Raw genomic sequence first — 140,750 nt, forward strand, 5'->3', positions numbered from 1 at the left:
TCTGTTCCTGGGATTTTCCAGGCAAGAATACTGGTGTGTTGCCATTTCCTCCTCCAGGGGAATCATCCCAAACCAGGGACTGAACCCACATCATCTGTGTGTCCTGCACTGGCAGGCAGATTCTTTACCACTGAGCCACCTGGGAAACCCCCTAAGGTCTGTGATAGATCCCAGTTCTATTTCTAATTGAGGGGCCTCCCCTCCCCTGTTCATGGGGCTGGGGGACTTCAGGCCAGTCTAGTATTCTCAGCCTTCAGATCATACCCTTGTCTGGAGGCTTCTGTCTGGGATTGTGGAGCCTGACCTGAAAAATATTCCTGTTTGATCCTCTTGGCTCCTTCCTGCCAGGCCCAGGCAGTGAAGATGGCCCCAGGGGATGGTGTAATACTGCAGAGTTTGGGGTCAGAGGCATCAGATGAGGAAACTTCAGCTCAGAGAGGTTGAGAAACTTGCCCAAGGCCACACAACTCCCACTGCACTGGAGTGGCAGCCGGTTCAGTCTGATTGTGTTGGAACTCTTAACCAGTGTCCTCCTGTCTTCAAAGAGATAAAGTTAAGGGCTTAGCAAAATGCCAGCCGTGTGGGAGGTGCTCTCAAATGGAAGCAGCTACAAATTTTACTACATTGTGGAACACTCTGTAATCCTGAAGTGAATAGCTCCAGTCCAAGGTGATTCTTGGTAAATTCTTGGTAAAAAAAAAAATTCAGCTGCAATGCAGGAGACCCTGGTTCAATCCCTGGGTGGGGAACACCCCCTGGAGGAGGAAATGGCAACCTACTCCAGTATTCTTGCCTGGGAAATCCCATGGACAGAGGAGCCTGGCGGGCTACAGTCCATGGTGTCACCAAGAGTCAGAGATGACTTAGCCACTAAACCACATAAACCAAGGTGGTTCTTGGGAGTTCCTCTCTCCCCCCTTGCCTCATCTTTGTCCTCCACTGGCCTCCCTAGGATGACAACTCCTCTTGGGACCAAGGGGTTGCCTGGACCCCAAGTCTTTAAGGCAGGTGGGTGTGAGAAGCCTGTCTCCCATCTCCCCCAATGAGGGAGATATGATTGTTGCCTTCCACGGAGCTCAGTTTACCTATTTCTCCCTGGTTGAACCTCCATCCCTGCCCCCTCAAAGAGAAAGGAGCTTGTGGATCCAGGGGAGGGAGAGGACTGCACAGGCCTGGCCTGGCAGGGGCCAGACTGAGCAGCTGGTTCTCCAGTTGGCCTCTGTGTCCCAGCTGCCTGCGGGCCTGGACATTCCACAGACCACCTGCCAGAGAGATTCCCCCCGCCCCACCCCCAGCTCCGGAACCCTTCCAAGATGGAAACGCCCAGAGCAGCCCTCTGGATGCCTGCTGTCTCCTTCCTCAGGACGGCCAGGCAGGGCTCCCTCCCCTGCTCCGTCCCTACCCCAGTCCAGTGGCTCTGAGAGGAAGTTCCCAAGGAGACTAAGCTGTGAGGAGACATTGGGAAGGGGTCCAGGGCCGGACTCTGCCACAGCCCGTCTTTTGGGACCTTTTATCTGTTCTGTCTGTCCCTGTCTCTCTCTCTCTTTTTTTTAATATTTGGCTGCCCTGGGGCTCAGTGGCAGCCTGTGGGATCCTTAGTTTTGGCACAGAGGATCTAGTTCGTTGACCAGGGACTGAACCCTGGGCCCCCTGCATTGAGAGCCTGGAGTCTTAACCACTGGATCACAAGGGAAGTCCCTGTCCGGGCTCTTGATCCTTCTAGCGCCCTCTGTGGGGTGCTCCTTAGGCCCACACAGGCCCAGTCAGCCATCAGGCTCCTTTATGCCTGAGTGAGGACGCGGGGAAGTTGCAAGCTCCTCTCACACCCATGCCCAGAACCAAACCCCGTGGCTGCTCGGCTGGCTGCCTTCTTTTCTTACTGTTGGCCCCTCCGTCCTCCCCAGCTAGACCTCCCTTCCTCAGCTTCTCTGTCCCGGCCTCAACCATTTCCCTCTTGGGGCCTTTGATAAACAGGATCTTTTCCTCTGGGCCCCTGGTCCAACTGTCCTCACTTGTAACCCACATCAGCTGTGTTTGTGGACTCACCCCATTCCCAGGGTCCCCTTCAGCTTCCCCTCCTCAGTTGTCTCTCCCAACTCCTACCCCAGGCTTCAGATGCTAGAGGCCTTATTTTTAACTCCCTCCTCTCCCACCAGATGACTTCCCCACATCTTCATGTGATGAAATTCTTTTCATCACAATTTGAAATTCTGTCTTTGTCATAAAATACCTTCACAAATGCATGTGTGAATTTTCTCTTCCACTAATTCATTTGTTGATAAACCAGTCACATTAAAAAAATCTGATTGCTACTTAATATGCTTTAATATCTGATAGCTCTATTCTCTCTCCTTACCCTTCATTCAATAAAGATTCCTGGATATTCTTGTTGTTCAGTTACTCAGTCATGTCTGACTCTGTGACTTATGGACTGCAGCTCGCCACACTTCCCTCTACTTCACCATCTCCTGGAGCTTGCTCAAACTCATGTCCATTGAGTCAGTGATGCCATCCAACCGTCTCATCCTCTGTCATCCCCATCTCCTCCTGGCTTTGGTCTTTCCCAGCATCAGGGTCTTTTCTAATGAGTCAGCTCTTCGCATCAGGTGGCCAAAGTATTAGAAATTCTTAGATTTAAATTTTTTTCTAGAGTATATTCAAAAGCAGCATGTCTTCCCCGGTGGTTCAGTGATTAAGAATCCACCTTCCAAGGCAGGGAACGTGGGTTCAACTTCTGGTCAGGGAGTTAAGATACCATATGCCACACTTGGTTATCCTGCCTGTAGGCTGAAACTACTGATCCCTCCTGCTCTAGAGTCCGTGGGTGAGTGAGCCACAAGGAAGATCCCACGTGCCACAACTAAGACCTGATGCAGCCAAATAAATTAATGATATAGTTTTTAAAAGAGCAGCATGTTCGGCTCCTCTCCCCAAAGCATATCTTTATGTATTGAATATCTGTATATAAAGATATAGATAGATACGGAAATATAGGCACAGATACAGGTATTGTGGAAGGAAGCAAGCATGTGAGAGTGTTCTAGACATTACCTAATTTAATATCCTATCTTCAGGCTGAATTACATATCTTTCTAAACCTGTGACCCTCTCTTATATTCTTTAACCATTTTTAAATGTACTGTTCAGTGGCATTAAGTACATTCGAATTGTTGTGCAGCCACCCCCACCATTCATATCCAGAACATTTTCCTTTTCAACTTCCCAAGCTGAGACTCTACCCATTAAACAATAATCCCTTCTCCCCCTGCCCCTGGCAACTACCATTCTTCTTTTCTAGAAGCCTTTTGATAAGATTGCTCCCCTGCTGGTTTCCATCCAGCTGGACCCCAGGTTTCCTCTCCTTACAGAACTCCTTTGTCCAATAAATTATTGCTTCTCAACTGATGGCCCATCGGAATCACCTGGGAAAAATATTTCGAGTTCCGACGACTGGGTGCCACCAGAATTTCTGATTTAGTTCTTCTGGGGTGCAACCCAGGCATTTGTTATTATTTAGTTCCTAAGTCATGTCCGACTCTTTGCAACCCCATGGACTGTAGCCCACCAGTCTCCTCTGTCCATGGGATTTCCCAAGCAAGAATACTGGAATGGGTTGCCATTTCCTTTTCCAGGGGCGCTTCCTGACCCAGGAATTGAATCTGAGTCTCCTGCATTGGCAGGCAGATTCTTTACCACTGAGCCACAGGCATTGGAAAGTTTTTAAAAATTAATTAACTTATTTATTTTGGCCATGATGTGTGGCATGCGGGATCTTGGTTTCCCAATCAGCGATGGAACCTGTGCCCCTTGCAGTGGAAGTGCAACCACTGGACCACCAGGGAACTCCTAGGCATTGGAGATTATAAGGCTTTCAAGGGGGATGCATAGGTTCTGCAAGAGAGCTGAGAACCAGAGTTCTAAGAACTCTGAATATCCTCTCTGCCCAGCTCATCTTGGTTAGGCATGTGGGTGCTTGTCACCTGCCCACATCCCTAGGAGGACTCCGAGATAGCGTGACTTCCAATATGCAGATGCCAAACAGTGAATCAGGGTGTTCAGGGGAGCCTTGAGGGGCAGACCTGGGGATGGGCAGAGCAAGAAGGAATTTCCACTGATCAGTGGGGGTGGGTGGCGTCAAACTGTCCCAAAGACTTGCAGCCTCCATCATGGGATGTGCCAGGGCTTATGAGGAAAGGCAGGAAGTGAGACGAGAAATTACGCTGAGGGGCCCTCCAGCCATCAGATTCTGAAAATTCTACCTGGCAAAGAACCATTGCCTCACATTCACAGCAGCACAACCACCTATGGTTTGTGTGTGATGATGCTTCTGCCCCATCTGGGCCGGGGTGGGGTGGGAGCTCCGTACTGGAGGTTACATAGGCCTCCTGCTATTGATTTCTGTCTGTGAGCAGGTGTTGTATATGAGTCTGCAGGGAGTTTCAGGATCAAATGCTCTCCTTGCTTCCTTTTTTAGTGCCTTATTGATTATCTCCTGCCCCCTTTTTTCTGGCTTACCTGAAGCAGAGGGAGGGAGGGAGGAGGCCACTTGGAGGCTGGGTAGGGAGGTTCATTTGGGCTTCTCTGGCGCAGAGATGAAGAGTTTGTGCTTCTTGGACTATCCACTGCTGCTCCCCACCCACGGCAGAAGAGGAGGGGCACCGTCCCCATCACCTGTCTGCACACATGCCTCCTCCTCTGTTGATGAAGGGATGTCCTGTCTCACTAGAAGCACCATTTGTTGACCCAACAGACATTTGCTGGGTACATTTGTCTTCTAGGGCCACCATAACAAAGTACCATGAACTGGGTGGCTAGAGACTGTAATGTCTTACAGCTCTGGAGGCTAGTGGTGGTCTGCAATCAAGGTGTGGGCAGGCCAGACTCCCTCTGAAACCTGTAAGGGAAGAAGCCTTTCTTAACTCTTCTTAACTTCTGGGGGTCCATAGAGTCGCAAAGAGTTGGACACTTAGCTCGCACGGCTTATAGGTACCTCTGTCCAGTTCTCCATCTTCCCTCTGTGTGCCTGTCTCAGTGTCCAAATGTCCCCCTTTGATAAGGACACGAGTCTTGTTGGATGAGAGCCCACCCCGATAACCTCATTTTAGCTTGATTACCTTTGTAAGGACCCTTTTTCCGGACTTCCCTCGTGGCTCAGTGGTAAAGAATCTGCCTGCCAATGCAGGAGACACGGATTTGAGCCCTGATCTGGAAAGATCCCACATGCCACTGAGCAACTAAGCCCACGCACCACAACTACTGACCCTGTGCTCTAGAGCCCGGGAGACGCAACCACTGAAGCTTGCGCACCTAGAGCCCATGCTCCCCAACAGGAGAAGCCACTGCAGTGAGAAGCCCATGCAGCGCAACTAGAGTGGTGCCTGCTCACTGCAACTAGAGAAAAGCCCGTGCGGCAGTGAAGACCTACCGCAGCCAAAAAAAAAAAAAAAAGCCCTATTTCCAAACAAGATTACATTTTGAGATATTGGGGGTTAGGACTTCAGCATATCTCTCTCTCTTTTTTTAAAGATTTACTTCCTTTTACTTTATTTTTTAATATTTACTTATTTTGGCTATTATGGTACATGCGATCTTCATTGTGTCATGCAAAATCTTCTTCGGTCTCCAGCAGGGCCTTCGTTGCTCCTCAGCATATGGGATCTTAGTTCCCGACCAGGGATTGAACCCGTGTCCCCTTGCATTGCAAGGCAGATTCTTAACCACTGGACCACAAGGAAGTCCCTCAGCATGTCTTTTTTGTAGGAGGGACTCAAGTTAGTCTGTAACGGTGGGTTTCTGTGCTGTGGTGGGCACCGTGCCAGGCGCTGGGCATAGCACAGTGAGCTGGATGGACACAGCCCCTGCCCTCATGGCACTTACCTTCTCTTGTGCTCTTTATTTTGACCTATAGCTTTTTTCCCCTTTAAATATTCATTTCATTTTTGGCTACATCAAGTCCTAGTTGCAGCACGTGGAATCTCCATCATGGCGCGTGGGCTTCTCTCTAGTTGCAGTGTATGGGTTTCACAGCTCTTGGGCCCTGTGGTTTGTGGCACACAGGGTTAGCTGCCCTGCAGCATGTGAGATCTTAGTTCCCCAACCAGAGATTGAACCTGCATCCCCTGCCCTGGAAGATGGACTGTCAACCACTGGACCACCAGGGAAGCCCCAACCTGTAGCTTCTTATCTACTACTACCTCTTGTTGATGAACCACAGTGGTGTGTTCAAAGCACTCTCATTTACATGAATTTATTTGGGTGATATGATGAGGTTCCCATTTCACAGATGGGGAGACTGAGTTTTGGAGTGACTTGCTCAGGGTCCTGTGAGTAAGCAGTGGTAACCCAAGTAATAACAATATCCAGCATGAGTTAGATTCCAACCAGTTTGAGCATCACATGCTACACCATACAGCACTTGCTAGATTCCAAATAGTGCGTGCATCACATGCTACATCACACACTTGATCCCCTAGGGCATTTCTCAGGATGAGAACACTGAAGTAAGTTACCCAATGTCATGGGCTGATAAGAGGTTGCACTGGGACTTGAACCCAGATGATCCAGTTCCAGCACCCACGCCCTTAGCCACCACCACGTGGCTTACTACAGGAAGACACAGCCTTGTGCCTTTGTCTCTACCCTCTGCCATCAGGTCAAACCTGATAACTCAGTATGCCCTCCACACCTAGCAGAGGGCAAGTCACCTCTTTGCTCTTCTTTTTATTTTAATTAATTTATTTTTTTTTTTGGCTGTGCTGAGTCTTCCTTGCTGCATGGGCTTTTCTCCAGTTGCAGAGAATGGGGACTGCTCTCTAGCTGTGTGCGGGCTTCTCATTGCGGCGGCTTCTCTTGCTGCAGAGCCCCGGTTGCAGGGCAGAAGGGCTTCAGTAGTTGTGGCTCCCAGGTTCTGGAGCACAGACTAATTATGGTGCATGGGCTTAGTTGCTTCAAGGCATGTGGGATCTTCCTGGACCAGGAATCTAACCCGTCTGTCCTGCATTGGCTGTCTGACTCTTCACCACTAAACCACCAGGGAAGCCCTACTCTTTTTTTTTTTTGCCAGGCCCACAGCATGTGGGATCTAGTTCCCAACTCTGCATTGGGAAGGCAGAGTCTTAGCCACTGGACCATCAGGGAAGTCCCTCTTTGTTCTTCTTTATTGAATGCCTCTAAATCTCCTTCTCCCTTTCTCCTTCCTTTCTGTTCCTCTCACTCTGGACACAGTTGCTTTTTCAAATGTTCAATTTATTATATCATATTTTAGACATAAGACAAACACCTCACCACCCAGTTAAAGAAATAGCTGTATTGCTGTTATTGTTGAAGCCCCAGCAGCAATCGTTCCCCAATTGCATTCCACACCCTAAAGGGAACCAGGGTCCTAGATTGATGACAGTCATTTCCACACATCTTTAGAAACATGACTTTGCCTTTGACTGACAGTAAGGGATTTTTGAGCTTGATTCTTGACAAGGAAACATAACAGGGGGTGGGGATCAAGGTGGCGGTGTAGCTTGAACTGACTTTCTTTTGAAAATACATTCCCATGAAATATTTCAGACACAGAAAGGCATATAGGATGATAGAATGAACCTCCTCCTTAGGAAATAAAACATTGCAAAGAATCCCCAGGGTTTTCCTCCCTGATGGCATCCTCCAAGATGAACCACCCACCTGCTTTTAGGGCTTATCATCTGGAGCTGAATCTTGCAGGGGATTGGAGGTTTGCAGTCAGGTGGGGGTAGGAAAGGGCATCACTGTCAGAGAGAACAGCAGGGCAAAGGCTTAGAGGGAGGAACCTGGGGAGGTGGATGAGCAGCCAGCCCCGCCCTCCTGGAGACCTCACTTCCATATTTCCCTGAGTGTGTGTATGTATGTGTGTTTGTTGCTCAGTCGTGTCCAATTCTTTGTGACCCTATGAACTGAAGCCTGCCTCTGTCTATGGAATTCTCCAGGCAAGAATACTGGAGTGATATTTCCCTGTAGTACTGCCCTAATTACATGAACTCACAAAGAGATGTTGGGCTTCCCTGGTGGCTTAATGGTAAAGAATCCACCAACCAATGCAAGGAGATACAGGAGACTTGAGTTCAATCCCTGGGTCAGGAAGATCCCCCGGAACCGAGGAGCCTGGCAGACTACATTCCACGGGCCTGGCCGCAGAGTTGAACATGATGAAGTATGCATGCATAATGAGCTGTTGGCTTCGTTCTGAGACCCTAAGGGTAGCAACCCACTTAGTCACCTTTGTCACCCCAGCATCTAACACAGTGGCTGGCGCAAATGGGGATTTTATTAAATTTATTTATCTAGGCCGTGCTACAGGTCTTTGTGATCTCAATTCCCTGACCAGGGATGGAACCCCGGGCTGTAGCAGTTAAAGCCCGGAATCATAACGCTATGAACTTCCTATTGAGTTTAAATTGGTAAATGGGGGACTTTCCCAGTGGTCCAGTGGCTTAGACTTTATGGTCTTAGTGCAGGGGGCTTGAATCTGATCACAGGTCAGGGACCTAGATTCCATATGCCGCAACTAAAGATCCTTCACAGCCATATAAATAAACAGTATTAAATATATATATAAAATTTTTTTTTAAATTCTTAGAAACAAAGTAAAAAAATTGACAAATGAGTGAATTAGGAACGGTTGATGGATCGCAGCCTGCCTTGGTGAAGGATGCTGGTGGCAAGAGGAAAAGTCTGAATGAGAGTCCTCGAGAATGGTCATTTTTTTCCCCCATCAAGTATGGCATGGCACCATCTTCATCCATGCCGCCAAGCAGACACCTTGCTAGCAGGCATGTCAGTGGGGGTGGGGCGGGGTGCACCTCCGATGCGCAGACAGTTGTGCGATAATGTGATGGATGCCCAGACAGGCATCTCCCAGCTCCAGCCACCGCCACTGTCACTCATAACCCTTCAAAAACGGTTCACTCTGGAGGTGAGTGAATAATCAGCCTTCCACCAGAGTAGGTAGGACATATTTCTCTTCCTTAAAAACCACCCTGATGAAATTCTGTGAAACCACCTGATGAAACTCTGCTGATGGTGGCAGAGGCAGCTCCTTGTTTGCACTCCTAGAAGCCCCTCTCAGGGGTGGGCACGCTTCGGTGGGTTTGGAGTGGTGAGAAGTGCTGTTCTCAGAGGCTGCACCACACACGGAGCCTCACAAACAGATAAAACGCATCTGCAATTAGTGGCGTCTCTTCACAGACAAAGAATTCATGTGCTGAAGGCTGTTTGTTTATTCTCTTGCACTCGTCAGCTATATCCCACAATCCTGTTATCAAACCTTGTCTTAGAAAGCCCCCTTTTTTCTGTTCCATGGAGAGAACACATGGTCTAATACCAAAAAAAAAAAAAAAAAAGAATCAAGCAATCATACAGATACAACTTAAAAGGTTTTGGATAAACAGCAAGCTATTAAACGATGTTGGCAGTATGACTTGTAGAAATTTAGGCCACCAGATTCTGAATTTGCAGAGTTCTAATTGATGAAGTCGTTTTGTTCCTTCTCTGTACCCGGTAATTCAGTAATTCTGTAATTCAACTCAGATCAGAGAGTGCTGAGTGAGGTTGGGGCCTCTATTATTTCTGTTCCTTCCCAGCCTCCCCCGACTGGCAGGGGGTGGGATGGGGTAGGGAGGTCGGGGGTGGGAAGCAGTGTGTCTGGTGTGCCCTGGTCTTGGAATTTGGTGTGGGGAAACCTGACATTCAACTCTGGCTCTAGTGCTTTTCCTGGTCAAGAGATCTTTCATTCACTAAACATTTGCTGAGTGCCAGGCACTAGATTGGCACCGGAAAGACAAAGATAAATAAGACACAGTTTCTCCCCCTTTCATTTTTCTTTTTGTGTTTTAATGCTGAGGAGTACTTTTAGATATGCCAGGCAATCAGAAAAGTATAAAGTTACAGAATAATAAAATGAAAACCCCTGATAGGAATCATGTAGCTTCAGAGACTTCCTTGGTGGTCCAATGGCTAAGACTCCATGCTCCCAATGCAGGGGGCCCAGGTTCAATCCTTGGTTAGGGAACCAGATCCCACATGCCACGACTGAGAAGTTCAAACACACACACACACACACACACAAAAGAAGTTCAAATACCTCAACTAAAGATCTTGCACGCACATTGCAAAGAAGATGGAACATCCTGTATGCTGCAACTAAGACCCAGCACAGTCAGATAAATAAATAAATATTAAAAAAAAAAAAATCACCTAGCTTCAGAGACAAAGCTATAAAAACATTTGAAGTCCCTTATGCATACCCGAGACCCCTCTCTCCCCCTACAGTGGAACTTCTATTCGATATTTTGGGTTTATCACCCCTTGCACGTCTGTTATTTGTGTGACCTGGGTGCATATGTGTGTGTGTGCTAAGTTGCTTCAGTCATGTCCAACTCTTTACAACCCTATGGACTGTAGCCCACCAGGTTCCTCTGTCCCTGCGATTCTCCAGGCAAGAATACTGGAGTGGGTTGCCATTCGCTCCTCCAGGGAATCCTCCCAACCCAGGGATCCAACCCGAATCTTTTATGTCTCCTGCATTGGCAGGTGGGTTCTTTACCACCAGCGCCACCTGAGGAGCCCCATGTGACCTGGGTACGTATGCTTGAACAAACTGCAGTCTTAGGTACTTTTAAAATTTCTATGAATCATACGACCCAGATCTTTTCATAACATGGTCTTCGTGCAAAAAATGTATTCAGTTTTATTGATGTGATACAAGTAGCTCAATTCATTTGTCTTTTTTATCTTTGTGTATACTTTTTATTGGGGCTTCCCTGGTGGCTCAGTGGAAAGAATCTGCCTGCCAGTGCAGGAGACATGGGTTTGATCCCTGAGTCAGGAAGATCCCCTGGAGAAGGAAATGGCAACCCACTCCAGTATTCCTGCCTGGGAAATCCAATGGACAGGGGAGCCTGGTGGGCTACAGTTGATGGGGTCACAAAAGAGTCAGACGCGACTTATCGACTAAAACAACAACAATACTTTCTATTGAAGTATAACATTTATACAAACAGGTGCATAAATCATAAGTGTACAGCTTAATGAATTCTCGCAAGGTCAACACACCTGTGTGACTACACCCAATAAAGACACAGAACACCATCAGCACCCTAGAACTCCTCGAGCGAGCCTCGCTTCTAATCACCAAGGGCACATCTCTGACCTCTACCATAGATGAGTCAGCTGTTTTAGGATGTTCTGTGAAAATAAACATGCTGTGTGTACCTCTTTTGTGCTCAGTTTCTTTCCATCAACATTATGTCTGTGAGATTTGTCTATGTTGCTATGAGGAGCAGGTGTTAATTCTTTTTCACTCCTGTATAGTATTCCATCGCACAAATATCCTAAAACGCATGAATTCAGGAATTCATTCTGATGCTGCTGGACATTTGGGTTGTTTCCTGTTTTGGGTGGACTATGATGAGAGCTTCTCTGGAGATTATTTTACAAATCTTTTAGTGCCCAAGCACACATAGTCCTCTGTATGTATCTCGGATCGGATGTGCTGAGTCTTGTTGCCTGCATATAATTAGCATAATTGCTAAATGGTTTTCCACCCCTAGCAATTGAGTATTAGTCCCTTTGCTCCACATCCTTGGCCAGCGCTTGGTGTCTGCTCTTTTAATTTTAGCCCTTTTGGTGGGGCTGGGCTTCCTTTTTTTAAGCTAAATTTACTGTGCTAAGCATTTTCTATGCATCTTATTTTATCATCATGTCAATCTTATAAGGAGTATGCTGCCATTAACTCTGTTTTACAGATGAGAAAACTAAACTAGAAGAAATTAAGGAGGGACTTCCCTTGTGGCTCTGCTGGTAAAGAATCCATCTGCAATGTGGGAGACCTGGGTTCGATTCCTGGGTTGGGAAGATCCCCTGGAGAAGGGAAAGGCTACCCACTCCAGTATCCTGGCCTGGAGAATTCCACAGACTGTATAGTCAGTCCATGAGGTGGAAAAGAGTCAGACACAACTGAGGGACTTTCACTCTTTCACTTTCACTTTCTTTGGTGGTCCAGTGGCTAAGGCTCTGTACTCTTAATGCTGGGGTGCTAGGTTCGATCCCTGGTCAGGGAACTAAATCCTACATACTGCAGCTAAGAGTTTACACACCTCAACTAAAGTTCCTGCATACCATGACTAAGGCCCGGCTCAGTCAAATAAACAAACAGGTAAATAAGTAAACGAAGGAACTTCCTCAAGGCCACACAGTGAGGACTAGAGCACTGCCCGCCCTCAGGTTTCACTGTCGTCAGTCAAGTGGTGTGGAGCCCAGTCTCGTGGGGGAGGGGGCCCATGAAGACAACTATAGTAAATGAGACATCTTGTGAGGTGCAAGGGTGACCCCAAAGCTGAAGAGATCACTGGGAGTGTCAGGAAGAATAAGAGGACCACTGGATTGAGGTGGATCCCTGGACAGGCCAACTTACAGTAAAAGTGCTGGTCTCTAGTAGTCCTAGTTAGGACGTTTCTTTTCCTCGTGAGGATTTAAAGTGCTGGCATTAGATAAGTCTCCTTGTACCTCGCACAGAGCTGGTGCTCAGTGAAGGGCTGTTGAAGGCCTTAGTGAACACCTAGGATTCAGAGAACTTTTTTTTTTTAAGAGTGCAGATTTATTTATTTTAAATTTTATTTATTATGTTTAATTAGAGGATAATTGCTTTACAATGTGGTGTTAATTTCTGCTGTAAAACAACCTGAATCAGCTGTAAGTATATGTATATTCCCCTCCCTCCCTCCCATCCCCCCCAGGAGACAGAGAACTTCACGCAATTAAATGGTCCTTCCTGCAGCCAGAGGGATGGACCAAACGGCCTCGCTAAACCCCTTTCACCCCCAGTCTGGGAGGGCCAGGGAAGAGCTGGAGTAAAGGGCCAGCTTCACCTCCCAGGCAGGGAAAGACGCCCCCACCTTCACCCCAACCCCCTCCACGCAGAGGGGCTGTGACAGCAACTCCTTTCCACAAAGGAAAAAATGAACTCTTTGGCATCTCCCCACCGCCTCAGCACCCGGTCACCCCTTCTCCATCCCCACCCTGATCCCTGGACCCAGCGGACGGAGCTGGAGTCTAGGAAAAACAACTGCTGGAGAAAGGCCCAGGGCAGCTGGGGGTGGGCTGAGGGGTGCGCGCGCCAGTGTTGAAAGCCCTGGGGCCGCTCTAAGAGGAAGAGGGGGAGGGGAGTGAAAGGGGGAGGGAGGAGGAACGGGAGATGGGGCAGAGAAAAGGGGAGGATTAATTCGCTACTCGGACACCGGGGCCAAGGACTGAAGCCTCTTCCTGCTTATCCCCTCCCCTCCTCCACCAGGCGTCATCCAAGGGAGTTGCCTTGGGACATCCAACGTGGGGGAGGGGGTGCGGGGAAGCTGAGGGCCCGGGAGTGGGATGTGCAAGGGTGTTTGAGGAGCAAGGATGTGCGAGGCTGCTTACAGACCCCAGTGGGCTGCATTCTGGAAGACACCCCATGGCTGACCCTCTCCAGGTCCCGCCTGAGCCCCTGCAAGGGTTTTGCCAGCGCCGGCTCAACAGCGGCACCTGCTGTCCGGGGCTCTCCCTGCGGGGCGGAGCTCCCCCTCCGCCCTGGGAGCCCAGCGGGTGAGTCACTCCTGGCTGGATTGGCGACCGAGCGCCCCAGCTGTCGGGTCAGAAAATGTCGGGGGCCGAGGCGTGTCCCCCAGCGGCGGGCCTCGTCTCTTCGGGTCGCCGTCCCCGCCCCTAATGCTGCCCTCCACACACAGGACGCCGGCCGAGGGTCCTCTGTGGACCAGCCCTGGACCAGCCCAAGTCCAGCGCAGGGGGGAAAAGAAAGATCATAACTTCAAGGCTCCTGGTTTGGGTAGAGTTCTTTTGTTTTCTAAAACTTTTTATTTGGAAAAAGTTATAAGCTTACAGAAGAGTTCCAATAAGATGCAGAGATCCTCCATATACCCCTTATACAGTTCACCAGATGTTAAAAGTTTGTCCCATTTGCTCTTATTCTCTGTCAAATATATGTTTAATGTTTATTTACTTATTTATTCCTTGAAATGAGAGTAGCAACCCTCTTACCCCATACATATTTTAGTAGGTATTTCCTAAGAACAAGGACATTCTCTTGCATAAACACTCTTTTCAACTTTGGGAAATTTCAAATTGATAGCAATACTTTCGTCTAATTTACTGTCCATATTTCAGTTTTGCCAGTTGATTCCATAAGGTCTTTTAGAGCATTTTTCCCCCCTCTAGTGTACAATCCAAACCAAGATCACAGATTGCATTTAATTGTCATTTTTCTTAGGCTTCTTTAATTGGGAACAATTCCTTATCTTTTTTTTTTTTTTAATCTTTCATGACATTTTTTCAGAGTAGACGCCACTGCCTTTTCTTCTTTTAATTGAATGTCCTCATTTGGGGTTTGTCTAGTGTTTTCTTATGAATAGAATCAGGCTACACAACTTGGGAGGGAATACCGCATAAGCAATATTTTATGTTTTTGAGGTGGGACTCCCCACTTTAAGTTCATGGACCGCCTGAACCTCTAAGGATTAACTCATGGATTATCTGTAAAAGGGCTTCCTTGGTGGCTCAGTGGTAAAAGAATCCGCCTACCAATGCAGGCGACACAGGAGATGTGGGTTCGATCCCTGGGTTGGGAAGATCCCCTGGAAAAGGAAATGGCAACTCACTCCAGTATTCTTGCCTAGGAAATCCCTTGGACAGAGAAGCCTGGTGGGCTACAGTCCATGGGGTCACAAACAGTCGGATACAACTTAAGGACAACAGCATATCTGTAAAAAGTTGAACCAGATTTTCAACACAAGTTAAGAATGGGACCAGTAGGTTTCCCTGGTGGCTCAGTGGTAAAGAATCTGCCTAATGCAGAAGGCACGGATTCAATCCTTGGTCCAGGAGGATCCCACGCGTGGAGGAGCAACTAAGCCCATTCACCACAACTACTGAGCCTGTGCTCCAGAGGCCACGAACTGCAAGAGAAGCCACCGCAGTGAGGATCCTGAGCCCTACAACAAAGAGTAGCCCTTCCTTTCCACGACTAACACAGCCAAAAATAAAGAAATAAAATTATTTTTTAGACAAGAATGGCATCACTAACTTTGTGTCTGTTTTCTGTCTGCTGATGGCTGGCTTAGATTTTGACTCTCTGCTCTCCCCTTCTGTCCCTCCTGCTGCCAAACTTGCCCTTGAAGTTCAGTGATCTGTTGAAAGCATTATTCTATTTGAAGGTCACCAGGGACACCCCGATTGCCCAACTCAGTCGTCTTCATAGTCCTTACCCTTTTGACCTCCTCCCAGGCCCTCCTTCCTGAAAACTCCCAGGCTCTGCTTTCCCAGTCTCCGCCCATCCTCCCTCACCCACAAATAATGAAGTGCTGGTTGGCCCTGCTGGCTGCTCTGGGAGTCAGCCTTGCACGTGTGGTTTATCCAGGGAAATTCATAGGTCTTGGTCTTTGTTGTAACCTCACCACACCCCAGTGGAGACAGCCTCCCAGTTCTCACCCTGAGATGAGTCTCCCCTGAGGGAAGCCACGCCTTCTTGCGTGTGGCTTCTACATCCCCTTTCTTCTTCAGCAACTAGCAAGGCAGGAATGGCCCTGGGTTCACACCCTTGTATGGACCAGCCTAGTGGATGCCCCTGGGATTCCAGGAATCCCAAATGGAACTCTTCTCTCCCAATCTGTAACTCCTCCCTCATCTTTGTCTTTGTGATTCACTATCTCCCCATCACCTGCTCCCCAAATGTGAACTTTTGTTCACCCCTACATCAAAGCCACGACTTCTCTCTCTCCTTCTCTCTCCGGGTCTGTTCTGCTTTGTTAGTTTATTTATTTATGTAATTTTGGTTGTGCTGGGTCTTTGTTGCTTCAAGTGGGCATTCTCTAGTTGCAGCAAGTAGGAGATGCTCTCTGTTGCCCCGTGCAGGCTTTTCCTGGCGGTGGCTTCTCTTGTTTGGGAGCACAGGCTCTAGGTGAACAGGCTTCAGTAGTTGGGGCGGACAGGCTGAGATGCCTCATGGCATGTGGAATCTTCCCAGACCAGGGATTAAACCCGTGTTCCCTGCATTGTGAGGTGAATTCTTATCCACAGTACCACAAGGGAAGTCCTGTTTGTCTTTTCTTAATATTTATTTGGCTGCGTTGGGTCTCAGTTGCCGCATGTGAGATCTTTGCTGTGGTTTCTGTTGTTTTTTGAAATCCCTAACCGGTCTTCCTTTTCTTTCTGTTGTGTCCATCTGACCATGTTCCTCCTGCCTCTCCTGCCCCCAGCTCAAGTGTCATATCCTAGTATATCTGAAACAGTGAGGTGTCGTTTTGGGGCTCTGAAGAGCTCCAGTACCACAGTTCTTTAAGTCTCAGTGCAGAAAAGAATTCAGTGAGAGGCAAAGTGATAGATAAGAAGTGATTCATTAGAATAGGATGCTTGTGAGGTTTACAAGCAGGTGGGTGAGGGGGTGCCGAGCCCCGAGAACTTATTGGGCTACAGTTTAATAACCAAAGGAAAGGTGGGGGCGGGGGGAGAAGACATTCTTTGTCTTTCTTGGGTAGACGTCATGCTTCCATCATCAGCTTCTCCTCCAGGTTGAACAGTGGAGTTTCCTTGTCCCTACTTGGTCAAGTTAAGTCCACAAATTATTGTTTTTTATGTGTGTGGAGAGTATGTCCTAGAGATCATTAACTCTCTGAGCTCACTGGGCAGGATGTGGGTCTCATGCTCCCATTGTTTTATTGTTTTGGGGCATGTCTTGTGCGTCTGTTGCATGTTTTTGTTGCTAAGCGAGCTGGCTTGGTTTTGTGGTTAAGCAAACCTGCTTTCTTGAGTAATCATTAACTTACAGGGGTCTCCTATACTTTTTCTACTTCTAATCCCCTAATGTGATTAACTGTTTAATTGCCTACTTTGTCCCTTTACTCTGTCGCTATCGTGTCCTCTAGTACTTCGAGGGTTGGGCCCGTGGATCCTTCCAGACTCCTACCCTTCCCCCTCTAGTCCCATGACCCCTCATTCCAGTGGCCACTGGACCTTTGCATATGCACATGAATGGCCACTCACATTCCTTTCTCCACCTTTTCCCACTAATTTGGTCTGGTGTTCAAATGACACCCTTTTTGTGAGGGCTTCCTGACATCCTTAGGCTGTTCTACCTTTACATCTGGGAAGAGGGGTGCATCTCTGGTGCCTCCAGCTCTATGACTCCCCCCAAGGTAAGGAGCCCCCTGGGAGACCTGCCTCACCATCTAGACCAGAGCTGTCCAGTAGAACTTTCTGTGGTAATAGAAGTATCCTCTATCTGTGCTGTCGAGTGTGGTGGCCACCAGCCACATGTGGTTACTGAGCACTTGATTTGTGGCTCAGTGGGACTGAGGTATTTTATTTACTTTGAAATAATTTGAATCAAAACGTATATAGCTATGTGTGGCTAGTGGCTACTATGTTGGATAGCCTAGGGCTAGACCATGTCTTAGGGACCTGGTATTGCTGTTTTCCTGCTCACAGGGTCCCAAAGCTGCCTCCAGGGCCTACACAGGCCACCCTCAGGCTTATTCTCCTAAGGTTTTATTCTCCTACATAGCCCTAGGTGCAGAGGTGGGTAAGGGTGCTAGGAAGGGTGTCAGTGTGTGGAAGGGGCTCGGCTATGCAGCCTGGGGTGAGTGTTTGTGTATATAAGATTGTGACTCCTTTTAGTGCAGGAAAGAGCCAGGGGCATTCTGCTGCAGAGCTGTAGTCTGAGAATTTTAGGATTTTTTTTTTTGGCCATGCTGTGTGGCATGTAGGATCTTAGTTCCCTGACCAGGGATCAAACCCACGCCCCCTGCATTGGCAGTGCAGAGTCTTAACCACCGGACCACCAGGGAAGTTCCCTGAGGATTTATTTTTATACCTCGCTTTCCTGGTTCTCTTTAAGGTATAGTTACAAGAGTAAGAAGATAGAATGTATTTAGCTGGGTTGGCTTGCCTTGTAACAGTTGAACATTTTGTTGTTGTTCAGTCGCTCAGTTGTGTCTGACTCGTTGTGACCCCATGGACTGCAGCACGCCAGGCTTCCCTGTCCTTCACTATCTCCCAGAGTTTGCTCAGACTCATGTCCATTGAGTCAGTGATGCCATCCAACCATCTCATCCTCTGTCGCCCCCTTCTGCTTGTCCTGAACCCACAAGTGTCAGGAGTGGGGCCGGGGTTAGTTTCTTCTTCCGTGGCCCCGGAGGCACACAGAACCTCCTCCCATGCCCCCAGCACCCAGCTGTGAGCTCTTCTGGGTCAGGCTGGGTCTAATTCTTCTCTCTTGCCCGGTTCCTGGCAGGCTATTGACTCACCAGAGATTGTTATCAAGTAAAGCGGATTCAGCTGCTTGCCCAAGGCCTTGCCCCGATCTTGACTTTCATCACAGTGGTTGGCTGGCTGGCTAAGAGGAAGACCTCTTTGAAAACCAGCTGTCCCTGAATTGGGGGACATGGTAGGGAGAGCTGGGCTCCCAGACCTGGATCTCTGCTCTACCACTTTTTTTTTTTTAAAACAACTTTGAACAAGTCACATAATCTTCTGAGCCCCAGTCCCTTCATCTGTAAAAAAGGGGATAATAACACCAACCTTAGTGTGTTACAATGAGGATCAAACTAAACTAAATGAAACCCTTTCACAGACACAGTGCCTGTGTTCAACAGGTCTTCCATACATGTCCCTTAAATCAGCGTTCGTTAAATGCTTACTGTGTGCCAGGCACAAGGCTTTGTTCCCCATCATAGGTGACCTCTAGCCTGGAGGGAGGGTTTGTGTGCTCCTGGTTGCTCCACCAGCCTGCCTTCTCCTCTCTGGGCACCTGTATGCTTGTGTTCGCAGTCATATCTGACTCTTTGCGACCCCATGGACTGTAGCCCACCAGGCTCCTGTGTCCATGGGATTTCCCAGGCAAGAATACTGGATCGGGTTGTCATTTCCTACTCTAGAATGTCTTCCTGACCCAGGGATTGAAACTGTGTCTCTTGTGTCTCCCGCTTTGGCAGGCAGATTCTTTCCCACTGAGCCGCCTGGGAAGCCACTGGGCCCCTGTGTCCCCCACTTCATTTGGCCGCTGGTTGGATGGGGGCTCACCCTTCCTAGTTTGTGTGGACTGCAGCGCCCTGCATGAAAGACCACGTTTTTCACTCCTGGATGGGCTAGCAGAACTGGTTGAGACATACTAATCGACAGACAGACAGATCTATGATGGTGACGGTTGTGGTTTGTGGCCTCTCAGCTCAGCCAGACACACCGGAGCTTGAGAGGTGAGCAAATGCCTCCTTGGCAGACTGTTTCTGAGATTAAGACACTTGATCTGAGATTAAGACTTGTTGTTAACCAAAAAGCTCATCCCTGCCTGGCTCAGCTGTCCCTTCAGGGGCACCATGGAAATGAAAGGGCCAACTTGGGTCTGTATCCTGGCGGCGCCATTTTCTGACTGGATGACTTGGGCCCCCTTCCGGATAGCAGACTTGGGGGTCTCATTAGGAAAATGGCACCAGAGTAATCCCCAACTCACAGGGTCGTTGTCTGTAACTCATCCTTTGGGTCCTTCCTTCCCAGACTCAGCGGTTACCTTCAAACTCAGCCCTTCACCGTTTGCCCCTCCGCCTTTGACCTCATGACTGACGATGGCCAAGTCTGTGTTGCAGACACCATCCCGCGGCCCCACAAGCTACTTCTGCCTCTTCATCCTCCTCCTCCTCACGTCCAATTTTAGGGCATTATGTGCTAAGAACTTTATACCTAATATTTTTGATATTCTATTCTAGATGTTTTCTAACTTCCTTTGAAAGTTTTTTATTTATTTATTTTTGGCTGCACTGAATCTTTGTTGCAGTCTGAGGGCTTTCTCTGTGGCGTGTGGAGTCTACTCTTTGTCGTGACGTGCAGGCTTCCCACGGTGGTGAGAAACCACCACAACACCACTTGTAGTTGTGGCGCATGGGCTTAGCTGCCCTCCAGGCACACGGAATCTTCCCTGACCAGGGACTGAACCCACACAATGCTGTGTGTCCCCTGCCTTGACAGGTGACTTCTTAACCACTGGACTACCGAGGAAATCCTAGATATTTTCTAATTTCTCTTATGAGTTCTTCCACCCATGAATTATTTAGAAGTGCATTTTGACATTTTCAATTGCATGGGGTGGTCTTTCTATTTATGTTGTCTTTTGATTATTGATTTCCTTTTTTTTTTTTTTAAAGGTTGCTGTGGTTTGTGGGATCTTAGTTCCCCAACTAGGAATTGGGCCCCCTGCAATAGAAGTGGGGAATCCTAACCAGTGGATGGTTAGGGAATTCCCAATTGATTTCTAACTGAATTATATTGTTGTCAGATAATGAAGTCTGAATGGCTTTTTTGAACTGGAGATTTGCCTTATGGTCCGATATGTGGTCACTTTTGTAAATGTGTGACTGAAAGCAATACTGTGTTCTCCAATAGTCAACTGGAGTATTCAAAATATTCAATTAGATTAAACCTGTCAGTTGTATTATTCAAACCTTCTACATCTTTACTGAATTTTTTATCTGCTTAAACTACCAACGCTGTATGTGCTGTGCTTACCAGGCTCCTGTGTCCATGGGATTTCCCAGGCAAGAATACTGGAGTGGGTTGCCATTGCCTACTCCAAAACTACCAATACTAGAGAGAAGTAATTTGAATCTCCCTTTACACTGATGGACTTGTCTATTTATCCCTCTGTTTTCTGCTTTACGCTTTTCAGTTCAGTTCAGTTCAGTCGCCCAGTCATGTCTGACTCTTTGCGACCCCACGGACTGCAGCATGCCAGGCTTCCCTGTCCATCATCAACTCCCAGAGTCTTTTCAAGCTCATGTCCATCATGTTGGTGATGCCATCCAACCATCTCATCCTCTGTCGTCCCCTTCTCCTCCCACCTTCAATCTTTCCCAGCATCAGGGTCTTTTCCAATGAGTTAGCTCTTTGCATCAGGTGGCCAAAAAATTGGAGTTTCAGCTTCAGCATTTTGAAGCTATATTATTATGTGCATGCAACTGTAGAATGGTTATATTGTCTTGATAAATTGAGGCAGGCACGTGTCCATCTCTCTCGGCAGGGTGGATTTGTTAAAACCAAGTTTATCCAAGGATGTCACCTTTGCAGCACCCTTGACTTCTTGCAAGGGGCAGATGATCTTCTCTGATCCAGCCTCCTACCTTATGAGACCCTAGGTTTTGTCTTGTTCATTTTTCAATTTGTGTCTTTTGGGGATTTTTCTTTCCTTGCCAACTCAGGCTTGCACTGAAAATAACTTACACACACACACAGAGTTATCTTTTATCTAGCATTTCTAGTTGTTTTATATGAGGAGGGTTTCTCTGGATATATAATCCACCCTATTGCTGGAAATAAAAGTCTGTGTTGGACTTCCCTGGTGGTCCAATGATTAAGAATCCATCTGCCAATGCAGGGGACATGGGTTTGATCCCTGGTCCAGGAATATTCCACATGCCATGGTGCAACTGAGCCTGGGCACCACAACTCCTGAGCCCTCACACCCTGAAGCCAGTGCTCTGCAACAAGAGAAGCCACTGTACTGAGACGCCCACACACCAAGAGTAGCCCCCGATCGCTGCAACTCGAGAAGATCCACATGCAGCCACGAAGAGCCAGCACAGACAAAAATTAAAAATAAATAAATAAATAAAAAATTTAAAAGGTCTATGTTATCCCTTTACTTGAGATTTTCTTTAATATTTGAAGTAGTTCTATGAAATCCTATCACTGATTTTCAAGACCAGAAAACAGGCTCAGGGATTTCTGACAGTTTCAGATCTTAGCTCTGACATTACCAGTTCTGTGACCTTGGGTAAATCAGTCACTCAAGAGAATACTGAGCTCGGAGAGCAGAGCAAAGAGGTCTGCCTTGCAGGGCTGCTGCTCAGTTTTGAATGGCACACGGAAAGCGCCTGCCCCTGCATCTGCGATCGTGCTGGTGCTTGGAAGACATCGTGACCGCTGCAGTCTAAAGGGAAGGGACATGTGCCTGGCGCTTGTCCTCCCCTCCTCACTGCAGGCACTGACAAAGATAGTTCAGTGTCTGCCTGACAGCTGCCTTTGTTGCTGTTTAGTTGCTCAGTCGTGTCTGACTCTTCGCAACCCCATGGACTGTAGCCCGCCAGGCTCCTCCATCCATTGGATTTCCCGGGCAAGAATATTAGAGTGGGTTGTCACTTCCTCCTCCAGGGGATCTTCCTGACCCAGGGATTGAACCCGAGTCTTCCGCATTGGCAGGCAGATTCTCTACCACTGAGCCACAGTTGTTGCCTGGTGGATCCTAAAAGACACAGATCTCTGATCCCACCTGCCCCCAAGATTCTGAATCTGAGTGACAGCCAGTTTTGAACACAACAAGAGGGATAGAGCAGCCCATCCTTAGTTAGACAATGAGCAACTTGCTTTTATTTACTTGAACTTTTTGAAGATGTAATAAATGCATAGGGTTTAAAAAATCAAAATAGTATAGGAAGAAATTCATTGAGGGCTTCCCTGGTGGCTCAGTGGTAAAGAATCTGCCTGCTAATGCAGGAGACACGGGTTAAATTCCCCAGTCTGGGAAGATCCTACATACTGCGGAGCAACTAAGCCCATGAGCCACAATGACTGAACCTGTGTTCTGGAGCCGGTGTTCTCCAACAAGAGAAGCCACCACAATGGGAAGACCGCACACCCCAAGGAAGAATAGGCCCCACTCGCCAGAACTAGAGAAAAGCCGACACAGCAGCGAAGACCCAGTACAGTCAAAAATAAATAAAATTAAAATTAAAAATTAAGAAAAAGAAATGGATTGAAAAGTCCTGCTCCCACCTCTGCCTTATCCACTCTGTTTCCCCAGAACCTTACAGGTCACCACTTTTATTATGTTCCCTATGTAAATTCAAGCAAATGTAAACGTTTATTCTTCTTCCCACCTCCCTTTCTTATACAAAAGTTAGCATACTATATATACTGTTCTGCACCATATTTTTGCTTCAAAATATATCCTGGAGATCCTTCCATATCAGTACCTGGCACTCTCTCTCTTTTTTTTTTTTTTTTTTATAGTGGCATAGTTTCCTGTCATGGGGATGTACCTTTATACATTTATTTAACCCTTCATCGTTCAGTATAGTAGCTATATGTGGCTATTTACACTGAACTTAATTGCAATGAAGTGAAATTTGATATTCATTTCTGGGAATTCCCTGGTGGTCCAGTAGTTAGGACTCCAAACTTTCACAGTGGAGGGTACAAGTTCAATCCCCAGTCCCTGGTTTTTGAACCAAGATCCTACAAGCTGTTGGTGTTGTGGGAGGGAGGGGGGAAGAGAGAACAGCGAAATTTCTATTCTTTTTTTTAAATTCAATTTACTTGTTTTCGCAATTTATTTTCTCAGTTGCACATTTCAAATACTTAGTGGCGACATGTAGTTAGTAGCTACTGTATTGGACAGCACAGAGCCATTTCCACCATCACAGAAGGTTCTACTGGATTGCTGGTTTAACTGATCCTCAGTTGCTGAATATCTGGCTTATTTCCTTTAGGCAGCTCAGGGATGATGAGGCCCATCCCTGGGATACAAGAGAGCTGAGTGAGAGCTGCCTAGGAAATGTTTTAATATCAGATCTTAAAATCTGGGAGGTGCTTGCAAGAGGAAAGCTTTTGCTTTTTGGCCAAGTTGCCTGGCTTTTGGGATCTTAGTTCCCCAACCAGGGATCGAACCCATGCCCCCTGCAATAGAAGTACAGACTCTTAACCACTGGACTGCCAGGGAATTCCCAAGAGGACGGCTTTTGGGTTTGAGGCAGAGGCTTGACCAGGGCCTAGAAACAAGAGTGACCCTTAAGGACAGGGTTCATGCTTAACCCTAACCCTCTACTCCCCTCTCCAGGTCTACCAAAACGCAGTCCTATTTTCTTTCATTTAATATTTAAGTCCTGTGCTGAGGAGACAGGGCCAGAAAAGACAGTCTCTGCCTTGAAGGAAGAGAAAGATCATCCATCACCTGCCTTGTCACAAAGACTTTCAAAGAGGCTTCATCAAAAACCAAAAGGCTGGGACTTCCCTGGTGGTCCAGTGGCTAAGAGTCCATGGTCCAAGTGTCTGGGGCCCAGGTTTGATCCCTGGTCAGGGAACATGCTGCAGCTAAGGGTTCTCATGCCACAACCAAAGTTCCCATGTGCTGCAACTAAGACCTGCTGCAGTCAAATAAACAAATATTTAAAAAAAAAAAACCCACAAAACTAACCCAAAAGGCCTGAAAATATCCTGTTAGTTAGGATGGTTGAAACAGGTGATCTTATTCATTGTTGGAGGTTGCAAATTGGTGCAGACTTTTTGAAAGGCAATTTCAAATCTATCCAAATTTCAGTGAAAATCTATCTGACATTTAAAAGTATATAACCTTTGACCCTGCAATGTCATATTTATAAATGTGTCTTACAGATACACCCATAAGTGCAAATAAATATATGTACCAAAGATATTTGCCTATAGGCACCAATGTTTATAGTAACAGAAGGCTGACACAATCTAAATACCCACTAGGAAGAGAATAGTGAAATAAATTGTGACATATTCAATGTGCTGAAAGCCTATGTAGCTTTTGTAGAGGCAGAAATAAATAATAATTAAATAGTTTTAATATTAATAATTAAAATTATTATTATTTAAAAATAATTTTATTTTTTCATTTTTGGCTGTGGTAGGTCTTTGTTGCTGCAGGCACTTTTTCTCTAGTTGCTATGAGTGGGGGCTACTATCTTATTGCAGAGCATGGGCGGGATCTAGGGTATGCGGGAGTCAGTAGTTGCTGCACATGGATTCAGTAGCTGGGGTTCCCAGGCTCTAGAGGGCAGGCTCTGCAGTTGTGGTGCGCTTGGACTTAGTTGCATGTGGGATCCTCCTGGACCAGGGATGGAACCCGTGTCTCCTGCATTGGCAGGCGCATTCTTTACCACTGAATCACCAGGGAAGCCCCAGAAGCAGAAAATAACAAGGTTTCAAACAGTGTGGAATGTGTGCTATCACACACACACACACACACACACACACATGCATTGCTTGTAAATATCCAAAGTATCTCTGGAAAGATACATTAAAATTGCTTTTCTTTTAAACTGCACATGTATTACCTTAGACAAAATGAGGCACCGACTGAGTAATGGTGAGCAGGGATGGGGAGGGAGGAGATTCCTGGGGAAACCTGCTCAGTCACCTGAGCTCCAAGTGTGCCCAGTGACTGCACAATCATTCCATCGGAGGTGACAAGGCGACAACAATTTAGAAATGTCATCCACGCTGTGACTCCATCTCCATCACCGCTGGAGGCCTCACCCTGTCTTGGCTGTCATACCTCCTGTGCCCAGCAGGGGGAAGCACAGACCCACCAAAGCCTTGGTCCTAAACTTCAAGCATCCTTTCTAGGATTTCCTCCTCTGTGGACCACATAAGAAAGATACTTCCTGCCAAGCAAACCAAACCTATTAGGTAACAATTGATTAAAATTCCATTCGCTTTTTTTTTTTTTTTGGCACCTTACAGTTCTGATCAGCATGAGAGAGAGATAACATCGGTTTGTTGGGCTGATCATTTTTCATACCAGAGGTTCTGCTTAGCCCAGGCTTATTTCCATTAGGCCTTGGATGGGCAGTGGTTGGCAAGGACCTGACCACTCCTAGGGATTGAGAGTGCAGGCTGGCAACTATTGCATTAGAGGCTCCCCACCCTGATGGGATTTCCAGCTATGGGAAACAGCTCCCACAAGCCACTCTCCCAGATGTGGTGAGAGTGTGCCCCTTTCTTGCTAGGCTGTGAGCAGCCTGAGGACAGAGACTCTTCTTATCAGCCTCAGAACTTTCAGGAGTGAGCACGGTCCCGGGCACAGAGCTAGTGCTAAGTAAAGGCTTGTTAAATGGAAAGAGAGCCATTGAAGAGATCGGGGACTATAATCTTTAAATAGAAAGAGACAGAGTGAAAGAAAGAGAGGAAGGAAGGAAGAAGAAAAGAAAAAGAGAGGTCCTAGGTAATCTCAAGGGCAAGGACCCAAGGGCAAGCCTGCGGTTTGCTCTGGGCTGGAGCGGAGGGCAGTGGGCACACAGCGTCACCTTCTCGACACGCTCAAGGAGTATCTTGCTTTGTCTGACCTAATGGGTCCCTGATTGGGACATGAAATAAGTGATCACATCTCTCACCCACCAGAGGTGCTTGTGACCTTGGCAGAAGAAAGGTTCAAATCAAGTCAGCCTGGGGGAAGGGGCTGGCTCACTCCACGGCCTTCCTTAAGATTAGATAAAATTTCCCAGCTCCTGCTTGAACTTCAGTGGTTCTGAATCTGAGGAGGAGGGCAGAAGGAAGAGGAAGCTATAGGGGAGGGGACATATATGGCTCCTGCCTGGCCTAGAGAAAAGCCAGGGTTCATTAATGGGTCCTCGGTCCTCAATGCCTTGACAGAGCAAGGAAGGACCAACTGAGAATCCCCACAAATTAGGTAGGGAGCAGGAGGGACCCCTGAAAGAGAAAAGCCTCACATTCAGGCTGGAGATTGTGCCCAGACCTAGGATTCTACCCTCCACCTCCGAACACTCTCTGATCCTCTGGTCCATCCTGAATGAGAGGGCAAGTAGAAGGCCAGGCCAAGGCACTGGAGATTTTTCAGGTGGACAGAAAGGAGGCCTGTTTCTGCTCTTTATTAACTGTAGGTCTTTGGGCAAGTCACACTGAGCCTCAATCTCCCCCTCTAAAATGAGGATATCAATACCTACCTTCCCTGGTCATTGTTAGGATGACGGAAAGAAGACCTCTGGAAGTACTGCTGTAATTGCCAGACTTCAGAGACTCTCATTCGCCAAGGTGAGTGAGAGGCCACTTTAGTTAGATCCCTGGAGGTGACAGCGTCAAGATTTTCCCCCCCTCTCTTCAGTGCCTGCTTCTTTCCCAGCGTGGATGCTGGCCTTAATCCTCTTGTTCCCCAACCCTGCGCTTCTCCTTGAGACCGCCTTGATGGTCTCCAGACTCTGTCAGTCTGCCTTTTTCCATGGGCACCTCCATTCTAAAGGCCCTGAGGATGCTGGCACGGGCGCAGAGTCGGTTCAGAGTGGAACAGGTCGCAGGGGTCTCCACTGGCCTGGATCTGCACCCCCCACCCCTGCTTTGGTGTTCTTATTTGTCCATGGTTCCCTCTGGTCTTCAGCTCGGTCCTGGGCTAAACAGAGGAGAGAAACAAGGGGTGGGGGGCCTGGAAGGGGGTTCCCACCTTCTTCGGCGGGAACCAGAGAGAAGGACGCAGCCCTTGCGCACCAGCTCCGCCGCGTCATGGGTTTCCAAGCCGCCCTCGTAGGTGCTGGCGGTCCTCAACTCCGAGGATTGCCCCCCTCGTCCCCCGGTCTGTGACCCCCTTCACCCAGACCCCGCAGGTACCCCCGGTTCCGAGCTAGCAGGAGCCTGCGGTTCTAGGACCCGGAGGCGCCGCCGAGCGCGCCGCCGCCTCTGCCTCGCTTCTGTCGCTCCCGCTCCGGCAGGTGAAGAGGCGCCCGCCGCCCCCTCTGCGGCAGGTGAAGCGGGTCGGTAGCCCCCTCTCTGCAGCGCGATGGCTGCGGTGGACCCCCGGCCGGCGCCCGGCGCCCGCCCCCTCCCTCCAGCCCGCCCCCCTGGGGCTGGGTGCGTAGCGGCGGCGCCGAAATGCGGTTTGCGCGCACGGGGAGAGACAGCAGAAGTTAGAAGATCGCCGAGGGGGGAGCCCGCGCCGCAGCTTCCTGCCCCCGGCCCAGCCCTCTGGCCCCGGCGGCCTGCAGCCTGACTTCCTCCCCCCACCCGCAGCTCGCCGCCCGGCTCCTCGGACGGGGCCGCCCCGATGGGACGCCGCGCCCCGGTCCCTGCGCGCCGCTGATCCGAGCGCCCGCGTCGCCGAACCCCTGCCACCGCCGAGAGCCGCAGCCCTCCTCGCCCCCCCCCCCCCCCCAGGCCAGGAGCCTTGTCCGCCCTCCCCGGGAAAGCTGGATTTCCGAGGCTGGAGGCGCCTGGCCGACTGGGTGGGGACCACCATGGGCAACGCGGCCGGCAGCGCGGAGCAGCCCGCGAGCCCCGCCGCGCTGGCCCCCAAGCAGCCCGCGGCGCCCAAGCAGCCCATGCCCGCGGCCGGAGAGCTGGAGGAGAGGTTTAACCGGGTCCTGGTGAGTATGACCCGCGGTGCGCGCGGCTCGGGCGTAGGGTAACAGGGGCTCGCCAGGCGTCCCCGCCCCCGGGGGCTCAGGTACCGCTTGGAGATCCCCGGCGGCCCCTCCGGGGGGGTGGGAGTGACCGTGGTTTCTTTCAGAGTGACTTAGCACTCTCCCCCCAAAACTTTCTTCTGCGATCGCCCAGCCTCCCTCCCCAAGACACCCCCTCCCCCAGAGCTTCTGGGTCTAAAGGTCTAAACAAAAATGTCCTGTGAGGAAGTTGTGAGCTCGACGGTGCTGTGGGGTCCCGGGGGCACCCCCTTTCCCTCTGCACGCAGGCCAGGCTGCCGGGTGCAAGTCTGGAGCATCTGCTTGTGTTTGGGGTCCTGATCTGCTGGTGTCTGAGCTGCTGGGAGCTGGGTTGTCAGGTCAGGCGGAGGTGCTGGCTGTGTTTCTCCCTCCCTCTGTCAGGGAGTGCTTGTCTGTGGGTCCTTCTCTTGGGCCTCCCCTGCACCCACTGGAGGGATTCAGGTTAGGAAGGGCGGGGTCAGGATGGGTTGGTAGCTCTGGCTTGGGGTGGAGCAAAAGTCCGAAAGCCCCCCTCCCACACTGTCACCTGCTCCACGAAATTGGGGGCGCTTGGGGACTAGGCCACCGGGGAGGAAACCACCAGCTCAGACGGAACCTGGAGGCAGTTGGTGGGTGGGGGCTCCAGAGCTAAGTCAGGGTGCCCTAAGACCCGGTGGAAGAAGGAGGGCGATAGGCCCCTCATTCTCACTTCCTTCTGCCTACCCCAGCCCTGTCCCAGGCTCCCTTCTCTAACTAATTGCCTGGTGGCCTGTCTGCTGTCAGCTCCCTCTCCAGACCGTGGGTGACAGGCAAATAAGGCCGTGCATTTCCCCAGAGGCACTTCCAAGTCTGAGCAGGCTGGCACTGCAGGTCTGAGGGTGGGGGCCCAAGGGAGCTGCAGGCAGCAGAGCCATGCAGGCCGGTGGCCGTCCCTTCCACTGCCTTGACATCACTTCCCCTCCCCTGGCCTGCCGTGAGGCCCTACTTGCCAGATCCTCTGCATGGCCCCTCCTAACAGTTCCTGGAAATCTTGGCTGCTGCCCCCTCCCAGGAGAAAGCCTAGGAGGGATTGGAGGAGCTGTGGGGTGGGGGTGGGCTCTGATCTATCCACTTTGCTTGATTTGGAGAGAGGGAGGCGGGGAGAGGGAGGATACCTCACAAGGCTAGGCCCCTAGTACCCTACCTCTCCACCTGCTTCCCTTTCCCCAAACCCATGGCTGCACAAAGCTGAGTGGAGCGGAGCAGAGTTGGAAGGGGGAGAAGGGGCCATCGGGGGAGTCTGAGTTAGTGATGGATCCCTGGACCCCAGCCAGCCTGAATGGGGGGACACCATTCTGTCTTTGCCCTTAAGTGTCTATGGATGGGGGTTTGGGCTTTCGGGGTGAGGCCCAGGCCCCAGTCCGCGCGTTCTCTGTTACCAAGAAGAGATGGGGAGGAGCTGTGTGAATAATTCAGACCCCTGGAAAATCCAAAAGTCAAGGGTAATGCCTGTGTAGGACTTGATTGCCCTGCTTGCATTTTTTTTTTTTTGCCTTTGCTCTGATTGGCTGAGTCTGACACTGAATGCCACTGGGGTGCCTGAGAACCAGGGCGTGGAGAGTGGAGGCCCAGAGAGGGGTCTGAGGGTGTCTTGGTGGAGACAGAGGTGGTGGCTGGGTGGAAATCTAGGGCAGCAGCACCCACTGGGTCTCACCCCTCCCAACCCCCAGGAACCTTAGTGTGTTTACACTTCCCCCTTCTTCCTGGGAGGGATCAGCCTGTCCCATGTCTTGCATGAGCAGAACACACCCAACCCCAGGTCTCTTGGCTAAGAACCTGGCTTCTCTAACTCCTCACCGTGTCCTGGGGTGACAGTCCTTGGCTCCTGCCTGAGGCTGGCTGGGGCTGTGGATTTGGCTAAACCTAGTGTGGCCCAAGGGTAAAGAATCTGCCTGCAATGGGAGAAACTTAGGTTTGATCCCTGGGTTGGGAAGATCCCTGGAGATCTTGGAGAAGGGAATGGCTACCCACTTCAGTATTCTTGCCTGGAGAATCCCTTGGACAGAGGAGCCTGGCAGGGTACAGTCCATGGGGTCGCAAAGAGTCAGACACGACTGAGCCACTAACACACACACACACACACACACACACACACAGGGCTAGTAACAAGGATTACAGGAGGTGCCTCCATGGCGCCGTAGTAAAAAATCCGCCTGCCAATGCAGGAGACATGGGTTTGACCCCTTGGTCTGGAAGGTGTCCACTGGAGTAGGAAATGGCAACCCAGTCCAGTATTCTTGCCTGGAAGATTCTATGGAACAAGGAGCCTGGTGGGCTACAGTCTATGGGGTTGCAAAGAGTCAGACATGACTGAGCGACTGAGCCCTGCACATCCTCCATCTGAACGCTGCCTCCTTGGCCAGAGCTGAGTCCTGTCCTCAGTGAATATCTAAGAGGAGAACCTCAGACTGCTGAGGGGGTGGGCCTCACACATCCAGGGATCCTCCAGTCTGGATGGGGGAAGCACAGACAGCCTTCTCCTTGGGATCTAGTCACATGTCCCCAGGGAACCTCTTCCTATCACTGAAGCTCAGCCCTTTCCTCCTGGGTGGGGAGTAGGATCCCATACAAAACTACTGCTTGGCTTTTGGCAGTGGGAGCCCTCTTGTGGGTTAGGGGTGCTCCGACCAGACCCACTGCTAGACAGGAGTTGAGGGTGCTTGTTTTCCCTTTCCCCAGGGGCAGCCTCTTTCCCAGGCAAGAATGGGTGGCGGGGGTTCTTTTTCCAGGGAGGCTGTGAGAGAGAGGGGTGCCCCGGCTTAAAATGGGAGTGGGGAGAAAGAGCAGGTTGTGCCAGGGTTTCCGCCTGCTGCCTTAGCAACAGCGGAGGAGCGATGGCTGCCCAGAGACACGGGCCTGCTGCGATAGTGGGAAACCAGCCCGCCAAGCTCTGCGCTCTTGCCTCTCCTACGCCCTGCTGAGCGCTGGGTGTCTTCCAGACCCTTCAGGCCTTCCCCTGCAGGGGTCAGGGTTTGGGACGGCAGGGCACTCTTTCCAAGGCCTGCCGGAAGTGCCAGGTTTGCAGTCTGGCCTAAGGTATCCCTGAATCTTTCTGGGCAGGGAGGAGACTGTAGCCCTGGGGCAAAGGGATCAAGGGAAGGCGCTGTGATGTGCTGGAGGCCAAGTGATGCTGGCATCTGAGAGGAGAGGAATTCACCAGATGGGCCTGGCGCCCTGGGATGCCCTTAGCATGTGCCCAAGGTGGTGTGCACCTGGCCAGGCTGTGTGGGGAGGTCAGGACAGTCTGAAGCAGGGTGTGGCTGCTGGGAGTCCTGCTTTTAGCTGGACCCTTCCCTGTGGGGACTAGGACTGGAGGTGAAGGGCAAACGTGGGTATGTTATTCTGTCGACTGCAACCAAGGCACTGCCTTTTCGATTGGTCCCTCCTCTGGGGTGGGCCAGATGAAGTTTGGTGCATGGAGCTGTGAGGTCACTCCGACCCTGTGTCTCCTGTCTCTGGGGTCTCACATGGAGGATCCCGGTGGGGCTGTGGCTCTGTGGTCAGAGGCTGGGCTGGGCTGGGCAGAGGCCGTGGGATGCCATTCCCAGCAAGCAGGCCTGGCACATGCTGCCCCTGGAGACCCGGGGATGTGGTCGGCGTGATTCACAGTGACATCTGGGACCAGTTGGCCAAGAGCTGGAAGGGGGAAATGGGCAGGAACAGGTGGGGCTGCTCTCGGGCCACCTCTGCATTTTTCCTGGGAACACGGAGCCCTGGGAGGTGGCTTAGGCTTCCCAGCCTCTAAGAAGGGCAGGGGTTACTCATGGGAAAGGCGGAGGAGCTTCCTTGGGCTTTGGGGTCATGAAGCTGAGGATTTGAGCTTCGTCCTGGCCACTTACTACCTCTGTGACCTTGAGCAGGTTACCCACACGCTCTGAGCTTCAGTTTTCCTCATGTGTAAAAAAGATAAGAAAAATGGTTATATGTCAAGGACTCCCCTGGTGGTTCTGTGGTTAAGACTCTGCGCTTCCACTGCAGTGGGCGCGGGGTCAGTCCCTGGCTGGAGAACTAAGATCCCGCATTCCACGCAGTGCGACCAAAAAATCAAAAGCGTGTGTGTACTTGCTAGGATCCTCGAAGGGATTAAATAGAATCGAGGGGATTAAATAGATGCTTAGCACGATGCCTGACACAGAGCAAGTACTCGGTAAACACTGTCCGCCGTGAGGACGGAAGGATGTTGGAACCCATTTGCTCCTCTTCATCTCGGGGGCCCCTCGAGGAGGAAGGAGCCCAGACCCTGCTCCTCCCTCCCCCACCTCCAGCTTCAAGACCAACCACAGGTGCCATCTTTAGTCTTTGACCGCCGCAGGCCAGGCTGCCCTGCCTGCCATCGCAGGCTGCCAGGTCAGCCACAGTGGGGCCTTGACGAAAGCTGCTGGTGGCCGGAAACCACGAGAGGGAGGGCCCACCTCTCCTGGAGGGTGGGGCAGCGGCTGAGCTAACGGTAGTGTGCATATGGATTGGGGGTGGGGAGGCCTGCACTTCCCTCTGAGAGAGGGTGTGCTGGGGGGGGTTCCCCAGTGAGTAAGAGCTCTGTGTGGGCAACAACAGGAAATGTAGGGTGCTGGGTGGCAGGAAACGGGGCTGGCTGTTCTTGGTTCCTCAGACAGGCCCCTGGGGTCAGGCTGTCTGAGGAAGACCCTTGGGGGCCCGGGACCCACGTTTCTCATTGCTCTGAGGGCTCCTTCTTCGAGGAAACTGAGGCTTCTTAACCAGCTGGCTTCGAGGTCACCTTGGGCAAGCGGCCTAATGGCTCCAGGCCTCAGTTTCCCATTTGTGAAATGGGGATTAGGATAGTATCTATTGGGTTGGCCAAAAAGTTTGTTTGAAGCTTTCCTGTAAGTTGTTATGGAAAACCTGGATGAACTTTTTGTCCAACCCGATACTTTGTAAGCTTGTTGTTGAGATGTAAGTCACATGGCATAGGGTGAATGTTTGGAAGGAATATTCATTATTATCATTTTTTAATCAGAGTATGATTACTTTAGGGAATATTAGTTATTGTTGTCATCACCGTTGTTAGTCTCCTACCAGCCTGAATGGTAAGAGCGGTACCCTGCTTGCCCTTGGTCCTGCCATGGGGACCCTTCAACCCCGATGGGAGAAGCTGTTAGCTTTGTGGGGTTCTCAGCACCTGATCCTAGGGCCAGGTTACCCCACATCCTCCTCTACGCCTTGGATTGCTTATAAGAGCCCTAGAAAATCTATGTACCAGAATTTTGAAAAGTGGATAAAATCGATTGTTTCTGGAGCTGCACTGACAGCCCTGAGACCAAGGTTGAGGCTACATAGAGGTGGGCGGGGGAGATGGATGGGGAAGTGGGGGCTTGCTTCTGGATCCATCAGGCTGTGGAATCCCTGTGGGGCTGGTCTGAGAATTTGGGCTGGTGCCCAAGCTCAAGGGCATCCTGGGGCTTGAAGGGCTAGGCGTCCTAGGGAAAGGGTGGGCAGGTGTGTCGGGATGGAGTCTCAGCTCAAACTGAAAGTGAAACCGGAGGGTGTGGCTGTGTCCAGATGTAGCTGGAGCCCCTTCAGTTTCCAGGGACACCTGCCAAGATGTCAGGGAGGCGGAGTTGGGGATGGCGTCCAAGAGGCTGGTCTTGAGTGTGCAGGGCTGGAGGCCCCCTGACACCCAGAGAGGGGGGCAGGAAGGAGGCCGAGTGATCCCCCACACATTCTAATAGAAGCTTCTCTCAGTCAGGGTCACGGTCACGCCTGGAGAGATGAGTCGCCCTCACAGCAGCGGGGGAGGGGGCTGAAGGCTCAGTTTGGTTTTTTGGCAGAGCTTTGGAGATAGGTCCGCTTTATCCGGCTCTTTTCACAAACTTCTGTCCTCCACACATCCCTCGCCTTGGGGGCTTCAGTGGACTCCCACGACCCCTCAACCTGCGACATGTCTTTTCATCGTGGTTTGCCCCTGTAGAGTATTGTTACATCAAAACACGGCACCTCACCGGGTGGTCCTGGGAGCCCTGAGTCTGAGGCAGGAGGGAAATGTGCCCATTTTATGGAAAAGGAAAGTGAGGCTGAAGGAGGCAGAGAAGTAGTCAGGCTAGGTGGGTCCCCTGAGTCCAGCTCAGGTCCTCCACGACACAGCCGCCTCCCTCCCCTCCCCTCACAGGAGGTGGGTGTCTCCCCCCACATAGAGACACCTGGACTTCACGATCCTTTCCTACCTCATATGAGCACCATCAGCCAACCTCCTGCTTGTCTCTCAGCTCCCAGCCCTGGGGTGCTGCCTGCTGCCTCCTCACTAAGGACCCCAAGTCTGGTGGTCTGTCGATGTTTCTAGGGTGGCCTCACCCCACTCAGAGCAAGTGGCATCACCTGTTCCCCTCTCCTGCTCCCCAGGGGACCTGTCTCTTTTGGTGGGCACCTCCAAGGAACAGCTGCTAATTAGCGCTCAGCGCTGTCAGAGCTATTTCTGATTTCCGAGCCTAAATTTAGCCCGTCTGGCAGGCTGGAATGCAGGCCTGGGGGCCTGAGGAGGCCCAGGTGGGGAAGGGGCAAAGGGGTACCTTCCCCTCCACCACCACTGGACGGGTGTGCTGGCCCAGCAGAGGCCTCCCCCTCCCCAGTAATAGCCATGGGGTGGAAGTGGGGGAGTGGACCTGGGCGCTGGTTCCCAGTCAGCTTGGGGCTCAAAGGCAGCCTGGCTCCCCTCGTCCTGGCTTCCTAACCTTGGGCAGGTCATCAACCTGTGCTTGAACCTGTAGTGGACAGGTGACAGTGAGGCCAGTAATGGTAGGGATGGGGGGAGGCGGCCCTCTGTGAGCAGGGCTGGTCAGCCCTCAGGCAAAGCTGGCATCACAATTGTTGGAGTCATTATGAGGATTAGTTGCTGCCTCTAGAAGTGCTGCTGGGGCCACTCTAGGAGCCAACAAGTCCCCAGGGTGGGTGAGGAACCCCAAGACCCCTATCAGAAAGCAGCGATCCCCTCTAAGGCTAAGCTGCTAAGCCCTCCCCCACTCCTCTGCACCCTTCCCCTCCCCCCTCCCCAACTCCTTCCTCTGTGCTGGCCACTAGTCCAGGTTCCCTGACGTTGCCTGCCTTCTCTCTGCTTCCTCCTCCCTGTCCAGTCTTGGCTCCCCCACCCCCTCCACCTCAGCTCTGCCCCACCCTGGGTCTCTGTAGGGTGGAACGATGGATCAGGAGAGCCCAGGGAGAGAGACAGAGACAGACACAGAGGATGGGCCCAGGGAGGACTTCCGGCCAGTAGGACCCTGGTCTGGGCTCCAGGGCCCCTTTCCTGGGCGGGCAGTCCCTTCCAGAGGGCAGGAGCGGTCCAGGCCCTTGGCGCCAGGTTGGGGGAGGGTGGCAGATGAGACCGGGGGCGGTTTCCTCAATCCAGGCTCACTTTCGCAACGGGGAGAGGGATGACGTAGCCCCATCCCCAGACTCCCGCTCGGGGAGGGGGCCGGGTGGACAGGCTGTTTCGCCTCTCAAGTGGGGCCCTGGCCGGAAAGCTTGGGCAACCAGGGGCCAAGGGCACCCAGCTTCCTGTTGTCTGGGGCTGACCGAAAGCTGTGATTTTGGGGGTGCGATCTGGCCAGAGCCCCAGAATTAGACGCAGCACCCCAGAGAGGAAGCTGGCTGAGAAGCCTCGGGTGTGGGTGTGGCCCCGTCTCTGCTCCAGCTGTGGCATTTGCTCAGGGCCACGTGACCGAGGATGTGTAGTCTGAGCCATCAGCGTGGATGGTGGGGTGGTGGGGGTGGGCTCCTCCATCCTGGGCTGGGTCTCCCCAAGGTTCCCACATCACCACTCAAGACTCTGAGCTCCTTGAGGGCCAGAACTGTTTTTGGGACCTGACACCTATTAGACCCTCAATAAACCTGGGTTTTACTGAAATGAGGTGAACTGGCATTATCTCCTGGTTCTATTAGGGAGACACTCACAGTCCGGGGGGTGGGCTTCCCAGGAAGACCCTGGTGCTGGTGGTTCCTGGTGATTCCATAGCCCTAGGTGGGACCCTAAGCTTGTCCTGTGGGGAGAGGCTTGGCAGCCGCCTTGCAGCCTTGTCATCTGTGGCTGGGGGAGGAGGGCCCGGGCAGAGCAGCTGACCTTTCTTAGTTCTGGAGGGGAGTCCCAGCCTGGGCCACCAGAGCCACAGACCCAGCGCGCTGCCTGCTCTCCCCGGTTCCTGTGATGGAGTGGCCTTCCCCTGGAATCTCCCTGGGCCCTGCAGCGGTGATCACCTGCTGGGAACTCCCTGCCTGTCTGACTTCATCCCCCTCGGCCTGTCCCCAACTCCTTCTGTCCCGAAGTGATGAGGCGGGAGGGTGCTGGGAAGGGCTGGGGGCTGTTGGGGGCTGTCCTTGCAAGCGGCTTTGTGGTGCTCATGAGACACAGGCGCCCTGAGCTGGGACTAAACACATGTGGTGTCTGTTGGCACATGGGAACAGAGCATGGCGCACGCCTGGCCACACTTGGGCTTGAATGAAGATGGGTCCCTGTTAGCTTTCCACCCAAATGGGAGAAGAGATGATACGTGCTTATCACACATGGGGAAACGAGCCCAGAGGGGCCTGAGATCCCCGGAAGTCAGGCTGAGAACCCACGCTCTTGCCTCCATTGCAGGAGTGACAGACAGAACTCAGGCCTCGGAGTCAGGCAGGCTCAGGTTCAAATCCCAGTGTCACTTTCCAGTTGTTGGGCCTTCGGAGAGGTGTTCCACGTCTGGGCCTTGGTGTTCTCCTTGGCTAATTCTGCTTATCTCCAGGGGTGAGATGGGGATAGGGAGTGGTCTCTAGGGGGTCCCCTGAAGACACCCAGGCTCCCCTCCCCTGAATGTTGGATCTCCAGACTCAGCCTCTTCACCTGGTTGTCTTCCTCCCCAGAACTGCATGAACTTGCCCCCGGACAAGGTCCAGCTGCTGAGCCAGTATGACAACGAGAAGAAGTGGGAGCTCATATGTGACCAGGTGGGCACAGGCCCTGCCTGTCATCCGGTGCCCTGCCCTCCAGGCTGGGACGGGTAGGGGAGGGGACACTGCCACGCTGCTGCGGGGTCACGACCCTGCCCAGGGGCCAGCATGGTGTCTGGGAGGGTGCTGAGGGCGTGGAATCCCGTTCTCTTGGGCATGGGCCTGATGAGACATGGGCCTGATGAGCTGGACCTGATGAGACATGGGCCTGATGAGCTGGACCTGATGAGACATGAACCAGGCTGGATCTGCCCTCTGAAGAGCTGGGGCAGGGGCTGGCCCAGGGCAGAGGCCAGTGCGGCTGGGCCCACATCCCCATCCTTCCTGCTGAGCTTCCTGGAGCAGCCTCTGGGCTGGGGAAGAGCAGGTGCAGTCCCGGAGTTGGACATCTTTGTTCCACCCCTTGGGGGGTGGGGAGGAGCGTCAGGAATCCCTGTCCTCCTTTGACCTTGGGTCCAGAGGACCTGCAGTCAATCAAGCCGCTTCCCAAGTCAGCCAGCTCCCAGACGGCAGAGCTGGGACCAGAGCCGCTGGCTCCCCGGGGCTCAGTCAGGTGTCTGGGTTTGCTGCCTTCTTGGCTCAAGCTGGCTGCCCGGGCCCTCTGGCTGTGGGGCCGCTGTCCATGGTAGCAGCTAGGACCCCTCTTGTACAGCCGGGGTGGGGTGGGGCCTGGCTGCTGCAGTGATTCAGCAAGGGAGGGAGGCTGGGGGGTGGGGATTTGGGGAGCAGGGAGCCTCCCCTGGGAGCCAGGGCTGGGCCTTCGGCTCCAGCTAATGGACTGGGATGGGAGGAGCTGGCAGGGCAGGAGTCTGGGAGGTGAGGGCGGGGAGCTGCCTCTGGAGGTTTCGGGGCTGGGGTAGGGGTCTTTGTTTCTCGGCATCTCAGGTTGGGCACATAGAGGCCTGGGAGAAGTGAGGGGTTGAGGGTGGTGGCAGGCATATCTGAGGGGTCTGGTTTGGGAAGGGAGGGAGCTCCTTTGGGCAGGGGACTCTGGTGTGGCCTCCACCTCTTGTCTGAGTGGCTCCTAGAGCCCTGGGTGGGGCCGCTGTGTTGAGCACTGGATACTCACACACACAGGTCCCTATAGGATAGCTGGGACAGAGCCCTAGGGGAGGGAACCCCAGCCTGCCAGGTGCTGGCCCCTCCTCAGGCCCCTCCAGATTGTTCTTCTGCCTTGTATTCCCAGCTCTGGGCCGGGGTGAGGCCCAGGGAGGGCAGCAGGCTGCGAGGGTGCCACCTACTGGCCTACCCGGGTCTCCCCCGCCAGGGTAGGGTGTAAGGTAGCACTGACCCCTCCACACTGCACCCAGGCTGTGACCATGAAGGAAAGGGATGGCCTGGCCCAGGACCGGGGATCTCTTAAAGTGGCCCGGTGGATTCTTTGGGTTTGTGCCTTTGATATTCTAGGTGGGGGGTTTTAAGACAGCCTGGGACCTCAGATCAGAGCTGAGAAAGAGGCTTTGGGACAAGGGCTGGCCATTTGCCCTGGGGTGGCCCTGGCTGGTACCCAGTACACCCCACTCCATCTCTGCAGGAGCGGTTTCAAGTCAAGAACCCCCCAGCAGCCTATATCCAGAAGCTGAAGAGCTACCTGGAAACCGGTGGGGCCAGCCGAAAAGTAGCAGCAGACTGGATGCCCAACCTTGGGGTATTTGTTCCCCTCTTCCGCTCTGTCCCTTCCCCTGCACTTTGCAAGCACTGGGGCAGCTGGAGGAACTGTGCATGTGAACTCTTCTGCAGACCTGTGTGGGCACACAGATGAGGGTGTATATACACGGGACTGCAAGTGCCCTGGGTGTGCACTTTTATGGGTTCCTCTGCAGCTCCTGTTTGTGCTCTGATGTGTACACTTGTATGTATTTGTGTAGTGTATACGTACACGTGGGCACACTGTGTGCCCAGGCATGGATGTGTGTGTGTATTATGTGTGCCCTTCTGTGTCCACATATGGATGTATGTGTATCGAGTCCTTAAACAGGGGTGTGTGTGTGTGTGTGTGTGTGTACCCCGTGTGTCTGTATGTGGATTTGTATCTTATGTCTGTGTACCCCCTATACTTGTTAATGGATGTGCACATGTGTGTGGGTACCCAGGGTGTTCATGTTTGAATGTGTGAGTATCCTTTGTTTACGTGTATGTGTGTGTGTGCATGTAAGGAGGCATTGGTGTGCCTCTTTTGTGTCTGCACATGGCCCTGTGGCGTACACCCTGTGTGTTTGTGTAGGTGGAGTACGTATGGCCTGAGAATGCTTATTCTGCCAGGCAGTTGTGTGGAGGTGGTGGGGGCGGCTGAGCGTGAAAGGCCAGTTGTGGGGGGCGGCCGGGCCCTGTTGTCTGAGGCCCGGGGCCCCACCCATCAGACTCCCCCTGTTTTTGGCTCCTAGTTTAAGAGGCGAGTTCAGGAGTCCACGCAGGTGCTCCGGGAACTGGAGATCTCTCTGAGGACCAACCACATTGGGTGAGTGAGGGCTTGGATTTCCGTGGGGAGGATGGGGGAGGGAGAGAGCTCTGCCAGCGGGGGGCCCCTGGGGGCCCCTTACTATCCTCCCCATGCCCGCTCCAGGCTGTGCCTGTGGGCCACCCCTCCAGGATGGGGGTCCAGAACAGCTCCCCTGCCTCCTTTCCTGCCCAACTTTGACTGGTCCCTTGAGCCGTGGTTGGGCCGTGGGTCCTGCCCGAGTCCTAGCATCCTCCCGTGGCATCACCGGGTCTTCTGAGGCGGGGGCTGGTTGCTGTCTTCTGGGGGGAGGGCCCTGGGGCCCCTTGCTGTGCCCACTCGGGTCGGCACCCCCTCCTGGCCGATGCTCAGGGAGCCCTGTGTCCTGCAGATGGGTGCAGGAATTCCTGAACGAGGAGAACCGCGGCCTGGACGTGCTGCTCGAGTACCTGGCATTCGCACAGTGCTCCGTGGCGTAAGCTGGCCCTGCCCTCAGGCCACCCCTGAGTCCACACCTTCCTGCCGCTCGCCCACTCCTTGGCCACTTCCAGACAGCGCACCCTGGGCCCAGTCTGCAGCCCTGCAGTGGACCCCGAGCGAGGCCCCTTCCTGAAGGCCCGCTGTGGACGGGGAGGGACGGGGCCTGTGCCGGCCAGCTGGGACCTACTAGGGCCAGTCCTGCGTCAAGAACACACGCTGTTGCTCCTCCGGCCCCTAGCCTCTCCTGCAGTCTCCCCCGGTGCCCCGCGCCCCTCTAAGGGCCCTGCTGGGCTGGCCTCCATCCACAGTCTAACCCCCGCAGGTACAATATGGAGGCCACAGACAATGGGGCCCCGGGCTCTGAGAAGAGCAAGCCGCTGGAGCAGTCAGTGGAAGATCTGAGCAAGGGCCCGCCCTCATCCTTGCCGCCCCCAACCAAGAGTCGCCACCTGACCATCAAGTATGTGGGGCCCCCTCGGTTGGGGTGGCAGGGGCGGGGTGAATGGAGATTTCACCCCTGACCGCTGTACTCAGCCTGCTCCACCTGGGCCCTGGAGGTGGTGGGAGGGCTGCCTGGCATCGGGGATCAGAGTAAGGGCCTCACACAGGGCTCAGGAGATGGGTGTGTTAAGAAGCCTTTGGGGTGAGCACTTAGAGGCTGGAATTTAAGGGGGGGTGTGGGATAAGGAGGGGGTTTGTGGGTCAGGGGGACCCCTCTTGTACTCGTCTAACCCCCTGTTTTCTCCCACGCGGCCTCCAGGTGCCCCCCTTCTCCCCGGTACGTAGCTGCCTAGGGGCTGGTGCATGCCTGGTCAGCTCCCAGGGTGGTGGTGGGATTGGGTGAGGTGTTCAACTCAGGTGACACCCCTGGATTCAGCTGCTTTGGATATGTCAGCCTACCCTAACTTAAGACATCCAGCTGGGAAGGCAGGAGAGGGGAGATGGCCCTGAACCCTCGTGTGGACCCCGGGTGCCTCCCTTCCGTCTCTGGGACAGGAAACCAACTTCATCTTAAGACCCAAACTCTCACAATATATTTCTTTCTTTCTTCTTCTTTTTAAAATTTTTATTTATTTGGCTGTGGCAGGTCTTCGTTATAGCATGTGGGATCTAGTTCCCTGACCAGGAGTTGAACCCGGGTCCCTTGCATTAGGAACACAGAGTCTCAACCCCTGGACCAGCAAGGAAGTCCACCCCTGCTCCCCATTTTTAAATTTTTTAATAGTTTTTATTTATTTATTTTTGGCTGTGCTGGGTCTTTGTCGCTGCATGGGCTTTTCTCTAGTTGATGAGAGTAGGGGCTATTCTTCATTGCAGTGTGGGCTTCTCACTGCAGGGGCGTCTCTTGTTGCAGAGCACGGACTCTGGGGTGCTTGGGCTCAGTAGTTGTGACTCGTGGGCTCTAGGGCACAGGTTCAGTAGTTGTGGCTTAGTTGCTCCACAGCATGTGGGATCTTCCCAGATCAGAGATCGAACTCGAGTCTCCTTTGTCTCTTGCATTGGCAGGCAGATTCTTTACCACTGAGCCACTGGGGAAGCCCTCCCCAATTTCTTTGTTCATCCATTCAACAAACATTTTTTAGCATTTACTATGTACCAGGCATTTACTATGTACCAGGCATGCTGGTAGGTGCTCAGGTGACAGATGACACTGCCCTTGGGAGTCTTCCATCTAGGAGGGGACAGTGTGTGACAGGCTGTCATGGAGGTATGACTGTGAGCTCTAAGTAGGGAAGTGGCCACTGCCTGGGCCATGAGGAAGGCATCCCAGAAGAGATGACACTGGAACTGTGTCTTGCAGGCTTTACAGGCAGTGGTGGGCATGCGGAAGGGCATTCCAGGCAGAAGGAATAGCATGAGCAAAGACTCAGAGGCATTTGAGCAATGATGGGAATGCGGCAGGCAGAGGGAGGAGTGGTGTCTCCCACTGATGTTGGAGATGGGATAGAATTGTCTTGAGGACCTGATGTGGAAGTTTGGTGGTTGTGACAAGGGGGAAAAATCACCTATCTTTTATCAAAGAATCAGTGAGCACACTCATATAGCACTTACTTTGTGCCAGGCACTGTTCTAAACTCATTTCATAGTCCCAACAACCTTATCAGGAAGGTGCTGTTATTAGCATTATTATTTTACAAAAGAGGAAACAGGCCCAAGGAGATTAAGTAATTTACCTTGCAAACCCTGAGCTGCAATTTGACCCAAGGCAGTCTGAATTCGCAAGATGGAAGATAAACCCATGTGGCCATGAGCGCCACCTTGTGGAGATCATCTTCATTGCAGTTTACAAGCTTTGGAGGTCTTTGCCTTCTATAGGCTCTCCATATATTAAGTCCCCATGATACAGCAACTCTTTTTAATGCCACCAGGTCACTGTTAGGGGTCTACTTCCCTGACACCCCCCTTAAAATCCCCCCAAAATGCCAAGCGCCAGGCCTAAGGACTGAGGAGGACTTCCTGCCTTCAGCCGGGCTCTTTGGTTGGGTGGGCAGGAAACCATCTGAGTGGTGGGGGGAACAGGAAGGGTTTGGGATTCTGATCCTTGCTGCCTCCTCCCCACCCACCCAGGTTGACCCCGGCCCACAGCAAGAAGGCCCTGAGGAATTCCCGCATCGTCAGCCAGAAGGATGACGTCCACGTCTGCATCATGTGTCTGCGTGCCATCATGAACTACCAGGTTGGCCAGCGGGCCTGGGGCCTGGGCACTGACTATCCTCCCTGGGGACTGCCTAAACTGCTGGGGTTCTGGGACCAACTGTCCCCCACCCTGTCCCCAGTGGAATCCTGGGGACGGGCTGTTAGCTTGAGTCTTAAGAGGAGAAGCACAGATTTCTGTCCCCTCCTAGCCAGGTCACCTAGAATACCCTGGACATGGCTAGGGGTGTGGACATACCTTACATGGGGGCATAGGCACCCCCATCAAGAAAGGCCAGACATCCACAGGAGAGCAGCCTCTGGGTTATTTTGTTTGGAGGGGTGATTGGTGAACCCAGTCCTTCCTCAGTCAGCGGGCCTCTCAGGACTCACTGTGTCCAAGATGGTTTTTGAACAGACAAAGGTATTTTAAAAAAGGGGCCAGGCTTTGGCTGCCACTGAAGAGGCTATGGTTGGATATAAAGAACTTCCTGGGAATTCCCTGATGGTCCAGTGGTTAGGAATCCGTGCTCTTAGTTCTGGGGCCCCAGGTTCCATCCCTGGTCAGGAAACCAAGATCCTACAAACCACCTGGCCAAAAAAAACACAACTTCCTAAGGCACTTAGATACCTGAATGACATGGTGCTCACCATGCTGGAGGTACGGGACGGGAGGGTGCTGGCAGTCCTGGGGTCTGCCCAGAGGAGCTGACCTCTCCTTTCTTCCTAGTCCGGCTTCAGCCTCGTCATGAACCACCCAGCCTGTGTCAATGAGATTGCTCTGAGTCTCAACAACAAGAACCCCAGGTGAGGTCCGGCCCCTAATCTTTCTCCGTGTCTAGATTCTCCTCCTACTTAACCCCTCACCTACTCAGTCCCCCAGTTCTCAGGACCACTGCCCATCAGCTTCCCTGTCCTCCTCCCTAGCCAGGCCCACGTCCACCTTTGCCATGGGGCCTGCCTGTTCTCCAGGGACCACCTGCCTCTTCTCTCCCCAGAACCAAGGCCCTGGTGTTGGAGCTGCTGGCGGCTGTTTGTCTGGTGCGGGGAGGACATGATATCATCCTTTCTGCCTTTGACAACTTCAAGGAGGTAATGGAGCCCCCACCTTGCTTAGAGCCCTGTTGCTGGTAGGTGTGGCCTCTGCTGGGGGCAGCTAGAGATGCTGGGTAGGTATTTGGGGGGGGTGGTTTCCTCATCTAAAGGGAAGGTACAGGGTCACACAGGGGCACTGTCTGGGGTGACAGGGACAACTACGGGGACTTGCTGAACCTCTGACCTTCAGTTGCCAGATCCAAACTGGCCTTGATCCATACATCTCAGAGTCACTGACTCTGGTTAACAGGCTAGTTAACCAGAAGTAACTGCATGAGAGTATGATGCATAAGGCAGCATACGGTCATGCATTCCTTGAATGGATATTTATCGAGGGCCTGCTATGTGTCAGGCACAGAGTGGGCAGTTGAGTGGGCAGTTGGGATACATTAGTGAACAAAAGGAACAAAGGAGGCAGGGGAAGACAGATCATCAGTGATACAATAAATAAGCAGATTACATGGTGTCAGAGAATGATAAATATTCTGGGGGAAAAAAGCCAGGGAGGCTGTAGAGGGAGGGGGAACTGGGAGGTTGCTGGGTAGTCAGGGAAGACTCATGGAGAAGGTGAGATGTGAGCAAAGCTGGGAGGGGAGTGAGGGATTGGTGTGGTGGCTGTCTTCAGTAAGAGCTCATCAGGCAAATGGAATAGCAAGTGCAAAGGCCCTGAGGTAGGAATGTACTAGGATGCCAGAGTGGCCAGAATGGAGTCAGTGTTGGGGAGGGCCGTGAGAGATCAAGAGGGACGAGAGGTTTTGAGCAGGAGAATGATGTGGCCTGATTTAGATTTAATCTGAGAGGAGCCCATAGAGGCCTAAGGGGGTGGGCAGCTGGAAGACGGCTTAGGTGGTACGTCACTGGGACCTCAGTGACAGCATTCCTCCCACCCAGGTATGTGGAGAGCAGCACCGCTTTGAAAAGCTAATGGAATATTTCCGGAACGAGGACAGCAACATCGACTTCATGGTGAGCTCAGGCCTGGGCTGGGCTACCCTCGGGTGCCAGGAGCAGCTAGGAGCCTGATATCTGGGATCTGGGCTAAGCACCTGCCAAGTATGAGGACGGAGTGGTTGTGGAGGAGGGGTGGATGTCAGCAGGAGGGAGGCTGGGAGAAAGGGATGTGGGGGAAAATATGTATGGGACACAGCCTGATTAGTGGGGTGAGAAACAGAGCAAGGGTGGGGGACTTGGGGATAAACTCGGGGGTGGAAGTCACTGAGAACCCCCCACCAAGAGGATCATAGACCTGCTCACTGCCCCCCCACCCCCGCAGGTGGCCTGCATGCAATTCATCAACATTGTGGTACATTCAGTGGAGAACATGAACTTCCGTGTCTTCCTGCAATATGAGTTCACTCACCTGGGCCTGGACCTGTACTTGGAGGTTAGCCCTGCACCCCCCCACCCCAACCCCAGCCCCAACCCTGGGGACTTAACCACTTGCCTGCTGCAGATTATGCCTCAGTGGTTAGCATCTATAAAATAGGAGAACCACAGAAATAATAAAGACTATAAATGTGTAGAGAGATACTTGCTGCAAAATAGGCACCCAGACCACAGAGCCGTTGTAAGCTCTAGAACAGGCTCTGGGAGGCCCTGACACAATGGGGAGCACAGAGATTCTGAGCCAAAGCAGGAACTGGCTCTTGCTGTATGCGTCTGGGTCATGGGAGAGTTCTTTGCTCTGGGGAGGGTGGGCAGAGGGGCTTGGTACTTCCTGGTTCGGCCTGAGCAGACAAGCTGTAGCTTTCCTCTGATTTCTTTGTGAGGCTTCCCAAGATGAGCAGGGCCTTTGGAACTGGATTTTTGAAACCCAGAATCAACAAAAAGTGAAAAGCAGGCTAGGGTGATATGTCCATCCCATGGAATATTATTCAGCCACAAAAAAGAACAAAGTACTGATACATGGTACAATAGGGATGGGCCTTGAAAACTTTATGCTATTATGCTCAGTGAAAGAAGCCAGACACAAAAGCCATATATTGTATGATTCCCTAAAATGAAATGTCTGTCATAGGTAAGTCCAGTAGAGATAGAAAGATTGGTGGTTGCCAGGGGCTAGAAGAGGAGAGGATGGGGGAGTGGTTGCTATTGGGGACAGGGTTTCTTTTGGGGGTGATGTTCTGGAATTAGGTAGCGGTGAACGTTTGCACAACCTTGTGAATATACTAAAAATTACTGAATTGTACACTTTAAAAGAGTGAATTTTATGGTATATAAATTATATCTCAAAAAAAAAAAACCAAAAAAAAAAAAAAACCACCCCAACCCAAAAGTGGGCTATATCTCAGGCCCCTTTGTCTTGGCTCTGGTGGTGATGGGGGTGGTATTGGAAAGACCCCTCATACCAGGCCTTACCCTGCACCTTCCGTCCGGGGGACAGAGGCTTCGGCTCACGGAGAGCGACAAGCTGCAGGTGCAGATTCAGGCCTACCTGGACAACATCTTTGACGTGGGCGCACTGCTGGAGGACACTGAGACCAAGAATGCTGTGCTGGAGCACATGGAGGAGCTGCAGGAGCAGGTGGCCCTGGTGAGAGCTGCCCCTGAGCTGGCAGAGAGCAGGCCCGCAGAGCCCCCGGCACTGATATCAGGCACCGGTTCTAGGTGTGCGTGGGGGGGCCCGCTGAGTTTGACCTGAATCCTTTGGGTGTCTCTCTCAATGAATGTTCATTGAGATCCTCCCCTGGGCTGGACCTCTGAGGAAGGCAGGTCCCCTCTCCTCCAGGGGCTCAGACACCAGGCCTGATTTGGGTGGAGCTGGGTGCCCGGGGCCCCCTGCCAGATCAGTCTCCTCTCCATCTACCTCCTTCATCAGTGGTGTTGTGGTTCCCCCTCCTGAGAAAACTTTAGTGCTCTCAGGACTGCCCCTACTTGGGTTCAAGTGCCAGGCTCCCCCAGGGCTAAGCACATCCGGAAGCCTCCCCCAGCCCTCCAGGCAAGCACGCCTGGTGCCACCCCCTCCGTGACCGTGCCAATGCCCGGCTGCGGGTGGGAGCTCACCATTTGCTGGTGCCACAGCTCACAGAGCGGCTTCGGGACGCGGAGAACGAGTCCATGGCCAAGATCGCGGAGCTGGAGAAGCAGCTAAGCCAGGCCCGAAAGGAGTCGGAGACCCTGCGGGTGAGGTTGCGGGGAAGTGGGTTGGGCGGGAACAAGGGGTGGCCCGGGCTCCCAAGAACAGACCATCTGGGGGCTTCTAGGCTTGACACGTCCTCCCACCCCGGCAAGAGAATGGGGGCTCCGTGCCAGGCTTGCCCGTGGTTCTTAACCCCTCCCCCGGGGCTCGCAGGAGCGCTTCAGCGAGTCGACCCCTATGGGCACCTCCAGACGTTCCTCTGAGCCCGAGAAAGTGCCTGCCCCTGCCCCGGCGCGGCCGTCGGCCCTAGAGCTGAAGGTGGAAGAGCTGGAGGAGAAGGGGTTAATCCGTATCCTGAGGGGGCCCGGGGATGCGGTCTCCATCGAGATTCTCCCGGTCGCTGTGGCAACTCCGAGCGGCAGTGATGCCCCGACTCCGGGGGCGCCCACCGGCTCCCCCAGCTCAGGTGTGCAAGAGCTTCAAGCTGGCGGGGGAGGCGGGTAGGAATGGGGGCGGGGTACAGGGGGAGCCTGGGGACGACTCAGGCCGGGAGAGGTGGAAGAGGTAGGTTTTGGTTGCGGGCGTGGCTCAGGTGCAGATGGACCGCGAAGGGCCCAGTGCGCCTGCGCAGGGCGGGGAGGCGAAATTGATGCCACCTTCTTCCCGCCCCTTCCCCGGTTCTAGCCTCGGAACTCCCATCTGTAGCAGAGCCGGCTCCTGGAGCGGCACCGCCACCGCCACCTCCACCCCCACCTCCACCCCCACCGCCGCTGCCCCCACAGCTTGGTCTCCCCTCCCAGCAGGAAGCCCCACTCCTGGCGCCCCCTCTGGCCCCGCCCCTCCCAGGCAGCCCCGAGCCCCCGCCCCCGCCGCCGCTGCCAGGCGACCAGCCGCCCCCGCCCCCCGCCGCCCCCGCCGCCTCCCGGCGAGGACGGGCAGGTTCCTCCGCCGCCCCCGCCGCCTCCGGGAGGTCCCTCTGATGCTCAAGCAGGGCCTGGCTCAGAGATGGGCCCAGGTGAGTGGATTGCCCAGGGCAGAGGGTCAAGGGAAGGGAGGTTGGTCGGGGGGAGGGGGCGCCTCTGGCTTCATTGCCCTCCAGAACCTTCTGTCGGTGGGCCTCCTGCGGCCTCCAGCTTGCCTTGTCTGCCCTCGTTGGGCCCGGGTGGGGCTCCTTCCAGCCATCCCACCACCTACTGCCCCAGTGCCCACTCCCTCTTGTCTCAGGAGTGAAGGCCAAGAAACCCATCCAGACCAAGTTCAGAATGCCACTCTTAAACTGGGTAGCCCTGAAACCCAACCAGATCACAGGCACTGTCTTCACTGAACTCAATGATGAGAAGGTGCTACAGGTGAGTATGGCTCTGCCTTGCTGCCGGTGTGGGCACTGAAGGAGGAGAGGGCTGCCTGGGTCATGCTGGGCATGGGGGGTGGTCACTTCCTCTACCCATTTTACAGAGGAGGGCATGGAGGCCCAGGAATGGGGGTTAAACCAAACTGGTTTAGTGCTTCTAGTAGAAAGTGTATCCTGATTCCCCTGGAGGCTTTCCCTCCATCCCTGTAGAGGGGCTCAACCTCCCCTAAGCCTGGCCCCTCTCTCCTCCTCTCAGGCCCCTCGCTCACCACCTTTCCACAGACACCCAGGGCCTCACTTTCAGTTTTCTAAAAGGGATGTGTACTGTTGCATCCCAGCCGTTGCTCATGCTGTCCCCCTGTCTGAATGTCCTTTTTCTATGTTCAACTCTGGCGAGTTGAGCTCTTCCTTCAGCTGAAATGGCTTGGAGTCTAGGTCCCCTGGGTGGGGTGCTGCTCTTGCTTCATCTGCTTCCCTCATTTCCCCCATCAAGGCCTGTGATCAGGTGGAGTACTGACTGGTTTGTTTCTCTGCTGATGGTTTGGTCAGGGCTGGGTAGATGGCTCTGGCACAGAGCGCAATGTTCAGCCAGGATCGCACCAGACCCCGGCCCCACCCAGTGCCACCTCCTCTCCCTGCATCCCCAGGAGCTGGACATGAGTGACTTCGAGGAGCAGTTCAAGACTAAGTCCCAAGGTCCCAGCGTAGACCTTAGTGCTCTCAAGAGTAAAGCAGCCCAGAAGGCCCCCAGCAAAGCCACACTCATCGAGGCCAACCGGGCCAAGAACCTGGCCATCACCCTGCGCAAGGGCAACCTGGGGGCAGATCGCATCTGCCAGGCAATCGAGACGTGAGTACCTCTGCCCTGGGCTTGTGGGAAGCCCAGCCCTTCTGCTAGGACGAGGTTGTTGGGCAGATCCTAGTAAAAGAGTCCCAGCTATGGGACAGAATCCATCAAGTTCATACCAACGCTGGTCAGAGGGTAGAGGAGGAAACTGTTCCCATTTTCAGGTTAAGAAAACTCAGGTCATACTGTGATTCCATGCCCAGGTGGAGATGTTTCTTTTGTCTTCTTGCTTTCTTGCACTCAGCTCAGGCATTTACAGCTTGGGTATCTGCCACTGATATATGTCTGGGTTTCCGGGCTTCCTAGCTTCCATCTTCCTCTGACTCTTATCTTTTATTCTCTTAAGCTGTTGGTAACAGCAAATATTTGAGTTCATTTATTCAATCAAGTGATGGGGTAGGGGTAGTCCTGCTCTCAAGTACTGGTGGGTGTGGAGTGATGCTGACCCCTCCCCTCACAGGTATGACCTGCAGACCCTTGGCCTGGACTTCCTGGAGCTGCTGACCCGCTTCCTGCCCACAGAGTATGAGCGCAGCCTCATCACCCGTTTCGAGCGGGAGCAGCGACCGATAGAGGAGCTGTCAGAGGAGGACCGCTTCATGCTGCGCTTCAGCCGCATCCCCCGCCTGCCCGAACGCATGAACACGCTCACCTTCCTGGGCAACTTCCCAGATACTGCCCAGATGCTCATGCCGGTGTGCGCGGGCTGGCAGGGTGGTGCGGCCTGGGCTGGGATGGGGGAGGAGGCAGCTGGCAGCCTGGTCTCCAAGAGGGCATCTGAGAGTTCTGGAGCCTCCTACCAGCTTCCCCCTCGCTCCTGCCCCAACTTACCATGCCTTCCCCATCCCGCCCCCAGCAACTGAATGCCATCATTGCAGCCTCAATGTCCATCAAGTCCTCGGACAAACTCCGCCAGATCCTGGAGGTGAGACCCTAGGGCAAGGGTCTAGGAGGCAGAGACCACCCGTGATGGCTTGTGTGTTCTGAGTTGTGTGAGAGGAAGACCCAGGCCCTGCCCTGTGACCCTGGGCTGCACCCACTGTAAGGTTCTCACTTCTCACTTTTGGTGGTGGTGGCGGTCACAGTAGCTTTGTTTGTTGTTTTGTTGTTGGTGGTGTTTACAGTTTTTGGTGGTGCTGTGTCCAGGCTTAGGATGACAATGCTAAGGTGGGGTTGGGGCCACATTCCAACAGCCCATCTCACACCCTGCCTGAGGGTTCATTAGCAGAGCCTTCTATTGTCTGAGAACCAATAGAAATGACTGAGAGGGGCATTGACCCCACAGCCTCAGATGAGGTGTGGGCAGCACAGATTTGAGTAGGAATAGGTGGCTAGGTGGTAAAGAATCTGCCTGCCAATGCAGGAAATGCAAGAGACGTGGGTTTGATTCCAGAGTCAGGAAGATCCCCTGGAGTAGGAAATGGCAACCTGCTCCAATGTTCTTGCCTGGGAAAATTCCAGGGGCAGAGAAGCCTGGGGGGCTATAGTCCATGGGGTTGAAAAGAGTCGGACATGACTGAGTGACCAAGCATAGCACAGCAGATGACCAAACTGCGTGTGCTATGGTGCTAGTTGTGCACATGTGTTAAACACGTGTCTACGTGCGTCACGGACCTGAGGCATCCATGCAGGAGTGTGGTGGCTGCTGAGTGTAGGGCTTGTTCCTGTCCACCTTGTCTTCTTGTGTCATTTATACTTTAGGGGGTTTCCTCAGCCCCGGCACCCAACTGAGCTCCCCACCACCCACCTGTCCCACCTCTTGCAGATCGTCCTGGCTTTTGGCAACTACATGAACAGCAGCAAGCGTGGAGCAGCCTATGGCTTCCGACTCCAGAGTCTGGATGCGGTAAGGAGCGGGGGAAGGAGGGGGCCCCCTGACCTTCGGGATGGGGGATGGCTGGGGGCGTGTGGCTTACAGCAGGTCCTCATTGCAGCTGTTGGAGATGAAGTCGACGGACCGCAAGCAGACACTGCTGCATTACCTGGTGAAGGTCATTGCTGAAAAGTACCCACAGCTCACAGGTTTCCACAGTGACCTCCACTTTCTGGACAAGGCCGGCTCAGGTATGGGGTGGGGGGCGGATACAGGTTGGGAGAGAGCCAGGGGAGCTCAGAATGTCATGGGACAGGAATGCTGCCTCTCTGATTCTTTGCTTCTCTACTGTCCCACTCAGTGTCCCTGGACAGCGTGCTGGGGGATGTCCGCTCCCTGCAGCGAGGCCTGGAGTTGACCCAGCGGGAGTTTGTGAGGCAGGATGACTGTGTGGTGCTCAAGGAGTTCCTGAGGGTCAACTCACCAGTCATGGATAAGCTGCTGGCAGACAGCAAGACAGCTCAGGTGGACTGGGGCTGGCCCCAGCCAGGGAGGCGGGGAGGCTGGGGTGGGGGCAAAGGACCACCTAGGTAGGGTTGTGTAGCCAAGGCCTGGAGCCCTGTGACCCAGCAAGACTGCCTTAGGGGATGGGGCAGGAGGGAGCAGCCACCTGCCTAGAGGAGAAGAGATGAAGTGGCCAGTGTCTTAGCGGGTACAGAGCAGTAGTCAGGACCCGAGGGGTCTGGGCTGGTGGGGTTGACAGCCTGTGCCCACAGGAAGCCTACGAGTCTGTGGTGGAATACTTCGGAGAGAACCCCAAGACCACATCCCCCTCCATGTTCTTCTCCCTCTTTAGTCGCTTCATCAAAGCCTATAAGGTATGTTTGTTTGATGGGCAGGCTGGGACCCATGCGGGGCATTGCAGCCTCTCCACACGGACAGTGGGAGGGGTGGGAGCTATTTCTGCTGGAAGTGGACTAGGGAAGGGATGACTCCCCTCATGCACACCCACCTTGGCTCCTCAGAAAGCCGAGCAGGAGGTGGAACAGTGGAAGAAAGAAGCAGCTGCCCAGGAGGCAGGCACCGACATCGCGGGGAAAGGGGAGCCCCAAGCACCCAAGGTAGGCAACTATTGCTGAACTTGGTACTGGGATCTAGCAAAGCTGATGCTCGTTATCTTCATCCCAGAAGATGAAGATCTTCATCTGGTTCTCCTCCATACCTTCGTTTTTATGGACCGACCCTGCCCAAGGCCAGGATGCCTCTGTAGCCTGTGGTGGGGAATGTTTTCTTTTTCCTCATGCCAGCTGTTCTTATTGTGGGGGACCAGGCAGGTGGTCTAGGGTTTAGTGGCACAGGAGGGCAGGGGATCCTGGAGCTGGAGTTATATACCCTCGCCCTCCCCCCCAGTCCCCTCCCAAGGTCCGGCGGCAACAGATGGACCTCATCTCTGAGCTGAAGCGGAAGCAGCAGAAAGAGCCACTCATCTATGAGAGTGATCGTGATGGGGCCATTGAAGATATCATCACAGGTGGGGGCTTGGCAGGGGCTGTCCTGTCCTCGATCTGTCCTACGCTGTCTTCCATCCACCCCCCAACCCTGGGGGGGGTCGGGATCTGTCTGCCTCACTGCCTCTTTGCTACTTTTTCTGTCTTTTCCCCTTTTTCCTTTCTCTCCTGGCTCCTTCCTTCCAATCCTCAGTGCTCAAGATGGTGCCCTTCACTGCTCGCACTGGCAAGAGGACGTCCAGGCTCCTCTATGAGGCCAGCCTGGGAGAGGAGATCCCCCTCTAGCCCCCAGGTACCCACCAGCCCGGCCTCGGATCCCAGTGGCTGACTCACAGCCCTGCGGGCTCCTGGGGGGTCTGAGTCGTGCTGCCCTCCCCTGGGCCAGGCACGGGGCTGGGGTGTGTTGGACAGAGGTCTGATAAACAAACAGGCTCCCTCCCACTTGCGCACAACCTGGAGGGGTGAGGTCTGTGCCCTGGTGTGGTGTCCCAACTCTGGGCAGACCCCTGGAAAAGTAAATGTCTCTCTTCTCCTCCGCCAGATCTACGGAACCAGCCCTACATCCGCGCGGACACAGGCCGGCGTAGCGCTCGTCGGCGCCCGCCTGGACCCCCGCTGCAGGTCACCTCCGACCTCTCGCTGTAGTCATTATTTCTGCAGATGGACTGCGAGGCCTGGGAGCGGGGAGGGGGGGGCGGGGAGGGGCAATCTGGGACTCAAGGAAGGTGGGACTCAGCTCGGCTGGGCCGGGCAGCCTCCTCCACCAAGGTCCCCACCCCTGGGCGCCCCTCGAATGGGCAGGGGCGCCCCTCATCTTGCCACAGGGGGAGGCATCTCTGGCGCCTCCCCCCAAATGCTGCTTGCAGCATCCCTCTTCCCTCAACAGCCATACTTAGCCTCAGCGGGAGCCCGGCCTGTAACTTATGTAAAGGGTAACCTCGCGCCCCTTCCACTCCCCCCACCCCGACCCAGCTCCGAGGACTCCCCATGGACCTTATTTTTATACAAGATTAATAAAGACGTTTGCAAAAGATCCGCGTCCGCTCCGTGCCCGCCCCCACTACGAGCAGCCTGTTTCGCTCAGCAAACACTTTACTTGTACAATTTCTTCGTAGCAGGTCTCTGCAAATAGGCCGGAGAGGGGGAGAAGGGCTGCTTCTGCATCAGAGTTTGGGGGCACGGAGCCAGTTTCGAAGGGCACATACACCCTAGTAACTGGTCCGCGAACCCTGCGGAAGCGCGGAGGGGGAGTACGGAGGGTCAAGCTTGCGGCTCGGATTAGAGACGCAGGGTTAGCTCCACCTGAGTCCCTGTTTCTGCCGGCTCCGCCCCATTTCCACCAGTCCTGCCTCCTACCTGGGTCCCCCGCCTCTTTTTCTTATGCCCCGCCCTATCCTTAGTCGATCCTTAGTCGTGCTGTAAAGAACAATATTGCATAGGAACCTGCAATGTTAGGTTCGTGAATCAAGGTAAATTGGAAGTGGTCAAACAGGAGATGGCAATCAGAGTGATCTCTTATTGCATCTCCCCGGATCAGGTCCCAATTTCTTGTAGTTCTGCTTCCATTCTGCCCGTCCCTCCTTTCCCCGCCGGTCCCATTTATCTGTCGGGTCCCGGCTCCGTCTGCCCCGCCCCTATCCTCTCGGTCCCGCCCCACCCTCACATGTCCCGCCCCTTATCTACATAACCCGGCTCCGCCCTCTGGCTCTGCCTTTGTCGACTTTCACCTTGGCTGAGCCGCCCGCTCTTGGGGCGACTGGGCTGGGACGACTTGGGACGTCGGACGTCGGGGCGCGGAGTTCGCCTCTGCGTGAGGGATTCCGGCTGCGACCGCCCGTTCAGGCTAGGTATCTGGGAGTAGGGGCTGCACGCTCCTGGGGCGAGGAAGCGAGGAGGAGGAAGAGAAGGGGGTCCTTCCCGAAAGCCGGTTGTGAGAGAGAGTCCCCAGTCCCGCGGGTCCCCGCCCAGCCCCGGGCGCACCCGCTTTGTGAAGTCCGTGCAGCGAACGCGCCAGCTCGGCATTGGAGAGGCCGATGAGGCGCGCGGCCTGGCAGAAGAACGCGAGGCCCGCGTGAGAGCGCCCGCTGCGGCCGTGGCTGCGGGACCGACCTTTCCGGCTTGCGTTCAGCCGCAGAGACCGCTGCTTCTTGGAGTAGTAGCTTAAAGGAGAAAAGTGGGTAGCCGTCTCGGACAGCGTCTCCCCAGTCCTCTCCATCTCACCCGTGGGGAAACCAAAGTGGGACAGGAATCTGATCGGGGGCAACTTGTCTGATTGGGGGCAACTTGGCACCTGGGAAACGGACCCAGAATTCAGGCTCTCCTCTCGGGGGCAGGGACATCTGGGGACTCCTGAACGGGGCAGTCTGCTCCCCCTATCTTGGGCCTTGAAGCTGGGTCCACTTGTGCCCACCTCATCACCTCCCGTACCGACTTGAAGGGCACATAGCCCAGACTCATCAGCTTGAACAGCATCTCCAAGAAGAGGGTTTGCAAGCCCTGGGGGTCACAGGCCCAGCTGTTCCTCACCTTGCCTAGGGGCAGAGAACATGGGGGAAGGTAAGGAGGAGCCTTCCCCAGGCCAGGCCCTCCCACTCCTGCCCCACCAGCCTTGCCCCTCACCCAAGCACTGAGCCAGGCGGTGGCTGTCAGTGAGGACACCCAGGAAGTCTTTGAAGCTTACGGTTCCATCACCTGGGAAGAGAGAGAGAGAGAGGAGGGGGTGCTGTAGGTGCCTGCCCCCCTGTAGAAGGCTTGCCAGCAGTTCTAGGCATCAGAATGTCTAGTCCTGCCTCTGGCCAAGCATTTTCTGAGGTCGAGTCAGGGAGAAATAGCCCTTGCTGTGTGAGAGCCCCAAGTCAGGATGAGGATTATCACGACAGTAATGTTTAGGGGTGAGGGGCTAGGTGTGGTGATCAGGGCAGGCTTCTGGGAAGAAGGAACTTAAGAAAAGGATCAGACCGGGGATTTTGTGGGCAGTGGAGGCATTCTTCAAGGCTAGAGGTGGGAGAGGTCATGATGGTAGGGACAGGGTCACCCACCATCCAAGTCCGCCTGCCGCAGAGCCTCACACATCTCCTGAGGGCTCAGCTGGACACCCACATTGCACAGGGCAGTTTTCATACTGCGCATGTCCACGGAGCCTGTTGGGCTGGAGCTGAACAGTTTGAAGACATCCTGGAATGCTGGGGGTGGGAGGGGGCAGGCGGGCAAGGTGAACCCATGCACAGGAACCCTGAGATTCACCCACTCTAGCTCAGATGAGACTGAAGACCTGGGTTCACCTATCCCCCGGGCATTAAAACTTAAGGTAAAGAACAGTGGTTGCTGTGTGTTGGCTGTGTGGTTAAGTGTCTGTTCAGTTCTCATGTCCAAAACTCATATTTGGACATGCTCATATGAAAAAACGTTAAAAACTCTACATCCAAGGCCACACCACCCATAGGGGCCATGCTGGGCTTTTGATTTGGGTGGTCTGGCTCTATAGCTCCAATGTCTGGAGGCTTCAGGAACCCTGCTGGCAACCTGGCCTGCAGTAGGCACTGACAACTATTGATGAATAGAATGATTCTGCTTTGAGGGACCCCTGGCAATATCAGAGCATGATCTTTGCAGGGACACTGGGGCCCCCAAATGTAGAAGTGGTTCCTTCCACCTCTACTCCCACAGCCCTGAACCCCAGCGGGGCAGGGACTTCAGATTCTTTTTTCCCATTGTTTCTTCCAGTTTCCCTTCTTCCTTTCATCCTGTTCATCCATCTACCATCTATCCATCCACCATCCACATACCTTGCTATTCAACAACCCCTCCCTCCCTTCTTCACTTACATACACACACATGCACACACATGCACAGAGCCATGATCCCTGGGATTGCAAAAATAAGCAAATTAGACTGGCATGCAGAGGTTACAATACAGTCACTGGCTTCTGCTGTGTCCCCAACCTCTTCTACTCTGAACATCCCCTAGTTTTCCTCCCTTCTCCCAGTCCTGAGGCCCTCACCTGCCAGCTGCCGTGCTGTCAGGGGAAGCAGGTTCTTGTCTGCAAAGCTGCCTCTGGCAGGGGGAAGAGAGTGGAAAGGTCTTTGTACCTACTGCTGAGTGATGCCAGAGTCAGGCAGGCTTTTTCCCAGACCCAGCACCCCAGCCCTGGCCCTGGTCCCTGCCCTCACCTCTGAGACCTGGTCTGAGGGCCTGACTGTACTGTGTGGGTGGCCTCAAGGCCCTTGAGCTGTCTGGTCCTCTGGGAAGCCTGCTCAGCCCCTGTGGCCAAGGCAGCAGCTGGTTCCTTCTGGGTCAGGAGGGTGGCACGTTGCGGCAACCTTTCCTTCTGGGTTCTGCCAGTCTGCTCCTCTCCTGGGTCTTGTGTGAGCAGTCTTTGAGGCTTCTGTGCAGGCCTTGGAGGTGAGGAGAAGACAGGGCTGAGGGGTCCAGCCCATTTGAGTGTTTGGACTCCAAGGCACCTGGGACCAGACCTGTGGATGCATAGCTTCACCTCCCAGGATTGGCCCCCTGCCAGCCTGCTCCCACAGCCCTCTCTCTGGGGGATTCTGGAAGCACTAGCTTGGAGGAGTGACCTCTGCCATGGTCACCTGGATGTTCTCTTTGCCGATGGTGATCGCTTGGTCTTCCGTCCTCTGCTGCCTGAAAGGCAGAGTTGCACGCTTGGAGGCTGGGCCTGTCCCCCAGGCCTGCAGTCCCCCAGGCTGCGTTTGGTGTAGATCTGAACAACTGTTAGCAGGGGTGTGCTCCACCCTTACCACAGGCCCGCTCCTCTCTGCTGGGGAACCTGCACTTTTAGTCTTTTGAGTTTCTGCTCCCTTAAGGCATCTAAATTTTGTGACTCCATGCCAGAAGCTAACAGGAAGGCTGTGGCGCAGGGGAGAAGCAGGCCCCAGAGGCCCCAGGTCAAGGCATGGGAAGGTGGGGTCCAGCCAAGATGGGGCTGTGGCTCACCTTACCCGAGGTCCCCTGGGGGGGAAGGAGCCCTTCTTCTGGGAAGATGTGTCCCAGTAGCCAGATGCCAGTGCTGGCCTAGCCCCTCCCCAGACACTCACCTCTGCGTCTCTTCTTCATCCCTCCTTCCAGCCACCTGCCCCCTTCTCTGGCCCTGGCCCATTCCTGAGTGCTCTTGTGTGTTTCCTTAGTCGCTTCAGTCATGTCTGACTCTTTGCGACCCCATGGACTGTAGCCTGCCAGGCTCCTCTATCCACGGAGATTCTCCAGGCAAGAATACTGGAGTGGGTTGCCATGCCCTCCTCCAGGGGATTTTCCTGACCCAGAGATTGAACCCATGTCTCTGGCACTGGGAGGCGGGTTCTTTACCACCAGTGCCACCTGGGAAACCCACCCCTTCCTAATCCCATTCTCCCTGACCCTGGGCGTCTCCCTCCTCAGCCCCTTCTCAAGGCAGGGCAGGGTTCTAAGGATCTGCAAGGTAGAGCTTTCACTTGAAGGGGAGCCTTGGTCCAGAGGAGGTCTCGCGTCTCATTAGGCCCCAAGTCTCGGTGCTGTCTCCCCTTCTCTTTCTCCCTGACTTCCCTCTTCCTACCCACGTCCATCCCCACACTCCAAGTTCTCTTCCCTCTTGTTGCCATCTCCTCTTCCAGAAGCTTCCCCACATTGTCCCTCCTCCCCCACCATGGAGAGGCTCATGCATCCGGGTGCATGCATCTGGGTCATGGGCACTGTGTATGTGTGTGCCTCTGTGCCTGGCACATGTGGAACATGCTTCTTCGGCCTGCGTGTGGCTGTGTCACATGCATGTCTGTGTCACGTGCTGGTCAGCAGCTGGGGTGTGTGTGTGTGTGTGTGTGTGTGTGTGTGTGAACTGCCTGCAGAAGTGCATCGTGACCCATGGACTCTCCCCTACACTGGAGGTACCTCTGAATAGAGGCAGTGGCCCCTGGAGGACCAGTCCCTCGGCTTCATTCTTCCCTTCCTTCAAGCCCTGAACACCATCCCTTCCCCATGTCAGGTCTTCACCATGAGAGAAGTGGGAAGAACTCCTTCCAGAAGCTTTCTTGCCTGCCCAGTCCCACCTCCAGGAGGCTCTCACCTCAGATGATCCCCAAATGTCCCTTTTTACATCTAAGAAGCCTCCAACAGGGCACAAGTGGGGCCTCCCCAAGGCAAGTCACTACTCTCTGATGCTGGCCTAGAGGTCTGGCGCAGTGCAGGGGGCAGTAAGCAGGGACCACACAGGGCTGATGGAGCCCGCGGGGGGCTGGGGATGCTGGGGTGGCTAAAAGTGTGGGTGGCTTCTCTAAGCATTGGAGACCAGGATGCTGAAGTCAGAGGAGCTCACTGGTCCAGGAGCGTTTGCAAAAAAAGTCTGAGCCGGGGAGCCAGCACTGGAAGCTTTACTGGTTTTGTCTAGTCATTTCTCTGGGGAGGAGGGGGACGACAGCTTAAAATGGATTTTCAGGAATAATGGATTCCCTTTCATGGTTCCCGGCACCGAGCTGCAACGCAAAAGAGAGAGTGTCACTTGGGCCCTGGTGGGAAGGACAAAGGAGGGGTGAGCCCAGAGGCCTTTTTGAGGAGGGTGCAGGGGCTCAGACGGCCTCTTCCTGCTGTGTGATGTGGATGGGCAGCGGCCCTTCTGTCACGTTCATTCATCACCAGGAAGCGTGGGGTGCTGGTGAACCCAGAATCCTCAGTCCTGCCTTGTTGGTCCTATCCAGGGCCCAGGGCTGAGACCTAGGGGTTCTCAGTAGGAAAGACACTAGCCTGAGTGCTTCCAGTGAGGGTAAGGCCATCTCCACTCGTGGCGAGAAACCTCCTCATGCTAGAATGGCATTCTAGTTCCGGCTTCAAACCCAAGTCCCTGCCCCCACCCTGGAGCACTTACCCTCCATGGTGCCCAGGCCTCTGTCAGCCCCGGCTTTGGCACTGCGCCTCAGCCCACCGGAACTTTGTCTCCAGCAGCCTTTATGAGGTCACTGAGCTGGAGACATCACTCAGCCAGCCCCTCATTCCATTGTCCCCCGCCCCCACTTGGCTGTGTGGAGTGGGCCCACCTGCACATCCCGGGGGGAGCCATGGGGCAGCCTCACTTACTCTTTTGCAGCTCCTTTTGGCTGAGGGGACATGGGCGGGGACTGGAGAAACTTCAGCTCCCCTTCAATGGTGGCCCTCTTGAACCCTGGCTTGCCGAGGTCAAGGTAAGGGTGAGGGACGTCCTTATCGCCTTGCTTTGGGGCATCCTGAGGTTCCCTGACTTCTCTTGGTTCCTCTGGTGGCTTCTCGTCCTTTGTGAGATTCTCCTGCTCTGGCTTGTCCGTGCTGGGCTGGGCAGCGTGATCCATGGCGGGCTCTGTGGGAGGTGGCATGGTCTTCTGGGGTGTGGTCTTGATCATGTGCTGCAAGCTGGGCAAGTCCATCCTGCTGGAGGAGGCCATGGCCAGGGTTGATGCAAAATTGATCAGCTCTTCCAGGCCCATGGAGGGCACGCAGAAGGACGGCTCGGGGCTTGGAGTCTTCTGGGAGGCTTTGTCTCGAGGGCCTTGCTGGGCGCTGGGGTCCTGGCTCTGCTTCTTGGAGCTCTCAGGGTCCTTGGGGACCGTCTGTTGGGCTGGGCCTCTGGTGGTCTCTTTTGTGCTCTTCTGGACGGGCTGCGTGCTGATCACTGGTTGCAGGCTGTGTTCTGACACCTGGATGAGCCTGTCTACCCAGAAGAGGTGCCTGGAGGTCTGCACGTGGATGGAGCGGTAGTCCTCGTCCACGGAACTCACGTAGCTGGAGTTGGACCTCATGCTCAGCTGTCTGATGCCTGGCTTTGTTAGCCCGTCTCCGTAGGGTTGGGGGGACTCTTCCCTGTACTCCTGGGGCTTGGGGTCTTCCTGTTTGGCCTTGGGCTCTGCCTGTGGGAAGGGCTTGGGCTTCTGTTCTGGCTCCACTTGAGGGACCTCTTCTTCGGGAACCTCTGGCCCTAGCAATTCGTCCTCCAGCTGAAAGGTTTCAACAGGAAGCTGAGGCTGCGCCAGGCTCCCCCACCCCACAACCGCCGCGGTTCTCCCCATCCCCCATTCTCTGCCCGGCCCCACCCCCGCACTGTCCTGCTCACTTCCTGCCTGACACTTGCCTCCTCCAAGTGACCTGCTTGGGGCAGGGAGGCAGTGGGGGCAGCTGGTGAGGGTGGGTGTGCATTTGTGTGCCAACCCTGGCCTGGTGCTAGGGTCGGTCCCATAATTGTCCAGAGTGGGGGCTTATCAGGCTTTAGACAAGATGGGCCTCAAGGACCCCTGCCCCTGGCCTCCCACCTCCCCCTACGAGATGATACAGTCCGCTGTTACCTCCATGTCTTCTTCCTCTTGTATTGGCTGGAACTGGTTTTGGTTTATGGCACCCCTAAGACAGAAGGAGACACAGAGTGGGAGACAGGGCTCCATGTGGTGGGTGGGGTAGCTTCAGGGGAGGTCTCTGGTGCCCTTAAAGCCTTCTGCCTTGTGCAAGGATGGGCAAGATGCCCCCAGCTCACTCCCCTGGTGGTGCCCACTCCCGCCGAGAATCCCATGGCAGACTCATATTCTCAAACTTCAGTGAGCTCAGAAAGTGCCTAGAGAGCTTTCCGAGTTGCCCCGCTCCCCCTACAGTCTCTGCAGAGGAGACTGTCTCCTTGGGGGAGGTCCCCCTCTCCAACAGTCCCCTTCCTAGAAGCTTGTATCTTTTATTTCAGTTGGAAGTGAGGCCCAGGAATCTGCATCTTAATCTAGCATTCCAGTGGGCCAGTGTCTTGCAAGCGGCTCCTCACAGAGGGAGAAGCCCAGAGGTACACCCTCTCCAGAACATGCCTGCTCTCAGCTCAGCAAATCTGAAATGCAAGGGTCTGTGTGGAGGGTACCCTTGGTTCTTATTGCTAGTTGGCTGCCATCTCGACCGCTGCCCTCAGTCATTGTAACCTTTCTCCTACTTTAGGCACCTGCCCACCCTCCCCTTGGGTAGTTCTGATCTCAGAGAAAGGCAATGCTAAGGGGTCAGGCTCCATCCATCCACCCTTCAGTCCTCCTCCAACGTGAGGGATTGGGGGCGGAAGCAGAGTGGGGGATGGCCTCCATCCTCACCCCTGCTGCCTTTTGGCCTGGATACTGGCCTTGGGGAGATTTTGGAAGATAGAGGGAGATCCTGGGTGAGGGTGGGTGATCTCGGGAGTTGGGGAGAAGTCCTACGGTGATGGGGGACTGGTTCTCACTGTGAATCCACAATGTCCACCGAATCTTTGCCACAGCAGGGAAATCCATTGGCACCTGGCAGGGAGAAGGACGTGAGGGCAGGGGACCTGCAAGTGCGGACAGTCCCTGAGCGAGTCTGGAGCTCGGGCTGGTGGCACTGTTGCAGCCGCCCCCCCTCCTTCCCTGTCCCTTACCTAAGCCCGTGTGCCATCCCCTTACCCATCCTGCCCCTTGCCAGCATCACCAGCACCCCATCCTCCATGTCTGCTCCCTTCCGCCTTTCGTGATCCATCACTGTCCTCCATTAGGGCAAATACGAATAGTGGTCACTTCCATTCGTTGAGTGCTAGAAACTAGCCCAGGGATTGTGTTGAGTACTTTATAGCCTTTAGTTCTTTGACTGAACACAAAACATTAGAAGAGGTTCATTTGCCCAAGGTCCCTCAGCTGATCACTCACGAAGTCAGGACTTAGATGCAGGCTTCACTTAAGGAGCTCTTCACTGCCATGCCCTGAATGTCATCCTACCCCAGAGCCGGTAACTGTGCGGGGTTCTCCGTCGCACCCCAGGTGAACTTTCTTCATCTTTTCCATTCCCACCCCTGCTCCCCTTCCTCCACTCTGTCTGGTGAGGCTTCAGATCTGCCACTCACTCGCATCCTAGCCACTCCTATCCTGTTCTCTCTTCCCCCGGCTTCTCATGCCATTTCACATCCTGGGATCATCTATTTCCAGCGCCGGGCCAGAATTCTCACCCCAGGTGCTTGATTGGAGGTGACGCGTGGCTTGCTAAGTTGCTTCAGTTGTGTCTGGCTCTGTGACCCATGGACTGTAGCCTACCAGGCTCCTCTATCCATGGGATTCTCCAGGCAAGAATACTGGAGTGGGTTGCCATGCCCTCCTCCAGGGGATCTTACCAACTAAAAGATCGAACCTGTATCCCTTAGACCTCCTGCAGTGGCAGGCGTATTCTTTACCACTAGTGCCACGTGGGAAGCCCAGCTGGTTATTTTGGAACATGAAACATCATTTGCAGAGGAGATTGGCTCCTTGGGGTACGTACCCCCTCCCAGTCCCCTTTCCTAGAAGCTTGTATCTTTTATTGCAGAAGCTTCTTTTTTATCCTTTGGTGATAGGGGCCACCAGGCTGTCCCATTCTCTGAGCCCCAGGGTGGTGGATAGGGGTTGATGGTGGGGCCATTATGGCAATGAGCAAGCCGGGATCCCTATGAGCCTGCAGTGTGACAGGAAGTGACAGCCTTGGCTCTGGCTGAGAAGAATTGCTCCCAGGATTAGATTAGAAGGATTAAAATGTGCTGTGGCCTCTTCCTAGAGGTGGAGAGGCTGGGGAGGATCCTTGCATGGCTGATGTTGGGTCCTGGGCTTTGGGTTGCTCCATGCACTTTGCAGCTGATGCTGGTGGTAAAGAGCCCACCTGCCAATGTAGGAGATGTGAGAGACATGGGTTCAATCCCTGGATCAGGAAGTTCCCTTGGAGGAGGAAATGGCAACCCACTCCAGTATTCTTGCCTGGAGAATCCCATGGATGGAGGAGCCTGGTAGGCTACTGTCCATAAGGTCGGACAGGATTGAAGTGACTTAGCAAGCCTGTAATCACAGGTTCAGCCTGGGCCTGGGATCCTGGATCAGCTGGGTGACTGGGCTAAGAGTGCACCAGGGACAGATTCCCTGTGGCCGGCTCAGTGGTCTCTTCAGAACTATCACTTCTTTGACCACCATGCTTTCTTTGACCATCCCTCAACTTCCTCCCCATCTCTCTTCTGCTCCATTTCTACCTGCCCAAACTGCTGCTATGCCCCAGGCTTCTGACCCCACAGCCTTCTTTTTCTTTGTTGTTGTTGTTCAGTTGCTCAGTTGTGTCCAACTCTTTGTGACCCCGTGGACTACAGCACACCAGGCTTTCCTGTCCTTCACCATCTCCCAGGGCTTGCTCAAACTCATGTCCATTGAGTAGGTGATGCCATCCAACCATCCTGTCCTCTGTCATCCCCTTCTCCTGCTGCCTTCAATCTTTCCCAGCATCAGTGTCTTTTCCCATGAGTCTCCTCTTCGCGTTAGGTGGCCAAAATTTTGGAGCTTCAGCTTCAGCTTCAGTCCTTCCAATGAATGTTCAGGATTGATTTCTTTTAGGATTGACTGGTTTGATCTCCTTGCTGCCCAAGGGACTCTCAAGAGCCTTCTCCAACACCACAGTTCAAAAGCATCAATTCTTTGGCACTCAGCCTTCTTTATGGTCCAACTCTTACATCCATACATGACTACTGGAAAAATGAACCTTTGTTGGCAAAGTAATATCTCTGCTTTTTAATATTCTGTCTAGCTTTCTCATAGCTTTTCTTCCAAGCAACAAGCGTCTTAATTTCATGGCTGAAATCACCATCTGCAGTGATTTGAGCCCAAGAAGATAAAATCTATCACTGTTTCCATTGTTTCCCCATCTATTTGCCATAAAGTGATGGGACTGGATGTCATGATCTTAGTTTCTTTTGCTTGTTTTACAAAATTTCTCTGGGAAGTTTAATCAACACCTAAAGCCTTAACTCTTCCATAAGAAGCAACTGGATATGGATAGAAGGAAAAAATATTATGGTATGAACTTCACTGCAGTACTGGGGTTTAGAAGCACAAATCTGAGGTTGACTCAACTTGGGGCCTCTATATTCAACCTGGGAATGTTCTATTAGAGATTCAAGTGACATTTGGTAGTGTATGAAATAATTTCAACTTCCAACTGTGGATTGCTTTACATAGAAAGGCGTTGACTTTGTATACTGCAACCATCCTAAAATCTTATTGGTTCTAGTAGCTTTTTTAAGATTCCATAGGGTTTTCTACATAAACAATAATATTTGTGACTCAACATAGTCTTACTTCTTCCTTTTCAACCTGGATGTCTCCAAGTTCCTTTTCTTGCCTTATTGCACTGAGAATAATCTCTGGAACAATGTGGAACAGAATCGAGAGTAGATATTCCTGCCCCCAATCCCTCCCAGCATCAGGGTCTTTTCCAAAGAGTTAACTCATTGGAAGAGACCCTGATGCTGGGGGGCATTGGGGGCAGGAGGAGAAGGGGACGACAGAGGATGAGATGGCTGGATGGCATCACCGACTTGATGGGCATGAGTTTGAGTAAACTCCGAGAGTTGGTGATGGACAGGGAGGCCTGGCGTGCTGCGATTTCATGGGGTCGCAAAAAGTCAGACACGACTGAGCGACTGAACTGAACTGAGCTGATTATTGCTTTGCTACTGAGCTTAGGGGAAAAGTATCCAGTATTTCATTATGAAATATAATGTTATAGTTTTTCTCATAGATGCTATTTATCAGGTTGAAGAAGTTTGCTTCTATTCCTACTTCATTTTTAAATAGGAAGGGATATTGAGTTTTATCTGATGCTTTTTCTGAATTTATTATCATATGTTTTACTTTTATATTCTGTTAATATATAAGTTACGTATGTATGGCTGTATGTGCTTAGTTGCTCAGTCATGTCTGACTCTTTGTGATCCCATGGACTGAAGTCCACTGGGCTCCTCTGTCCATGAGATTCTCTGGGCAAGAATACTGGAGTGGGTTGCCATGCCTGCCTTCAGGGGATCTTCCCAACCCAGGGACGAACCCAGGTCTCCTGCATTGTAGGCGGATTATTTACTGCCTGAGCCACCAGGGAAGCCAAGGAAGTTATATATAGCATGTGCTACATATATTACATATTATTCTGCTAATAATTCTATTATAATTTGTTTATGGTGAAATCTTGTATTCCTGGGATAAATCTCACTTGATCACAATGTACTACCTTTTTATACATTGTCAACTTTTATTTTCTAACTTTTAAGGTGAATTTTCATATAGATGTTCATGAATTGTATTGGTATGCAATTTTCTTTTCTTATAATGTCTTTCTTTTTATAATGTCTATGATGTAAGGTTTTGACATTAGAGTAATGCTGGTCCCATAGAATGAGTTGAGACATGTCCCCTCTTCAATTTTGTGAGTTAATATAAAATTTTTATTATTTCTTCATTACATTTGGTAGAATTCACAAATGAAGCCTGTGGACCTGGACCTGGAGTTTCCTTGTGAGAAGATTTTTAATTACAAATTCAACTTAAAAAATAGATACAGGGTCATTTAGCCTACCTATTTCTTTCTTTTTTATTGTGATAAAACACACATATCATATATTGCCCTTTTAAAATCATTTTTAAGTATGCAGTTCAGTGGCATCAAGTATATTGTCATGCAGCCATCACCACTATCCATTCCCAGAATATCTATTTCTTCTTGAGTGATGTTTTGGAGTTTGTATTTTTTTAAAGGAATTTATCCATTTCATCTAAGTGGTCAAATTTATTGGCATAAATTGTTCCTAATATTCCCTAATTATTCTTTTCATTTCTGCAGAGTCTGTAGTGGTATTACCTCTTTCATTCCTCATGCTGGTAATTTTTGTCTGTTTTTTTTTTTTTTTTTCCCTTGTCCAGTTTGGCTGTAGATGTATCAGTTGTGTGGGTCTTCTCAAACCTGCCAGAGATATGTCTGATTCCTGAGTGGTCACATTAAAGTAATATCTGTAAAGTAACAGGCTCCTGTAGTCACAGGCTCCCAATCAGCTTTTTATGATTTCACTCTTATACATGGACAACCAAGCATCACTAGGCATTTGAGAAAACTGCTAACATAGGAGAGCTAGATCAAGAGAAAAGACTACTCCAGAACACCAGAAGAAAAGCAAGGAAACTGAAAAATTCTAATCATCTTCAGAGATTCAGAGTTTAAGATATTCAGCAACATATATATTGCGTCCAAAGAACAAGAATAGGATACTATTTTAAAAAGAACCATGAAAAGAAAGAGCTTTTTAGCAAACAGAATTAAAAAATAAAATACAGAGAATATTCCTAGAAGGTAGAACTAAAATATCAAGACAATGTGAGAGAAAAGGATCAAAAGGAGATCCAATTCTGGGTTATAAAAGGAGATTCAGAAAGAATGGAGACCATGGAGAAGAAAAGCAAAATCAGTATTTCCCTGAGCTGAAGGATGTCATTAGCTTAAAAATGTTTGCTGAATACCCAGCACTATAGATGCCAAAAGATCTTTGTTCTAAAAGTTCATTGCATCAGGAACAAAGGATTCCTAAATGCTTCTAAGTGAAAAAGAAGTCAACAACAAGGGACGGAGAATCATACTGTTGGTGGAGTTAGCAATACGGTTGTCTTTAACATTCTGAGGGAAATGGTTTTTAACCTAGAACTTTATATCCCACAAAACTATCATTTCAGACATGGAAAAGTAAGAAAGTTTATTCCTTTTTTTTTTTTTTTGGAAGTTATTTGAGGATGTGCTAACGCAAAATAAAGGTATAAAACAAGAGTCAGGGATGAAAGAGCATATCCAACCCAGCAGAGCAGCTGAATGAGGCTGGGGATGTGGTACTGGGGATTCTTACTTTTCAGTCACTGAATAAGCTCTTCAGTACTATTTAACCATATGCATGTATTTCTTGGATAAAGTTAAAAAAAAATGTTGAGCCCCAGGGGTACTTCCCTGGAGGTCCAGTGGCTAAGACCCTGCCATCCCAATGCTGGGGGCCGAGGGTTTGATCCCTGGTCAGGGAACTAGATCCCACATTGCCACAACTCAGAGTTGGCATCCTGCAACTTAAGATTCCACATGCCACGACGAAGACTGAAGGTCTTGTGTGCCGCAACTAAGACCTGGTGAAGCCAAATAAATATATTTTAAAAAAGTTGAGGCCAGCTATTGTCCAGGGACTGGGCTAAGGGCAGAGGACACAGTGATGAACATACACAATCTCTGCCCCTTGGAGCTTTCAAGCCTGTGGCTGTAACCACAGGAGACCCTCCAATCTCTATTTCATACTCCCACTTGACCCTCCAATTTCTATTTCTTACTCCCACCTCTCCTGAGTTCTAGACTTAAACTGCAGTCACTGATTACACATTTTTCCCTCAGGGGGCCTCAACTTCACTGTTTAAAACCCTATGGATTCCTTGTCAAAGCCTGAGATGAGTAGTTTGAATGGAATTCCCGTTTCCTATTGTCATGACTAGGTGAGCTAGGGGCTCACCTCTTCCTTAAGACCTCCCAGACTCTACCTCAAGGTGCTAAGCTGAGGGGTCTTCCTTCAGTTGCTCCCTTCCCCTCTACCCCCAGGCTCCCCGACAGCAGACCTCTATCTAAGTGCACAGCTTCTTGCTGACCCTCAGTTAGAGGTGGGTCGGGTGTGTGGTTTACTTACTTTGAATCTCTGATCCTCTACACAGAGTCAGGCACAAGGTGGATTCTCAGCAAAAGTCTGTGCAAAGAATGGTTTCCTGGGACTTCGCTGGTGGTCCAGTGGTTAAGAATCCACCTGTCAGTGCAGGGGATACAAGTTCGATCCCTGGTCTGGGAAGATCCCATCTGCCATGGAGCAACTAAGCCCATGCGCCACAATGACGCCCATGCTCTAGAGACCATGCTCTGCAACAAGAGAAGCCACTGCAATGGGAAGCCTGTGCACCACAGCTAGAGAGTAGCCCTTGCTTGCCACAACTAGAGAAAGTCTCTGCATAGCAATGAAGACTCAGTGCAGCCAAAAATAAATAAATAAATAAAATTATTTTAAAAAAGAATTGTTTCCTTATTCTTCTCACCCCGCTAAACCCTTCAGATTATCTCCCATTTTTGGCCTCAAGTTCATACCTTGGTGTCCAGACTCTAGGATGGCCAACACAGTTCTGCATGTTTGACCCACCTTCCTTTCCAATCTCTCATCTTTTGATAAACTCCTCTCCCTGGTTCATCGTTTATCCTATCACCCCAGTTAGAGACCTGGGTCACTTGCAACCTCCTCACTTCCCCAGCTCCTGACATTCCCACCACTATTAATGACCTGTGCACATCCTTTCTCCATCCCCACTGCTTCTCTCCTCTTCTGACACCAAAGTCAACACAAACCCAGGACTCATGACCCCCTCAACACTTGGTGCTGAGTGCTTTGCATGCATTCAACCCTCAGGGCCACACTCTGCACAGGTGGCCACGACTCTCCTCTCATAGATGAGGAAGTTTGTGCAAGTCACACAGCTCTTGTGAATAGCACCACGACCTGAACACAAGTCAGATCAGCTCCAAACCCCATGGTGCTACCCACTGTGCTGGCTGAAATTTCTCTAGGCCTCTAGCTGATATAATTCAATATGGCCTACTGATCCACATTCCCCCCGACCCCGGCCCCAACCTGGGCATCTCAATGACTGCAGAACAAGCCTGCTGCATCACACCTGCTCACATCCAGACTCTAGGGTGGCCTCAAAGATCCTGCATAGTCTGACCTCTGCCTTCTTTTCCATCTCCTGGTATCCAGTTCCCTGCCTTGCCCCAAGCTCAAGAGGCCCTGGAGCACGGTGGGAACTTTTGTGCATCAATGCCTTTGCACATGCTGTTTCTGATACTCAAAAAGTCTCTCTCCTGACAAAAACCCTACTCATGCCTGACAGCTCAACTCAAATCTCCACTGTCATTATCTCTGTGACATACCTGGTTGTCTAACCCACATTTTAATTTTTAGTTAACTCATTAAACTCAGGGCCTAGCACAGAGTAAGAGTAAGTGCTGACAAATAATAAATGCTAGTGAGAGTGTGAAGGAAAAAAACCCCTCCTACGCTGTTTGTGGGAATGTAAATTGGTGCAGTCACCATTGAGAACAGTATGGAGATTCCTTAAAAAACTAAACATAGAGTTACCACAAGATCTTACAATTCCACTGGAGAACATCTGGAGAAAACTCTATTTTGAAATGATACCTGCACCCCAATGTTCATTACAGCATTCACAATAGTCAAGACATGGATGCAACCTAAATGTTTATCAACAGATGAATGGGTAAAGATGATGTGGTATACACACACACACACATACACACACTGGAATATTATTTAGTCACAAAAAAGAATGAAATAATACCATTCACAGTAACATGGATGAAGTGAGTGAGTGAAAGTCTCTCAGTCGTGTCCGACTCTTCACGACCCCATGGACTATACAGTCCACGGAATTCTCCAGGCCAGAATACTGGAGTGGGTAGCCGTTCCCTTCTCCAGGGAACATGGATGGACCTAGAGATTATTATACTACTGAAGAAGTCAGACAGAGAAAGACAAAGATGATATGACTTATATGTGGAAACTAAAAAACAAACAAATGAACTTATTTACAAAACAGAGACTCACACAGAAAACAAACTTGTGGTTACTTCCCTGATGGCTCAGGTGGTAAAAAAACCTGCCTGCAATGCAAGAAACCTGAGTTTGATTCCTGGGTTGGGAAGATGCCCTGGAGAAGGAAATGGCAGCCCATTCCAGTATTCTGGCTTGGAGAATCCCATGGACAGAGAAACATGGTAGGCTACAGTCCACGGGGTTGCAAAGAACTGGAAAGGACTGAGCAACTAAGACTTTCACTTTCAAGAGGAAAGCAGTGGGGGTGGGTGGGTAGGAATCACATGCACACTACTATATATTAAAATAGATGACCCACCAGCTGTAGAGCACAGGGAACTATATTCAATATATTGTAATAACCTATAAGAGAAAAGGATTCTGAAAAAAAAAATATATATATATACATTGTAAATCAACAATACTTCAATTAAAAATACAATAAAATACAGTTGTCTAAGATTAAAAAAAAGAAAAAAGAGAACGGGATGCAATAAACATTGCAGGAGTGATTTAAGCTGTCTGCATCAATGTGTTTGTTGAGGGGAAAGCTGTTCTCTGGTTGTTGATTTTCGGTACGTTTTGAAGGCTCACCCATATCGTCCTGGGAGAGAAAGTCCTGAGAAGAAAGTCTCCAATCCGGGGGTGGGGGAGATCTGGGCCCCCTTGTTAGAAACCTGGGAGATCCAGGGCCCTGAGGGGAAACCCTTGTTCAAGGGTACAGAGAGAAGGGCAGAGCACAACGGAGGGGCTCAGTAAATATGTTGAAGCAGACTGCCTTTCTCTGCAAAAGCCTCAAGCACCAACCACGGAAACACTTGATTTGATTTGGAGCGGGGGTGTTTCCTCTGCAGTTTGGGGTAATTCATATATCGCTTCCTGGGCACAGGGCCTCTACCCAGAACGCCTTTACCCCTCGGTGTGCACGTGTATCTGTACACACACACACACACACACACACAGTCGTGCGCCGCGCAGGGCCAACGCTGAGCGTGGCGGCCAGGGAAGCACAGCCCCTCATCCGCGGGGATCGCGAGGGGTCTGGCTGGGGTCTACCGTCCTCTCCGGCGCCCGCCCGGCGCGGCCGATCCCCGCCCCCCGAGCCCCGCCCTCACTTTCACTTTTCCCGCCTGGCCCAGCCCCTGCCCCGCCGCGCGCCCGCCCGCTCCCACCTGTCACCCCCATGCTGACCGAGACTCTGCGGCGGGGAGCGGGCTGGTGGCTGCCGCCCCTCCGCCTCCAGTGCGCTCTTTGGTGGCAGGCTGTGGGGGGCGGTAGAGATGCGGGGGTCGGGTGGGGTGGGGGGGGACGCCGGTGCCTGTGATGTCGCCGCCTCTGTGACGTCCCTGACGCGAGCCCTGCGGCGTGTGGGTGGGCTTGGCAGTTGGTGGGGGAGTCTTCCAGAGAAGGGGGCTCCTCCTCGCCCCGCAGCGGAGCTCCTCCTTGGGAGACATCCAGGAGGCGCTGCTCCCTGCTGCTGGACCAGATGGACCAGACGGGATGGCAACTGGTAAGCCTGAGGTCTGCAGGCCTGAGCTTTGGATCTGTCCTGGGCACACTGGCACAAGGCCGCTGCGTGCCAGGATTCTGCGTGCCCAGGATCCTCCAGGAACCTGCTGAGCTTGCCACCTTTGCCCCAGCGTGTGCACACGTATCTATGCACACGAACTTGGACATAGACTCCTGTTGTAGAGCCAGATTAGCCGAGGCACCCGGCGTGCCAGTGACATCGATCCTCAGGTTCTGTCCCAACGCCAGGGAATCTACTTTGGGAAAGTCATCTCTGAGCACGTGCAGACACCCAGGTGGCTGGGAAGGCTGGCAGTTCAGGCCCACTCCCAGTCCAGTCCCCTCAGGGACAGAGGAGTGGGTGGGACAGTCTTGGTTCTGGGCATGCAGTCCGCCTCCACTACCCCTGCTTGGGCAGTGCCCAGCCCTTGGCGCTCTGCTCCTTCTCCCCTCAGCCTGGCACTGTTCGGCCAGGGACTTCCCAGCTGTCAGCACGTGGGGCGTGTTGTCTAACTGGTCTGAATGGATAGCCCAGGGGTAGGACTGGAAGTCACTGGGAGGAGTGGTGGGAAAGGGCTGAAAACAGTCTTTGCCTAGGGTGGGGCAAAACTGGATAAGATCCCATCAAGAAGTCAGAGGGAGGCAGCTGGTAGGATGTGAGGTTCAGGGCACAGGCAGGCAGGAGTGGAGACAACCACGGCCCAAACACACTTGTCATTACCTCAAACTTTATTGCTTACAAAGTTTTCTACCATTTCAACTCTGCAGTGCCGAGGCTGCAGTTCTTCACATCCTGGGGGTTGGGAGTCTCTCCCTGGGGAGGAGTAATGGCTAAATGTGGATAGCTGGGCAAAGGCCACCTGGCAAGATGTGGGGATGAGCTTCTCCCTAGATGAAATCTCAGGGGACATCCCCTCACCCCGCAATAATTCACAGTTGCTTAATGCTACATGAGTCCTGATGAGCTGCCCCCCGAAAGAAGAGGCTGGCTTGCGGGGGGCACATCTTAAGGAAATCTGGAGGGGGTTTGAGGGGTCACATGCATGCAGAAGGGTCAAGAGCTCAGTCCCTTCCCCTCATCTCCTGGCCTGCTTGTGCCCATGTAGAACCGCTGGCCTGCCCTCCGGGAGGGCAGCCATGAAAGTGCTTTGAGGTCATCAGAGTGCAAAGTGCAGCTGGCGGTGCCCTGGAGACCAGGGGCGGCAGGGTCAGTGAGTGTCCCGGGCGGCTCGTGTGAGGGTGTGGGAGGCTGGGGCCGTGGGTAACGGGAGCGCCTGCGTCGGTCGCTTTCTGCGGAGTCGACCGTGCTCTGTCCTCAGAGCGTTCCTGTCAGCTAGGTCTCATGTCACCCTCCACTTCCACAGCTGAGCGGCTGAGTGCCAGCTGGGCAGGCGCCGTGCTGGGCCTGCGGCTGGGCTCGGGGCCTGCTGCTCTGGGGCAGACTGGTGGCTGGCGGCAAAGGGGCGCGTGCTTGGGGACTGAGAACCGTGTCACTGGAACGCCTTCTCTGGTTCTTCTGAAGCTGACCTCAGCTCAGGGCCTGAGTCGCGGCACCCTGAGAAGTGGCCTTCTCTCCCAGGGAGACCCCCACATCAGACGTTCCTCCCTCCCTGGCCTGAAAAGCTCCTAGTGCTAGAAGAGGGGTTGATGGCCAGGCAAAGCCGGGCAAGGGGGTCAGAGGGGCCCCCTCCATTACCTCAAGGGGAGGCACACCTGCCACCCCAGTCCTGGACTGGGCCTGGGTGGGGGTCGTTAGACGCTCACACCTGCCTGGAAACCGAGGGAGGGCTCACCCACCTCTCCCTGACCTGGGCCGGAAGCTGCTCTCCCCTGACTGCCAGCAGGTGGTCACTGATCCTAACAGGGTCAGGCCAGCTCGTCGGGACCAAGGCAGAGAAGACCCTCTTTGTTCCTCGTGGGAAGAGGCCTCCTGTCTTCCTCCTCCTCTCCTGTGGGCTCAGGCAGGACCCAGGTGGGAAATCCTGGGAGGTGTTCTGCTGGCACCGCCTTACTGCTGCCAGCCCCTGGTCCCACCGCTGAGCCATGGGCTGGCAGAGATCCGGGAGCAGGCGGAGCCTGTGTCTCAGGGACAGCACTGAGCACCGAGAAGGAAGGCCGCTTCTGGCCGAGTGGAGCCAGTGGTGGAAGGCTGCTCAGGGCCTGTTCTCCAGCTGGCCATGCTTGACCCTCCAGCTCCAGGCGAAGCTGCCGTCTGGGGCCAGGGTGCACTGCAGGTCGATGCCTGAGTCTGGCACCTCCATGTCGTAGCGCACGGGCTGCCCGTCCTTGGTCACCAAGCTGAAGGCTGCAGCTGGGATCTGGGGGCAGAGCAAACCAGGGGGCCTGAGAGCGGCCGGGGTGCTGAAGGGTCCCAGCAGAGCAGAGCTGATGGCTTCCTGTTGCGCTGGGAGACACTTTCCTCCAACGCAGCGGGCAGCCTTGGAGTATTATCTGCCTTTCATTCTGGAAGACTTGGAGAATCTCACCCAGCCCAAGTGGGTGAGGATCCTGAGGACCTTCAGTCACCACTGCCAGTCTTGCCCTGGGACCCTGGGGGGCGGGTGGACAATCCAGGGCCAACCATTCCCTCTGGTGCCATTTCTACTTATTCAAAAGCTTCCTTCCTGGAGGACTGAGCTAGGCACACTGGATTCTGGGAGTCTGCCCCTTAGCAGGTACCTGCCCCCTCACCTGGCTGCTGATGCCCGTTGCGATGTCTCCCACCTTGACCCGGTGGAACTCCCGGATGTGCAGGTGTTCGCCATTGAGAGACTGTATTTGGACTTTCACACCTAGAAGTCAGGCAAGGTGACCATCAGGAGAGTGGCTGCAAGCTCCCTAAGGCGCCCTAGGGAGGGGGAAGCAGGGTGGCTGAAGAAGCTGCAGAGATGGCTTTAGGACGGAAGGGCTGTAACGTTATACCCCTGCTAGCTCTTCATGGCCATGTTCTGTCAGTACTGGGAATCTGGCCTGCACAATGCAAAGGGCTAAGGTTGGCTCCTGTGTGGAAGCAGTATTCCAACTTATACACAAAAAGCATAAAGGAACTGGAAACAAAGATTCTTAAATTGGATTGTGGGCAACTTAGATGGTGATGTTCCCTGAGGTGGGACAGCCTCTGGCCAGGCATGGGGCTTGATGCCATGAGTCACACTGGCCCTGGAAAGGCCAGGGAACTGTGAGCTGATTAAACTCTTGTTCTATCAAAATCAAAGCATGACCTCTGCAACCACACTTGAAAACAAAGAAGTTCCACATGTGTTGTCTTTCTTATCTTCTGACTTCAAATCCCAGAGGAGGATCTCAGGAAACCTACGGCTAAGCTCTCTTTTTTTTTCTTCTATTTTTTGGCCACACCCCACGGCATGTGGGATCTCAGTTTCCTGACCGGGGAGTGAACCTTCACTCACTGCATGGAAGGTAGTCTTAACCACTGGACCATTGGGCAAGTCCCTATTGCTGAGTTCTTGATTAAAATACTCATGGGCTCCTGTTCTTCCCTTTCCCTTCAGAAGTTCAGGTTTTTGACTCCAGGCCAGGAGACTGCTCTCTACCCCCAGCTAGAGGCTTCTGGGACTCCATCAGCTGCCCATGAGGGGCCATGGTCTTTCACTGCCCCATAAGGAGAGGCTCTGATTTTAGTTTACTATAAACTGACTCAGTGGCCAGGCACCTCAGATTCTGGGTGCTAGGTACATTCCTCCTCTCCCTTCGCCACTGTGCCCTACCCTCAGACTCCCCAGTCCCAGGTGGAGCAGGGGACTGTACCGTTGAAATAGCTTGGCGTGTCTGTGGGCCGCCCCCGGGCCAGCACCATGTTCCAGCTGGAGCTGCGGGCCTCTGCCTGGCTGCTCCACGAGTGCACGCCAGAACTCAGCGTGTCCCGTGAGCTCTGAGAAGCCTTGGACGGGTTCTGAAATGAGAGTGGGCACAGACTCAGGTCCCTGGGCTCAGGGAACCTTCTCTGGCCTTGGTCTGCTTTGGTGAGGAAGTGCTTCTGGCTTGGGCTGGAGCGTGGCTCTACTGGTCACTGTTGGGACTCAGCACGGGGAATGAATTCTTGAGGGGCCCCAGGGCTGGAGGAGGGTGACGATTATTCTCTATGGGGACTAAAGCGCAGCCTTTCCCCTCACTATCTTAGTCGCCAAACCAGTCCTGCATTCCCAGGTGTGCTGGAGATGGACTGTTTCATTCTGAGAAACCAGGACCCCCAGCCCCAACGAGGACCCCTCCCATAAGAAAGGGGCGACCCTATCACCTGCCCTTAACCCGCTACCTGCACACAACACCTCCACGGAGTGGACACAAAGCCGCCAGCCCTGTGCCCGGGCTCCTGGTCTGTGGCCCACTCACCTTCTCACTGTCGTCTGATAGGGAGAGGCTGTCGACGCTGAGGCACGAGAGGATCTGCTCCTGCTCCTCCAGGGAGAACGGCTGGGACAGGCTGTTCAGAAATAACTCTGCAGAGAGAGGCAGAAGACGGCTGTGAAAGACCGGGAGGGGTCCGGGCTCGCTGCGCAGACCGCTGAGCCCAGGGCGGGGGCTGGTTATAGCGAGGACGAAGCCGAGGCCTTGGGGCAGAGACCAGGCCCGTGTTCAACGCCCTGGAGGCCGCAGCTGCCCATACCTATCTCCAGCTGCTGCAGCTCCTGCTCAGGAAAGGTTGCCTTTCGCTCGGGTGAGCTGGGGTTCCTGGCGGGGGCCGGATCCAGGGAGGACAGGGGCAGTGGGTCCCATGTCCCAGACTCCTCCTTGCCCCAGTGCAGGCTGGGAGACTTGCTCTGCTCTGGGGGGTCTGGGGGTGGAGGAGGCTGGAGCTTAGGGGCCCCGCTTGCTGTGTCCTTAGGTGGCTGCAGCCCCGGGGCCCCTGGTGAGAGCTCCCCTGGCGGGGCACACAGGGTCTGGTGAGGGTGGCCTTGGCTTGGCGGTGGGTGGGCTTGGAGTGGCGGCGGATGTCTTGGTTCTTTGTACTCTCCCCTCCAGGGACTCCTCAGACCTCCCACTACAAAACAGAGAGCACATGTGGTGAGGAGGGAACGGGCCAGGCCTGGTGGCCTTTTCTGAGCAGAGGAGCGCCAGAAGTGGGCAGGGAGGGCGGCCCCTCGCACAGCCAGGACACGATTTCAGAGGGTGCTGTGTGGTCTTCACAGGAGGCTTCTTCCTTAAGATCGGTCCTCTCACAAAAATAGAACAGTATTTCTTTTATCCCCTTTTCCTTCCAGGTAACAGTTGCAAATTTAAAAATTATAGAATTGGCTCCAGAGAAGGACTTTGTTAATATTAATAGTATTATAAAGGGAAGATTTAAAAATAGCTCTGGGGTAATGCCCACTCATAGCTTCCAGGAGAATGGGCCTTGCTGACCCTCCATATCTTACCCTTCCCTTCCCGATAGTCAGTGCTTCCTGAGGGGGCACTATTTCTCTGGGGGGGGGGGCAGTTCAGCCATTATAAATGGGGGGGCCATTAGAACTACCATCTAAGTTTGGGGTGGGGGCTATGCAAGGTCTCTCTCCTGTTTTACTCATTCCCTATTCGTTCTCCTCACCACTGCCTTTCAAGCCCTGCCACTTCCCTCCCTTGCACCCTACTGATGTTCTATCTTCAGTAGACATCAAAAGTGCAATATGTCACTTTAGGTTTCACTGAATTCTTGCCAAGTGTGTGTTGTTTTTATTTATCGACTTTTAATTTACACAAAAGGCACTGTGTTCTAGGCCTTGCTCTGTGGGTCCCTCCTTCACCAGGCGCTATAGTTTTAAGATCCAGCCAGGCTGCCCTGTGAACACCGAGGTGCTTTTACTGCTGTTGGTGCTGCGTGGAGCATCCTGCACCCCACCCCACCCCACCCCACTCCCACTTTTGGCCTCTTCGTGTTTCCCGAGGAGGGACACCCAAGTGCGCCCATCTCCCCTCCCACAAATGACACTGCAGTGTACACCCCCAGGCGTGTCCCTCATGGATCTGGGCAGTTTCTTTGGTGGTGCGCCCTGGAGTGGGGTGCAGGGTCCCAGGTCTGCAGACATCTGTCTGAGAGCTGCCAGGTGCCCTCCAGCGGAGTCTATGGGCCACGGTCCCCTATCCCCACCCACAGTTGGCACCGCCAGCTTTCTGACTTTCTCCCACACAAATGTCTAGAAAGTGATACCTGGCTTTATTTCACATTCTCTGCTACTAATGAGTTCAAGCCCCCTTTATATGTTGTGACCTCTTCCCCCCATCTCGAGCATGGCCTCTGCATCAAGGTACAGTACTAAGCACTTGGACTCAGGTGACCTCAGTCTTCCTAACAGGCCTGAGGCTGGCGTCATGCCCATGCTCTAGATGGGGAGCCGAGGCTCAGAGAGGCTGCACGTCTTGTTCGTGATGCCACATGACCCTGCCGCCTCTCACCTCCCACCGCCAGCGCGGGGCTCTTACCGTGTTGCAGGGCCAGGCTGACCTTCCCCCCCAGCTCTACTGCAGAAGCCCGGTGGCCTGGCTCCTTCCTGAGCCCCTCCTGGATGGCCTGGGCCGTGAGTGGGGCACAGGAGGGCGGGATCTCCCTCACAGGTGGCGGCTCACTGGCAATCTGGGGGTCAAAAGGCAACATGTGAGACTCGCCTCCCCATCACTTCCTGCCCCTCACTTCCTTTTCTTGCTCCTCCCCACTCTCCCCTGTCCTGCTGTGTTGGGGTCAGTCAAAAGGACTAGAGTGGCCTGGTCTAGAGTGAGGGCTGGGACTTTTCCAAGAAGAAGGGAAAAGGGGGCTATGTAGGACAGAACAGAGCAGGAGGTGAGGCGCTCATAACCCCCAGGCACCCACGACCCTCAGGAGGACAAGTAGGGGTGGCCTGGGGTCTGGACACAAGAGAGCCCGGAACCATGAACTCAAGAAGACCCTTCACCCAGGATCTGCCCTCGGACCCTCAAATTTGGGTAGCCAAGTATTTAAGTCAGGATCCCACATTTCTGATGAGGCCCTGGCTTGCTCCTGCCTGCCACTGAAGAGCGGCCAATACGGGAGGCACCATCAAGCCTGCAGCCCGGGCCCCATGGCCCGCTGGCCGTCCCAGGTGCTCTCACGGACCTTGAGGCAGAGTGGTCCTCGGAAGTACTGGGTCCAGGGGTGGCAGCCATTGAGCATGTGCAGCATCATACAACAGCTGCTCCAGACGTCCACCTTGGCATCGCAGGGCTTGCCCATCACCACCTCTGGCGCCATGTGGGTCTCTGTACCAGGGATGTAGTCCCCTGCGGAGGTGAGGTGAGACAGAAAAGGCAACTGTGGGCTCTGATAGGCGGAAGCCTCAGCTGTGACCACCCCAGTCAGCTCCTGATATACCTTGACTCTGTCTCAAAGTAAGTAGAGATAAAGCCTCCAGATCCAACTTGCTGGGGATAAGCCAAGGCGGGGATTGTGCTGGGGATGGGAACAAAGGATATATCATCTAAAACATGGGCTCTGGATGTCTGTGGTGGTCCAGCGGTTGAGAGTCTGCCTATCAGTGCAGAGGACACGGTTCGATCCCCAGTCCAGGAAGATTCCATATACCGTGGAGCAGCTAAGCCTGCGCACCACAATTATAGAAGCCTGCACTTTAGAGCCTGTGCTCCACAACAACAGATGTCACCACAACGGGACACCCATGCACAGCTAAGAGTGGCCCCTGCTCATCGCAAATGGAGAAAGTCTATGCAGTGACTAAGACCCAGCACAGCCAAAAATAAATAAATAAATAAATTAAAAAACCCATTGCCTCTGTCCTTTGGATCAAACTCTCAAAATGCCTTCTAAAAGGGGGAGGGATTAATAGTATGATGTTCCTGAAATTTTAGTAACTTAAAAAAAAAAGGAAAAAAAGCTTTTATGCATAAAAGACTAGAAAGACTGATGCCAGATGTGAATAGTATTTTTTTTCTGGTGGTTTGTGTTTCTTATTTTTGTTTAGCTCTGCTTTCTGTGAAAGAGATTAGAAATGATATTTTTATAATAAGATATATTATACATATATATCTTAATAATAATATATTTATATTATATATTTATATTTGTATTATAAGAATAATATATAATATATCATGTAATATATTGTTAATATATTATATATAATACAATATATATAATATAAAAGATATTTTATAATATAATAATAACACTATAGTTATTTCAAAGTGGAAAGTAGGTATCTGTGTTCAAATTACATCTTCAGAATTACCAAGAGTCCTTTGATAACAAAGAATCACTTCTAAAAGATTGGTTTTCCTTTGGTCAAAATGAAGTAATTTTATGCTAATGCTATAAATAAAAAAGCAGGGCACAAAAGTGTGTTATGATGACCTTAACTATATACAGAAAAGTACCAAAAAAAATATGAATAAGGAAAGACCTGGAGGGAATTATCTAAAAGATTCATAATTATCTCTCTGGGCAAGAGGAATGGTAAGAACTTTTCCTCCCCTTCCAAACCACTTAACACTGTAGTTATCCAATACTTTACTGTGGACATGGATTATTTTAATAATCAGAAAAATATAAGTTAAAAACAGGCATTTCTCCAGCTACAGAGCATAGGCCCCTTGGTCAGCCATCTCATTTTGCTTGCAAAACCGTGCTCTCAGAGGCGAGGGAGGGCTGAGCTCACAGGCTGGGAGCACAGCTTCCCCGTAAAGGCTGGCCAAGGGGGCTGGAGCCCTGGGGGTTCGGAGACAGCAGACCTTGGACCTTGGGGGTAGCACCCAGCCTCTTTTGTTCTCTCCTCTGTGTAACAACATCAGAAGCAAGCACCTGACATGCATGATTGCATTTAAGCTTAACAACAAAAGCCTCATAACCTAGGGTGGGTGTGGGGCTAAAATATCTTCATGGACATAAAGTGCTCACATCACTGATTGCCATTAAGGAAGGTATGGAAGGCGCAGGGCTAATGCTCAGTGAAGGCCGCCTGGCTGTTCTCTTTGGGGGAAGGGGTGGGGGGCAGGGCATACCTGTGAGCAAAGACTTCCCCAGGCCGTCAGGTTGAAGGCACACAGCATGGCCAAAGTCGCAGAGGGCTGCGCGGCTCCCATCACTGGATAGGAGCACGTTGTCAGCTGCCAGGCCGCCCCGGGAAGAAGAGGAACAGGTGAGTCACCCAGGGCCCCGGCCCAATCTGAACCTCCGGCGGGGCAGTTTTCTGGCTGACCCTACGTGGCAGCTGCAGCTTCTGATTAGTTTCATTAGTCATGGAGGGAGTGGGGAGGCAGGGATCAGTTCAGGCTGGAAGTAGGCAGCAGGCAGGCTCTCAGATGGTGAGGGGATGTGGCCACTCAGCCTTGCTGCCCTCCCCTCCCCATGGTCACTAGTAAGTAGGAGCTTGATTAGCTCTTCTCTGAGGGTATCACCCACTGGAAATCACAGTGCCAGGCTGAGGGCTGGGAGAACACATTTTCCCTTCCTGCTGGCTCAGCCCACCCACCTTGACGCAGGCCCAGAAGATCTGGGAGGAAGAAGGCATGATGGGGTGAGGAGAGAGCCCAATAGGGACCAGGGCCACGGGTGCCCTGAGCCTTACCTTTCACATCTCCATGTAGAATCCTGCGGGTATGGAGGTATTCCAGGCCTTCCAGTGCCTGGCCCAGGTAGTAAAGGGCCCGGTCCTCTGGCAGACAGCCTTTCTGCTTTATGAGCTGACCTAGCGAACCACCTAGGAGATCAATGGCCGGTCTTTACATGGGGCTTTTCCGGGCCTCCAAGTCAGCCAAGGGCAAGAGACTTCGAACGGCAGGTGGTAGAAAGCAGGCCTTTCTTGCTGATGTCAAGAGGTCAAGAGTTTACAAATGGATTGACTGGGGACCAAGGTTAACCTGGGCAAGACTTGAAGAAACCCTTGGCTCTGACTTTGGAGGGAGAAAGAATGGCCCCTGGCTCCTTACCTTCCAGCAGTTCCATGAAGATGTTGACCCAAGGCCCTTCCTTCACAGCTCCATACAAAGGGACGATTCTGGGGGAGGTCAATCCCGCACATGCCATCAACTCCTCAGCCCGAAATACTTCGACTCGCACCTGGAAGGGCCCAGAGGTGGGTGGGAGTCAGGCTGAGGGCCCAGGGCTGGTTCCCTGGGCTCCTATCTGGACTCTTGGAGCTCCCTTCAAGGAGACCACGGATGGGCCTGATGATGATTCCGAGGCCAGGCAGGGCCCTGAAGGGCCTGCTGGACTCTTAGAAACTAAAGCGTGCACCCTGGGGCAGTCAGGGTCAATGCCTAGGACTTGACTAAAGTTCTACAGTGCTGATGTTTATGGAAATAGTCACACAAAAACAACAATCCTTATCCAGGCCCCTGGCATGCTGCTCACCCTCAGATCTGCTGAGCACAGAACTTTCTTTTCCCCTGCTCAAATGTCTGGACAGTTTCTAGGTTATGGGACCTTTTGTTTATCAACATCCACGTCTTAAGATGCTTCTGTAGCCAGAGCTGGTACAGCCAAGATTCTGGCTCTGTCAGTGCCTCTGGATCCTCAGTATCCTTCTCAGCACTTATTATTTGCTGATAATTGCTTGCCTTTCCCCCTGGGGGCTAAAATGTCCATGTAGATGCGACAGTGCTTGTTTATTCTGTTTGCAGCTGTTTCCCCAGGATCTGGGCATAGGAGAGGATTCTCCTACGGGGAGGAGCTTGGCCCAGGCCCCGCCTGCAATGGACTGGCAGGCTGGGGACCACCCACTCCTCTGCAGGGACCAGCGTGACAGGGAGGGAAGAAATAGGCCTTGGATACAAGCATCCTGGGCTGAGACCCTGGCTTGGCCGTTTCCAAAGGTGGATCACTTCCTCTAAGCTATGTGTCTCCATATGTGAATGGTGGGGGCAGTGGCCTCTGCTCCCGTGTAGGGCAGGGGTTTGGAGGGGTGATAACCAGCACTAGGCCTCAGTGAGTGCTCAGGGAATGGCAGCTCCTGCCTCCTCCCTCCAGCTCAAATGAGAGCCGCTTAATAAATGCTTATACTTGCTATAATAGAGACTTGTTTTTCCTTCCGGCTGCAGTTGGCTTGCCTGTTAGCCCCGAGAAGTGCCACCAGGGGGCGTGAGTGGTAACAACATTAGCCAGGAAGCAGTCGGTCAGGGTCTGGCAGTCTTCTTCGGAGACCTGCTGACTTGTGCGGCTTTTGGACTTTTGCCTATCAGTGGAAAATGTCTCTTCTGATTACTTGCAGAATATCTGGTTGATCATCTTGCACGAACTTTGACTCTGTCAGTGTTTCCAGCTCTGAACCTGAATTGGAACTAATTTGTCGACAGGACTTGTATTAGCAAGTGTCTTTCACCCTACTGCTCCCAAACTGTGTGGTGAAGTGTGCACCACAGAGAACTCACAAGGGGAACAGTGATGGTGACATCTAGGGACACCACCTAGACTACTAGCTTGAGACAGTTCGGTTTCAATGGCTGCACTGCATTCTTTTGAGGATGTATCTTTATGAAGGTAGGTTTTTGGAGGCTGCTGTGACAAAAATGGTTCTTTAGGAGGATAGTGTGGAGCAGGACGTGAAGGGGATGGTGTCCAGTGATTTCAAAGGTGGAGAAGCTGTGTGTGCCCAACAGGATATACATTCCGTCAGTAATTATGGTTGTTTAAGAAGGAAATTTATCTTTCAGTTTATGTGTGTTGTTATGCAAATGGTTACTAGATTGTTAGGATAAAGACTTATTACTTGACCCAATTATTTAACAGATGAAACTTGCTTTAGTCTGGGGCACCTTGGAAAAATGACACGAAAGGCTGTGAACCAAGGAAGTCTGGAAGCTTAGGCTTTAATTCTGAAGAAATCCGTAAGTCTTTCAGAGTACCCCGGTGATATTAATACCCTTCCCAACCACTCTGATCAAAGGGAGTTGGAAGGGACACTTCAAAACACAAGGTGTGTTAGAAGTCTGGGCCAGCCCCAGGGAGAGCAGGCTGAAAGGATGCTCTCGAGGGAGAAAGGCTGCCCTTCTAATCCAGGCCAGCTGCCCACCTCGCCACCTCTCCTCTCTGGACCTCAGTGTCCTCATCTGTACAGTGAGGGCTGGACTCTGATGAGAATGTTAATGAGAACTAATATTTAATGCCCACTTAACAGAGTCCAGGGACTGTGCTCAGAACTTTATTCATTGTCTGCATCTTACAATAGCCTAGGAGGTGATATCATCTCCTTTTACAGACAGAGAAGCTGAAGATGAGACCGGTGACCTGCTCAAGGTCACTGGATATAAAGGAGCAGAGCTGGGATCTTGGGGAGGTAAGCCTCACTCCAGAGCTACCAGCTCCCGTACCTTGCTAAAGGCCTTTCCAGGGGTATTAGCTTTTACATCCTGGGCATTTTTTAACTGAAGTTCAAGAGCATGCATGCCCAGGTGGAAGCATGGTCAGCAATCACCTAACCGCCAAATCCACAGGCCATTTTCCTTTGCTTAACTGCCCGCACGCTTTATACCAGGGGTCTCTCCTTCCTTCTTGGAACACTACCTCTTGTTTTCTTTAGTATTCATATTCATTTTATTTCATCAGTAAATATAAGGGAATAAAAGCAATTCTATAAGTTCTTTTAAAAATCTCAGAAACAATAATATGTGACAGGCATATAGTTTTGTCCTTTATTTCCTCATCACCATGGAGACAGTCTCCCCTTGGTCCTTGTCCTGATTTCCTCAACACTCGTCCTGGCTGACTTCACCCACGTGCCCGACTGATGGCTGCTTCTACCATCTTTCCACCATGTAAGTGTCCACCCCCACTACAATCCAAGCTCCTTCAGGTCAGGCATGTGGATTCCACACCTCTGTCCCCAGCCTGGGCCTAGCATCTGGCACAGAGCAGGGGTTTGGTAACAACAGTTGGCTGGACTTGGCAAAAGCCACTCTAACCCAGGTCAGAGCAGAGCAAAAGGAGGCTCCTAGAACTCCATGCTCCAGCCAGATGTTCTCAAACGAACAGTTCTTAACCCTCTTCGGGCCACAGACCCCTGTGAAAATCTGGTAAATAAAAAATGTGTGTGGGTCCACCCGTGCCACATGTAGAATATAATTCCAGGAGTTCATGAATCTTATGAATGAACTGACTAGGATTAGAGCTTCTGCACTGACTGTTACAAAGCACTAGACAGGTGTACATTACCAGAGAGGAAGTCTGTCCATGATCCACTGTTACATGAAAAAACATGGTACAGAGCGAATGAACACAACCTCGTTTTAATAAAAGACATAACTATATGTTTATATATGCGTATCAAAGGGGGGTTACCTCAGAAGAGGACTGGGGGACAGAGAGACTTTGCTTTTTGGGGTACCATTCTTTTATAATGAGTCTCTATTAATTTGAAAGTAAAAAGATAAAACAAAATCTTAAAAAAAAAACCCCAAACCTGACATTAAAGCCTGGGTGTGCAACCAATTAGCATCTGACCTGGGGCCAGCGGGGTGCTGACATCATCATGTGATGCTCCACATCCTGGATCCTCCCTGGGAAGCATCAGAGGGTGTGCAGACTTGCTGTGACCCCATATGCACTTTGACCTCTGATCCTTGGCACTTCACCCTCCACCCCTACCCTCCTGGCAGGGATCTGTTTCTCAGATCTTCCAGCTGAAAATGCTAAAGGAAACCGCTGCCTTCCTTACTGCCCTCCCCTGGAGAGAAAGGAGGGGTGGTCTGCCTGACCAAAGGCAGCTGTCTGGGCCACCCAAAGCCAACCCTGCTGAGGTCCTGGATTGGGGGGAGGCAGAGGTCCGAGGGGCCAGCTCTGGGGGGCTTGAGCAGCAGGTCTGGGCCTGGCAAGTCCACGCGTTGTGCTTGGAGCTTGTCTGGCTGCCCTGGGGAGGTGAGGAGTGGAGTCCCTGTCCTCTTCTACTATATTAGGGTTGTTTACCTTGTTGCCTGGGACTCTGAGAACCTCAGCAGCGCAACAGCTGAGGAGCCTGGTGACTAAGCTCCCCAGCACGGGCGTTCATCTCCAGGATACTTCACACTCTCTTGCCCTCCTCCCACCCGCCTCTCAGGAGGGACAGCTGAGCCTTCTCTGGTGGCCTGGGGAGGGGACTGCAGCTGAGGAGGTCAGGCACGTGGCCCTGGCATCCCAGCAGGAGATGATGACCCATGCTGGCAAGAACTAAGCACGTGCTTTGGTCAGTGGTGGGGTGGGCAAGGGTGGAGCTGGCTTATTTGACAGAGTGTGTCTGAAGTTTGGGGTAATACCTACGGATAGTCCCCTCTCTCAACCCATTGCCCCGAGGCCCAGACTCTCCAGCTCCAACACCTGGTCATGTACCAGCCAGGGAAGCCAGCCCTATTCACATCGCAATCCCCTCACCCCTTAAAGTCGCAGGCACCCAAGACAGTGGCGCCAGCAGTGTCCACTCTGTGTGGGGCCTGAGCAGGCTGGACCTGCTTGTTCTGGCTATTTAGTCCCTTTCCTCTGGGAAATCAGAGTGTCCTGAAAAAAAGCCATCTGAAAAGGTCCATCTTTGAATTAGCTTATTTCACGCTGCCAAGGAAATGGCCCATGGAAATGTTTCTGATTTCCACCTTAGGAAGTCTTTGGGGTTAGCCCTTATTCTTAGCTGAATTTAAGGTCAAGGGCAAGGTGACTTCCAGTCAAGGTGAGGGGAAGAGTTGGGGTAGGAGAAAGGACATCTGAAGGAGAGGAAGGCTGACACCCTCAAGGTCTGCTGGGCCTGGACGGTGTGATCTGACAGAAGCAGACCTCGGTTCCAGGCCCAGTTGTGGGGCTGTGGGCAAGGTGCAGACCCTCTCTGGTCTTCAGTTCTAACATCACGGAGATGAGGGAGTAGGAGATGTGACTCAGGCCTCTGCCTCTAATTAAAATCCTAGAAGCACGAGTCTTCTTCCCCTGCCCCTTCCTGAGAGGGTCAAAGCCGAACTCTGCAGTTGGATAAACCTGGGGCTCTCACGAGTCTCACTGCCTCATATTGTCCATCCCCAGGACTGATTACATCCAGTCAACAGGAGGCAGAGTCAGATCTGGCTCCCAAAGGGCTCCTGTCAGGGGGGCTCCTCTTAGGGAGGCTCCTGTCAGGGGGAGATTGTGTTCTTGTTATTACCTTCTTATCTGCTGTGAAGTTTGAGAGTTTCAGCTCAGTATGAATTTCATGACAATCCAATCATCTTCCAGGATTTGACTTGCCCAAGGGGCCTGGCATCAGGAGGGGCCCAGGTTGCACACACAGCCTCACGCTCCCACTTACATACACATGCACCAAGTGTGGCTGCCAGGCGGGGACATGTGATCAGGACTGTTCCCCCTTCCAGCTCCAGCTGACCCAGGGCAGCCAGGATAGCCAGGCTCCATTAAAGAGAGTCAGAGCCATCGCCACCCTGTGATTAACCCTGAAAGAAGGCAGAGGGAAGGCGATGGACCTCCGGACCCCTGCCCTCCGCAGCCTTGGAGCCCGGCATACCTTTTTGACGGCACACTGGAAGCCGGTCTGCTTGTCCTCCATCCTGTGGACCTCTCCAAAGGAGCCTCTGCCCAGGCAGGGCTGGCGCGTGGCCCAGTGGACCTCCTCTCGGTACTCATAATCCACCGGCTTGAGTTTCTGGGGTTGGCAGGAGAGAGAGGCCAGTTTCAGTGGCCAGGGCAGTGGAGGGATGAAGGTTACAGTGAGGAAGGCTTGCCAGCTGGTGGCCTGTGCCAGGCTGCTGGGCTGAGCTAAGTCCTCACCACAGAAGACACCAGCTGGTCTCAGGCCGGGCTTGGGGTCAGTGGAGGGTGGGGTGGGGTTGGGGGGACAGGACCACGGGAGAGGGGGTGGTAGGAAGCAGGCGAAGGCAAAGAAGAGCTTCACAGTCTGCCTGAGGTAATCTGATCCTTGCAATGTAAAAACCTCCTCCCCAGACTTGTGGTTGTGGGACAGAAATGAAATTGTCAACGACCTTGACCATGAAAAAACATGACTCCAGCTAAAAGGTAAAAGAAAGGGAAGGACAATGAAGAGGGGCAGAGGACAAGGGATGTCAGAGATGGATGGGATAACATCCAGAAATCTAAGTTTGGGAAAATCATGTAATGTTACAAAGTTATCCAGTAAACTAGAGAGGGAGAAAAAAGTTATGACAAACCTAGACAGCATATTAAAAAGCAGAGACATCACTTTGCTGACAAAGGCCTTTATAGTCAAAGCTATGGTTTTTCCAGTGGTCACGTATGGATGTGAAAGCTGGACCATAAAGAAGGCAGAGTGCTGAAGAATTGATGCTTTCAAACTGTGGTGTTGGAGATGTTTGTGAGTCTTTTGGACAAGCAAGGAGATCAAACCTGTCAATACTAAAGGAAATCAACCCTGAATATTCATTGGAAGGACTGATGCTGAAGCTCCAATACTTTGGCCACCTGATGCAAAGAACTGACTCATTAGAAAAGACCCTGATGCTGGGAAAGATTGAGAGCAAGAGGAGAAGGGGGCGATAGAGGATGAGATGGCTGGATGGCATCATTGACTCAATGAACATGACTTTGAGCAAACTCTGGGAGATAGTGAAGGACAGGGAAGCCTGGTGTGCTGCAGTCATGGGGTCACAAAGAGTCAGACATGGCTTAGCGACTGAACAAGAGGAGGAAGGTGAAGGAAAAGGGGGAAGTGAAGATGGACGGCCCTAGAGGTGGAGGTGGAGGTGGAGGGGGTGGTGATGGCATGTGTCCGTGTGTTTGGGGATTACTTGCCTCGATAAGTAGGACCCCCTCGCTGTCCTCAGTTTCGGGGTTGGGCTCCTGGGGCCTGGAGCCCCCCACTGACCAGGTCTTGGCCAGGCTGGCCAGGCTGTGGGCCTGGCCGGAGCTCACGCTGCCTTGCAGAGCGTGTACCAGGTACTCCTCCACGGACAGCTTGTCACTTGAGCCACGAGACGGGCAGCTGGGCTTCAGGTGAGGGCTGGGCAGGGGCTTCTGGCTATCTACACAGGCCAGTCTGCTCAGGTGAGGGCCGGGCAGGGGCTGCTGGCCGTCTACACAGTTTGCCAGTTTGCCGAGGAAGAAGGACTCTAGCGGGTGAGGCTTCCAGGGCTGGAGAGGGTGGAATGGGAAGGGATGAGGCAGCCTGCTGTACGGGAAGGGCTGGGGCAAGGGGCCGGCATCCTGCGGGTGGTGGACTTTCCACACGTGGTTCAGACACTGCAGGGGGCTGATCAGTTTGTGGAGTTCTGGTCGAGGCAGCGCTGGCCGCAGGCCCTCCCCGAGCTTCTTAAACCAGAGCTGACCAAGGCCTGGCTCCTTCAGAGGCTTGGTGAACTGCGGGGCATTTCTAACATACTGGGGACCCAGTGGAGACTCATCTTCCTGCAGGGGAAACACAGTGTTAGGACATGGAGCTGCAGTCAAGGTGCGGGCTTTCTGCAGGCCCTGAGCCCGGATAGTGCCTGGGGTGAGCCCGGCACGGGGGTTGGGGTGGGGGTGGGCCTCACCTGCACCGGGACCGTGCAGCTCTCCTGCTCGGGGGTCCTGGGGAGGGGTTTGGCCAAGGCCACCCCCGCCTGAGCCGGGGACTTGGAGCTCTTCTTCTTGCGTTTCTTCCGGGCTTTGCTGCGGCGCTTCCCCTTCCAGCACACACGGGCCATTTTACCCTCGGTCGAGTGGGCCACATTGTTGGGGATCTGATCAAGACTCTCGGACTGGCTGTCAGACAGACACAGACATGCCATCTGGGTGTGAGGAGGTGCAGGTAACTGCGATGCAGTCACAGAGACCCGAGGTCACATCCCAGCTTAGTCAGGACTTGCGGGAATGCGGGACAGTTCCTGAGCCCCAAGGACTGTCCGGGTCCTCACTGGTAAAGAGGAGGTAGTCTTTTCTGCCAGGTGGGGTGGAGATGGGGTTTAAATGAAACAGCTCATTTAAAAAGGCTACCTGGGGGGCTTCCCTGGTGGCTAAGTGGTGTAGAGTCCACCTGCTGGTGCGGGAGATGTGGGTTTGATCCTTGGTCAGGGAGGATCCCACATGCCTCAGTGCAAGTATACAGCAACTACAGAGCCTGCCCGCTGGAGCCCAGGAGCCGCAGCTACTGAGTCCACACGCCACAACTACTGAAGCCCTACCGCCCTAGAGCCCGTGCTCCACAACAGGAGAAGCTGCTGCAATGAGAAGCCTGCGCATTGCAACTAGAGAGTAGCCCCCTGCTTGCCACAACTAGAGAAAGGGCCGCGTAGCATCGAAGACTCAGCACAGCCAAAAATAAATAAATAATTATTAAAAAAAAGAAAGAAAAGGCTACCTTGGTGTCTGGTCCCAAGGCAAGACTCTGATAAACAGTGGTTATTACTAAGGTAAGAGGCTACATATTGCTCTTTTGATGTGGATGGAGAGAGACTAGGGGGGCTGCCCGTGGAGAGGGCCCAGAAGGGGGCATGTGGCTCAGATGGCCACACCCCATGGCAGGCATTCTCAGCTCTGAGTTGGTTTCTGTGGCCTCTGGACCAAGGACAGTTGACGTTGGTCACCTCCACCCCCACCAGCCCTGGGCCCACCTAGCTCCCCCAGGAATGTGAGGAGCGGCATAAACAGACACCCTGCCCAGGCTGGTGCCCGGGTACCAGGGGAGCCAGCCCTGCTGTGACAGCTGGAGGCTGAGCATCACCATGGCTCTAACTTGGCTCTCGCCCCTCTGGATATCAAGGCCCCGGTGGTCCTTCTGAAAGGGCTGCTGCCAAACAGCTGTGGAGCCAACCAGGGCCTCAGCTGCTCTCCCACGGCCTCGTCTCCTGCCCCCATGAAGGAGGCCGACTCGACCCAGTTCTGGGGACTGCTAGGGGCCTGGGGGTTTCTCAGGCAGCGGAAAGAAGTGAGTCCATCAGAAACTGCCAACCCTGGGCCAAAAGCATTGGGCTGGCATAAGGAATCTGACCAAACAGGGAACATTTCTTGGTTCAAGGCCAGGTGCCCTCCTAAAATCTTTTCATCACTAGTGGTCCCCAAACTCCAGTGATTAAGAAGTCTGCCTGGGGAGAGAGGAGGACCTATGTCCAGGTTTGACCTCCAGTTGCCAAGAACCAGTCTTTGGGGCTGGGGAGCCTGGAAACAGACCGAGCCTCACTCAGCTTCCTTTCCACAGGGCCAGTGAGCTGCGAGTCTGCCCCTGCCTGTTTCCAAGCCCTCATCCCTCCCTGGGTGTGTCTCACAGAGGGAAGGACATGGGAGGTTTCTCCCTGAGTGGCTTCTCTGGGCCTGCACTTGTGGTCACGCACCAGCGGCAAGGTGCCTCCTGTTCCCAGCACCTCCCAACTGATGGGAACCGAGGGGAGCATCAGGGGCTCCACGGAGAATATAAATAAAATGTCAAGCTGATATGACCCAGAGGCAGTCATCCACACGCTGGGAGCAGCTTTTGAAAAGCTTATTTGGCGGGGAGAGTGGCTCAGCCAGGAAGCCTGGGCAGGTTCCAAGAACCGAACCACAGGTGCTGGAGGCGGGAGCCAGGGGTCATTCGGGAGTGGCCGGGGCGAGCAGCCGGGGTGGGGACGCTGCCTCTGTGTCAGCTCGGGGCGCCCCACTCAGGCTGACCGCCTTACCTGTACTGTTTCGAGCCAGCGATGAAGATCCGTTCTGAAAACGTGGGGCTGAACTCTTGGCTGTTCTCACCTTTTAATTAAAGGAAAAGGGGTTGGACGAGCAGAAAGGAGAAAGAAGAGGATTCGGCACTTAGGAGAGCGGCACTTTGCAGATACCCTCCTGGCCACTCCTCTCACGGCGACCTCACCCTGCCCTCCCAGCCTGGGGGTCAAGGGCACCGGGCGTGCCTACAACATGGGATCATTTAAGGGCCCCACCCCACTTCACCCACTGTGAGGTGTAAGTGAGATGGTCCATATAAAACACTCGACACGGTGCCTAGCACACGGCTCAGTATATACTATTATATACGTGTGTGGGTCGAACTACCATTACTATGCCACTCACTCCACTTTAATTTTTATTCTCTCATCTCTCGTCAAAGACCAGCCAGAGGAATCGGAAGATGCGGGGAAGGATGGGCGTACATGGGAAAATACCAGCACCAGCTGTCAGTCTCGCCAGGCTCCACCCCAAAACTTCCTGGGGTGGAGGGAAGGTGTGGGGAGGGAGGGGATTCCTGACCCTACCCACCCCCTTGGGAGTTTCTCAGGCTCTGGTGGCAGCCATCATTCTGAACCATCTTGAATTCCTGCTAGCGGAAGCAGAAGGACCAGACCGGGCCTTACCCTGCCCTGCAGGCCTGAGGGCAGGTGTTCATGCTTTGGGGTGGGGGCCGCCTTGAGGTAAAAGCGATGAAGAGCCTAATGCCCCAGAGCGGCTTTCCGGGAGACCTGGCCTTTCCTGTCTGGGCCTCTCCAGAGATGCTCAGGCTGCCCGAGGTCCCAGGGGGCCTGCCTGACGATGCTGCAGACTCCCCAGCACCTTGGAGCCCACGCATCCCTGCCTCCCAGCTCCCTTCCCCTGCTCTGGTCACCATGGGCAATGCCTCATCAGCCACTTCTCCCTTCCTGCACGTCCGCCCTGGCACTGTCCTAGCTCCCACGTCACACTGATTCCTGGCTTAACCCCTGGCCCTATCTTGTGTCTCCTATGGTGCTCACCCTGACCACCCTCTTCCACAAGGGGACCATGAGCCCAGCCCTACATGTGGCCAACCACCCTTGTCCAAACGCTGTGCCCACCCTCTCTCTCCGCCCCCCTACCCTGCCCCGAAGCCCGGGACCCTTACATTCGGCCTGGGCGATGATGGAGATGGCGGCTGGCCCAGCTTCGGAGCCGTCCTTGGCTGTGCCTTTGGTGATCACGTCGTTCAGGATCTCCCACTTCCCGCAGAACACGGGGCTCTTCTCCACGGCCTCCAGCTTGTGGATGGAGCTCTGCTTCTTCCCCATCGCCTGTGTCTTCTCCTTGGCTTTGGCGAACTCCTTCTGCTGCCCGACTGTGGAGCCAGGGGCGCCTGGGCAGGCCATTTCCATCACTGCCATCTCCCAGGCTCACGCTCACCCTGTGAGAGAGACCAAACGCAGAGCAGGTCACCCCCAGACCCCAGGGCAGGCTGCAGTGGGAGAAGAAAAGCAGGGGACAGAGGGCCTTTGCCCCCTCAGGCCACATGTATTTATCCTCCAAATGATCCAAATGGCAACCTGACCACGGTCTCGTGTGGGGTGAGCCCACCGGCCCTACCAGCTCTTCCCCTCCACTCCACAAAAAGAACTCTGGCCCGCCTCCTCTGGGACAGCTGTGGATCAATGTCTGGGTTGGTTCTTTCTTGCCTTTGTAAATAATGGCTGAGTCGTCTTCTGCTGTTTGTTTTGTGGTGAACTTTGTTTCCGCAGAACAGGGTGGTGGATCCCATGCTCCAAAGCCATTAGTCACCTCACCGATTCTGCACAAGCCTTGCCTTCTTAGAGGACATGCCTGTGCCACTCACTGAGGGCTTTTCTCCAAGCGGAGAGAATCAAGGTTTTGTTTTGTTTCCAAGTTGTAGGTAGAGGTATGCATGTACATATGTGAGTGCATGTGCGTGTGTGTGTATATATATATATACACATACAGGCATGTGCGTATATATATAGATTTGCGTGTGTGTCTATTTATATATATACACATTATATACAGACACATACGAAATCTTGTAAAACCTAAAAACCATGCAAGCAGCAACCCCAGACCTTGGCTCCTTTCCTGAGCTGCATCTGTTTGTGGCTTTCCAGAAGGGACTGACATGCTTCCTTCTGTAATGTCCAAACTCATTTGCTGAAAACCTCTTTCGGGTATCGTTTTTCTTTCAGGCAACATTAGTAATGGAATTTGTATTAGAGTCCACGCACCCCACCACCAACTGACACCTCTAGAAATATGAGGAAAAAGCACAAGAATTCATCGCTCTCTGGGCTCCGTCTCCCCCAGCTCTGCGTTCCCACAGAGCCAGATGGGAGAGAGAGTGTACTGTTGTGACAATTTGTGCAAAGAGCACGCGGGCTGGAGTGGTCACAAAAGAGAACAATGCTGCCCTGAGATTGGTAGCAGTTGGGAAGTTTTTTAGAGACGGGGGCTCTGAACTCCCAAGGGCAGTGCCCTACGGGGTCATGACTTGTTTGCAACAAAGCCTAAGAACTGAGACACTTTCATAAGTGCTCTCTGATGGCAGCTTGGTCCTCAGGCTGCTGCTAACAGATGAGGTCTTCTCTGTGGTAGCTCCATTCATCCTGATTCACTCCTCCGTCTGCTCTTGAGGGATGAAGACAGACCGCGGGAAGCCAGGCCTCTATACCTCTGCCCTTTTGCATGATTAGGCTGGGAGCTTCTAAGAGACAGTGGGACACTGGGAAACTCTAGGCTGAAACCTCCTGCCTACAGTATCTGCCTCACCACAGTAGACACGAAAGGCTAAGGCAGCTTGACTGGGGTGTGCGGGGTGGGGGAAGGTTTGTCGGTTGCTATGAATTTGATGCTCACATCTCGGCCTTCAAGGGCCTGCTAGCTTTGAACTCAGAGTGGTTCCAGCTTTTAGCCTGGATGCCGGTGTGGCCCCGCAGGCTGGATGCTCAGGTGGCTGAATGGGTGGCCTCACTGTTTCTTGATGACCTTAAGAAGTCTAAGGGGTGCTCTGACTTCAATTAGGTGAAAGCCCTCCAAGGCTGGCTGTTCTACTTGTAAGAGTACTTTCATCCCACTCCACACCTCTGCAGCCCTTGTCCATCTCCAAAAGGACTTGATCCAGGGCCTAGGGTAGGGCCTACCTCTCTCAGCCTCTTTATAAGAAAAACGAAATCTTATAAACAGATCCCCAGCGCTCCAAATCTAACAGTATTAGAGATATGCCTACAGGGATACTGCTTCAATCTCCTCATTTTCATGGTGGCCTAATTAGGCAGAGACTTGTCAGAGATCACCAGTCTGCATGGGATCGTGCGGAACCGGGCCTGTTGGGCTGTGCTGTCCACTCCCCAGTCCCTGGGCTGCAGGCAAGGGGGAATGTCATGGGCCTCCCTGGGCAGAAGGCTCCTGAGGGCAGAGATGGTGCCCCTGGTGTGCAGCAGAGCAGGGCACAGGGGTGCTGGCTGCAGGAGGGAATCAAGGATGATGCTGGGCATCTTGGGATGAAGAGAGTTTCACCAGATGGCGAGAGAAGTGGCCAGTGGTCAGTCTTGTTCTGAGGCACCCGCCTGTTTACAGCCAAGCTGCGCTCGGGCTCATGTGGCCTTTCCTGCCTGACATGGCTCACCCAGAGCTGGCGCTCCTCCAGATAGGCGTGGGGCGCCCCTCCGCCACGAGCTGTCCTTTCACCTTGGTGGCTGGGTGGGCAGCTGGCCAGGGGCCCTGGTCCTTCCTCTGCGAGCACTCCAGGCTCCCCGTCCCAGAGAAACCGAGGCCAAGGCAGCCGAGGTCGGGGCCGCCTCCTCTGCAGTGCCCTGATGACTCACCCGGCAGCCTGGCAGGCAGAGAGAGGAACAAGGGAGCCTGAGAAGCTAACCCAGCAGCTGGCTGCTGAACCTGTGAAGGGCACGGGGAAAACAGGCTGACCCTCGCCTCCCGGGGGCACGAAATCATGGCCCGGGAGTTGTACAGCTTCTCCTGTGTCTGCCTTTCCGGTGCCACATGACCATGACTCAGACTCTCATCAACTGTCTCCAAGTTCAAGAGGCTATTCTCAGGACACTCTGGCCGGACAGCAGCGCTCGACATATACACACGCTTGCTTCCTCACTCCCTCCCCACTTCCACGTGGGTTCTGATCTACAAAACATGGGCTTCTGCACTAAGCCTGGGACTGCTGGTTGGGTGGGCCTGCCCAGCTCTGGGCTCTGGGCCCCGGCTTGCTGCCCCAGCCCGGAGCTCTGCAGCTCTGCCCCTTGTCTCGCTCCTGCAGCTCGCGGGAAGTGAGGACTAAGTGGGAGCCTGCTGTGTCTCTGCCTTTGAAGGCAAGTCAAAATCCTGATTCATTACTCAGCTGGATGCTCTCCACAGCTCCACTCAGGCCTTAGATGCACTCTTTCCTCTGCTCCATGTGTCAGAGCTGAGGATGTGAGCAGTGGCAACAGCCACACCCGCTCGGCTCACTCACAAGGCCATGAACGCACAAGGGGAAGGGAAAGGGGCAGAATTCAGTCAGTCTTCTTGTAGGGCCTGATCCACGTACACTGCCTGTTCTCTCTTCTGTGGGGCCTCTGTGACCCCCTGGAGGGGCCTGGCGGTGGGAAAGACGGGGAGAGCCCCAGGTCAACCCCTGGGCACATCTGTGACACAGCTGCAGCGGACAAGGTTCCCAGGCACCAGCTCAGCCCCCTCGCCAGCTTAGTAAAGATCTTCTGTCCAAGCTGAGGAGTTTTAAACGTGGGTTCAAGGAGGGCTTCAGGGAGGTCTGGGAGCCCTAGGAACTTTATTGGTGTTTTTCCAGGGAAGAGGTCCATAGGTTTCATCACATTTCCCAAGGGTCTGACATTCCTCAGAAGGTTGTTCTAGTCTCCCCAGAAGACCAAGGCCAGGGCTAAACGCCTGATTCTGGCTCAGTTCTTCTATGCCAAGGAAGAGCTCACCAAGGCAGAGCTATCCTACCTAAGTTACAATAACTAGATGGGTTTTCAAACGTACTTGCCCTAGGTCTACTGAGTCAGTCACTGGGCATTAGGCCCAGAATCTGTACTTCTGACAAGTTCTCTGGATGACTCTAATGCCCAGTGGCCAGGGACTGCCATCCGACCCCTGCTCTATACTTGTCAGGCTGTACTGTCAATATGGCAGCCACTGGCCACATGGCTATTTACATTTATTTTATTTTATTTTTCTATTTTTCTTTTATTTTGTATTGGAGGCTTTCCTGGTGGCTCAGATGGTAAAGAATCTGCTAGCAATGTAGGAGACCTGGGTTTGATCCCTGGGTGGGAAAGACCCCCTGGAGAAGGGAATGGCAACCCACTCCAGTAATCTTGCCTGGAGAATCCCATGGACAGAGGAGCCTGGTGGGTTCTTAGTATTGGAGTATAGCTGATTAACAGTGTTGTGACAGTTTCATATGGACAGCAAAGGGACTCAGCCATACATATACATGTATCCACTCTCCCACAAACTCCCTTCCCATTCAGCCTGTCACAGTGCATTTAGCAGAGTTCCCTGTGCTGTACTGTAGGTGACATTCAAATCAATTCATTTAAAATAAAATTTAAAACTCAGTTCTTCAGTTATACTAGCTACCATATAGGAGAGTTCACACAGAAAACCTCTACCACTGTAGAAAGTGCTATTAGACAGTTCCTGTCTGAGACCATTACAGCAATGCTTTCTCTGACAGCAAACTTTCTCTTCCTAAGATTCTGGGATAGGAATGGGGTTTAGATGAAATGATTGCTTGATTAAACTGGAAGGCACTGAGTAATGTTTAAAATTTTGATCTTCAGTGGTGATGACCTTTCTAAAATGTATCATATTTCAGTTCCCTGTTTTAGTAAGGACAGTAAAAACACCAGATTGGGGACCAGAAGATATGAGTTCTAGCCATGGAGGCTTTTTATTAAAAAGCAACAGGACCATTTTTATTAAAAGAAATCATACCTCAACCCTCACAATATAAAAGACCTGGAAACGTGCAACTGACACGTAACTCAAATTAGAGACAGTTGCTCTGCTGAAGGTGGGCAAGGGCCCCACACACTCAGCTTGCCTCCATCCACCAAGGACCTCTCCAGCATCCTAGGCCTTCAAGGAAAAAAGTTTGAAAACTACCGACCTAGGAAATCATTTGAGGTTCCTTCTAGTTCCCCAAATGCCACTGATTTGTCAGGATTTTTTGAAGGCTAGATGACTTCGATTCAGAATGATAGTTAATATTTCCTAAGCACCGCCATTATTAGTGTCAATTTCAGAATGAAAACTGAGGTTTAGAGAAGTTCAGTAGCCTGCCAAAACAGTCACATGGTGACAAGTTGCAGAGGTGCAGCTGGACTCATGCTGTTGCCTCTCTAGTCAGCTTGCTTGGCCAAGAGACGATGCTAAATCAAAGTTCATTCCCTTACCCGTGACCAAGCTCATGAGCACCATCACTGAGACAATGGGACTTCTCTGTTTCAGCACCAAACAGCCAACCCATTAAGCCTCACCTAAGGCATTCAACACTTTAAGCCTTGCTTTGCTGTATGTCAAACAGAAATATAGGGCCATCTACAAAATGTCCACTGAGGGGCCAGAGCAGACCAGGGCAAATCCTTCTCATGATATTTCATCTGGAAGCAAAAACTTGTCCTTCTCTGAATGCCCAGAGGAGACAAATAGCAGAAGTAGAATGACTCAACTTCCTTAATAAGATATTAGTTGAAAACCAATCTCTTTCTGCTGCTTCCTCTTTTAAGCCTTCAGCTTGCCTGGCTACTAGGCCACATTGGGTCAGCCTCTGCCTATCAAGAACAAGGGGTACGCAGGAAGGGGAACCAAGGGCAAGTGCCAGGCAGAGTGAGCTGGCCAGGCAAAACAGCCATCTGGCCAGGCAGACCCAGAGCTCACGATGCGTTCCCCAGCCCCTCTTCCTGCCCTGCCGACCCTCTCCAAGCCCCTGCCCTCAGTCTGTTTCAGTTGCACTGATCCTTTCATTTGCCTGAGCATCAATGGGTGAGCTTTGATTTTTTCCCTCTGCTCACTTTGCTTCTTCTGTAAAGAGCGTCTTTTCCCTTTATTACTGCTATCTGTCCAGATCTCACCTATCTTTTATAACCTGTCTCCTCAATGAAGCCTTTGCTAGCATGCTCCTGCATTCACTCAACAGATATTCAATGAGAGTCTCCTAAGTGTCAAGGGCTGTAATAGTCACCACCATTCATTAAAGGTCTCTGTGTGCTGGGCATGTGTTAGGTGCTTTATCCATGTTATTGATGAACAACCATCCTGCAGGGTTGATGATATTTTTCAGATGAAACTGAGGCTCTGAGAGGTAAATTACCTGCAGAAACGAATGAGGCCCAATTTATACAACTAGAGCATCAACATGTTTTTAAAGCTAAAACCAGGACACTCCTGGCCCTTCCCCGGGAACCTAAGCATCCTTATTTCCTTTCCAGGATAAAAACTTGTTGGCAAAGGTACCCGGAACTCTAGGAATTCAGCAATATTACTACCCATGTCCATATTACTACCTCTATTTTACCCGCAGGGTCTGCTCACTGTTGGTAATAATTTCTTAGCCTGTGTAGGCAGGAAGCACAAGAATTAAAAATGAGGGATCTCATCACTAAGGGCTGGCTCAGCAGGAAATTGGTCAAACTTCTGGTGGAGTTACACCAGTACATGTTCCTGGGAATGTTACCATTTTTAACTAGATAAGTTTTAACCGGTCATTTCATTTTCTTAAAACGATTAAACAAAACAAAACAAACCCCACACAATACACACACAAAAAACCAGCGTTCCAGGAAAGATAGTACCACCTTCACTGAAAGAACCACTGAAGGATGTGCTTTTGGAAGCAGAAAAGTAAACCAGAGAAGAAATGGGATGCAAGAAACAATGGTAGGCACAGAAATTGATATGATGTTGGTCAATTTAATCAACAATTGAATGTTTAAAAAAAAATCAGTTTAAACCATTTTAAAACACTAAGTTTTAGGGAATTTCCTGGTGGTCCAGAAGTTAGGACCCAGTGCCTTCACTGTTGCAGCCCAGGTTCAATCCCTGGTCAAAGAACCAAGGTCCTACAAGCTGCACGGCAAAAAAATAAAAATAAGGGAAAAATACATAAACGTCTCTCTAGTTCTATTTACTTCAAAACAAAACTACATTTAAGTTTTAGATAATACAGATAAGAAAGAAGGGTGGGGTGGATTGTCCAGTGGGTAGAGTGATATTAGCCTTGCTATTCTGTGAAATTTACATATGAATATTTTACATTTCATTAGGAAAAAAACTATAACTAAGTATGTACGTTAAAACTTAAGTAACTAACTATAAGAATAGTAATACAAGTCAGTTTCCAAAGCAAAAGTGTAAAGAAGGAAAAATAGAAAACTTGATCACTCTAACAAAAGGCAGGGAAAGATGGAAATAAGAAGCAAAGAAAAAGGACAGTAAGTATAAAACGAGAACACAAGTTATCGTGGCAAAAATAAGTCAAAGTATCAATACATCATTAATCACAATACACACGAATAGATGAAGACTGCTTCACATTAAAAGCTGGACAATCAGACAGTATTTTAAAAGATCCAGCTAGAGCTAACTAAAAGAGACAAAACAGAATTATACAGAAAGATTGCGAACAAAGGATGAAAAGAGGTATGCCAGGCCAATACTCACTAAAACATATAATATTAATAGCAGACAAAATACTTAGAAAGATATAACAATCACTTATATGCCCACAAGAAAGCGCCTCTAAATCCAGAGGCAGGGTGAAGCTTTCTGGATGAGGAAGGTCTTGCCTTTAGAGTGTCCTGTCACATTGCAGAGAATTGCAGGATCTTCTAACACAGCGTTCTTTGAACATGTACTGGTCTGCTGGGTGTAGAGCCAGTGCTGAGTGTGGGGTGTATGCTGAGGAAGAAGACACAGTCCCTTGAGGAGCTTACAGTCTCCTGGGGAAAGAGACAAGTAGCTCCTTATAATACAGTGATGCGATGACGGGGACAGACACGCCAAGATGCAGTGGGAACACATGGACAGACAGCTAGCCCCGCCCGTTGGAGATCAGGAAAGGCTTCCTAAAGCAGGGGATACCCGGGGTGGGCCTCAAGGGGTGAGCAAGAAGTTCTCAAGAAAAAGGAGTGGGTGTTCCAAGCAGGAGATGGGGGTTTGATCCCTGAGTCAGGAAGATCCCGTGGAGAAGGAAACGGCAACCCACTGCAGTATTCTTGCCTTGGAAATCCCATGGGCAGAGGAGCCTGGCGGGCTACAGTCCATGGGGTCACAAAGAGATAGACATGACTGAGCGACTACACAACATTCCAAGTAGAGGGGGCGGCAAAAGTTAAGGAACAAAGATGAGAGTCTGTAGGAATTAACAGCTTGAGGTTGCTGGTGAGCAAAGCTTGTCGGGAGCTGCAGGAGATGAGGCTGCAGATGGAGTTCAGGTACCAGACCAGGGACTGTGCTTGATCCTGATCCAAACCACCCCCAGGGGTGAAACTCTCAGCAGAGCGAGAGGAGTCTAATTCAGGGGCAGGGTTCCAGTTGGAGGAACCTACAGGGCAGAGGCAGATGGTGGAGACTGGGCATTAAATGAAAACCCTGCCACTGGGACAGATAATGCCCAGCCTGGGCCGATAATGTCACAAGTTACAGGCCTCTTTAGGGCTGGCTAATTTCCCTTTGGCAGAGAGATGGAGTGGGCACTGGGATCTAGAAACAGGACATTGCAGGAAGGAATGAAACTCAGCTGCAGGAATCTCAAAACCTGCCTCCTCGCCAGCTTGCGACCTGCTTCCCAGGAGAGCAATTTCTGCCTAAGCATTTCCCATTAAAGAGGAAATGAAATGTGAATGTACATTAATCATTAAAATCTTACAGGTCAGTTATGAAAAAGAAACCTGCCATGCCCACAAAACTCAGTCTCGCTGCCAATTCCATAGGTCACACTGCCAGGTAGATGAAATGTGTGGAATAATATTTATGCCCATCCCCAGTTCCCACCACATGTCAATGTTAACTAGCCCCACGTGTGCCGAAACACTGCTGTCTCCAGGCCCCTTCCAGTGTTTAACGCACGAAATCACCGCACACCCGTTCTATTAGCACATGCCTTACCCACTTTCAGCTTCTCCCTGACCCCTCCCATCCCACACTGAGGCCAAGCTAATTAAAAAGCAGAGACATTACTTTGCCAACAAAGGTCCATCTAGTCAAGGCTATGGTTTTTCTAGTGGTCATGTATGGATATGAGAGTTGGACTGTGAAGAAAGCTGAGTGCCGAAGAATTAATGCTTTTGAACTGTGGCATTGGAGAAGACTCTTGAGAGTCCCTTGGACTGCAAGGAGATCCAACCAGTCCATCCTGAAGGAGATCAGTCCTTGGCGTTCATTGGAAGGACTGATGCTGAAGCTGAAACTCCAATACTTTGGCCACCTCATACGAAGAGCTAGCTCATTGGAAAAGACCCTGATGCTGGGAGGGATTGGGGGCAGGAGGAGAAGGGGACGACAGAGGATGAGATGGCTGGATGGCATCACCGACTCGATGGACATGAGTTTGGGTAAAGTCCGGGAGTTGGTGATGGCCAGGGAGGCCTGGCATGCTGCGATTCATGGGGTCGCAAAGAGTCAGACACGACTGAGTGACTGAACTGAATCTCAAATCATCATGTCCTTAAGATAACCTCAAGCTGCAAGACATCTGTTGGCTGTGCATGGCTTATGGGCCCGGTCCCAACTCTGTGGTCCATAATCTCTCACCACTGTTTCCCTAAACACAGGGTGTGGCTTTGGCCAGTCTGAGCTCTCCAGACCCCGCTGACTACTCAGATCTACAGTCTCCGTGTGCGCCTCATCCTTGTGTGAGCCGCACTGCCCATCCTGCTTATCCTTCCCAGGCGAAGCTCAGGCCTTCCACCTCCAGGAAGTCCCTTCTGTTGGCACCTGGCCTCCTTATTCTCCTCACCCTTATTCCCTTTACTCATCATATGAAGTAGATAAAAGAACTCTAAATATGATAAATCATCATACACCAAGGGAAGAGAGCCATTGGTGCACACAACTCCAGAACTGCTATCCAGGAGGTATGGAGCATGTATGTAGAAATACAGGAAAAGACGTACAAAGATGTTCAGTATATCTTTATAGCAGTAAAACACTCAGATAACAATGTCTAATTACATGACAGGATAATATTAAATAAGTCATGGCACAGCCATTAAAAACATTTACAAATAATATTTAGCTATATGAAAAATGCTTATGGGATACAATGTTAACAGAAAAAGGATACAGAATTATATACTCTTGAAAGTCCCTTGGACAGCAAGGAGATCAAACCAGTCAATCCTAAAGGAAATCAACCCTGAATATTCATTGGAAGGACTGATGCTGAAGCTGAAGTTCCAATACTTTGGCCACCTGATTCGAAGAGCCAACTCACTGGAAAAGACCCTGATACTGGGAAAGATTGAAGGCAGAAAGAGAAGGGGAAGACAGAGGATGAGATGGTTGGATGGCATCATCGATTCAATGGACATGAGTTTGAGCAAACTCTGGGAGATGGTGAAGGACAGGGAAGCCTGGTGTGCTACAGTCCATGGGGTCACAAAGAGTTGGACACAACTGAGCGACTGAATGACAACATGAACCCACCTAGCATTTGTCTGTATATTTTATCAACATTTATAAAAATGCAGACACTTAGCACAGATATGCAGTAATGGTTCTCCCTTGGTGGTGTTTTAATATTCTTTATACTTTTCTAATATTTTCACTTTTTTTTTTTTTTTTGCAATGAGCAGGTTCTACTTTTCTTAGTCTTCATTTTTCTTTTTTGGTCATGCCATGCTGCTTGTGGGATCTTAGTTTTCTGACCAGCGATCGAATCTGGACCCTTGGTAGTGAAAATGCAAAGCCCTAACCACTAGACTGCCAGGGAATTCCCTCAGTCTTCATTTTTTTAACAGATGTTTCCAAGTGGCAAAAATAAAATACAGAAAAGATATACAATGAGAAATATAAGTCCTTCCCACCCTTCTCCCATTCTTCTGAGGGGATCCCATTACCTGTTTCTTACATGTCCCTCTAGAGATTCTCTCTCTGGGGTATTACTTCTATGGTGAAACCAAGCTATAACTAAAAGAGGGTCTCTCGGTATGGAATGAGAATCTAGGAGGCATCGGGTCCACATTTGTAACTGGGGCTTCATAAATACTGGATGGTTGCTTCCCCTACCTGTACACACACACACACACACACACACACACACACACACACACACACACACACAGAGGAAACCTTGCCAGAACCCCTGGGGTTGATCAGTGAGTTTTGGCCGCAGGGCCGCTAACACAGAAGCTGGAGATGGGTAAGCTCATCCCTCCTGGTTTTGGTTTTCGTTTCAGCCCCCTTCTGGTTCTCCCCTGGGGACTGTGAGTTTCATTTGCAGTGACTCAAGAAGCAGGAGGGTGCTCACAGATGGCTCCGCCAGCCGTTCCCAGCTCTGATGGCCAGTGCTTCCCTGCTATTGCTTTATAACCATCCAGTGACAAGTTTAACGCAGTGGTGAAGATGACAGATGTAAGGCATGCTCGTGGGCACGTGTGGCCCCATACAGAATGGGAAACAAATGGTACAAATGAATGTATTTCCAAAACAGAAATAAGAGTCACAGATGTAAAAAGCAAACTTATGATGACCAGTGGGGAAAAGGATACATTGGAAGCTTGGGATTGACACATACACACCCCTATAAATAAGTGAATAATCAGTAAGGACCTGCTGCATAGCACAGAGAACTACTCAGTACTCTATAATGATCTATATGAGAAAAAAACTGAAAAAACCAACATGGACATGCATGTAAAAAAAGAGCATGTGTATGACTGATTCACTTTACTGCATAGCAAGAACCAACACAACACTGTAAATGAACTATACCCCGATTAAAAAAAAAAAAAAAAGAGTGGGAAACGGCAGAACAGGACCTGAGAGAAAAACACTGGCCCCTCTTTGGCTGCTTATGTCTGCTGGCAAGACCTCGGCTCTGAACGGACTCAACAATAACCTGCCCATGCATGATGAACCAGGACCCAGGCTTCCTCAGCAGCTAGAGCTGAAATCAGTTGTCCTGTGGACATCTTTGGGTGTTTTCAATGACCTGCTGCTGTATATCTGCACAGAATTACATGCTGGTTGTCAATAATAATAAAAATAATAATGGCAGCTGAGATTGCTTGCTATGCATGTATATTACTCCTTGAATCCTCACAATAACTCTATTATCATTCCCCTTGTACAGAGGGATAAACTGAGGCTCAGCAGATCAGGTGATCTGCCCAAGGTCACACTGCAAGGAAGTGGCGGAAGCAGGATTTGCACATGGGTCTCTTTCATGTCAAAGTCCACATTCTTAACCAAGACACTGTATCCACTTTCAAATGATCCAAGTTTTAAAAACTGGGACCCAAATGGAGAAGCTGCCACAAGCCAAACGTTTGTTAGTGAGAAACCCAGGGACTGACCCAGGAGGAAGCATCTCAACTAGGAAGTATAAGCACAGCCAGCCTACATTCTGGAAAAAGCAACTTTAAAATGGCAATGGGGAACAAAGGCTCCAAGCTTGTGGCAGGCCTGTGTTCCTTAGCCCACCCGTGCTTACCTCAGCTGGGCCCATCCCAGGGGCCAATTCTACAACAAAGTTAAATTCATCATTCATTTTATAAAGTCTGGCTCCAGGTTTCCTGAGCCTAGTTTACCATTTGTTTGTTTTTGCTTTTAATAGCAAAGCCTTGAGCATCAGTTACTAAATTCATAAATGTGGTTATTACTTGGTCCCCAGTTCCCTGATATTGGGTATCATATAAACCTTAAAAGTATTACAAGGACATTTTCAATTCAACTTTCAAATCTTTTGCACAAGGAGAGCCAACAGCATATAGAAAAGATGCCACTGGAAGCATCACTGATCCAGAGACAATTATGGGACTGGTATGCAGGAGGATGGAGGGGGTAGTGTTGAGAAAAACTCTGACCACATGTGTACTTCGTATTATCCAATATGCAGGAAACAATTTTTAATGTGTGCTATGTCAAAACAATTTCATAGAGTCACTGAAATCTGCAGGTTGGGGTATTCTGTGTAACTGAGTGCTCTGATGAGGTGGCAGCTGAAGTGTGTACCACTCCATCATGACCAGTTTCTGATGACAGGGCCATAAAGTGCCCTCCACTCTAAAATCAAGCCAAACATAACCAGCTTTCTTTGATGAGTCAAAACGCACTTCTGGATCTTGCCAAGCCTTAAGGTCATCACCGTGAGCAAGGTCTGCTTGTGAAAAATTTCTCCTTATTTAACTTTTCAGATTGAGCTCTCAGCAAGGAGCGGTTCCCTGGGCTATGGTCAATTTCCACCGCAACAAAACCCCTCCCCACCTCTGTTGGTTGGTAACTCCGCTTTTCACAGGTGGGACTGGCTTCAGGCAGGGTCTACCTGTTTGGTTGGGGAGTTGGAGAGAGACGGGCTCAGCCTCTGGCAGGGAAGAGGCTTCAAGTTCACTGTAGTTATTGGTGACTGGTTCTGAAATTGAGGAACTAGTTTGAGGAACTTCAGAATAAACAAGAAACCCAAACAACTTGGCTTTCCACAGAAGGCTTCCAACACACGGGGGTATATGAAAGGAAGGACAAGGTCCCTTTGGCAGTGGCATCAGACCATGGCCTTGAACCCTGACCATGGCCTCGTTTCAGATGCTGTCCTACACATCCTTTGACAGACTGGCCTGACATGTTCCTTGAGGACATGTCTCTTTCTAACACGGGGTCACATTCTTTGTCCTCCCCCAGGACAGAGGAAAGGGCCTGGGACCCACACTAAGACAGGGAATATTCCCAGAGGGTCTCAGATTGATTCCTTGGTAAAGGAGGGGGCACCAGGAGCCAGCCTGTGGTGGCTTAGCCTCTCTTAGGCCAGCATGACCCAGAAAGAGGAGTGTGGATTCTAGTTTTGCACTTCCATGCACAACAAACAGCCAGTGGCTACCATGCTCCAGGGGCTGTGCTGGCCAGAGCAGATGCGAGGGTGACCAAGGCAGAAATGGTCTCGAGTTCCCACTGTTGTAACCCAGTCACTGAGACCCATGTGTCAGGCCTCAGACCATCCGCCTGCGCCTCTGAGTGGCCCCAAGCATATGGGATTGGCAAGTGCGGCCACTGCCCTCTTCGCCCCAGCCTGGAAGGCTAAGATAAGTCAGCTGTGTCTTTAACAGGCTGCTCCTTGCTGACTTCCCTGGTGGCTCAGATGGTAAACTGTCTGCCTACAATGCGGGAGACCCAGGTTCCATCCCTGGGTCAGGAAGATCCCCTGGAGAAGGAAATGGCAACCCACTCCAGTACTCTTGCCTGGAAAATCCCATGGACGGAGGAGTGTGGTAGGCTACAGTCCATGGAGTCACAAAGAGTCGGACATGACTGAGTGACTTCACTTTTCACCTTTCACTTACTCACTGTCTGCTTTGGCTCTGAGCTACATTCCAGCACATTTCTACTGACAGAGCCTATACCTCCACCATTGCGCTCCTTTCCCCTGGAGTGCTGAAGTTTCCAGATTGCTCTCAAGCTCCTATTCCAAGAGATACAAGGACCCACGATGAGAGCGATACTGTGGGTGTTCCTGCCCAGACATGCTGGATAGGAAGGCAGGGCTCCTCCCCACGGGAGCTGGGGAGGGAAGCCACCATCTGAGGGGACTTACTCAGTCCCCTCCAGCTCCCACAGCCATGGTTCAGGATTTGGCACCTGTAATATGTCTGCCTTCATGTCCATCTTTCCGCCACCACGGCAAGCTTGTCGAGGGGCAGCACCTCAACAAAAGAAGACTGAGTGCTAAAGAACTGATTCTTTTGAACTGTGGTGCTGAAGAAGACTCTTAAGAGTCCCTCGGACAGCAAGGAGATCAAACCAGCCAATCTACCCTGAATACTCATTGGAAGGACTGATGCTGAAGTTGAAGCTCCAATACTTTGGTCACCTGAAGCGAAGAGCCAACTCACTGAAAAAGACCCTGACATTGGGAAAGACTGAAGGCAGAAGGAGAAGACGGTGACAGAGAATGAGATGGTTGGATGGCATCACCGACTCAATGGACATGAACTTGGGCAAACTCTGGTAGATGGTGAGGGACAGGGAGGCCTTTCATGCTGCAGTCCATGGGGTTGCAAAGAGATGGACGTGACTTGGCGACTGAACACACAATGTATCTGCCTCAATGTCCATCTTTCTGCCACCACAGTGACCTTGTCGAGGGACAGCATCTCAGCTGTCCTTGTTTTCAGATGCTAGTGCCTAGCAGAGCCAGTGCATTTGATCCACCTGGTGAGCTTTGATTGGGAGAAAGGATGCCTGATGTACTTCTGCAGGACAGACGGGTGCCATAGGCTCTGAGACCCTAGGCGGTGCAGTCGCCTGGTGAGCTAGAGGGAAGAAGTTAGCTCCAGCACACAGCATGGTGGCTGTATGCTGCCTGCATCCCAGCAAGGAGGAGTCCTGCAAGCCGGCCACTGAGCCACCTTTGTCATCCTCTCTCCTAAATGCTGGAGAAGGAAATGGCAATCCACTCCAGCATTCTTGCCTGGGAAACTCCATGGTTGGAGAAGCCTGGCAGGCTACAGCCCAAGGGGTCACAGGAGTCAGACACGACTGAGCAACTGCACATGTACACACACTCCTACATGCTCACTGAGAGAAACACATGATTTCCAATTCCTGAGACAATGACCTTTCTGAACTGGATGGCAAGCATCTGGGCTCAGATTTGCATACATGTGTTAGACGGGAGGTCACACGCAAATCTCTGACTTTTACATTCATCTTTTTTTTTTTGGCCACATGACAGGGAGTACAAGATTTTAGTTCCTTGACCAGGTGTTGAACCTGTGCCCTCTGCAGTGGAAGCATGGAGTCTTAACCACTGCACCACCAGGGAAGTCCCTTATATTCGTCTTTGTAAATCTATTCCTGCCTCTCAAAGTACAGCATCTCCCAGGTTAGGTTGGTTCATCCAACCTAACATCCTGGGCTAAAGAAGTCCATTTCTAATTTTAATTGGCAAAAGCATCCTCATTTGAGGCTGGCAAAGCCTCCCTTTGTCCCAAGCCTCCCAGCTCTCCCTAGTAGTGACAGAACTAATTTTGGTTTGGTAAAAGGAAATGTCAAAGACAGCAGAGCACGGTGGTGGATCTCAGACAGGACAACTCTTTGGACTTAGAGGGGACATTACTCAGATGTGACATCAGGCTTTGCCCACAAGGGAGAGCCTCTTCACTGAGAGGAGCTGGATGGATCCAGAAGGAATGATGCCCAACTACTCCGGGTCTTTGGGCCACTTGGAAAAAGATGTAGAAGAGCTTCTTGGCACCCAGTGGGTTTGCAGCCTCACAATCAATCATTCATAGCTACTGAAGGCCCACCTCTGGGTAAGACACTGCCTGGTGAGGTAGGTCAGTGCCCTACAGGCGGAGACAACCTTTGAGACTTCCAGGTAACCCTGCCCAGAATTGTATTTTCTTATCAATCTTCATCTCCTGCGGTTACACAAACCTCATGGTACAAGAGTGTCAAATAAATAGCTTTCTGTTTACTTTTTCTTAGAGCAGCTATTGCTCCACCTCCACCCTCCCCAGGCCTGGCAGAGCTAGAAGAAAGGCCGAGTGTGATGGGGTTGGGTGGGGATACGAAGGAGGAGTAACCCCTGCTCTGGGAGTATCTCCTTTGCTCAGTGGCAGCACAGCGCGGCACAAAGAGCCTGGACTTTAGCTCAGATCCTGCAATTAACTAGCTGTGTGGCCCTGGGCAACTCACTTAACTTCCTGAGTTCACCATTTTCTACTCTGTTAAACAGAGAAGTGTGTAAACAGTTATGATCACTTCCAGGCTGTAACTCAAAACAGTTCTTTCTTTTTAAAAAAATATATATTTTTATAATTTTATTTATTTCTTTGGCCTTGCTGGGTCTTTGTTGCTGCATGGGCTTTTCTCTAGTTTCGGTGAACAGGGGCTACTCTCTGGTTGCGGTGCTCGGGCTTCTCACTGCAGTGGCTTCTCCTGCTACGGAGCACGGGCTCTTGGGCGCGCAGACTTCAGCAAGTGTGGCTCCTGGGCTTTAAAGCATAGGCTCAATAGTTGTGGCACACAGGCTTAGCTGCCACGTGGCATGTGGGATCTTCCCAGATCAGGGATCGAACCCATGTCTCCTGCACTGGCAGGTGGATTCTTTACCAATGAGCCACTAGGGAAACCCAACAGCTCTTTCTTGACAGAGAGGTTCAGGCCTAAGGTCACTTAGCCACGCCCACCCAAAGTGACTGCTGGCTAGTCTAGATGGAAGAGGTGTGGGCAGGGGGCTGGAGAGGAGTCTGATGGATAAAGGAAACAAGGTAACACTAGCTCTTCCTCTGTGGTTTCAATAAAGTCAAGCCCACCAGGACACTGAGAGGTCTCTGACCTTCAGCAATAAGTTCAACGCCAACTGTATTGGTCTAGAACAGAGAGTCTGAAACAAACCCTGCGCCTTGAAGGATGCCTGCTCATGACTTTAAGAGGGTTGGCAGAAAGTCCGGCAACCAGAAACTGTGTGGAAGAGATGGCTCAGGAGTCTCCTTTGCAGCATCTTTCTGAATCCAAACACTTGCTCCAGAAGTGTGGCAGACTCAGAATTTGCAAGTTTCCAGAAAGTCAAGGTCCAATCTAGCCTTTCTAATCCCTGGAGCTCTTCAGAGCCTCCAACTCAGGTGGTGAAAAGGAAGGCAGGTAGAAAAGGGTTCCCCGAAAGGCCTTTCACACCAAAGTTGTGGTTTGTATCTTTCTGCTTCTTGCCAAGGGGTTTCCCAGCTCCCTGGAGCCAAAGCTCTCCTCTGGCTTCTTTGTTGACTGTCATTGGAAACGGGCCATTTTCCACCCTCAAGGTGGTTGGGCTCAAGAGCGTGGTGACACAGCTGATCTGGGCTCTCTGCCGGGTCCACATGACCCCCCTGCTGGGGGAGCCATTTTTCTGTCATTTGGCAAGCCCCGGGAGCCCCTAGCTGGCTTCCTTATCCCCCCTGCCTCCAAAGCCCCTGGACTGAAATGAACATGAGCTTTGGCCGACAGCTTCTCCACAAGGTCTGCTCAAGACTTCCTCTGTGACTGAGCTGCGGAATAAATCGCATGTCACCTACACCCCTGCAAGTGTGACTCACCTTCCAGAGAAAGTGCTCTGCTCACCTAAGCAAAGCTGCCTGGAAAATGACTAAGGCACCTATCAAATGCAGTCTGTGGGGCCAACCAGTTGCCGACCTGGGCTCAGACACACTCTGCCTCTCACCTCCAGTCTGAAGTCAAGTGTGGAGCTGCCACTCCGGGCCTGCTGGTTTCATTTTCATCTGAACTGTTAGCTCCACATGAGGCTTAACATCCGGTGATCTATTTTTTCTAAAAACTAGGTTCACTTTAGAAATGACTCTTTGGCTATGAAGACAGCTTCCCCAAGAGAAAACAAGATGTTATTTAAAGGGGACGTCAGCCTGGTGGGAGCTTGCATTTTTGTTTTCTATTAAGAAAGGGGGGAGAAAAAGAATTTAAAATGTAATGTGAAACTGTTTTTTGCTTTTTTTTTCCCCTTGGGTGATTTAAAGGGAAATCTGTGAGTTGCTGACTGCGGATCCAGGGCCCCCAGACCGCTGAAAAGATGACAAAGGGCAGGGTGCCACATGGTGGTGGGAACCTTGCCCCACAGGACCCAGGCTTCCCTTTTAGTCTCCCAAACAGACAGGAACAAGTGTTTGTTGACTTAGATTCTACACAGTATTTTCCTTTTTTCCCCTCCAGAGTTAAGACTAGGACCCACTTCACTGCATGGGGGACACAGGAGGGCCCCAGAAAGGCCCATCTGTACCTCCCTCTGGGTGGTGGCCGAGGGTGTCCCAGGTTTAGGCTTGCCAGCTCTGAGCAGGCAGAGCTGGAGCCTTGTTAGGTTCCTTTGGAGGGTGATGAGGGTGGAATTTAGTGTAAGACAGGGAGAACATGACAGCTAAAACCTCCAGACGGAAGAAATGTCCCATTGGTGGTCCTGCTGAGAAAATGACAGGCCCTGTCAGGCAGCCTGACCCTTCCTGACATCATCTTACAGAAAACAGGTCTAGTCAAAGTGGTAATCACCAACTACTAGTACTGCGATTACTACTACAACCACCAGCCACATTTACAGCCATTGTGTCCTCTGGCTTATTCCGTGCTGAGCTCAGCACTTTATATATATTCTCTCATTTTCTACTCAAAGCAACACCACAAAATGTTTACAGACGGGGCACCAGACGCTTAGGGAAGTGAACTGATTTGCCTGAAGTCACACAGGCAGACCGTGGCAGACCTGGACCTGATCTGGGTCTCTCTCTGACCTGGCAGCCTAAACCCCCACCCGGGGCATAAAGATGCCATGGACTGACTCTACCATTCTGGGCAGGTTGCTTGACCCCTCTGCTTTAATTTCTGCATCTGTAAAATAGGGATAAGCAGACTCGACCAGAGGATGTGCTCTTTATCTTTCAGACTTTTAGTAATAATTATTACGGATAATATGTATCAACTCTTAATTACTTGATAACATTTCTGAGTTAATACTTGTGAATGTAAATAGAAAAATAAAGCAGCTACCCTGGTTTAGTTATATTCAAAATGGACATGTTTTGGAAACAAACAAACAAAAAATCCCAACTTATCCTTTTATAAATAAGTTAGTAGAAAAAGCATTAAACTAGATGTCAAGAAATGTGGGTTTAGATTCTGGACAGGACACTGATTTCCTGAGTAATCTCGTTCACTTTATCTCTCCTTAATAGGCCTCATGTTCCTGCTCTTGGTCCCTGCCTTCTTTTGTAGGAGTACTGTGAGAAAACAGAGAATGGCCACTAGGTATCATCACTCTTAATGTCATATAATCTCAAGGGATTCATACCAGTCGGATAAGAGATTAAAAGATATAAAATAGCAAGAAGAGAAGGGGCTCTTTTTACTGAAGTACAGTTGATTTACAGGGTTGTGTTAGTTTCCAGTATACAGCAAAGTGATACAGTTTTATATATACACATATATGTATTTTTTCCCATTATCATTTATTACAGGATATTGAATATAGCTTCCTGTGCTATACAGTAGGACCTTGTTGTTTATCCAATCTTTATGTAAGAGTTTGCATCTGATGGTCCCAAACTCCCAATCTACACCCCCACCCCCATCCTCTGCCTTGGCCACCATAAGAAGGGGATCCTTTAAACTAGAATACAATGAAGGGCACACAGGCCACTGAGGAAAAGTGAATCTTCTCTGCATGGTCACTCAGGTAGTTAAGACAAGGCCAGAACCGAAGACCCCAAAGCCAACAGATGTTCAGTGCCTCGCTCAGCTCGACTGAAATGTTCTACTACTCGATCTGCCCTATGTTTGGCCTTCCATTTCTAATCGACTGCTTTCAACATTTCAGTCAGCACCACCCAGCAAAGGCAGAGCCTTCACACGTGCATCAATTTAAAAGCTCACCTACCCCTTGAAGGTGCTCAACCCCCACTACTTTCCCTGCCCAGGGATCTCAGTGTGCGGAGGCCAGGAGGAGCTGGCTTATCCTTAAAGCTTCCCAAATCCACTGACAGGGAACTGTTCCCACCACCACCACTTTCACACTGCTGTCTTCCAAAGTGCCCATAAGGCTCAGATGTTTCCAGTTTAACTGAAATACTAAAATGGGGCAAACAGGAAGCATCAGATACAACTGCGGTAGTGACTTATTAATCATGAAAGCAGAATTTTAGTTGCATTTTAACCTTTTGCCAGGAAAAAAAAAAAACAGCTCTCAGATGATGGAAGCCATTGGTACAAAGAGGCTGCCTATGTGTGTATCAAGCTAACTTACACTTTTAATTTAGGGCCAAACTTGGTTTGAAGATTTCTTAACCACCCTCCCAGAAAGACCATCTGTTGGGTCAACCAACATGAATCTCTCAGCTCTTCATCAAGGGAGGCCGGCCTGTTAGGAAAGCTCATGTGCTGTCCATTGAGACAGGAAAAAAAATAGGAAACTAAAAGTGACATCGCAGGCCAAAGTGATGGGACACTCTTAAGAGGGTGCCAACAATGAGGAGAACAGCCCTGGGTCAGTCTTTACCCATCTCCCATCTCTATAGATCTCGCACCAGACCCTGGCCAGGATGAACCGTTACCACACGCCAAACAAAAACCACAACAGTTGCCTGGAGTTGGACAACCAATCAGGGCAAGCCCGCTTCTCAACATTCAGTGATACACAAACACTCCAAGCAGATCACAATGGAGTCAGTGTTCAATAGGAGAAACAAAATGAGGAACCAAACCTCCGTCTGTGGAGGCGAAATGGCCAACCAGACATTTTTGTTTAAAAGATGAGGGTTCATTTGGCAGGGTCTCTGTCTGTGGTGCCGCTTGCTCCCACAAACTCTAACAGACAGCACCAGGGGTGAAAAACCCCCTTTCAGAACTACTCCTTATAACCTGAAAACAGTCAGAAGGGGACTGAAGGTTGGTGGCTTACTGCTGTCTGGTCTCACAAAAGAGCTGGAACACATACCTGGATATAGATTTCTAAAATTAAAGTCAGAGATGAGTACTTTTATTTTGAGGCCTTCTGAGAAATTCACCACCACACCCTTCAAAATAAATGAGGATGTCCTCAAGGCATCTGAAAATCTCAGAGGTCTGGCATCGCTGCACCAAAGGAACAGACTTTGACATCACTTAAAAAACACCAAGAGTAAATCCAAACACTTTGTAAGTGAGACAAGCACCTGTTCTCTCATGTTAAGAGCATAAATACCACACCAAATACTTCTCCCCATGTCCTGCATCCAAGTCCCATAACGTGGTTCTGCTTTAGGGAAAGGAGCCGGGGAAAGACTCCAGTGGCCCAGATTAAAGTCATCACCCTGAGTCTCAGCTATGAGGCATTGGGCAAGAGCCATTTACCTGCCTCCAGTCCCTGCCAAACACACACCTGCCTCAGGTGCCTCACCTCTAAAACAGGACAATATTATCTATCTTATCACACAAATATCCGAAGGAAAAAGGTTACAGCTATGAAGATACTAAGTAAAAAAAAAAAAAAAGACACATCACTAATGTCAAGATACTATCTCCTTCTAATCTTTCAGAGAGACCATGTTTCTAGTCAAGGGGTTTTCAACATTTATTCCTGGAATAAACTTCAGAAGGCTATTCTGTATCAGATCCCACCTCTCACCATTTAACTTCACTTGCTTTCTGAGTTCACATCAAGGGACCAGCCTTCACTGTCTTCCAGTTAACAAAAACAATTTATATCACAGATTTCTGTCTCTTTTCTCCACTCATTCCCCAGTCCACCCTTTAGGACTGAGAGCCACATTTTAAATTCAATTAGGAAAAAAACTGCTTTTTCTGAAGTTACCCGGCACAGAGGAGGTTCCTGGGCAAGTGGGACTCTTTACAAGGGGCCTCCTTCTGCCTGGTGCCCTTTGGCTGCAGGCTGCCAGGGCCACAATGGACTTCCAAGATGGGATATTTTATCCGAGCCGACAGAGGAAGTCCTGAGTGGAGTGGCAAGAAGAATTACCGAGGGGTCGGGGAGAGAAAGGATGCTGCGACCAGCCAGCACTGCCCCGCTGGGTGCTGATCGCAGGCTCCGTCTCTTCTCCCAGGTTCGGGGTGTGACCCCGAGAACTTCCCAGGAAAGACCTGAGGGTTTCACTGCCTGGACAGGTGGGAGGACTCAGGGACCCAGCGCGCTGGGGCGTTCGGCACCTTAAGTCCAGTGCCGAGGTGAGCTCTCACTCTGGAGAACATCCAGAGAACCGAGCAGGACGGCCAGGCCTGGGCGGTGGGGCAGCCTGGCGCGGGGAAACGGGGGTGTCGGGGAAAGGGAAGGAAGGGGCCCCTGCGCGCGCTTCGGGCGAGCGTGTGGTCTGCGGGTGTGCAGGGCGAGCCCGGCGTGCGACCGTGGCCCTGGCGGCGTGAGTGAGGGCGCAAGGGCGGCCAGCTGCCACAGCCGAGGACCCGCGCGAGTGGGTCCCCGGGCCGCGCCGCCGACCCCACCATTCCGATGCGGCGGGCCAGGCCGCAGCCCGGCCCCGGTTTGAGGAATGACCCGTCCTCTCTGCCCCTCGCCCCGGGACTCGCTCTAGTCACCTACCGGCCGAGCGCCGATCTCCCCCACCAGCGAGTGTCGCGCTCGCCTCGCCCTCGATCTCCCGCCGCCTGTCGCCGACCGCTGCTCTCTGGGCCCACGGTCGCCCCGCCCCACCCAGGACCCCGCCCCCTCACCGCCTTCCCGGCCGCCCCCGGGGCCACGCCTCCACCCGCGGCAGCAACTTTGCCTCGCTTCGCGCCTCCTTGCTTTGGCCGCACCTAGCTTCTGGCCCCGCCCACTCCCCCAATCTTCCAATGAGACGGCGCGTCCCAGCCAGTTCCTTCCTACCGCCCCAAGCAACGATTGGTTAACGAGGCCCTGTTTCCAGAAATGGGCACTATTTCCGGACAGTGTTTATAGCGAAGAGATTGCTGGGCAGACGGATTGACAGAAGGCGGAGGCGGTCGGGGTGTTGGTGGAACCACACATGCGCGCTCGACTTCTGGCAGTCTTACGGGTGCGTTCCTCTGGAGGTTACGGGAAGGAAGGGCCAGTGTGCGCATGCGTGGGCACTCCCCAGCCTAAGACCTGGTTACCTAGGAGACCGCGCGGCGCCTTCTCCTCAGGTTTTGGTTGTGTTTCCTCTTTGCTCCAAGCCTTGGCGGCTGAGGCGGGTGTGTTGGCTGTTGGGAGGAGAGAGGCGGGGCGGGGCTGTGTATTTAGAAACATTTTATTGAGCACTTACTGTGAACCTGGGGCTGTAGCGTCTCTGAGGCTAAGATAGGTTCTAGTGCCTGCCCTTGAGAAGCTTGGGGAGCTAAAGGCTTATACAGGTTACACCTGTGTGTTGAAACCCTTGTCTGCTGAGAGCGTGCGGCTGGCGTGGTGCAATCCCGTCCTACAGTCAGAGAAGTAACCTGGTGTGAGCGCTGCGTGAAGCATCTCCTCGCTGGGTTTACAGGTTATGGAGCCGGAAAGAAGACTAGAGCTTTACCTATGTATAAAAAGGACTTGGAGTCTGAATATTCAGAAAGGTGTCAATAGTGGTTCTCTGAATGAGGATGGGGCGGCGAAGGGGTTGGGGAGTCGGTTTAGGTAGGTACGGCTATTTTTTCTTTTCTAACTTTTGCTTTTCCAAATTTTCCAGTGTTTCCACAGTGAGCTTGTTTTTTTATTTATAATAAAAAAAAAATTCACACTTAAAAAATAGTTTGCAAAATAAAAGATATGCTGGTACCTGGGCACTCCACCCCCATCAGTGGACTAGGGCAGGCAAGTGAGTTACCCCACTCTAGTGGTAGAGGTAAGCAGGCCCCATTCAAGGCCGTCTGGAGAAATAAGGATTACCCCATCTCTAGAAGCCTTGGAGCAAAGACCTGCTCAGGTTTTGTTTTTTTAGCCTGTACCACGCAGCATGAGGTATCTTAGTTACTTGACCAGGGGTCAAACCCGTGCCCCCTGCATTGAAAGTGCAGAGTCTTAACCATGGGGGTGCCAGGGAAGTTGCAGAACCACTTTTCGGATAGTCATTCATGATGTATGTTTCTGGAGATCTGCCTCTAGCAGACATCTTGGTTGTGGGGAATACGGAATACCATTCATTCAAGCAGAAGACTTAACCTTAGGGCCTCATCCACTCACTCAGGCCATAGATTAGTTTTGTTTGGCTGGTGCAATGTTTTCTTAAAATTGAATTTGCATGCCTTAGAGCAGATCCTGGAGTTCCTCACAGCACACCCCCGCCCCCCTCCCCTAGGCTTGCTCTCAACCACTTACCCTATGTCATCTGCGTGGCTACTGAGACATTCGGGGTTATGGTCCCAATAGAGCCCATGCTTCAGAGTTGGATAGTCTCTGTTGCATAAACTGGCTCTGCTACTGACTGGTGTGGGAGATGATGGGTAAAGAAGAAGCTGGGGGGCCCTTAAAGCTGCTTCCAACCCCAGGGTTTTCATTTCAGTGACTCAGGGAGAGGTGGAACTTGGCCAGATGGTTGCTATCAGCAAGCCTGGATGCAGAGCTTGCCTCTTCCACCACCTGTTTGCCTCTGGGCATATCGCTTCTCAGGAAAGACAGGGGCACAGGGCCAGAGTTTGCAGACATTCCCTGGCCCGCCTTAGCCTTCTGCCTCTTTCACTGTTCCTTCTTTATGACACCCAGTGCCCATGTACTTTACCCAGCTTCCCTTGACATTTCTCTGGGTCGGTGGGATACCCTCCCCACAGCCCGCCCCCCCTCCCAACCGCAATCAAGATGATCTATCTTTAAATCTATCCAGAAACTTTGGAAAACTCATCAGTGGCAAAAGAGTTGGACACGACTGAACAACAACAGCAAAATCTATTCACTAACACTAATGTGTATTGGAGTGAGTGAATGTCTTGATCCAGAGTTGCAACTTCCAAGAAGGAATTTCACATTAGGTTGCACGAGAGGAGCGAGCCTCTACAGGCTAGTGAGGGAGAGATTTGGGGCAAGCAGGGCCTCGTGGTTTTTTCAGCTAGTTTCCTCAGGCCTTTCCAAGATCCACTGTGTGTGGGCTGAAGTAAGAGACAGCGTGACATCCACTCTGAGCTCCACAGAGACTCCAGGCCTTGAAATGCTGGCATCTTTTGGAAGGAGTGCTTCAGGGTAAAATGACTTCCTTCCAGCCCAGCCAGCTAAGTCGCGGCAACCTGGAAAGGTTTCTAGCCCCGAGTCACTTGTGCAGTCTCAGCTCTGCCTGAAATAAAATAAACTGGTATTTGTGGGGTGACTCACACCTGGAGCAGTGAGTTGGGTTCTCAGCAGTCAAGGATTTCCACATCTCACCTCCGTGTTTCAAGTCTGGAAATGGAAGGGCAAGACTGCTCTTCCAAAACGAATAACAGCTTCTGTTTTATGAGAGCTTACAGAAAATAAACCAGCTATTTATAAGTGCTTTAAAAAACATTAAAAAAATTTTTTTTTATTGTGCCAGGGATATTTAGCTGCAGCGTGTGGAATCTAGTTCTCTGACCAGGGATTAAACCCGGGCCCCCTGCATTGGGATTGTGTAGTCTTAGCCACTGGATCACCAGGGAGGTCCCTCTAAATGATTTGTATGCATAATAACCTCACTAAATATTCACTCCTGTCCAGGGTTTCCCAACTTGGCACTGCTGACATTTTGGATTAGATAATTCTTTGTTGGGGGGGGCGGAGTATCATATTATTATAAGATGATTAAGAGCATTTCTGGGAACCTCCCCAGAGGGCCAGTGGTTAAGAATCCACCTTGCAATGCAAGGTGGACTCAGGTTTGATCCCTGGTCAGGGAACTAAGATCCCACAAGCTCCGGGGCAACTAAGCCTGCATGACACAACTAGAGGTATGCTTGCTGCAACTACTGAGCCCTAGCGCCATAGCTAGGGAGCCCATGCACCTCAATGAAGACCCAGTGCAGTCAAAATAAAAACAGATAAAAAATAAAAAGGGAGATTATATCCCTTGTTTAAAAAAAGAAAAAAGCTCTTTTGGCCTCTGCCCACTTGATGTCGGTAATACCACCCTCCTACACCCAGTTGTGACAGCAAAAAATGTCCTCAGGCATTGACAAATGTCCCAAAGAGAGCAAAATTACCCCCAGTTGAGAACCCTTAACCTCATAGAATAGGTTATTGCTATTACCACCCCTACTTCACAGATGAACAAACTGAGGCTCAGAGAACAGTAACACTCAAGCAATAGAAGATCTGGCTTTCAAATCATATGTGACCCAGAGCGCCTGCTCTCCTGCATGCGGGACTCTACAAAGAGACCGTGGGCTTTAAGTAGTAAATTGCCCAATCATTTCTGTAGAAGAATGATGAAGACTGAGTGAATTTTGTGCATCAGGGAGAGAGTGCCATTCTTGAATCATTTCTCCATTTCTGTTTGCTTTGGAAGAAAGGAGATTATATTCTGGTTTTTATTGCCTTAGTCAGCACAGTTCATGGTGTCCAGCCATGTCTAGTGAGAAACTGGCCAGTGAATCATCTGTGTGTCTGTGGATCTCAGGCCCCACATTCTTGGGAGATTCTGAAGTTATGCTTGAGAAGAATTCGTATGTGAGGCTGAGATCAGAGAGGACTGGGGGGTTGCAGTGGATGTTCCTGAAGGAGATGCAGTGTTCTTTTGCCATCTGGGGCCTGGCTGAGGCTGCAGCCATGGCACTGTCGTCCTCCCAGGTGTGAATCTGCCCCATTGCTGCCACACAGTCCAGAGGTATACAGGGGGCCAGGGAGGCAGGACAGGGAGTGGATGCAGACAGTGCTGTGCTGGGACTTTCTTCCTGTGCTGCCGTCAGGAACTCATGTTGCTTGAAATCAGGCACGATGTAAATATTTACACCATGGGAATTGGCAGACAATATAAACCAGGGCTACCTACCCCCAAGCTGACTGTTCAACATTTCCCAGCACGCCATTGTATGTGGATTCTGGACTCTGATTGCCCCTTATCCATTCTGCTTCAAAGGGGACATGGAAGAGGACACAGCAAGCCATAGCACTATGGGACAAGAGGAGGAGCCCTGGCCATGTGGCTGAGGGGAGAGGTGTCCATTTCCACGAAGGATGGAGCCTGGCGGGGGATGTCTCGAACACGGGGCAAAAATAACATCACATGTAAATCCATGGCTGATTCATGTCAATGTATAACAAAAACCACTACAATATTGTAAAGCAATTAACCTCCAACTAATAAAAATAAATGGAAAAAAAATAAAAAATAAAAAAAAATACCTTCATGGCAAAAAAAGAATATTATGTATAGTTATGCATTAATAAATAGCATTATTTATACATTTATACATAACATTTTGTATAATTATACCTCAATAAAGCTGGAAAAATTAAAAAAAAAAATAACGTCACCAAGAGCAGGTCCTGGGCATCCACAAGACCCCTCCTGAACTTGAAACCTTCCTAGGCTTCTTCAGGAGCCTTGGGCTGAGGCTTGACTCAAATTTTTCTCACTTCCTGATTGGTTATCCCCTTCTAACTCACCTCAACATCATCCTTAACCCTTCTGGTAGATTTAATCCTCCTAAGACCCCGTAGGTCATGTGTGCCACCCCCAATATCCATGTACCTCCTGCCCTTCAGTTCCTCCCCTTTAGCTTTTTCTTCTCAACCCAACCTAAAAACAGACCAATAAAGAAGAAAAAAGAAAAACAAAACCCTTTCCCTGTCCTGGTTTTCCCCTCTACTCTTGGCCCAGCCTCCTTTCCCCTCTTAGCTGCCACACTTCTTAGTACTCTGGTGTCCACTTCATCTCCCACTAGCACGTACTGCCTGCAGTCTGGTTTCTGCACACCACCCTTTCTGTCTGGAGAGAGAGAGAGAGTGAAGTTGCTCAGTCGTGTCTGACTCTTTGCAACCCCATGGACTATAGCCCACCAGGCCCCTCCATCTATGGGATTTTCCAGGCAAGAGTATTGGAGTGGGTTGCCATTTCCTTCTTCAGGGGATCTTCCCGACCCAGGGATCGAACCCAGGTCTCCCACATTGTAGGCAGACGCTTTACCGTCTGAGCCACCAGAGACCCTCACTAATTGCATCAGAGTTAGATGACTTCTTGTGGCTCCCATCTGCAGCCAGCCACTGCTGTGATGCTCTGAGCACCTACTGTATCAGGCTGGGGGGTGGGGAGTGTGGGACTTTCAGACCTGTCCCTGCCCTGCCCTCAGGGAGCTTCCTGTCTATTGTATGTGTGTGTGGGGGGGGGGGGGGGCGGAGTGGGTGCAGGCCTTGAACAAGTGACTATGGATGGGGACTGAAGTCATTTCAGATGATGAGGATGTTGAGAGGATGGACAGAGTATACTGCATCAGGTGGGAGCCAGCCAGGGAAGCAGAACTCACTCTGAATTTTTAAACATGGAATTTACTACAAGGAATTGGTTATACAGAGAATGGAAGAGCTGAGAAGCCCAGGAGGAGATGACGAAGTAACCAGGAATCCACTCTGAGCCCTGGCTTGAAAGCAAGCAGTGTAATCAGTGACTGGTGGCCAGGGTTACTTGGAAGAAGTTGAAACCACAGAAGAGATGCAATCCACTTCCATAGATACCGCTCAGGATGAAGAGTCGCCTTTCCTTTCACCTTCCACCCTCTGGTCTCCTGCTCAGACCCTATAAGGGTCAGTCACCTGCAGTGCAGAGCAGAGAAGGTGAGGACTGGATTGGAAGGGCAACAGCCTAGACCACCATAGGGATGGGATGGGAGAGGATGAGGGGGGGGACTGACTTAGTGAAAGGGATGCAGAGAAGGCTTCCCTGAGAAGCTAAGCTGAGATTTGCAGGGTGAAGGGGAGTTAGAGGAGAAAATGTTCCCAGCAATCACTGGCATTTTAAAAAGACTTCAATTTCTTAGAGCAGCTTGAGGTTCACGGCAAAACTAAACAGAAGGTGCAGAGATTTCCCATCTATTCCCTGCCCCCACATATGCATAGCCTCCCCGTTATCAACATCGGCCACCCGAGTGGTACCTCTGTTATAGTCAAGGAACCTACATGAAATATTGTAATCACCCAAAGTCCACAGTTTCCATTAGGGTTCACTCTGGCTGTTGTACATTCTGTGGGTTTGGACAAGTGTATGATGACATGTATTCATCATTCTTATATCATACGGAGTATTTTTACTGCCCTAAAAATCCTTTGTGCTCTGTTCATTCCTCCCTCTTCCCACCCCACCACCCCCAAAAGCTTGGCAGCCACTGATATTTTTACTATCTCCATAGTAATAAATAAATAAAATTATGATACATCCAGATAATGAAATATTCAGTGCTAAAATGAACTATCTGACATGAAAAGACTTAAAAGCACATTACTTATGTATTTATATGCATATTACTTACAAGACTTAAATGCATATTATTAAGAGAAAGACAATATGAAAAGATTATATATTGTATGATCCCAACTATATGACATTCTGAAAAAGGCAAAACTATGGAGACAATAAAAATGGTATTTTTTCTGCCCATTCTCTTCCTGAGGTTTCACAGATACTATACTTTCTGCCTCTATTTCTTTCTCTCATGCATTTGTTTTTTGGCCATGCTATATGGCTCGCAGGATCTCAGTTTGGTGGAATCCCCTCTTTCTCCCATTCTTAAAGATTGAGACACACCCCAGGTTTTAGTGCTAAACCCTCTACCTCTCTGTACTTTCTCCTTTGGAGATCTCATCTATTCCTGACTTGATTCTATCATTCCACAAGCATTAATTGAGTGCCTCATTAATTGAGGCACTTGATTAAAGCCTTTGCTGACAGTGAGGGATGATGGAGTCACAAGGCCTGCCCTCAAAGAGGAGACAGACAAGGTTGCAATACAATGTGGAGGGTGGAGGAAGTCCTGGATGAAGAAAGAACATTTAGAAGAGATCAAGGTAGGCTTAGAAGGCTTCCTGGAGGAGGCGGCACGAGTTGACTGCTGCCAAGTACACGAACAGTGAGCCAGGTGAATGAGGTGGGAAGAACATTCAGGTGGAAGGAATAACAAGTACAAAGGCATGGAGCCAAGGGGCACATCAGGGCGCATTGAGAAATTGGGTATGGAATGCAAAGGATGAAGAGAGAGACAGAGCCTGAGGCTGGCCCCGCAGGCTGCAATCTGAACTGCAGACAGCCTTGGGTCCTTAGGCTGGACCGGGGAAAAGACATTTCTGGAACACAATTTTAGAGATGTTTCTCTGCAGTGTGAAAGGGTTGGGGTGGTGGAGCAGGCTACAAACTAGGAGGCCAGTGGGAGAGGCTTTGTCATAAACCAGGTGACAGGCGATAGGGGCTGGACTCCCACAGTGCAAGGGGATGGGGAGCCAGGACAGACTAGCAAAATACAGAGATTCAGAATTGAGAATGTAAGTCGGATCCTCAAGTGTGAATGGAAGATGGGGGCGGTGAATCCGTGCTGATACTGCTGAGGTCAGGAACCATAGGAGGAGACAGGTTCTGGAGGAAGAGGAGTGTTGACTTTGGCCTGTTAATTTTATCTGAGGGGCATCTGGCCCTATTAGTTGTCCTTCTTGACTGTTCACTTCCACATGACACCTTCAGCTCTGACCTCAATCCTGAGCTGCAAACTGGAATTTCCAGGGGCCCAGAGAACATTTCCAACTTCGTGCTGCCTCTAAAATTGAAAGTACGTGAAAGTCACTCGGTCAAGTCCGACTCTACAACATCATGGACTATAGAGAACATGGAATTCTCCAGGCCAGAATACCGGAGTGGGTAGCTATCCCTTCTCCAGCAGATCTTCCTGACCCAGGAACCAAACCGGAGTCTCCTGCATTGCAGGCAGATTCTTTACCTACTGAGCTATCAGGGAAGCTGCTGCCTGTAAGTAGTCCCCCAAACATGTGCCTTGTGCATCTCGCTCTGTTGATGACATCACCATCCTTCTCAGGAGTGTCCTCGCCTCCTCTCGCCTGCTTACTCAAGTCACGTGGATCCTGTCTCCATAATGGCCTGCCTGTGGCCTCCCTTCAGCCCCCTTTTCCGCCAGCGCCCCCGTGATGTCCCACCATTTCCTCTTGCTTCCTGTCATTTCTATTATGATCCTTCCTATTGTCTGTTGTGATTCTCTATCGCTCAAAACTTTCCATTGCCTACTGATAAGTATACTCGTGTTATCTGGCTCTCAATCCTCGCAGTCCAGCCCCCGCTTACCTTTTTTTGCTCTTAATTTTCCCCACTTCCCGGCAGACACCTTCTGTACTACTCCCATTGTCCCAGAGCATCCCACATCTTGTGTGTCTAGACCCAAGTCTGTCCTGCCTACGGGAACACGTCTCTCCTGCCTCTGCCCGTCAAATCACACCCATCCTTCAAGGCCCTGATGAAATACTTCCTCTCCACTCACTGCAGTTCCCAGTTCACTGTCTGCCTCATCTGTCAACACACAGCACCCCGAGGCTGTCTGTTAAAGAGGGCAGCTTTTCATCTCTGTGATGCATTGGTCTTCAGTAAATAGGTGTTGAACTGAATCGGCTCAAAAACCATTCCTCAGATCAGGAACCTGCTGTGACTCCCCATTGTCCACCACTTCAAATCTGTTCCTAGTGGCTTCCCAGGTTCCATCTTCTAACTTTATTCCCCCGCTATTCCCCTCAATATATTCCTTATTCAATTTCAACCCTATGCCATAAGTATGAAATATATAACAATGAAGAAAATATATCTTCTCTGCCTTCCCTCCCCTTATCTACTAGGATGGACAAACTATGCCTACTAATAAACTAACATAGTGAAGTGAAGTGTGTTAATCACTCAGTTGTGTCTGATTCTTTGCAACCCCAAGGACTGTATCCTGCCAGGCTTCTCTGTCCATGGAATTCTCCAAGCAAGAATACGGGAGTGGATAGCCATTCCCTTCTCCAGGGGAATCTTCCTGATCCAGGGATCGAACCTGGGTCTCCTGCATTTCAGGCAGATTCTTTATCATCTGAGCCACCAGGGAATAAAAACTAATATAACGTCAGTTTAAAATGATACCTTTCATGGACTTCCTTGGTGGTCCAGTGATTAAGAATCTGCCTTCCAGTGCAGGGGACGTGGGTTGGATCCCTGATTAGGAAACTAAGATCCCACAGTCTGTGGGGCAACTAAGCCCACATGCCACTGAGCCCACGTGCTCTGGAGCCCGTGTGCCACAACTAGAGGAAGCCTATTTCAGTTAAGTAAAAGTCGCTCAGTCATGTCCGACTCCTTTGCGACCCCATGTACTATACAGTCCTTGGAATTCTCCAGGCCAGAATACTGGAGTGAGTAGCCTTTCTCTTCTCCAGGGGATCTTCCCAACCCAGGGATTGAACCCAGGTCTCCCACATTGCAGGTGGATTCTTTGCCAGCTGAGCCACAAGGGAAGCCCAAGAATACTGGAGTGAGTAGCCTATCCCTTCTCCAGGGGATCTTCCCGACCCAGGAATCAAACCGGGGTCTCCTGCATTGCAGGTCGATTCTTTACCAACTGAGCTATCAGAGAAAGCCTATGTGATGCAACTAATAGCCTGTGCACTGCAATGAAGATCTAGCACAGTCAAAATAATAATAATAATAATAGCACTATCTTTCACTCACAGTTTGTCTTGTCTGTCCTTCTTTAAAATTGAAATTCTAATTCTGTTCATAGTGGCTACCTGCTTCATTTTAAATGCTTCCTGGACTCCCTTGCAACCAGGAAGTTCATGTGACAAAATGCTGGCCAGTGAGATGTATATGGAAGTCTCTGGGTGGGGTTCTTGGGAAAACTTGCTAAAGAGGACCAGTGCAGCTGGCACATACCCTTTTTTTATCATCCTTCTTCAGTCTAGAATGCATACTCACTGCCAGGAGGTGTAGCAGCCAGTGTTTGAGCATAAACATGAAAACTCCATTCTCTGATGGAAGAGCTGAAAGCTTTGTGGGCTTTGAGTCCCTGATGACATCATGAAACTGTCCTACAATCATTTGCCCAGGTTGGTAAAAATTTATCCCACTTGAGAATTCCCAATGGTGAAAAATAGCCCCAGAATGGAATCACACTGTGTCAAAAGCCTAAATGTATGAGCATTTGCTTATGAGATATTGTATAACGCATGGAAATAGTAAAGAAAGACAGGTCTGTCGCCCAAGTCAGCCGAGAGTGCCACTCCTATTTCCTGAGAAAGGGAACCTTGCCTGGGAAGGAGATGAGTGACTTCATGAGCTGGAAAAGATGCTGGAAATGTCAGTCAAGGACTGTGTGACTCCATTGCTGATGGACCAGTTAAGGCCAAGATATGCTTTAGCCGATCAAGATAAAATATGCTCAAATTAGGTGTAGGAAAAACCCAGGCATTAAGATTCAGAGGTTAAGGCAGATGTCTGAGCAGATGCGAGTGCTTTCATGAAATCTGTGCCACCTGGGTAAAGCTTTCCTATAGACCCAAAGTGGGCACATGATTCTCCAGCGGTGACCTGGAAAACGCATGGTGGCCCACAGCTCTCAGCATTACTGGATCCCATGCTGAGAAAGCTGTTTTCTTTCCAGTTCGTTCTTCAGGTTTATCTATCCCTTGAATAGTTGATGTGTGTACTATGTACAAATTTCAGAAGAGTATGCTTCTCCCACCTCTGCCCCCAGATTTCCCTCTTTTGAAGCAACCATTCAAAAATGCAGTTTTGGGATTTCCCTGGCAGTCCAGTGGTTAAAACTCCAAACTTCCAATGCAGGGAGCTTGGGGTTCAATCCCTGGTTGGGGAACTCAGATCTCACATGCTGATGTGGTAGGGCCAAAAAATAAACTTAAAAAAAAAAAAAAAAAGAATAAGAAAAAAATTAAAAATAACAAAAGTAACTCCCCAATACAGCTTCTTGTGTATTTTTCCAGATATGTTTCATGCATCTACAAATACATAAATTCATGTGTCCTCTTTTTAAAAAATTAATGGAACCATGCTGTACACAACAGCTCTGTACTTTATTTCACTTTACATATCAGTGAGTTCCATATCATACATGCCTCATTCTATCCTATTGTACAGCCGGTATGTAATTTACCTGGCCCGCTACTGATGGACTTACTTGTTTCCAACCCATTTCCTATTAGAAGAATTTTTGCAGTATCTATCTTTGTACCAATTTCATTTTGCATATTAATTAATCCATGCATTCCGCAAATGTTTCCTGAGCACTTGTAGAACCAGACCAGCTCTTGGCATGGTGTGTGTGTGTGTGTGTGTAGAGTAGGGAGCACAGCAGATCCAGTTCTTACGTCAGGGAGTGACATTCTGTAGTGCAGAAAGCCACAGGATAAATTCCTAGAAGTGGACCACAGTTTCTTGCAATTCTTCTAATGAAGTCAAGAAAAATCTCGCTTTGGTGAGAAAGTCTCACTTTAGTGCCAATATGTCTTTAACACACTCTCTAATACTTGCTAATCTCTTTAAGACAGAGAGTGTTGGTCTTGATTTCGAGGCTTTGGCAGATCCCAGAGCTTAGCTAGAATTTAAAAATAACAATATTTGGTTTTATTTGCTATAGTTTTACATGTATTTTCCATCTACAAACAAAATATGAAGGTTCCTTTCAAAATAATTTAAGTTAAAAAAAAAAAAGATGAGTCCATTTAGAGAAGAATGCTAAATAAATAATAACATAGGTGGGGATCCAGAGGAGGGAGGGAAACCATGATGGTGATATTCAAATGACAGGCTGGGAAGCACTGATGGGAACAGAGCAAGGAGAAAAGGTGAGGCTTTCTAAACTGCATCCGATGTTTATTTTTGTAACCTTACTCATCTTTGGTGTTGAAATGGTCTTGCCTCCATATTTCTTCCTAGACAGCTTATTTGTTTATCATTTACTACTTGCTTGGTAATTTTAATTTTTTTTTTTTAATCTTTAGGCTGTGCCTCATGGCAAGTGGGATCTTAGTCCCCCCGCTAGGGATTGAACCCACCTCCCCTTCATTGGCAGCACAGAGTCTTAACCACTGGACTACGTGGGAAGTTCCTACTTGGTAATTCTTATGCTTAGATTTCATTGAGCTTCTGGTCATGAAAGGGTTTTTGGTTTTGTATTGTTTTTTTTTTTTTTTTTTGATGAACTGTTTCCAACTTGTTTTCTCTCACAAACGCTCTTCCACTTGAATTCCCCAGATGCCCGGCCTCTTTGTCATTGCCTGTTCTGTAGATATTTAGAAGTGCCTTTGCCAGGGGCATTCAGGCAGCACCCTTAGTCAGATTTTCTTAATCTGGTTGAGACTTGCTCAATAAAGCTCTTAAAGCATAAGATGATGAAATGACCAAACCCAAGTAGGCCTTCCATGAGATTTCAAAGCCAAAATCTTCTGCACAATCCCTGCAACCACCAGTGGGCCTGTTATCACCCACGGCTTGTTACACAGACAATTAGCTTGGTGGTTGCAAATGTAAACAAGAGTACATTTCACAAATGGGCTCTCTGTGCTGAGTGGGTGGAAGAAAGCCTCTGGCAGAGTTGTCAGCTGTGGTCAGAGGGTGGGTGGTACCTCAAGGCCCTGGAGCAGAGAAACTTTCTTGAGGGAGCTGAGAGGAGGGGCCACAGTCAAATGGAGGGGTGAGGTTGGGGGTGGGGGCAAGCAGAGATATGGGCCCCAAAGGAGCATCTAAGAGCTTGGAAACTGAAAAACAAAAGGGGCTTCCCTGGTTGTCCAGTGGTGAAGAATCCATCTTGTAATGCAGGGGACATGGGTTCGGTCCCTGGCTGGGGAACTAACATCTCACATGCTGCGGAGCAACTAAACCTGCTGCAACCAGTGAGCCTGCATGTCACAATAAATAAAGTTAAAAAAAAATAGAAACAAAAAAATAAGGCCATCCATTAATGCTTAAATCCTTAAATTTTGAGATCTGGTGGAGATTAATTATTGATAATTTTATTACTGCAGACTTACATTGTATTGGGCACTGACTTAAGAGTTTTGTGAGTACTTAACTCAGTGGTTCTCAAGCTTTTTTGCTGACTCAAAAAATTTTGAGAACCTCCAAAAATCTTTTATTTCTGTGGATTATATCTCATGGTGTGATGCTTAATAACTGATTCTCTGGGAAAAAAATCCTGATTTGTAGTATTTGCCAATTCCCATGGTATAAATTCTTCCACTGTGGCCCATTTTAAGATTCCCCCAGAAATAACCAAATGTGAAATGGGGAGAGATGTGTACAGTCAACAAGTCCCAGTACAGTCCCAAGCCAGTGCAAGTCGACTCCAGCACACCGCTAGAGTATTTACTGATAATGGGCTTCTCTAGTTGTTCAGCAGTAAAGAATTCACCTGCAATGCAGAAGCTGCAGGAGATGTGGGTTTATTCCCTGGGTCGGGAAGATCTCCTCGAGGGGGCAATGGCAACCCACTCCAGCATTCTTGCCTGGCGAATCCCGTGGACATAGGAGGCTGGCAGGCTACAGTCCATACGGTCACAAAGAATTGGACATGACTGAAGGTATTAGAAATTGAAATTGAGAGAAATTTAAACTGCATTCATTAAAAATGCTAATAACAAACCTATTGCATGTCAGTATAAATAACATTCTTTGCAAAAATAACTTATTTTCCAAAATAAAAAAATATTTAGTAAAAAGGATGACATTCTTTTCTAAAAAACATTTTTGTGATTCCTTGTAACATGTCATTTAATCAAAGACAGCTGGATTCACACATCTGCATTCAATCTGTTGTCACACGTCATATGGTCTCTGGAAAACACTGGAGAGCAATAAATGTAAATAATGTTTTACTATTACTATGAAAACAGTTTTGACTTCCTGGACCCCCAGACAAAATCCTGAGGACTTGCAGGGCTCCCTGCACCACACTTTAGGAATTGCTAATACATTTACTTTTCCAAACAGTCAAATGAGGCAGGGATCTTATTATCCCAATTTTACAGATGGGGAAACTGAGGAGTTAAGTAACTTACCTGAGGACACTTTGCCAGAAAGTGGCAAAGTCAGGATTCAAAGAAAGTTTAGAGAGATGAGATTCAGCTAGGGACTGTCACTAGATGTATGATCTTGGAGACAGTTTCTCTGAGTCTGAGGCATTGTCATTTGATGAACCCACTGTCATCCCCTAGGTTGGGTTAGACTTGACTTCATCCCTCACTCACAAGTCCCTCTGATGGGTCCCTTATCTGTGCTTTCTTAGCGCTCTCTCTTTTTTCTGTCCACATGGCACTTTAACCTACACTATTGTGGAATTTTTTTTTTATGTTACGTGTATTTAAAGTTTTTACTTATTTTTTTGTGAGAGGCTCCACCAGGTCTTAGTTGTGGCATTCAGGATCTTTAGTTGCAGCGTGAGAATTCTTAGTTGCAGCATGTGGGATCTACTTTCCTGATCAGGGATCAAACCTGGACCCCCTGCATTGGGAGGGTGGAGTCTTAACCACTGGAACATCTGGAAAGTCCCATGTGGAATCATTTAATTGTCCCCATTGGACTGTATACACTATGAGGGCAGACACCACATCTGCCTTGGTTACAGTAGTTTCATCAAGATCTGAAACAGTTGCTTAAAAAAAAATCCCTGCTGAAGGAATAAATGAATCAATAAATGCATGGACATTTCATGTCAAGGCAGGATGAGTCCCTCCTACCCAGAGTTTTTTTCTGTGGCTCCAGAGAGGGAAGAGTAGGGATGGGACAAGGAAAAGGGGGTTATAATGCACATATATTTACACTTGCTCCGAACTGTTGCATCACCAAAATCATAGGGCGAGTCGCAAGCTAGAATCGTCTCTGCCTAAAACCTCCAAAGCAATTCAGGTTATTCTCTCTTTGCCTAAAGTCACTTGTACCCAATCTTCCCATCACTTGGCACTCAGACCCTCAGTTTCGGTAGTCTTCATCCTTCTGGAAAAAATCTCTATCTCCCTTTGTGCCGCTGGGGTGGGCTGTGGAACTCTCTGTTTTTTAAAAAATACGTATTTATTTATTTTTGGCTGTGTCAGGTCTTGGTTGCATCATGTGGGGTTCTAGTTGCAGGATGCAGGCTCTTTCTTGCAGTGAAGGCTTCTCTCCAGTTGCATTGTGTGGGCTTAATTTGCTCCATGGCGTGTAGGATGTCAGTTCCCAGACGAGGGATAGAACTCCCATCCCCTGCATTGGAAGGTGGTTTCTTAACCACTGGACCGCCAGGGAAAGTCCTCTCTGCCTTTTCCTTTCATATCCTAGGCTTTTTATTGTTTTCAGCAATCCTCCCCTCTACCCTTTTCTGTCCCACCTTTTTATTTCATCACTTACAGAAAGGGTCAGGCATGCAAGAGTGAAGGTGTTCTTGTTCCAGTGCCCCATATTACTTAGTACCTAACTAGTGGCTGCATTTCTGGAGGCTGGGGACTCTGGGGAGATGCAGCCTGGGCAGGTGGGAACCAGCTAGATGGAGGCCGCCTCCTTAGGAGCCTCTCAGCTTCCTCTTTCACTATCTATATTCGGTCCTTTCCAGCAGGGTGACCTTCTAGGATTCTCAGAAGCTGCTGAAGAGAAGTGTAATTGTGGGGGAGGGAGGGAGGCAACACAAAGACCATCAACCAGGATTCTGCCTGGAAAGTCACAGGGCTTAACCAGAGACCTTTGAGAAGAAGCAAAAAGGAACTGAGAAAACAGCCAGGACTCTGCTCAGCCTGGAGTTCCTGGAATTCTGCTTTGTGTGTGAGCTTCCCGAGGCTGCCAAGGCCCCTCTGACTAACAGGAGATAAGAATGGGAAGCGAAAGGGCGGGTGGAGAGGCAGCTTGGCCTGAAACTTCTCCAGGACACCTCCAGCTTTGGAGGCCAAACCTGGGTCTCCTGAGAACCACACCCAGGAGGGTGGGTGGCTTCCTGCTGTGCAAGGGGTGGGGCAATCTACAAGGCAGGTTCTCTTCTGGCCCAGCATCCAGCTGTCTGCCTACCTGATGTGGAGCAGGCTACCAATCTGAGGCCACTGTGTCTAGAGGGTCAGCTTGATAACATGACCTTTAGCCAGAAAGGGATGGACCCCTAAACCCAGGGTCATTTTTATGATTTGGGACTTGTCATCTTGTTGTTCAGTCACTCGGTTGTGTCCGAATCTGTGATCTCATGGACCACAGCACACCAGGCTTCCCTGTCCCTCACTATCTCCCGGGGTTTGTTCAGAGTCATGTCCATTGAATAAATAATGCCATCCAACCATCTCATCTTCTGTCATTCCCTTCTCCTCCTGCCCTCAATCTTCCCCAGAATCAGGATCTTTTCCAATGACTTGGCTCTTTGCATTAGGTGGGCAAAGTACTGAAGCTTCAGCTTCAGCCTCAGTCCTTCCAATGAGTATTCACGGTTGATTCCCTTTAGGACTGACTGGTTTGATTTCCTTGCTGTCCAGGGGATTAAGAGTCTTCTCCAGCACCACTGTTTGAAAGCATCAGTTCTTCAGCTCTCAGCCTTCTGTGCATGACTGTATGACATGACTACTGGAAACCCCAGCTTTGGCTGCACGGACCTTTGTTGGAAGGTGGTGGACGCATGTGTTCTGATGATACTCTGTGTTTTAGGGGCTCGGAGCAGCTTCGTCCTCCCTCTCCTGCCCCCCAGCTCTCCCGGTCTCTAAACTCCCAGATAAGGTGCTTAATCCATCCATTCAACAAATACTTATTGTGTGCCTGCTATGACAAGTCCTGGGTTCTGCATGATTCTACATTGTCTGCTGTAGGGGACTTCCAATCTAGTGTCACTAAATAAGTAACTACAAAGAGTTGTAGGTCTCATGAAGTTAGGGTGACCGTGCAATTTACTATTCTAACTAGGACACCAATGAGAGTAACAGTGATTGCTGCAGGTTAAGTTCCCCAGGCAGCAGAGTCTAAGATGGGGCCAGGGGCTGGATCTCATGCCAGAAAGATTATTAGGAGGGTTTTGGGGATCAATACCGGTGAAAAGGAAGGAACAGCAGCTGGAGGGGGCAGAGGGAGAGGTTGAGATGTGACAGAGTCTCAGTGACTCTGCCTCAGTGACAGAGCCTCAGCTGGCCTCACAGGGAGCCCAGAGCTGAAGTGGCCCTTCAGCCTTATCTCCAGCTGGGTCAGGGGGCCTGGCTTGTGTAACATCGTGTGGAACAGTGAGTGGTCACTGGAGACCGGAGGCCTCTGGAAGGAGGTGTGACCTTGGGGGAGACTGTTTCCTTCAGCCGAGGCGGTGCCCAAAGAAGGCTGATAGCTGAAGGCATCTTCTGGTTGGCCTTCCCGACAGCTGGGGATTTGGATGGTACATCGTGGCATCTGCCACAGGAACTCAATGACAAGTCTGTCCCGGCAATAGGTATAACCCAGGCTGTCCCTGTTACCCATAGCAAGAGCACCAGCTGGGGGCTTCAGCTGGAACCCTGTACCGGTGCAGGTCGGCATGAAGCTCCAGGCAACAGGTAACCACCTCAGGACTGGTTCAATCTGCAACCACTTAATCGCCAGCTCTCTTCCTTCCCTTCCTCTATTTCCTTTGCTTTAGAGCATCATTGGTGGCTTTTGCAGTCATTATATCCTTCACTTTGTATGCATCATTATCATTTGATTTGCAGTGAGGAGAGTGTAATTTTTTTTTAAATTATTTATTTACTTGTTTCTTTTTGGCTGCAGTGGGTCTTCATTGCTGCGTGGGCTTTCTCTAGCTGTGGTGTGCAGGCTTCTCATTGCAGTGGCTTCTCTTGTAGAGCACGGGCTCTAGAGTGTTGGCTCGGTAGTTGTGGTTGCATGGGCTTAGTTGCTCCACAGTATGTGGGATCTTCCTGACTAGGCATTGAACCCGTGTGTCTTGCATTGGCAGGCGGACTCTTAACCACTGAACCACCAGGGAAGCCCCAGGGGGTATAATTTTTATTCTCACTCCCACGTCCGAACTATTAGGAAGTCTTTTGACTGTGATCTCCAAGACAGAGCCCCATTCTGTTCCATTTCTCCATCTCTGCCTCTTTCCTAACTGCTGATATTGTTTTGATTTTGAACCACATTGGCGAATAGCTTGGAGCTGCTGAAGAGACAGGTGACAATGTCAAGAAAAAGGTGAGACCAGTGAAGGAGTCTTAAGGAGAGCCTATGAGCTAAACACACTTCAGAAAAGCCATAAACACAATACCTGATCTGAAAAATCAGCACATTACCTGAAAGTTGAGGACATTCCCTCTCTAGAGTCAACTGAGAGGCAGGGGATCACAGTGGTTAGCGACATGGCCACAGAGGTCGGAATGCTTGGGTTTATGAAACCTCGAGACAGCTTCTTGATTTCTCTGTATCTCAGTTTGTTTGTCTGTAAAACAGTGCATGCGTGCTAAGTTGCTTCAGTCATGTCTGAATCTTTGTGACCCTATAGACTGTAGCACACCAGGCTCCTCTGTCCATTCTCCAGGCAAGAATACTGGAGTGGGTTGCCATCCTTACTCCAGGGGATTTTCCCAACCCAGGGATCGAGCCTGCGTCTCTTATGTCTTCTGTACTGGCAGGCAGGTTCTTTTATCACTAGCACCACCTAGGAAGCCCCCTGTAAAACAGAGGTAATTGTAACAGAACTGTGGCTTTGACATTTAGAGTAGTGTCCTTGGGGCACATGGGAAGTACTCTTTCAGGGTTAGCTATTGGTGTTACCCTGGGAGCTGCCATCTGGGTCCACATTCAGCATGGCATATGTGGCTCTTGGTACCCCATTGGTACCTATCTTCCTTCTGTTCTTGTCTCCAACACACGTGACCCAATGTATTTATCCATTCAACATATATTTCTTGAGTGCCTACCCAGGGTACCAGGCAGTAAATTCTTGTTTCAATCTTCTGCATCCCACAAATCCTGCCTCGGGTTTGTGTTATCTGGAGATGAGAGGCCCTGTTCCCCTAGCCCCCATTTCTTTGTGCTCAGGGTCACCCAGATGTAAGGCCAGTTTCTATGTGACCTGGTTACCTCTTGTCCTCCCTTTTCAGTTCAGTTCAGTCACTCAGTCGTGTCCGACTCTTTGCGACCCCATGAACCGCAGCACGCCAGGCCTCCCTGTCCATCACCAACTCCCAGAGTCTACCCAAACCCATGTCCACTGAGTTGGTGATGCCATCCAACCATCTCATCCTCTGTCGTCCCCTTCTCCTCCTGCCTTCAATCTTTCCCAGAATCAAGGTCTTTTCCACTGAGTCAGCTCTTTGCATCAGGTAGCCAAAGTACTGGAGTTTTAGCTTCAACATCAGTCCTTTCAATGAACACCCAGGACTGATCTCCTTTAGGATGGACTGGATGGATCTCCTTGCAGTCCAAGAGGCTCTCAAGAGTCTTCTCCAATACCACAGTTCAAAAGGATCAATTCTTCAGCGCTCAGCTTTCTTTATAGTCCAACTCTCACATCCATACATGACTACTGGAAAAACCATAGCCTTGACTAGACTACTTTATTGGCAAAGTAATGTCTCTGCCTTTTAATATGGTGTCTAGGTTGGCCATAACTTTCCTTCCAAGGAGTAAGTGTCTTTTAATTTCATGGCTGCAATCATCATCTGCAGTGATTTTGGAGCCCCCCAAAATAAAGTCAGCCACTGTGTCCACTGTTTCCCCATCTATTTGCCATGAAGTGATGGGACCGGATGCCATGATCTTAGTTTTCTGAATCTTGAGCTTTAAGCCAACTTTTTCACTCTCCTCTTTCACTTTCATCAAGAGGCTCTTTAGTTCTTCTTTGTTTTCTGCCATAAGGATGGTGTCATCTGCATATCTGAGGTTATTGATATTTCTCTTGGCAATCTTGATTCCAGCTTGTGCTTCATCCAGTCCAGCATTTCTCATGATGTACTCTGCATATAAGTTAAATAAGCAGGGTGACAATATACAGTCTTGATGTACTCCTTTTCCTATGTGGAACCAGTCTGTTGTTCCATGTCCAGTTCTAACTGTTGCTTCCTGACCTGCATACGGGTTTCTCAAGAGGCAGGTGAGGTGGTCTGGTATTCCCATCTCTTTCAGAATTTTCCACAGTTTATTGTGATCCACACAGTCAAAGGCTTTGGCATAGTCATTAAAGCAGTCTTTTAATTTCATGGCAATATTGCATAGGAACCTGGAATGTTATGTCCATGAATCAAGGCAATTGAAAGTGGTCAAATAGGAGATGGCAAGAGTGAACATTGACATTCTAGGAATCAGTGAACTAAGATGGACCGGAATGGGTGAATTTAACTCAGATGACCACTATATCTACTACTGTGGGCAGGAATCACTTAGAAGAAATGGAGTAGCCATCATAGTCAACAAAAGAGTTTGAAATGCAGTACTTGGATGCAATCTCAAAAACGACAGAATGATCTCCCTTCATTTCCAAGGCAAACCATTCAATATCATGGTAATCCAAGTCTATTCCCCAACCAGTAATGCTGAAGAAGCTGAAGTTGAATGGTTTTATGAAGACCTACAAGACCTTTTAGAACTAACACCCAAAAAAGATGTCCTTTTCATTATAGGGGACTGGAATGCAAAAGTAGGAATTCAAGAAACACCTGGAATAACAGGCAAATTTGGCCTTGGAGTACAGAATGAAGCAGGGCAAAAGCTAATAGAGTTTTGCCAAGAGAACGCACTGGTCATAACAAACACCCTCTTCCAACAACACAAGAGAAGACTACACATGGACATCACCAGATGGTCAACACCGAAATTAGATTAATTATATTCTTTGCAGCCAAAGATGAAAAAGCTCTATACAATCAGCAAAAACAAGACTGGGAGCTAACTGTGGCTCAGATCATGAACTCCTTATTGCCAAATTCAGACTTAAATTGAACAAAGTGGGGAAAACCACTAAACCATTCAGGTATGACCTAAATCAAATCCCTTATGAGTATACAGTGGAATTGAGAAGTAGATTTAAGGGACTAGATCTGATAGACAGAGTACCTGATGAACTATAGACAGAGGTTTGTGGCATTGTACAGGAGACAGGAATCAAGACCATCCCCAAGAAGAAGAAATGCAAAAAACCAAAATGGCTGTCTAAGGAGGCCTTATAAATAGCTGTGAAAAGAAGAGAAGTGAAAAGCAAAGGAGAAAAGGAAAGATTTACCTATTTGAACACAGAATTCCAAAGAATAGCAAGGAGAGATAAGAAAACCTTACTCAGTGATCAATGCAAAGAAATAGAGGAAAACGATAGAATGGGAAAGACTAGAGATCTCTTCAAGAAAATTAGAGATACCAAGGAAAGATTTCATGCAAAGATGGGCTCAATAAAGGACAGAAATGGTATGGACCTAACAGAAGCAGAAGATATTAAGAAGAGCTGGCAAGAATACACAGAACTGTACAAAAAAGATCTTCACAACCCAGATAATCATGATGGTGTGATCATGCACACTCACCTAGAGCCAGACACCCTGGAATGTGAAGTTAAGTGGGCATTAGGAAGCATCACTATGAACAAAGCTAGTGGAGGTGATGGAATTCCAGTTGAGCTATTTCAAATCCTAAAAGATGATGCTGTGCAAGTGTTGCACTCAATATGTCAGCAAATTTGGAAAACTCAGCAGTGGCCACAGGACTGGAAAAGGTCAGTTTTCATCCCAATCCCAAAGAAAGGCAATGTTCTCCCTTTTAGACCTCAACTACTGGCTGAGACTGAGCATAGTGAAGGACCCCATGGATCCTTCCTCTTGGACTCCAGAAGGTTCAGTGGGAGGGGAAGTCCTTTGCAGCATGGAGCCCTTCTCTTTCATGTGACTGCATTCTTCATGGGGATCCTATGTTGTCTGTGGCCTTGTGTACTCTGGCCTGTGTCATCTTTTTCCGGATGTCACTCCTGATGTCAGGAAAGGCCCTGGAAGGGATGAGGGAGAGGTAAATCAAAGAGAGCAGGGGGCAGAGCAAGTGGAAGAAAGAAGTAAAGCCAAGTGAGGCGAGAGGTTGTAAAAGAGACTTTCTGGTGGTCCAGGGGTTAAGACTTCCACCTTCCACTGCAGGGGGCACAGGTTCAATCCTTGCCTGGGGAAGCGAGATCCCACATGCAAAAACAAAAACAAAAAAGGGCTGAAAGGGAAGAAGGGAGGAAGGATGCCAATGACAACATTTGATATGAATTTAACACGTTGATGCCTCAGTCTGTATAATGGCCCTGGAAAGTCATTATGGTTATCATCCCCATTTTCCAGGGGAGGAGACTGAAGTAAAGGTGAATGATGAAACTTGCCCAAAGCCTTATGGCTTGTAAGTGCCAGCCCTGGAACTTGAACTCAGATTCTAACTCCGCTCCCTAGAGCGGGGAAGGTGCAGATGTCCTACAAGGGCATCATCCCGAGGAGGAGGGCGTGTGCCTATCCTACAGCCAGTGCTCAGTAAACAGTGTTGAATGGATGGGGATTCCGGGGGGTTGAGGCTGAAGGCTGTGAGCTGACACTGTAAATTCCTGGTGTCTATCGGCACTGGCTAGTGAAGCATCTTACCTTCCCCACCCTGTAATTACTCAGCCACCTTAATCAGGGTCCCGAAATCCACCAATCAGGAGGAGATCTGAATTTACCAGTTCTTGGTCCCCATGACCCACCCCTGCTGTGTGAGGAGGGAGGAGGCTGGGGAGGGGTCACAGTCTGACATTGGTCATTTCCTACCCTGAGGCCAGAGTTGAGGCACCTAGTTTCACTCTCTTCCATCGGAAACTAGGAATGGTAAGTCCAGCCTCATAGGGTCTTTGTGGAGATGAAATTGCACAGGGGCAAGCCTTGGGCAGGATGGGGAGGCATAAGTGGACACTGTTATATTGCAGTTCTTGGTCACTAGCCCTACTGCTCGGATGGCCGAGGGGGTCTTTACAGTTGAGAAAAGGCCCTTCTGCTGCCGTCTCAGCCTAACTTGGATCCTCAGCAGGCAGGCAGGCAGGCACTGCAGAACCTCCCTGTCTGTTTCACGGTTGAGCAAATTGAAGCCAAGAAGGTCAGAGAGGACAGGGAGGCCTTGTGGAGGTCTGTGAGGGGTTCCACAGGGGTGTCAGGAAGAGAGGGCCCCCTCTGGGTCCCAGAGCCTAATGTGCCTGCCTGAAGGCCCCTCCTCCCTCAGCTGCCGAGCCCATCAGCGTGGCTGGGATCTGCTGGCCCATAATGGGTCCCCGTGTCTCTTTCCAGCAGCAGCCTGACCTCGTCTACTTGGAGAAAAACAGGAAGCTGGGCTCTGCCAGGAATCGGAACACACCCTTCCTCAGCTCTGGACTGGAGGATGCTGCGATGGTGGGGGGAGCCTGGGGACAGGACAAGGGACAGCATGTGTGGTAGGGGTTCTAGGCCAAGCCAGGGTGCCCTGGGCCCCACTGCCCCACTGAGGGGCTTGCCTCAATAGGTTGGTCTTGCTCTGGCCTGGCCTTGCTGAGAGCCCACAGGGACCGGGAGGTGGGGAGTCAGGAGGAAGAGCTCCTGGCCTTCCTCTCCCAGTGGGAGCAAAATTATGGGGCACCAGGGTCACAGATGACTTTTGCCTTTGTAAGCCCCTTTTTCCATTAAAAAAAAAACTAAAAAATATATGATACAACTGAATTGATATAAAAGTGAAAAGTAAAAGTCTCTCAGTCGTATCCAACTCTTTGGGACCCAGGCCAAAATACTGGAGTGGGTAGCTTTTCCCTTCTCCAGGGGATCTTCCCTATCCAGGGATTGAACCCAGGTCTCCTGCATTGCAGGCAGAGTCTTTACCAGCTGAGCCACAAGGGAAGCCCAAGAATACTTAGGGAAGCCCAAGAGTACTGGAGTGGGTAGCCTATCCCTTCTCCAGGGGATTTTCCCAACCCAGGAATTGAACCGGGGTCTCCTGAATTGCAGGAGGATTCTTTACCAACTGAGCTATCAGGGAAGCCCTACATTGATATAAAGATGAATATAATCCAGGAGAAGGCAATAGCAACCCACTCTAGTACTCTTGCCTGGAAAATCCCGTGGATGGAGGAACCTGGTAGGCTGCAGTCCATGGGGTCGCCAAGAGTTGGACATGACTGAGCGACTTCACTTTCAACTTTTCACTTTTCACTTTCATGCATTGGAGAAGGAAATGGCAGCCCACTCCAGTGTTCTTGCCTGGAGAATCCCAGGGACGGGGGAGCCTGGTGGGCTGCCGTCTATGGGGTCGCACAGAGTCGGACACGACTGAAGCGACTTAGCATCAGTAGCAGCAGAATATAATCCAAGATGGATTCATGATTACATGAATAGGAAATATAAAATGATTTTATTCAATTTATCTTTTGGTTTTAAGATAAATTAAAATGAAAATATTCACATGGGCCACTGAAGGTATCACGGGTCCTGTGCCTAAAAAGTCATGCTCCCCGCCTGTGGTCCCACAGCAAAGATATTAGCATTCAGATTTTAGAGGGGGTTGTCTGGCTTAGCCTGGAAATAGAACTTCGCTGAGCCTCAGTTTTCTCTTCTGTAGAATGGAGGCATGAGCGTGTCTGATCCTGTGAAAAGTGTCTGTACAGGACCTGCCCCTAAGGCTCCCCCGCTGTTTTCACAGTGTTTGTGAGCCTCAGAGCCTAAGGGAGACCAAGGGGTCTGGGGACACTCCCAGGGTTCCCACATCTTTAACTTCTCCCTCATTTCCTGTCTGTCCCTTTTAGACCCCTGCTTCAGAGTCAGACCCCCAGGTAACAATGAACCTAATGAATGGTTCAAGTCCAGCTCACAAACCACTTCACCGCATGACCCCATCAATCCTCAAAACAGCCCCAGGAGGCAGGTCTTATGTGATGATTCCTCCCATTTTCCCAGCGTGGACACTGACCATCAGAGAGGTTAGGTAACCTGTTCAAGGTCACACTGGAAGGGACAGAGCTGGGACAAGAGTTTAGATGTGTCAGCCTTGACCTCAGTTGGCTCTGTTAAACCTGACACCCCAAGGTGTCCATGGTGACCAGTGTACTTGTGTGTATGTGTGTGTTGGCTCTGCTGACAATGTAGGTGGCAAGGATTGGAGGGACTGGGGAAGGGCTCGCGACCTTCCTGGGATGTGTTGACAGGGGTTCATAGATGTAATAAGGCTCTTGCTCTCACCCACGGGGGTCCCTGAGGATCTAGACTTTTGTCTTTGCCCTGCCTGGGGCCTCAGCCAGGACTAACTCCTTGGCTGTACTGCTCTAGATTCGCCCCTCTCTTCCCTCCCCGTCTCCTGTGTTCTGCTCCTTTTTATTTGCTGTTT

General features: G+C 51.0%; 4 protein-coding genes across 4 annotated transcripts; 1 reads left to right on the plus strand and 3 right to left on the minus strand.

The window, feature by feature from the left end:
• Positions 1-26,782: 26,782 nt before the first annotated feature.
• On the minus strand, positions 26,783-28,042 carry LOC122693248 (translation initiation factor IF-2-like). Its single transcript, XM_043900792.1, has 3 exons — positions 28,026-28,042; positions 27,418-27,979; positions 26,783-27,202 (listed from the first exon to the last, which is right to left on the minus strand). The coding sequence occupies exons 1-3, from the start codon at positions 28,040-28,042 to the stop codon at positions 27,050-27,052; spliced, it is 732 nt and encodes a 243-aa protein (XP_043756727.1). The 3' UTR covers positions 26,783-27,049.
• FMNL1 (formin like 1) lies at positions 27,738-52,994 on the plus strand. The gene is given in 28 exon segments (XM_043904880.1): positions 27,738-28,169; positions 37,104-37,187; positions 38,725-38,838; positions 39,575-39,648; positions 40,019-40,102; positions 40,430-40,567; positions 42,676-42,784; positions 43,472-43,548; positions 43,740-43,833; positions 44,728-44,802; positions 45,110-45,220; positions 46,220-46,369; positions 46,858-46,959; positions 47,129-47,381; positions 47,600-47,814; positions 47,816-47,930; positions 48,140-48,264; positions 48,914-49,116; positions 49,574-49,808; positions 49,970-50,038; positions 50,879-50,959; positions 51,048-51,177; positions 51,288-51,451; positions 51,703-51,804; positions 51,952-52,047; positions 52,337-52,457; positions 52,628-52,726; positions 52,976-52,994. Coding segments are annotated over 27 exon segments (3,342 nt in total). The 5' UTR covers positions 27,738-28,040; the 3' UTR covers positions 52,720-52,726; positions 52,976-52,994.
• Positions 52,995-53,508: 514 nt separating this feature from the next.
• On the minus strand, positions 53,509-71,938 carry SPATA32 (spermatogenesis associated 32). The gene is made up of 9 exons (XM_043904882.1): positions 71,052-71,938; positions 60,730-60,784; positions 59,495-60,384; positions 56,605-56,829; positions 56,436-56,488; positions 55,473-55,616; positions 55,054-55,125; positions 54,845-54,965; positions 53,509-54,593 (listed from the first exon to the last, which is right to left on the minus strand). Exons 1-9 carry the CDS (start codon positions 71,312-71,314, stop codon positions 54,278-54,280), a joined length of 2,139 nt encoding a protein of 712 aa, XP_043760817.1. The 5' UTR covers positions 71,315-71,938; the 3' UTR covers positions 53,509-54,277.
• Positions 71,939-72,080: 142 nt separating this feature from the next.
• Positions 72,081-115,267, minus strand: MAP3K14 (mitogen-activated protein kinase kinase kinase 14). The gene is made up of 16 exons (XM_043904881.1): positions 115,160-115,267; positions 92,054-92,329; positions 90,882-90,951; positions 88,782-88,992; positions 88,045-88,656; positions 86,783-86,920; positions 81,264-81,393; positions 80,903-81,034; positions 80,337-80,441; positions 78,439-78,602; positions 77,790-77,940; positions 75,997-76,371; positions 75,723-75,829; positions 75,138-75,282; positions 74,061-74,161; positions 72,081-73,687 (listed from the first exon to the last, which is right to left on the minus strand). Exons 2-16 carry the CDS (start codon positions 92,307-92,309, stop codon positions 73,523-73,525), a joined length of 2,862 nt encoding a protein of 953 aa, XP_043760816.1. The 5' UTR covers positions 92,310-92,329; positions 115,160-115,267; the 3' UTR covers positions 72,081-73,522.
• Between the last annotated feature and the right edge of the window lie 25,483 nt (positions 115,268-140,750).

Source organism: Cervus elaphus, chromosome 5, assembly GCF_910594005.1.
Source record: "Cervus elaphus chromosome 5, mCerEla1.1, whole genome shotgun sequence".
Lineage (NCBI taxonomy): Eukaryota > Metazoa > Chordata > Mammalia > Artiodactyla > Cervidae > Cervus > Cervus elaphus.

What these genes read in the sequence shown, in the direction of transcription:
- LOC122693248 (XM_043900792.1), bottom strand. An exon ending in CTGCTAGCTCGGAACCGGGG is followed by an intron (nt 27,203 to 27,417) that starts GTACCTGCGGGG and finishes TCCTCTGTTTAG; the next exon opens with CCCAGGACCGAGCTGAAGAC.
- SPATA32 (XM_043904882.1), bottom strand. Translation starts at nt 71,314, where the DNA reads ATGTCTCCCAAGGAGGAGCTCCGCTGCGGGGCGAGGAGGAGCCCCCTT. An exon ending in CCAAAAGGAGCTGCAAAAGA is followed by an intron (nt 56,830 to 59,494) that starts GTAAGTGAGGCT and finishes CTCACCTCCAAG; the next exon opens with GCCTGCACAGAAGCCTCAAA. An exon ending in CCTCAGACCAGGTCTCAGAG is followed by an intron (nt 56,489 to 56,604) that starts GTGAGGGCAGGG and finishes TCCCCCTGCCAG; the next exon opens with AGGCAGCTTTGCAGACAAGA.
- MAP3K14 (XM_043904881.1), bottom strand. Translation starts at nt 92,309, where the DNA reads ATGGCAGTGATGGAAATGGCCTGCCCAGGCGCCCCTGGCTCCACAGTC. An exon ending in GGGGAAGTCTTTGCTCACAG is followed by an intron (nt 78,603 to 80,336) that starts GTATGCCCTGCC and finishes TCACCTCCGCAG; the next exon opens with GGGACTACATCCCTGGTACA. An exon ending in CACGCCAAGCTATTTCAACG is followed by an intron (nt 74,162 to 75,137) that starts GTACAGTCCCCT and finishes CCTGACTTCTAG; the next exon opens with GTGTGAAAGTCCAAATACAG.